This window comes from Anopheles coluzzii, chromosome 2 (genome assembly GCF_943734685.1).
Source record: "Anopheles coluzzii chromosome 2, AcolN3, whole genome shotgun sequence".
Lineage (NCBI taxonomy): Eukaryota > Metazoa > Arthropoda > Insecta > Diptera > Culicidae > Anopheles > Anopheles coluzzii.
The window spans coordinates 26,502,776-26,613,172 of NC_064670.1; the positions used below are offsets into that span (position 1 = coordinate 26,502,776).

General features: G+C 44.9%; 11 protein-coding genes across 15 annotated transcripts; 7 read left to right on the forward strand and 4 right to left on the reverse strand.

Moving 5' to 3' along the window:
- Positions 1 to 29,037: 29,037 nt before the first annotated feature.
- Positions 29,038 to 48,854, reverse strand: LOC120951953 (uncharacterized). 2 transcript variants are annotated; one of them, XM_049605984.1, is made up of 4 exons: positions 48,787 to 48,854; positions 31,869 to 32,094; positions 31,723 to 31,796; positions 29,038 to 29,415 (listed from the first exon to the last, which is right to left on the reverse strand). In XM_049605984.1, the coding sequence occupies exons 2-4, from the start codon at positions 32,083 to 32,085 to the stop codon at positions 29,200 to 29,202; spliced, it is 507 nt and encodes a 168-aa protein (XP_049461941.1). In that variant the 5' UTR covers positions 32,086 to 32,094; positions 48,787 to 48,854; the 3' UTR covers positions 29,038 to 29,199. The 2 variants fall into 2 exon arrangements, with proteins under 2 accessions (XP_049461941.1, XP_049461940.1); XM_049605983.1 differs by lacking the exon at positions 48,787 to 48,854 and adding an exon at positions 48,636 to 48,766.
- Positions 48,855 to 52,977: 4,123 nt separating this feature from the next.
- On the forward strand, positions 52,978 to 57,585 carry LOC120953361 (E3 ubiquitin-protein ligase Iruka). 2 transcript variants are annotated; one of them, XM_040373229.2, is made up of 6 exons: positions 52,978 to 53,301; positions 53,385 to 53,702; positions 53,781 to 53,924; positions 54,025 to 54,678; positions 54,760 to 54,982; positions 55,063 to 57,585. In XM_040373229.2, the coding sequence occupies exons 2-6, from the start codon at positions 53,616 to 53,618 to the stop codon at positions 55,350 to 55,352; spliced, it is 1,398 nt and encodes a 465-aa protein (XP_040229163.1). In that variant the 5' UTR covers positions 52,978 to 53,301; positions 53,385 to 53,615; the 3' UTR covers positions 55,353 to 57,585. The 2 variants fall into 2 exon arrangements, with proteins under 2 accessions (XP_040229163.1, XP_040229162.1); XM_040373228.2 differs by having other exon boundaries at positions 52,978 to 53,702.
- Positions 57,586 to 57,706: 121 nt separating this feature from the next.
- Positions 57,707 to 60,109, reverse strand: LOC120953360 (T-complex protein 1 subunit gamma). Its single transcript, XM_040373227.2, has 3 exons — positions 59,979 to 60,109; positions 59,854 to 59,915; positions 57,707 to 59,713 (listed from the first exon to the last, which is right to left on the reverse strand). Exons 1-3 carry the CDS (start codon positions 60,010 to 60,012, stop codon positions 58,166 to 58,168), a joined length of 1,644 nt encoding a protein of 547 aa, XP_040229161.1. The 5' UTR covers positions 60,013 to 60,109; the 3' UTR covers positions 57,707 to 58,165.
- A 471-nt stretch (positions 60,110 to 60,580) lies between these two features.
- On the forward strand, positions 60,581 to 66,115 carry LOC120953358 (DNA topoisomerase 2-binding protein 1). Its single transcript, XM_040373224.2, has 4 exons — positions 60,581 to 60,984; positions 61,083 to 64,905; positions 64,980 to 65,374; positions 65,452 to 66,115. Exons 1-4 carry the CDS (start codon positions 60,874 to 60,876, stop codon positions 65,875 to 65,877), a joined length of 4,755 nt encoding a protein of 1,584 aa, XP_040229158.2. The 5' UTR covers positions 60,581 to 60,873; the 3' UTR covers positions 65,878 to 66,115.
- LOC120953359 (probable methylcrotonoyl-CoA carboxylase beta chain, mitochondrial) lies at positions 66,114 to 68,429 on the reverse strand. Its single transcript, XM_040373226.2, has 2 exons — positions 68,125 to 68,429; positions 66,114 to 68,044 (listed from the first exon to the last, which is right to left on the reverse strand). The coding sequence occupies exons 1-2, from the start codon at positions 68,266 to 68,268 to the stop codon at positions 66,428 to 66,430; spliced, it is 1,761 nt and encodes a 586-aa protein (XP_040229160.2). The 5' UTR covers positions 68,269 to 68,429; the 3' UTR covers positions 66,114 to 66,427.
- A 469-nt stretch (positions 68,430 to 68,898) lies between these two features.
- On the forward strand, positions 68,899 to 71,642 carry LOC120951372 (T-complex protein 1 subunit eta). Its single transcript, XM_040370049.2, has 4 exons — positions 68,899 to 69,047; positions 69,448 to 70,663; positions 70,749 to 70,937; positions 71,037 to 71,642. The coding sequence occupies exons 1-4, from the start codon at positions 69,045 to 69,047 to the stop codon at positions 71,255 to 71,257; spliced, it is 1,629 nt and encodes a 542-aa protein (XP_040225983.1). The 5' UTR covers positions 68,899 to 69,044; the 3' UTR covers positions 71,258 to 71,642.
- Positions 71,643 to 71,730: 88 nt separating this feature from the next.
- On the forward strand, positions 71,731 to 73,909 carry LOC120952736 (uncharacterized). Its single transcript, XM_040372206.2, has 2 exons — positions 71,731 to 73,348; positions 73,425 to 73,909. Exons 1-2 carry the CDS (start codon positions 71,958 to 71,960, stop codon positions 73,894 to 73,896), a joined length of 1,863 nt encoding a protein of 620 aa, XP_040228140.2. The 5' UTR covers positions 71,731 to 71,957; the 3' UTR covers positions 73,897 to 73,909.
- A 152-nt stretch (positions 73,910 to 74,061) lies between these two features.
- On the forward strand, positions 74,062 to 76,022 carry LOC120951370 (uncharacterized). Its single transcript, XM_040370045.2, has 2 exons — positions 74,062 to 75,509; positions 75,587 to 76,022. Exons 1-2 carry the CDS (start codon positions 74,062 to 74,064, stop codon positions 76,020 to 76,022), a joined length of 1,884 nt encoding a protein of 627 aa, XP_040225979.2.
- A 295-nt stretch (positions 76,023 to 76,317) lies between these two features.
- LOC120951371 (uncharacterized) lies at positions 76,318 to 78,289 on the forward strand. Its single transcript, XM_040370046.2, has 2 exons — positions 76,318 to 77,729; positions 77,803 to 78,289. Exons 1-2 carry the CDS (start codon positions 76,318 to 76,320, stop codon positions 78,287 to 78,289), a joined length of 1,899 nt encoding a protein of 632 aa, XP_040225980.2.
- A 224-nt stretch (positions 78,290 to 78,513) lies between these two features.
- LOC120951369 (uncharacterized) lies at positions 78,514 to 80,743 on the forward strand. The gene is made up of 2 exons (XM_040370044.2): positions 78,514 to 79,950; positions 80,015 to 80,743. Exons 1-2 carry the CDS (start codon positions 78,515 to 78,517, stop codon positions 80,514 to 80,516), a joined length of 1,938 nt encoding a protein of 645 aa, XP_040225978.2. The 5' UTR covers position 78,514; the 3' UTR covers positions 80,517 to 80,743.
- A 9,608-nt stretch (positions 80,744 to 90,351) lies between these two features.
- LOC120951374 (centrosomal and chromosomal factor-like) lies at positions 90,352 to 106,149 on the reverse strand. Of its 3 annotated transcripts, none has more exons than XM_040370051.2 (3): positions 105,944 to 106,149; positions 104,945 to 104,983; positions 90,352 to 103,220 (listed from the first exon to the last, which is right to left on the reverse strand). In XM_040370051.2, exon 3 carries the CDS (start codon positions 103,055 to 103,057, stop codon positions 102,179 to 102,181), a length of 879 nt encoding a protein of 292 aa, XP_040225985.2. In that variant the 5' UTR covers positions 103,058 to 103,220; positions 104,945 to 104,983; positions 105,944 to 106,149; the 3' UTR covers positions 90,352 to 102,178. The 3 variants fall into 3 exon arrangements, with proteins under 3 accessions (XP_040225985.2, XP_040225984.2, XP_040225986.2); XM_040370050.2 differs by having other exon boundaries at positions 103,688 to 104,983; XM_040370052.2 differs by lacking the exon at positions 104,945 to 104,983.
- Positions 106,150 to 110,397: the final 4,248 nt, after the last annotated feature.

A 110,397-nucleotide genomic window follows, 5' to 3' on the forward strand; every position in this document is an offset into this window, starting at 1 on the left:
TGCGATTGTCGCAAAAACTTTTGCGACTTTTGCGACTGTTGCGACTTTTGCGACTTTTGCGACTTTTGCGACTTTTGCGACTTTTGCGACTTTTGCGATTGTCGCAAAAACTTTTGCGACTTTTGCGACTTTTGCGACTTTTGCGACTTTTGCGACTTTTGCGATTGTCGCAAAAACTTTTGCGACTTTTGCGACTTGTGCGACTTTTGCGATTGTCGCAAAAACTTCTGCGACTTTTGCGATTGTCGCAAAAACTTTTGCGACTTTTGCGATTGTCGCAAAAACTTTTGTGACTTTTGCGACTTTTGCGATTGTCGCAAAAACTTCTGCGACTTTTGCGATTGTCGCAAAAACTTTTGCGACTTTTGCGACTTTTGCGACTTTTGCGACTTTTGCGACTTTTGCGACTTTTGCGACTTTTGCGATTGTCGCAAAAACTTTTGCGACTTTTGCGACTTTTGCGACTTTTGCGATTGTCGCAAAAACTTCTGCGACTTTTGCGATTGTCGCAAAAACTTTTGCGATTGTCGCAAAAACTTTTGTGACTTTTGCGACTTTTGCGATTGTCGCAAAAACTTTTGCGACTTTTGCGATTGTCGCAAAAACTTTTGCGACTTTTGCGACTTTTGCGATTGTCGCAAAAACTTTTGCGACTTTTGCGATTGTCGCAAAAACTTTTGCGATTGTCGCAAAAACTTTTGCGACTTTTGCGACTGTCGCAAAAACTTTTGCGACTTTTGCGATTGTCGCAAAAACTTTTGCGACTTTTGCGATTGTCGCAAAAACTTCTGCGACTTTTGCGACTTTTGCGATTGTCGCAAAAACTTTTGCGACTTTTGCGATTGTCGCAAAAACTTTTGCGACTTTTGCGATTGTCGCAAAAACTTTTGCGACTTTTGCGACTGTTGCGACTTTTGCGACTTTTGCGACTTTTGCGACTTTTGCGACTTTTGCGACTTTTGCGATTGTCGCAAAAACTTTTGCGACTTTTGCGACTTTTGCGACTTTTGCGACTTTTGCGACTTTTGCGATTGTCGCAAAAACTTTTGCGACTTTTGCGACTTTTGCGACTTTTGCGATTGTCGCAAAAACTTCTGCGACTTTTGCGATTGTCGCAAAAACTTTTGCGACTTTTGCGATTGTCGCAAAAACTTTTGTGACTTTTGCGACTTTTGCGATTGTCGCAAAAACTTTTGCGACTTTTGCGATTGTCGCAAAAACTTTTGCGACTTTTGCGATTGTCGCAAAAACTTTGGCGACTTTTGCGACTTTTGCAATTGTCGCAAAAACTTTTGCGACTTTTGCGATTGTCGCAAAAACTTTTGCGATTGTTGCAAAAACTTTTGCGACTTTTGCGACTTTTGCGATTGTCGCAAAAACTTTTGCGACTTTTGCGATTGTCGCAAAAACTTTTGTGACTTTTGCGACTTTTGCGATTGTCGCAAAAACTTTTGCGACTTTTGCGACTTTTGCGATTGTCGCAAAAACTTTTGCGACTTTTGCGATTGTCGCAAAAACTTTTGCGACTTTTGCGATTGTCGCAAAAACTATTGTGACTTTTGCGACTTTTGCGATTGTCGCAAAAACTTTTGCGACTTTTGCGATTGTCGCAAAAACTTCTGCGACTTTTGCGATTGTCGCAAAAACTTCTGCGACTTTTGCGATTGTCGCAAAAACTTTTGCGACTTTTGCGACTTTTGCGATTGTCGCAAAAACTTTTGCGACTTTTGCGATTGTCGCAAAAACTTTTGCGACTTTTGCGATTGTCGCAAAAACTTCTGCGACTTTTGCGACTGTCGCAAAAACTTTTGTGACTTTTGCGACTTTTGCGATTGTCGCAAAAACTTCTGCGACTTTTGCGACTTTTGCGATTGTCGCAAAAACTTTTGCGACTTTTGCGATTGTCGCAAAAACTTTTGCGACTTTTTTGACTTTTGCGATTGTCGCAAAAACTTCTGCGACTTTTGCGATTGTCGCAAAAACTTCTGCGACTTTTCCAACTTTTGCGTCTTTTGCGATTGTCGCAAAAACTTTTGCGACTTTTGCGATTGTCGCAAAAACTTTTGCGACTTTTGCGATTGTCGCAAAAACTTCTGCGACTTTTGCGATTGTCGCAAAAACTTTTGCGACTTTTGCGATTGTCGCATAAACTTTTGCGACTTTTGCGACTGTTGCGACTTTTGCGACTTTTGCGACTTTTGCGACTTTTGCGACTTTTGCGACTTTTGCTATTGTCGCAAAAACTTTTGCGACTTTTGCGACTTTTGCGATTGTCGCAAAAACTTTTAAGATTGTCGCAAAAACTTTTGCGACTTTTGCGATTGTCGCAAAAACTTTTGCGACTTTTGCGATTGTCGCAAAAACTTTTGCGACTTTTGCGACTGTTGCGACTTTTGCGACTTTTGCGACTTTTGCGACTTTTGCGACTTTTGCAACTTTTGCGACTTTTGCGATTGTCGCAAAAACTTTTGCGACTTTTGCGATTGTCGCAAAAACTTTTGCGACTTTTGCGATTGTCGCAAAAACTTTTGCGACTTTTGCAACTTTTGCGATTGTCGCAAAAACTTTTGCGACTTTTGCGATTGTCGCAAAAACTTCTGCGACTTTTGCGATTGTCGCAAAAACTTTTGCGACTTTTGCGATTGTCGCAAAAACTTTTGCGACTTTTGCGATTGTCGCAAAAACTTTTAAGATTGTCGCAAAAACTTTTGCGACTTTTGCGATTGTCGCAAAAACTTTTGCGACTTTTGCAACTTTTGCGATTGTCGCAAAAACTTTTGCGACTTCTGCGACTTTTGCGATTGTCGCAAAAACTTTTGCGACTTTTGCGATTGTCGCAAAAACTTTTGCGACTTTTGCGATTGTCGCAACAACTTTTAAGATTGTCGCAAAAACTTTTGCGACTTTTGCGATTGTCGCAAAAACTTTTGCGACTTTTGCGATTGTCGCAAAAACTTTTGCGACTTTTGCGACTTTTGCGATTGTCGCAAAAACTTCTGCGACTTTTGCGATTGTCGCAAAAACTTCTGCGACTTTTGCGATTGTCGCAAAAACTTTTGCGACTTTTGCGATTGTCGCAAAAACTTCTGCTACTTTTGCGATTATCGCAAAAACTTTTGCGACTTCTGCGACTTTTGCGATTGTCGCAAAAACTTTTGCGACTTTTGCGATTGTCGCAAAAACTTTTGCGACTTTTGCAACTTTTGCGATTGTCGCAAAAACTTTTGCGACTTTTGCGACTTTTGCGACTTTTGCGATTGTCGCAAAAACTTTTGCGACTTTTGCGACTTTTGCGACTTTTGCGATTGTCGCAAAAACTTTTGCGACTTTTGCGACTTTTGCGACTTTTGCGACTTTTGCGACTTTTGCGACTTTTGCGACTTTTGCGACTTTTGCGATTGTCGCAAAAACTTTTGCGACTTTTGCGATTGTCGCAAAAACTTTTGCGACTTTTGCGACTTTTGCGATTGTCGCAAAAACTTTTGCGACTTTTGCGATTGTCGCAAAAACTTTTGCGATTGTCGCAAAAACTTCTGCGACTTTTGCGATTGTCGCAAAAACTTTTGCGACTTTTGCGATTGTCGCAAAAACTTTTGCGACTTTTGCGATTGTCGCAAAAACTTCTGCGACTTTTGCGACTTTTGCGATTGTCGCAAAAACTTTTGCGACTTTTGCGATTGTCGCAAAAACTTTTGCGACTTCTGCGACTTTTGCGATTGTCGCAAAAACTTTTGCGACTTCTGCGACTTTTGCGATTGTCGCAAAAACTTTTGCGACTTTTGCGATTGTCGCAAAAACTTTTGCGACTTTTGCAACTTTTGCGATTGTCGCAAAAACTTTTGCGACTTTTGCGATTGTCGCAAAAACTTCTGCGACTTTTGCGATTGTCGCAAAAACTTTTGCGACTTTTGCGATTGTCGCAAAAACTTTTGCGACTTTTGCGATTGTCGCAAAAACTTTTGCGACTTTTGCGATTGTCGCAAAAACTTTTGCGGCTTCTGCGACTTTTGCGATTGTCGCAAAAACTTTTGCGACTTTTGCGATTGTCGCAAAAACTTTTGCGACTTTTGCGATTGTCGCAAAAACTTTTGCGACTTTTGCGATTGTCGCAACAACTTTTAAGATTGTCGCAAAACTTTTGCGACTTTTGCGATTGTCGCAAAAACTTTTGCGACTTTTGCGATTGTCGCAAAAACTTTTGCGACTTTTGCGATTGTCGCAAAAACTTTTGCGACTTTTGCGACTTTTGCGATTGTCGCAAAAACTTTTGCGACTTTTGCGATTGTCACGAAAACTTCTGCGACTTTTGCGATTGTCGCAAAAACTTTTGCGACTTTTGCGATTGTCGCAAAAACTTTTGCGACTTTTGCGATTGTCGCAAAAACTTTTGCGACTTTTGCGACTTTTGCGATTGTCGCAAAAACTTTTGCGACTTTTGCGATTGTCGCAAAAACTTTTGCGACTTCTGCGACTTTTGCGATTGTCGCAACAACTTTTAAGATTGTCGCAAAAACTTTTGCGACTTTTGCGATTGTCGCAAAAACTTTTGCGACTTTTGCGATTGTCGCAAAAACTTTTGCGACTTCTGCGACTTTTGCGATTGTCGCAAAAACTTTTGCGACTTTTGCGTTTGTCGCAAAAACTTTAAAGATTGTCGCAAAAACTTTTGCGACTTTTGCGATTGTCGCAAAAACTTTTGCGACTTTTGCAACTTTTGCGATTGTCGCAAAAACTTTTGCGACTTCTGCGACTTTTGCGATTGTCGCAAAAACTTTTGCGACTTTTGCGATTGTCGCAACAACTTTTAAGATTGTCGCAAAAACTTTTGCGACTTTTGCGATTGTCGCAAAAACTTTTGCGACTTTTGCGATTGTCGCAAAAACTTTTGCGACTTTTGCGACTTTTGCGATTGTCGCAAAAACTTTTGCGACTTTTGCGACTTTTGCGATTGTCGCAAAAACTTTTGCGACTTTTGCGATTGTCGCAAAAACTTCTGCGACTTTTGCGATTGTCGCAAAAACTTTTGCGACTTTTGCGACTTTTGCGATTGTCGCAAAAACTTTTGTGACTTTTGCGATTGTCGCAAAAGCTTCAGCGACTTTTGCGACTTTTGCGATTGTCGCAAAAACTTTTGCGACTTTTGCGATTGTCGCAAAAACTTCTGCGACTTTTGCGATTGTCGCAAAAACTTTTGCGACTTTTGCGATTGTCGCAAAAACTTTTGCGACTTTTGCGACTTTTGCGACTTTTGCGATTGTCGCAAAAACTTTTGCGACTTTTGCGACTTTTGCGACTTTTGCGACTTTTGTGACTTTTGCGACTTTTGCGACTTTTGCGACTTTTGCGACTTTTGCGACTTTTGCGACTTTTGCGACTTTTGCGATTGTCGCAAAAACTTCTGCGACTTTTGCGATTGTCGCAAAAACTTTTGCGACTTTTGCGATTGTCGCAAAAACTTTTGTGACTTTTGCGACTTTTGCGATTGTCGCAAAAACTTCTGCGACTTTTGCGATTGTCGCAAAAACTTTTGCGACTTTTGCGATTGTCGCAAAAACTTTTGCGACTTTTGCGATTGTCGCAAAAACTTCTGCGACTTTTGCGATTGTCTCAAAAACTTTTGTGACTTTTGCGACTTTTGCGATTGTCGCAAAAACTTTTGCGACTTTTGCGATTGTCGCAAAAACTTTTGCGACTTTTGCGACTTTTGCGATTGTCGCAAAAACTTTTGCGACTTTTGCGATTGTCGCAAAAACTTTTGCGATTGTCGCAAAAACTTTTGCGACTTTTGCGACTTTTGCGATTGTCGCAAAAACTTTTGCGACTTTTGCGATTGTCGCAAAAACTTTTGCGACTTTTGCGATTGTCGCAAAAACTTTTGCGACTTTTGCGATTGTCGCGAAAACTTCTGCGACTTTTGCGATTGTCGCAAAAACTTTTGTGACTTTTGCGACTTTTGCGATTGTCGCAAAAACTTTTGCGACTTTTGCGACTTTTGCGATTGTCGCAAAAACTTTTGCGACTTTTGCAATTGTCGCAAAAACTTTTGCGACTTTTGCGATTGTCGCAAAAACTTTTGCGACTTTTGCGATTGTCGCAAAAACTTTTGCGACTTTTGCGATTGTCGCAAAAACTTCTGCGACTTTTGCGATTGTCGCAAAAACTTTTGTGACTTTTGCGACTTTTGCGATTGTCGCAAAAACTTCTGCGACTTTTGCGACTTTTGCGATTGTCGCAAAAACTTTTGCGACTTTTGCGATTGTCGCAAAAACTTTTGCGACTTTTGCGATTGTCGCAAAAACTTTTGCGACTTTTGCGATTGTCGCAAAAACTTCTGCGACTTTTGCGATTGTCGCAAAAACTTCTGCGACTTTTCCAACTTTTGCGTCTTTTGCGATTGTCGCAAAAACTTTTGCGACTTTTGCGATTGTCGCAAAAACTTTTGCGACTTTTGCGATTGTCGCAAAAACTTCTGCGACTTTTGCGATTGTCGCAAAAACTTTTGCGACTTTTGCGATTGTCGCATAAACTTTTGCGACTTTTGCGACTGTTGCGACTTTTGCGACTTTTGCGACTTTTGCGACTTTTGCGACTTTTGCTATTGTCGCAAAAACTTTTGCGACTTTTGCGATTGTCGCAAAAACTTTTAAGATTGTCGCAAAAACTTTTGCGACTTTTGCGATTGTCGCAAAAACTTTTGCGACTTTTGCGACTGTTGCGACTTTTGCGACTTTTGCGACTTTTGCGACTTTTGCGACTTTTGCGACTTTTGCGATTGTCGCAAAAACTTTTGCGACTTTTGCGACTTTTGCGATTGTCGCAAAAACTTTTGCGACTTTTGCAACTTTTGCGATTGTCGCAAAAACTTTTGCGACTTTTGCGATTGTCGCAAAAACTTTTAAGATTGTCGCAAAAACTTTTGCGACTTTTGCGATTGTCGCAAAAACTTTTGCGACTTTTGCAACTTTTGCGATTGTCGCAAAAACTTTTGCGACTTCTGCGACTTTTGCGATTGTCGCAAAAACTTTTGCGACTTTTGCGATTGTCGCAAAAACTTTTGCGACTTTTGCGATTGTCGCAACAACTTTTAAGATTGTCGCAAAAACTTTTGCGACTTTTGCGATTGTCGCAAAAACTTTTGCGACTTTTGCGACTTTTGCGATTGTCGCAAAAACTTTTGCGACTTTTGCGATTGTCGCAAAAACTTCTGCGACTTTTGCGATTGTCGCAAAAACTTTTGCGACTTTTGCGACTTTTGCGATTGTCGCAAAAACTTTTGCGACTTTTGCGATTGTCGCAAAAACTTCTGCGACTTTTGCGACTTTTGCGATTGTCGCAAAAACTTTTGCGACTTTTGCGATTGTCGCAAAAACTTCTGCGACTTTTGCGATTGTCGCAAAAACTTTTGCGACTTTTGCGATTGTCGCAAAAACTTTTGCGACTTTTGCGATTGTCGCAAAAACTTTTAAGCGACTTTTGCGACTTTTGCGATTGTCGCAAAAACTTTTGCGACTTTTGCGATTGTCGCAAAAACTTTTGCGACTTTTGCGACTTTTGCGACTTTTGCGATTGTCGCAAAAACTTTTGCGACTTTTGCGACTTTTGCGACTTTTGCGACTTTTGCGACTTTTGCGACTTTTGCGACTTTTGCGACTTTTGCGACTTTTGCGACTTTTGCGACTTTTGCGACTTTTGCGATTGTCGCAAAAACTTTTGCGACTTTTGCGATTGTCGCAAAAACTTTTGCGACTTTTGCGACTTTTGCGATTGTCGCAAAAACTTTTGCGACTTTTGCGATTGTCGCAAAAACTTTTGCGACTTTTGCGACTTTTGCGATTGTCGCAAAAACTTTTGCGACTTTTGCGATTGTCGCAAAAACTTTTGCGACTTTTGCGATTGTCGCAAAAACTTTTGCGATTGTCGCAAAAACTTCTGCGACTTTTGCGATTGTCACAAAAACTTTTGCGACTTTTGCGATTGTCGCAAAAACTTTTGCGACTTTTGCGATTGTCGCAAAAACTTCTGCGACTTTTGCGACTTTTGCGATTGTCGCAAAAACTTTTGCGACTTTTGCGATTGTCGCAAAAACTTTTGCGACTTCTGCGACTTTTGCGATTGTCGCAAAAACTTTTGCGACTTTTGCGATTGTCGCAAAAACTTTTGCGACTTTTGCAACTTTTGCGATTGTCGCAAAAACTTTTGCGACTTTTGCGATTGTCGCAAAAACTTTTGCGACTTTTGCAACTTTTGCGATTGTCGCAAAAACTTTTGCGACTTTTGCGATTGTCGCAAAAACTTTTGCGATTGTCGCAAAAACTTTTGCGACTTTTGCGATTGTCGCAAAAACTTTTGCGACTTTTGCGATTGTCGCAAAAACTTTTGCGACTTTTGCGATTGTCGCAAAAACTTTTGCGACTTTTGCGATTGTCGCGAAAACTTCTGCGACTTTTGCGATTGTCGCAAAAACTTTTGTGACTTTTGCGACTTTTGCGATTGTCGCAAAAACTTTTGCGACTTTTGCGACTTTTGCGATTGTCGCAAAAACTTTTGCGACTTTTGCGATTGTCGCAAAAACTTTTGCGACTTTTGCGATTGTCGCAAAAACTTTTGCGACTTTTGCGATTGTCGCAAAAACTTCTGCGACTTTTGCGATTGTCGCAAAAACTTCTGCGACTTTTCCAACTTTTGCGTCTTTTGCGATTGTCGCAAAAACTTTTGCGACTTTTGCGACTTTTGCGATTGTCGCAAAAACTTCTGCGACTTTTGCGACTTTTGCGATTGTCGCAAAAACTTTTGCGACTTTTGCGATTGTCGCAAAAACTTTTGCGACTTTTGCGATTGTCGCAAAAACTTTTGCGACTTTTGCGATTGTCGCAAAAACTTCTGCGACTTTTGCGATTGTCGCAAAAACTTCTGCGACTTTTCCAACTTTTGCGTCTTTTGCGATTGTCGCAAAAACTTTTGCGACTTTTGCGATTGTCGCAAAAACTTTTGCGACTTTTGCGATTGTCGCAAAAACTTCTGCGACTTTTGCGATTGTCGCAAAAACTTTTGCGACTTTTGCGATTGTCGCATAAACTTTTGCGACTTTTGCGACTGTTGCGACTTTTGCGACTTTTGCGACTTTTGCGACTTTTGCGACTTTTGCTATTGTCGCAAAAACTTTTGCGACTTTTGCGACTTTTGCGATTGTCGCAAAAACTTTTAAGATTGTCGCAAAAACTTTTGCGACTTTTGCGATTGTCGCATAAACTTTTGCGACTTTTGCGACTGTTGCGACTTTTGCGACTTTTGCGACTTTTGCGACTTTTGCGACTTTTGCGACTTTTGCGATTGTCGCAAAAACTTTTGCGACTTTTGCGACTTTTGCGATTGTCGCAAAAACTTTTGCGACTTTTGCAACTTTTGCGATTGTCGCAAAAACTTTTGCGACTTTTGCGATTGTCGCAAAAACTTCTGCGACTTTTGCGATTGTCGCAAAAACTTTTGCGACTTTTGCGATTGTCGCAAAAACTTTTGCGACTTTTGCGATTGTCGCAAAAACTTTTAAGATTGTCGCAAAAACTTTTGCGACTTTTGCGATTGTCGCAAAAACTTTTGCGACTTTTGCAACTTTTGCGATTGTCGCAAAAACTTTTGCGACTTCTGCGACTTTTGCGATTGTCGCAAAAACTTTTGCGAATTTTGCGATTGTCGCAAAAACTTTTGCGACTTTTGCGATTGTCGCAACAACTTTTAAGATTGTCGCAAAAACTTTTGCGACTTTTGCGATTGTCGCAAAAACTTTTGCGACTTTTGCGACTTTTGCGATTGTCGCAAAAACTTTTGCGACTTTTGCGATTGTCGCAAAAACTTCTGCGACTTTTGCGATTGTCGCAAAAACTTTTGCGACTTTTGCGACTTTTGCGATTGTCGCAAAAACTTTTGCGACTTTTGCGATTGTCGCAAAAACTTCTGCGACTTTTGCGACTTTTGCGATTGTCGCAAAAACTTTTGCGACTTTTGCGATTGTCGCAAAAACTTCTGCGACTTTTGCGATTGTCGCAAAAACTTTTGCGACTTTTGCGATTGTCGCAAAAACTTTTGCGACTTTTGCGATTGTCGCAAAAACTTTTAAGCGACTTTTGCGACTTTTGCGATTGTCGCAAAAACTTTTGCGACTTTTGCGATTGTCGCAAAAACTTTTGCGACTTTTGCGACTTTTGCGACTTTTGCGATTGTCGCAAAAACTTTTGCGACTTTTGCGACTTTTGCGACTTTTGCGACTTTTGCGACTTTTGCGACTTTTGCGGCTTTTGCGACTTTTGCGATTGTCGCAAAAACTTTTGCGACTTTTGCGACTGTCGCAAAAACTTTTGCGACTTTTGCGACTTTTGCGATTGTCGCAAAAACTTTTGCGACTTTTGCGATTGTCGCAAAAACTTTTGCGACTTTTGCGACTTTTGCGATTGTCGCAAAAACTTTTGCGACTTTTGCGATTGTCGCAAAAACTTTTGCGATTGTCGCAAAAACTTCTGCGACTTTTGCGATTGTCACAAAAACTTTTGCGACTTTTGCGATTGTCGCAAAAACTTTTGCGACTTTTGCGATTGTCGCAAAAACTTCTGCGACTTTTGCGACTTTTGCGATTGTCGCAAAAACTTTTGCGACTTTTGCGATTGTCGCAAAAACTTTTGCGACTTCTGCGACTTTTGCGATTGTCGCAAAAACTTTTGCGACTTTTGCGATTGTCGCAAAAACTTTTGCGACTTTTGCAACTTTTGCGATTGTCGCAAAAACTTTTGCGACTTTTGCGATTGTCGCATAAACTTTTGCGACTTTTGCGACTGTTGCGACTTTTGCGACTTTTGCGACTTTTGCGACTTTTGCGACTTTTGCGACTTTTGCGACTTTTGCTATTGTCGCAAAAACTTTTGCGACTTTTGCGACTTTTGCGATTGTCGCAAAAACTTTTAAGATTGTCGCAAAAACTTTTGCGACTTTTGCGATTGTCGCATAAACTTTTGCGACTTTTGCGACTGTTGCGACTTTTGCGACTTTTGCGACTTTTGCGACTTTTGCGACTTCTGCGACTTTTGCGATTGTCGCAAAAACTTTTGTGACTTTTGCGACTTTTGCGATTGTCGCAAAAACTTCTGCGACTTTTGCGACTTTTGCGATTGTCGCAAAAACTTTTGCGACTTTTGCGATTGTCGCAAAAACTTTTGCGACTTTTGCGATTGTCGCAAAAACTTCTGCGACTTTTGCGATTGTCGCAAAAACTTCTGCGACTTTTCCAACTTTTGCGTCTTTTGCGATTGTCGCAAAAACTTTTGCGACTTTTGCGATTGTCGCAAAAACTTTTGCGACTTTTGCGATTGTCGCAAAAACTTCTGCGACTTTTGCGATTGTCGCAAAAACTTTTGCGACTTTTGCGATTGTCGCATAAACTTTTGCGACTTTTGCGACTGTTGCGACTTTTGCGACTTTTGCGACTTTTGCGACTTTTGCGACTTTTGCGACTTTTGCGACTTTTGCTATTGTCGCAAAAACTTTTGCGACTTTTGCGACTTTTGCGATTGTCGCAAAAACTTTTAAGATTGTCGCAAAAACTTTTGCGACTTTTGCGATTGTCGCATAAACTTTTGCGACTTTTGCGACTGTTGCGACTTTTGCGACTTTTGCGACTTTTGCGATTGTCGCATAAACTTTTGCGACTTTTGCGACTTTTGCGACTTTTGCGACTTTTGCGACTTTTGCGATTGTCGCAAAAACTTTTGCGACTTTTGCGACTTTTGCGATTGTCGCAAAAACTTTTGCGACTTTTGCGATTGTCGCAAAAACTTCTGCGACTTTTGCAACTTTTGCGATTGTCGCAAAAACTTTTGCGACTTTTGCGATTGTCGCAAAAACTTCTGCGACTTTTGCGATTGTCGCAAAAACTTTTGCGACTTTTGCGATTGTCGCAAAAACTTTTGCGACTTTTGCGATTGTCGCAAAAACTTTTAAGATTGTCGCAAAAACTTTTGCGACTTTTGCGATTGTCGCAAAAACTTTTGCGACTTTTGCAACTTTTGCGATTGTCGCAAAAACTTTTGCGACTTCTGCGACTTTTGCGATTGTCGCAAAAACTTTTGCGACTTTTGCGATTGTCGCAAAAACTTTTGCGACTTTTGCGATTGTCGCAACAACTTTTAAGATTGTCGCAAAAACTTTTGCGACTTTTGCGATTGTCGCAAAAACTTTTGCGACTTTTGCGATTGTCGCAAAAACTTTTGCGACTTTTGCGACTTTTGCGACTTTTGCGATTGTCGCAAAAACTTCTGCGACTTTTGCGATTGTCGCAAAAACTTTTGCGACTTTTGCGACTTTTGCGATTGTCGCAAAAACTTTTGCGACTTTTGCGATTGTCGCAAAAACTTCTGCGACTTTTGCGACTTTTGCGATTGTCGCAAAAACTTTTGCGACTTTTGCGATTGTCGCAAAAACTTCTGCGACTTTTGCGATTGTCGCAAAAACTTTTGCGACTTTTGCGATTGTCGCAAAAACTTTTGCGACTTTTGCGATTGTCGCAAAAACTTTTAAGCGACTTTTGCGACTTTTGCGATTGTCGCAAAAACTTTTGCGACTTTTGCGATTGTCGCAAAAACTTTTGCGACTTTTGCGACTTTTGCGACTTTTGCGATTGTCGCAAAAACTTTTGCGACTTTTGCGACTTTTGCGACTTTTGCGACTTTTGCGACTTTTGCGACTTTTGCGACTTTTGCGACTTTTGCGACTTTTGCGACTTTTGCGATTGTCGCAAAAACTTTTGCGACTTTTGCGACTGTCGCAAAAACTTTTGCGACTTTTGCGACTTTTGCGATTGTCGCAAAAACTTTTGCGACTTTTGCGATTGTCGCAAAAACTTTTGCGACTTTTGCGACTTTTGCGATTGTCGCAAAAACTTTTGCGACTTTTGCGATTGTCGCAAAAACTTTTGCGATTGTCGCAAAAACTTCTGCGACTTTTGCGATTGTCGCAAAAACTTTTGCGACTTTTGCGATTGTCGCAAAAACTTTTGCGACTTTTGCGATTGTCGCAAAAACTTCTGCGACTTTTGCGACTTTTGCGATTGTCGCAAAAACTTTTGCGACTTTTGCGATTGTCGCAAAAACTTTTGCGACTTCTGCGACTTTTGCGATTGTCGCAAAAACTTTTGCGACTTTTGCGATTGTCGCAAAAACTTTTGCGACTTTTGCGATTGTCGCAACAACTTTTAAGATTGTCGCAAAAACTTTTGCGACTTTTGCGATTGTCGCAAAAACTTTTGCGACTTTTGCGATTGTCGCAAAAACTTTTGCGACTTTTGCGACTTTTGCGATTGTCGCAAAAACTTTTGCGACTTTTGCGATTGTCGCAAAAACTTCTGCGACTTTTGCGATTGTCGCAAAAACTTTTGCGACTTTTGCGACTTTTGCGATTGTCGCAAAAACTTTTGCGACTTTTGCGATTGTCGCAAAAACTTCTGCGACTTTTGCGACTTTTGCGATTGTCGCAAAAACTTTTGCGACTTTTGCGATTGTCGCAAAAACTTCTGCGACTTTTGCGATTGTCGCAAAAACTTTTGCGACTTTTGCGATTGTCGCAAAAACTTTTGCGACTTTTGCGATTGTCGCAAAAACTTTTAAGCGACTTTTGCGACTTTTGCGATTGTCGCAAAAACTTTTGCGACTTTTGCGATTGTCGCAAAAACTTTTGCGACTTTTGCGACTTTTGCGACTTTTGCGATTGTCGCAAAAACTTTTGCGACTTTTGCGACTTTTGCGACTTTTGCGACTTTTGCGACTTTTGCGACTTTTGCGACTTTTGCGACTTTTGCGACTTTTGCGACTTTTGCGACTTTTGCGATTGTCGCAAAAACTTTTGCGACTTTTGCGACTGTCGCAAAAACTTTTGCGACTTTTGCGACTTTTGCGATTGTCGCAAAAACTTTTGCGACTTTTGCGATTGTCGCAAAAACTTTTGCGACTTTTGCGACTTTTGCGATTGTCGCAAAAACTTTTGCGACTTTTGCGATTGTCGCAAAAACTTTTGCGATTGTCGCAAAAACTTCTGCGACTTTTGCGATTGTCGCAAAAACTTTTGCGACTTTTGCGATTGTCGCAAAAACTTTTGCGACTTTTGCGATTGTCGCAAAAACTTCTGCGACTTTTGCGATTGTCGCAAAAACTTCTGCGACTTTTGCGATTGTCGCAAAAATTTTTGCGACTTTTGCGATTGTCGCAAAAACTTCTGCGACTTTTGCGATTGTCGCAAAAACTTCTGCGACTTTTGCAATTGTCGCAAAAACTTCTGCGACTTTTGCGATTGTCGCAAAAACTTTTGCGACTTTTGCGATTGTCGCAACAACTTTTAAGATTGTCGCAAAAACTTTTGCGACTTTTGCGATTGTCGCAAAAACTTTTGCGACTTTTGCGATTGTCGCAAAAACTTTTGCGACTTTTGCGACTTTTGCGATTGTCGCAAAAACTTTTGCGACTTTTGCGATTGTCGCGAAAACTTCTGCGACTTTTGCGATTGTCGCAAAAACTTTTGCGACTTTTGCGATTGTCGCAAAAACTTTTGCGACTTTTGCGATTGTCGCAAAAACTTTTGCGACTTTTGCGATTGTCGCAAAAACTTTTGCGACTTTTGCGACTTTTGCGATTGTCGCAAAAACTTTTGCGACTTTTGCGATTGTCCCATAAACTTTTGCGACTTTTGCGACTGTTGCGACTTTTGCGACTTTTGCGACTTTTGCGACTTTTGCGACTTTTGCGACTTTTGCTATTGTCGCAAAAACTTTTGCGACTTTTGCGACTTTTGCGATTGTCGCAAAAACTTTTAAGATTGTCGCAAAAACTTTTGCGACTTTTGCGATTGTCGCATAAACTTTTGCGACTTTTGCGACTGTTGCGACTTTTGCGACTTTTGCGACTTTTGCGACTTTTGCGACTTCTGCGACTTTTGCGATTGTCGCAAAAACTTTTGTGACTTTTGCGATTGTCGCAAAAACTTTTGCGACTTTTGCGATTGTCGTAAAAACTTCTGCGACTTTTGCGATTGTCGCAAAAACTTCTGCGACTTTTCCAACTTTTGCGTCTTTTGCGATTGTCGCAAAAACTTTTGCGACTTTTGCGATTGTCGCAAAAACTTTTGCGACTTTTGCGATTGTCGCAAAAACTTCTGCGACTTTTGCGATTGTCGCAAAAACTTTTGCGACTTTTGCGATTGTCGCATAAACTTTTGCGACTTTTGCGACTGTTGCGACTTTTGCGACTTTTGCGACTTTTGCGACTTTTGCGACTTTTGCGACTTTTGCTATTGTCGCAAAAACTTTTGCGACTTTTGCGACTTTTGCGATTGTCGCAAAAACTTTTAAGATTGTCGCAAAAACTTTTGCGACTTTTGCGATTGTCGCATAAACTTTTGCGACTTTTGCGACTGTTGCGACTTTTGCGACTTTTGCGACTTTTGCGACTTTTGCGACTTTTGCGACTTTTGCGATTGTCGCAAAAACTTTTGCGACTTTTGCGACTTTTGCGATTGTCGCAAAAACTTTTGCGACTTTTGCGATTGTCGCAAAAACTTTTGCGACTTTTGCAACTTTTGCGATTGTCGCAAAAACTTTTGCGACTTTTGCGATTGTCGCAAAAACTTCTGCGACTTTTGCGATTGTCGCAAAAACTTTTGCGACTTTTGCGATTGTCGCAAAAACTTTTGCGACTTTTGCGATTGTCGCAAAAACTTTTAAGATTGTCGCAAAAACTTTTGCGACTTTTGCGATTGTCGCAAAAACTTTTGCGACTTTTGCAACTTTTGCGATTGTCGCAAAAACTTTTGCGACTTCTGCGACTTTTGCGATTGTCGCAAAAACTTTTGCGACTTTTGCGATTGTCGCAAAAACTTTTGCGACTTTTGCGATTGTCGCAAAAACTTTTGCGACTTTTGCGACTTTTGCGACTTTTGCGATTGTCGCAAAAACTTCTGCGACTTTTGCGATTGTCGCAAAAACTTTTGCGACTTTTGCGACTTTTGCGATTGTCGCAAAAACTTTTGCGACTTTTGCGATTGTCGCAAAAACTTCTGCGACTTTTGCGATTGTCGCAAAAACTTTTGCGACTTTTGCGATTGTCGCAAAAACTTCTGCGACTTTTGCGATTGTCGCAAAAACTTTTGCGACTTTTGCGATTGTCGCAAAAACTTTTGCGACTTTTGCGATTGTCGCAAAAACTTTTAAGCGACTTTTGCGACTTTTGCGATTGTCGCAAAAACTTTTGCGACTTTTGCGATTGTCGCAAAAACTTTTGCGACTTTTGCGACTTTTGCGACTTTTGCGATTGTCGCAAAAACTTTTGCGACTTTTGCGACTTTTGCGACTTTTGCGACTTTTGCGACTTTTGCGACTTTTGCGACTTTTGCGACTTTTGCGACTTTTGCGACTTTTGCGACTTTTGCGACTTTTGCGATTGTCGCAAAAACTTTTGCGACTTTTGCGACTGTCGCAAAAACTTTTGCGACTTTTGCGACTTTTGCGATTGTCGCAAAAACTTTTGCGACTTTTGCGATTGTCGCAACAACTTTTAAGATTGTCGCAAAAACTTTTGCGACTTTTGCGATTGTCGCAAAAACTTTTGCGACTTTTGCGATTGTCGCAAAAACTTTTGCGACTTTTGCGACTTTTGCGATTGTCGCAAAAACTTTTGCGACTTTTGCGATTGTCGCAAAAACTTCTGCGACTTTTGCGATTGTCGCAAAAACTTTTGCGACTTTTGCGACTTTTGCGATTGTCGCAAAAACTTTTGCGACTTTTGCGATTGTCGCAAAAACTTCTGCGACTTTTGCGACTTTTGCGATTGTCGCAAAAACTTTTGCGACTTTTGCGATTGTCGCAAAAACTTCTGCGACTTTTGCGATTGTCGCAAAAACTTTTGCGACTTTTGCGATTGTCGCAAAAACTTTTGCGACTTTTGCGATTGTCGCAAAAACTTTTAAGCGACTTTTGCGACTTTTGCGATTGTCGCAAAAACTTTTGCGACTTTTGCGATTGTCGCAAAAACTTTTGCGATTTTTGCGACTTTTGCGACTTTTGCGATTGTCGCAAAAACTTTTGCGACTTTTGCGACTTTTGCGACTTTTGCGACTTTTGCGACTTTTGCGACTTTTGCGACTTTTGCGACTTTTGCGACTTTTGCGACTTTTGCGACTTTTGCGATTGTCGCAAAAACTTTTGCGACTTTTGCGACTGTCGCAAAAACTTTTGCGACTTTTGCGACTTTTGCGATTGTCGCAAAAACTTTTGCGACTTTTGCGATTGTCGCAAAAACTTTTGCGATTGTCGCAAAAACTTCTGCGACTTTTGCGATTGTCGCAAAAACTTTTGCGACTTTTGCGATTGTCGCAAAAACTTTTGCGACTTTTGCGATTGTCGCAAAAACTTCTGCGACTTTTGCGACTTTTGCGATTGTCGCAAAAACTTTTGCGACTTTTGCGATTGTCGCAAAAACTTTTGCGACTTTTGCGATTGTCGCAAAAACTTCTGCGACTTTTGCGATTGTCGCAAAAACTTTTGCGACTTTTGCGATTGTCGCAAAAACTTTTGCGACTTTTGCGATTGTCGCAAAAACTTCTGCGACTTTTGCAATTGTCGCAAAAACTTCTGCGACTTTTGCGATTGTCGCAAAAACTTTTGCGACTTTTGCGATTGTCGCAACAACTTTTAAGATTGTCGCAAAAACTTTTGCGACTTTTGCGATTGTCGCAAAAACTTTTGCGACTTTTGCGATTGTCGCAAAAACTTTTGCGACTTTTGCGACTTTTGCGATTGTCGCAAAAACTTTTGCGACTTTTGCGATTGTCGCGAAAACTTCTGCGACTTTTGCGATTGTCGCAAAAACTTTTGCGACTTTTGCGATTGTCGCAAAAACTTTTGCGACTTTTGCGATTGTCGCAAAAACTTTTGCGACTTTTGCGACTTTTGCGATTGTCGCAAAAACTTTTGCGACTTTTGCGATTGTCGCAAAAACTTTTGCGACTTTTGCGACTTTTGCGATTGTCGCAAAAACTTTTGCGACTTTTGCGACTTTTGCGACTTTTGCGACTTTAACGACTTTTGCGACTTTTGCGACTTTTGCGACTTTTGCGATTGTCGCAAAAACTTTTGCGACTTTTGCGATTGTCGCAAAAACTTTTGCGACTTTTGCGACTTTTGCGATTGTCGCAAAAACTTCTGCGACTTTTGCGATTGTCGCAAAAACTTTTGCGACTTTTGCGATTGTCGCAAAAACTTTTGCGACTTTTGCGACTTTTGCGATTGTCGCAAAAACTTTTGCGACTTTTGCGATTGTCGCAAAAACTTTTGTGACTTTTGCGACTTTTGCGATTGTCGCAAAAACTTTTGCGACTTTTGCGATTGTCGCAAAAACTTTTGCGACTTTTGCGACTTTTGCGATTGTCGCAAAAACTTTTGCGACTTTTGCGATTGTCGCAAAAACTTTTGCGACTTTTGCGACTTTTGCGATTGTCGCAAAAACTTTTGCGACTTTTGCGATTGTCGCAAAAACTTTTGCGATTGTCGCAAAAACTTCTGCGACTTTTGCGATTGTCGCAAAAACTTTTGCGACTTTTGCGATTGTCGCAAAAACTTTTGCGACTTTTACGATTGTCGCAAAAACTTCTGCGACTTTTGCGACTTTTGCGATTGTCGCAAAAACTTTTGCGACTTTTGCGATTGTCGCAAAAACTTTTGCGACTTCTGCGACTTTTGCGATTGTCGCAAAAACTTTTGCGACTTTTGCGATTGTCGCAAAAACTTTTGCGACTTTTGCAACTTTTGCGATTGTCGCAAAAACTTTTGCGACTTTTGCGATTGTCGCAAAAACTTCTGCGACTTTTGCGATTGTCGCAAAAACTTTTGCGACTTTTGCGATTGTCGCAAAAACTTTTGCGACTTTTGCGATTGTCGCAAAAACTTTTGCGACTTTTGCGACTTTTGCGATTGTCGCAAAAACTTTTGCGACTTTTGCGATTGTCGCAAAAACTTTTGCGACTTTTGCGATTGTCGCAAAAACTTTTGCGACTTTTGCGACTTTTGCGATTGTCGCAAAAACTTTTGCGACTTTTGCGACTTTTGCGACTTTTGCGACTTTTACGACTTTTGCGACTTTTGCGACTTTTGCGATTGTCGCAAAAACTTTTGCGACTTTTGCGATTGTCGCAAAAACTTTTGCGACTTTTGCGACTTTTGCGATTGTCGCAAAAACTTTTGCGACTTTTGCGATTGTCGCAAAAACTTTTGCGACTTTTGCGATTGTCGCAAAAACTTTTGCGACTTTTGCGATTGTCGCAAAAACTTTTGCGACTTTTGCGACTTTTGCGATTGTCGATTGCGATTGTCGCAAAAACTTTTGCGACTTTTGCGACTTTTGCGATTGTCGCAAAAACTTCTGCGACTTTTGCGATTGTCGCAAAAACTTCTGCGACTTTTGCGATTGTCGCAAAAACTTTTGCGACTGTCGCAAAAACTTTTGCGACTTTTGCGATTTTCGCAAAAACTTCTGCGACTTTTGCGATTGTCGCAAAAACTTCTGCGACTTTTGCGATTTTCGCAAAAACTTTTGCGACTTTTGCGATTGTCGCAAAAACTTCTGCGACTTTTGCGATTGTCGCAAAAACTTCTGCGACTTTTGCAATTGTCGCAAAATCTTTTGCGACTTTTGCGATTGTCGCAAAAACTTCTGCGACTTTTGCGATTGTCGCAAAAACTTCTGCGACTTTTGCGATTGTCGCAAAAACTTCTGCGACTTTTGCGATTGTCGCAAAAACTTTTGCGACTGTCGCAAAAACTTTTGCGACTGTCGCAAAAACTTTTGCGACTTTTGCGATTGTCGCAAAAACTTTTGCGACTTTTCTGATTGTCGCAAAAACTTTTGCGACTTTTGCGATTGTCGCAAAAACTTTTGCGACTTTTCTGTTTGTCGCAAAAACTTTTGCGACTTTTCTGATTGTCGCAAAAACTTTTGCGACTTTTGCGATTGTCGCAAAAACTTTTGCGACTTTTGCGATTGTCGCAAAAACTTTTGCGACTTTTGCGATTGTCGCAAAATTTTTTGCGACTTTTGCGATTGTCGCAAAAACTTTTGCGACTTTTCTGATTGTCGCAAAATCTTTTGCGACTTTTGCGATTGTCGCAAAAACTTCTGCGACTTTTGCGATTGTCGCAAAAACTTCTGCGACTTTTGCGATTGTCGCAAAAACTTCTGCGACTTTTGCGATTGTCGCAAAAACTTCTGCGACTTTTGCGATTGTCGCAAAATCTTTTGCGACTTTTGCGATTGTCGCAAAAACTTCTGCGACTTTTGCGATTGTCGCAAAAACTTCTGCGACTTTTGCGATTGTCGCAAAAGCTTCTGCGACTTTTGCGATTGTCGCAAAAACTTCTGCGACTTGTTTTGAAGTTTGTCACAATCGCAAAAACTTTTGCGACTTTTGCGATTGTCGCAAAAACTTCTGCGACTTTTGCGATTGTCGCAAAAACTTTTGCGACTTTTGCGATTGTCGCAAAAACTTCTGCGACTTTTGCGATTGTCGCAAAAACTTCTGCGACTTTTGCGATTGTCGCAAAAACTTCTGCGACTTTTGCGATTGTCGCAAAAACTTCTGCGACTTTTGCGATTGTCGCAAAAACTTTTGCGACTTTTGCGATTGTCGCAAAAACTTCTTAGACTTTTGCGATTGTTGCAAAAACTTCTGCGACTTTTGCGATTGTCGCAAAAGCTTCTGCGACTTTTGCGATTGTCGCAAAAACTTCTGCGACTTTTTCGATTGTCGCAAAAACTTTTGCGACTTTTGCGATTGTCGCAAAAACTTCTGCGACTTTTGCGATTGTCGCAAAAACTTCTGCGACTTTTGCGATTGTCGCAAAAACTTTTGCGACTTTTGCGATTGTCGCAAAAACTTCATAGACTTTTGCGATTGTCGCAAAAACTTCTGCGACTTTTGCGATTGTCGCAAAAACTTCTGCGACTTTTGCGATTGTTGCAAAAACTTCTGCGACTTTTGCGATTGTCGCAAAAACTTTTGCGACTTTTGCGATTGTCGCAAAAACTTCTGCGACTTTTGCGATTGTTGCAAAAACTTCTGCGACTTTTGCGATTGTCGCAAAAACTTTTGCGACTTTTGCGATTGTCGCAAAAACTTTTGCGACTTTTGCGATTGTCGCAAAAACTTTTGCGATTGTCACAAAAAAATTTTGCGAATGTCGCAAAAAGTTCTGCGATGGTCGCAAAAAATTCTGCGATTGTCGCAAAAAGTTCCGCGATTGTCGCAAAAACTTTTGAAATTGTCGCAAAAAGTTCTGCGATTGTCGCAAAAACTTCTGCGATTGTCGCAAAAACTTCTGCGATTGTCGCAAAAACTTTTGCGACTTTTGCGATTGTCGCAAAAACTTTTGCGACTTTTGCGATTGTCGCAAAAACTTTTGCGACTTTTGCGATTGTCGCAAAAACTTCTGCGACTTTTGCGATTGTCGCAAAAACTTCTGCGACTTTTGCGATTGTCGCAAAAACTTTTGCGACTTTTGCGATTGTCGCAAAAACTTCTTAGACTTTTGCGATTGTTGCAAAAACTTCTGCGACTTTTGCGATTGTCGCAAAAGCTTCTGCGACTTTTGCGATTGTCGCAAAAACTTCTGCGACTTTTTCGATTGTCGCAAAAACTTTTGCGATTGTCGCAAAAACTTTTGCGACTTTTGCGATTGTCGCAAAAACTTCTGCGACTTTTGCGATTGTCGCAAAAACTTTTGCGATTGTCGCAAAAACGATTGTCGCAAAAACATTTGCGATTGTTGCAAAAACTTCTGCGATTGTCGCAAAAACTTTTGCGATTGTCGCAAAAACTTTTGCGATTGTCGCAAAAACTTTTGAGATTGTCGCAAAAACTTTTGTGAATTTCGCAAAAACTTCTGCGATTGTCGTAAAAACTTTTGCGATTGTCACAAAAAAATTTTGCGAATGTCGCAAAAAGTTCTGCGATGGTCGCAAAAAATTCTGCGATTGTCGCAAAAAGTTCCGCGATTGTCGCAAAAACTTTTGAAATTGTCGCAAAAAGTTCTGCGATTGTCGCAAAAACTTCTGCGATTGTCGCAAAAACTTTTGCGATTGTCGCAAAAACTTTTGCGACTTTTGCGATTGTCGCAAAAACTTTTGCGACGTTTGCGATTGTCGCAAAAACTTCTGCGACTTTTGCGATTGTCGCAAAAACTTCTGCGACTTTTGCGATTGTCGCAAAAACTTTTGCGACTTTTGCGATTGTCGCAAAAACTTCTTAGACTTTTGCGATTGTTGCAAAAACTTCTGCGATGGTCGCAAAAAATTCTGCGATTGTCGCAAAAAGTTCCGCGATTGTCGCAAAAACTTTTGAAATTGTCGCAAAAAGTTCTGCGATTGTCGCAAAAACTTCTGCGATTGTCGCAAAAACTTCTGCGATTGTCGCAAAAACTTTTGCGACTTTTGCGATTGTCGCAAAAACTTTTGCGACTTTTGCGATTGTCGCAAAAACTTTTGCGACTTTTGCGATTGTCGCAAAAACTTCTGCGACTTTTGCGATTGTCGCAAAAACTTCTGCGACTTTTGCGATTGTCGCAAAAACTTTTGCGACTTTTGCGATTGTCGCAAAAACTTCTTAGACTTTTGCGATTGTTGCAAAAACTTCTGCGACTTTTGCGATTGTCGCAAAAGCTTCTGCGACTTTTGCGATTGTCGCAAAAACTTCTGCGACTTTTTCGATTGTCGCAAAAACTTTTGCGATTGTCGCAAAAACTTTTGCGACTTTTGCGATTGTCGCAAAAACTTCTGCGACTTTTGCGATTGTCGCAAAAACGATTGTCGCAAAAACATTTGCGATTGTCGCAAAAACTTCTGCGATTGTCGCAAAAACTTTTGCGATTGTCGCAAAAACTTTTGCGATTGTCGCAAAAACTTTTGAGATTGTCGCAAAAACTTTTGTGAATTTCGCAAAAACTTCTGCGATTGTCGTAAAAACTTTTGCGATTGTCACAAAAAAATTTTGCGAATGTCGCAAAAAGTTCTGCGATGGTCGCAAAAAATTCTGCGATTGTCGCAAAAAGTTCCGCGATTGTCGCAAAAACTTTTGAAATTGTCGCAAAAAGTTCTGCGATTGTCGCAAAAACTTCTGCGATTGTCGCAAAAACTTCTGCGATTGTCGCAAAAACTTTTGCGACTTTTGCGATTGTCGCAAAAACTTCTGCGATTGTCGCAAAAACTTTTGCGACTTTTGCGATTGTCGCAAAAACTTTTGCGACTTTTGCGATTGTCGCAAAAACTTTTGCGACTTTTGCGATTGTCGCAAAAACTTCTGCGACTTTTGCGATTGTCGCAAAAACTTCTACGACTTTTGCGATTGTCGCAAAAACTTTTGCGACTTTTGCGATTGTCGCAAAAACTTCTTAGACTTTTGCGATTGTTGCAAAAACTTCTGCGACTTTTGCGATTGTCGCAAAAGCTTCTGCGACTTTTGCGATTGTCGCAAAAACTTGCGATTGTCGCAAAAGCTTCTGCGACTTTTGCGATTGTCGCAAAAACTTCTGCTACTTTTGCGATTATCGCAAAAACTTTTGCGACTTTTGCGATTGTCGCAAAAACTTTTGCGACTTTTGCGATTGTCGCAAAAACTTTTGCGATTGTCGCAAAAACTTTTGCGACTTTTGCGATTGTCGCAAAAACTTTTGCGACTTTTGCGATTGTCGCAAAAACTTCTGCGACTTTTGCGATTGTCGCAAAAACTTCTGCGACTTTTGCGATTGTCGCAAAAACTTTTGCGACTTTTGCGATTGTCGCAAAAACTTCTGCGACTTTTTCGATTGTCGTAAAAACTTTTGCGACTTTTGCGATTGTCGCAAAAACTTCTGCGACTTTTGCGATTGTCGCAAAAACTTTTGCGATTGTCGCAAAAACGATTGTCGCAAAAACATTTGCGATTGTCGCAAAAACTTCTGCGATTGTCGCAAAAACTTTTGCGATTGTCACAAAAAAATTTTGCGAATGTCGCAAAAAGTTCTGCGATGGTCGCAAAAAATTCTGCGATGGTCGCAAAAAATTCTGCGATTGTCGCAAAAAGTTCCGCGATTGTCGCAAAAACTTTTGAGATTGTCGCAAAAAGTTCTGCGATTGTCGCAAAAACTTTTGCGATTGTCGCAAAAACTTTTGCGATTGTCGCACAAAGTTCTGCGATTGTCGCAAAAACTTTTGTGATTGTCGCAAAAACTTTTGCGATTGTCGCAAAAAGTTCTGCGATTGTCGCAAAAAGTTCCGCGATTGTCGCAAAAAGTTCTGCGATTGTTCTTGCATCTCTCTCTCTGCTGGATCGCGAAACGAAGTGTTATAAAATCACAACGTGGGGAAAAAATTATATGCGTAATACCGTTCTAATACAGAGTTTCGAATCATATAATGGACTACTTGATCCACTCGGTGGAATGTTTGAAATTGTTAGAGGATGTTTGCAACGTTGCTATGGAGGTTTGCAAGCATATAGGGGAATATGTGAAACGCTTAGGAGAAGTGTGCAAAACAGATATGGAGTTTTTCATCCAGCTGTGGAGGCTTTAAATGTTCGGGGCAGTGTTGTTAACTGTTGACATTTTTCATGACAGTCACCGTAAACAGCCGGTCAAAATAATTTTTGGCTGATGACATTCAATGCTTCCACGACACGACTGTCATTAAACGAAATTCATTCGTGTCGCTACCGTCAGGGCTGATGCAATGACATGAAATGTAAACAATGTAGTCTGAATGTCATTTGACATTTTTTGAATAACACAAATCGATACGATCGGAGGTTTTTGAAGTGTATCGTCGCTGAATATGCTATTCTAGTGAAATAGCAAAAACTAGTGAAATGAAAGTCTTTGCACCGCTCGCTCTGTTGTAGTTTGACATGAATACGGCCGTTTGCAATACGACACAGTTCACGATTCATACAGGTTGGCGAATGTCAAATGAATGTATCTTGAAAATGTCTTCATGTCAAATGACATTTTTTGACGGGAATGTCAAATGACAGAGAGAGATGGGAATGGGAAGCTTCAAATCGAATGAATGTTTACAATTTTATGTCGATGAACGTCACCGTTCGCAACACTGGTTTGGGGTGATTAAACATTTGTCTTTGGTATTGTCATGCAAATGGTGTTGGATGCATTACAAGTGGGGCACTCAGGTGCGCTCTCCGCGAGAGCGATCTCTCGTCGGCTGACGAGCACGAGTGCCCACCGTCTCGGTACCGATCGGCAACGAGAGGGAACGTAGGGAGAGATCGAGAGAGAGAGAGATTAGAAGAGATTATGGCGCATTCGGGTCTGCGACGCGTTCGGAGCAACAGCTCACCATCCTCCCGCGTATCAATGTAATAGTCGTAATAGGAATAAATATAATATAATACAATAGAACACAAAAAATGGTATTGTGGATCAAGTAGCCCATTATATGATTCGAAACCCTGTAAAGGTTTGCCTTGAATTAAAACAGATATTTTGTAGAAATTTATAAATTAGGTGCCCAAATGTCGACCTCTGATAGTTGAGAGCGAAGCGAGGTGATGCAATCTGATGACAGTTGTTATGTCAAATGCTAGAAATAAACTGGTTCAATTTGCCGCTTGAAAACCGAAGAAGCCAAAAGTGTTTTCTGTGTGAAAAGCAAGGTGGATTAAAAATATCAGGTGGTGGATTAGGGCCTTTGGGGGGTCGCCATAGTTGAGGGACTTTACGTCATTTTAAAACCGTTAACCATTGGTTTCCGCGCACAAAGCTTAGCAAATAGAACAGATTTCTTAGTTATTATGTGCATTTTTGTGTGTCTATTGATTTTGTCGAAAAAAATGAGAAATATCAACAAAAGATTTGATGATTTGTTTATGCATGAAATTTAAAATAATGTGAGTAAGAGTTCTAATCTCACGTAAATTGTCCATGCGAGTCGTAGTTAATGAGGAATTAATATGAAAATTGAAAAAAAAAAAGATTTCTTTGTTTTTATCTTCAAAAATGTCGAAAACACAATGAATTATAGAATAAATTCACGGAATAACACTAAATAACACACTTTAATACATGTTTTAATGTTAAATAAGAACTCGAAAAGTCCAAAATAATAATTTTAACTAATATTTAATCGAAAAAATGGGGCAGATAAATTATATGAACAAATTTAATAAATGTAAACAAAGTTTGAATCCTGGGGACCTTACGTCAAATGACGAATTGTCAAAATGCTCTAGATTCCACCACCTGATATTTTTAAATCCACCTTGGTGAAAAGTGTTTGTTATGTATGGTCCAACCTGCTGTTGGGAATTATTGCGCCACCTGGCCAACCGCGTTTTTGACGTCTGTCAATTTCGGGCGCGCCTTCGGGTTAAGCAAGGTTATTAGACTCTATACAGGTTACGACAGAGCGTTTGAGACGGTCACCATTATGGATACCTTGTTTACAATTTGTCTGTCCAAATAGATGCCGGCCAGCTGTTGCTTGGCGTGAGCAACATAAATAAGTTTACAGAACACGAAATTAGTGCTACAATTTTTCTTCACGCATACTCGTTATATCATTTATAGAATATGACTTCTATGTTGGATTGGTTAATGCTGGGTCAGTTTTGCTTACATGCCCTTACATGGTGCATGCTTACATGGATATCGTCGGATTGTCTCATCAGTTTCAATTGTTCTACAGGTTTGGTATTGCAGTCTCAGCTTCAGTGGACGAGGGTTCATGCTGCCCAGCAGCAGCAGTGTCCAAACTGGGTAATTGTGCTGTCCCAGATGCGGCCCCTTGTGTGGGAAGTGGTCAGATCCCATGTCGCTTCGCGCATAACAGCTCGTCCTTTATTCGGAGTGGAACGGACACGGATAATAATTCAGTGAAAGAGTATCGATGTGATGACACCCTTTTGACGATGTTGGTCAGGGAACCTGTGATGATGTTTTGCAAAAAATGCTACCGGCATCACTTTCGTTCCGCTATTGCACTTGACCCGAGCTAGGACCGCGACGGCGCTGACGAACTTGCGGTAGCGGTGATGATGCGTATCCCTCGGAATTGCGGTGCTGAGATGATGATATGTAAAGTAGAAGCTTGTGTGGCATGGCCTTGTCCTTACTAAAACACTGCTTAAGCTACACCCGAGGCGACATGACATGGACACCCACATGAATAAGGCTGCAGCCAGAACGAAATGAACATTTGTTTTCTTTGAACTGGAACGGCAACAGTGGCAGCATAGACGATCGTCTCGAACACGAACGACGACGACACAAATATACTTATAGTTTATTTCCTAATTATAATTGTTACAACAGGACCGTTCAACATTTACTCCCCGGCTCAACCACTACTCTTCCTTCACAAGTGCTCTACTCGGTAACTCTCATATTCATCTCTTTCTCCTGCTCTTTATCATATAATTTGTATGGAAAGTGAAATAATGTGGATAGGGTTTATCTGCCTCTATCAAAAATGAAAAATATTATCATACGGAACACCTCGGATCGTAATGCGAGATTTTCCTCGTGAAGAAGGGTATTTGTAGAGCATTTGAATCTGCTCGTTATACGTTATGCTCGTTGTAACAGGTTATACTGTAATGGGCTGAGATGAAATATGACGTGGTGACTTGCATCCAGTCTGCATGTCAGACCTGTTGGATCCTGGAGTCGTTGTTGCTGGTTATTTATGTTCTGTTATATTCCTCAACCATCACGAATAGCAGTTGCTTTTAAGAAGGAACGGTAATTTGCTCCGAAGTCTCCGACCGGCTCCAGACAATTTCGGAGACGGCTCCGGAGCCGGCTCCGCACCCACGGCTCCAGAGGCGGCTTCGCACCCACGGCTCCAAAGCCGGCTCCGCACCAACGGCTCCAGAGCCGGCTCTGCACCAACGGTTCCGGAGCCGGTTTTAACACAAGGGACCAAACAAACTTTTTCAATAAAGTTTCAATCGAGGAAAACCGTAAATAGCGGAGTAGGTCATGTTTAAAATAAATTATAAAAAAAATCGATGAGTTTTGAATATAGTTAAGAAAGACGAGACCAACGTTGATTCGTCGCCGGCTCCGGAACAGTGGGCCTGAAGCTGGCTCCGCAGCCGTTGAAACGGAGCCGTGAGTGCAGAGCTGTTAGTACGGAGACGGCTGCGGAGCCATTGGTGCGGAGCCGTTGGAGCGGAACCGGCTCCGGAGTCGTCGAAGCGGAGCTGGCTCCGAAGCCGTTGGTGCGCTCCGAAACGCACATCACTTGGACGGAAAGGAAACTCGTGTGATGAAACTCTATGAGAAATTAAAAAACAAAATTATTTCTTTTTCATTTCACTAAAATATGAATCAAATTACCACATGCTGTTTTGATGTTATTCTATGGTTAGAAACCTGTCGTTCGATATTATTTTTTTAATTTCCAGCCGCTGCATACATTTTCCGTCCAGCATATGCTCACTGTCTGGCTACTTCATCCGCTTCTTTATCGGCTCTTCCTTATTGCTTATACACACATGATTTTGCATCAAACTTAAATTAATGCCCTGAGATCGTTTTCCGACACAACTATCGTTCAACTCGTACATGTTGGGTCTTATTACGATAACACACGAATATTCATAGCGGAATCCCTTCTCCACTTTAAAAAAGTCCAGCAGTAGAAAGTACATAATTAAAATTAGATTTACAATAATTCAACAATTCAACCTAAAACATCGTACTATTGCACGATTGCAATCCAGTTGCAATCAGTCGAATTGTAAACAAACCAGTCCAATTGTAAACCAACCATTCCAATTTGTCTGTCAAAATTTTTTCATTCATTTTTTTATTGGAAATCGGCCAAAACAGGCTTTTGTCATAACCTGTATAGACTCTAATAACCTTGGGGTTAAGCTTCGCTTTTTACGCACTCCCGCTCTATCTTGAAAACAAACTTAACGTGAATAAAACTTGAACCGAATTATTAAACACAAAATACAACAGTGTTAAGTGAGGATTTAGGTACGTCTACAATTTTTTTTATTAGTCACAGTTCTCAATTTTATAGGGATTCGCAGCCCATTTTAGAGTTTTTTCAATTATATACTGGCGGCAATTTGGTGGAAACTTTTTAAATTCTTCTACGAACCGACGTCTACAATTTTTTTTTATTCGTCATAGTATTTCTCAATTTTATAGGGATTCGCAGCACATTTTAGAGTTTTTTCCATTATATGCTGGCGGCAATTTGGTGGAAACTTTTTAAATTCTTCTACGAACCACTTCAAAAATTCCTCCTCGTCACGATTCAGAGTTTCGTCAGTGGGTGAAAAAGACGGACCGGATGGTGGTGGCGACTCTCCTGGCATGTCGGAGGAGGAGGACTAGAATGACATAATCAAATGATTAAATTACAATTAATTAATTTTTAAATAACTAAATTTATAGATGTTGATTTAAAAAAAAACTTATGTTTGATAAACTATCGTAATATGTTAGGATATTTTTGGATATTTGGATAATTATCTTATTTTTTGAAAAAAAAATTATAAACTTCGTATTTTTCTTAGGAGGAAATTTGAAATTTGCCAAGAATTATAGTATTTTTTGTTCTTGAAATTTGCTCTGATAATTGCTTTTTCAAAAACCTTTGAATTGAACGGTCATTTCTATTGACAGCACGGATAAACGTACATCCGGACAAAAGGTACCCAGATAAACGGCACTCCCATGTAACTATAATTGATCGTCCACCATAAACTGTAAATTCAAATTGTTCTCAGCTCCATCGTTCTTTGCATGCCGATCAGATTTTCCGAAGAGATTTTCCGAGGAGAATGCATGCTGTCAGTTATTCAGCCGTACCGGCGAACTCGTTCGTTCCTGGGAACGTTCGCCGCGACGCTCATTTTCACTCATTTCATAGCCCTCTAGATCAAAACTTAGAAAACCGTATAGATTTTGTAATGGCCAACCTAGTGGTACAACCCTGTCCACTCATGAGCGACTAATGTTTCTCGTCGAACGAGTTCGCCGGTACGGCTGATTGGCTGGTATTATTGAATCCGTTCGTAGCGGGAACGTACGGCGCTCACATGAAATTCTAGGGATGGCAACACACTTCTTGAGCCCGGTCCTACAACGCCGCTGTGAATAACTGTAGCAACCATCTAGTACGTTAGGAAAATGAGTGTCGGGACGTACGCCGCCGAACGGTTTCGAACGAACGGATTCAATAATACCAGCCATTCAGCCGTACCGGCGAATTCGTTCGTTCCTGAGAACGTTCGCCGCGACGCTCATTTTCACTCATTTCATAGCCCTCTAGATAAAAAATTAGAAAACCGTGTAGATTTTGTACTGGCCAACCTAGCGGTACAACCCTGTCCCCTCATGAGCGACGAATTTTTCTCGACGAACGAGTTCGCCGGTACGGCTGATTGTCTCAGTGGCTGGTATTATTGAATCCGTTCGTAGCGGCGGCGTACGTCCTGACACTCATTTTCCTAACGAACTAGATGGTTGCTACAGTTATTCACCGTGGTGTTGTAGGAGCGGGCTCAAGAAATGCGTTGCCATCCCTAGAATTTCATGTGAGCGCCGTACGTTCCCGCTACGAACGGATTCAATAATACCAGCCAGTAGCTCGCTCGGTGCATGAAAAAACGCTCTTTGACGATTGATGTGACAAATCAGTACCATTTGCTCAAAGAACTGTCAAAGTTACTAAACTGCGCATCTTCGAATCCGCGTATAACACGTACCGTATATCTTGGGGACCGCCTGTGATATTAATTTTGAAATTATTGTACAAATCTTGCTTACATGCGGTTTCAAAACCGCGGTGAAAAAAAGATGGCTGAAGAGTTGAAAATCATGCTGACATAATTGAAAATAATGATAAAGGAAATGAAATCACCGACAAACCGACGTGACACTTCGAACAAAATGAGCTTCAAAAGTTGTCTCCTTATTTCAAATGAAAATACGTTAAACACTAGCGCCATCTCTGTAATGATTCGCTTACTACACTGATACAGAGAAGAAACTGTTAAATCCCCTTTTTTGTTTTTCTTCGCAAATTCCAATGCGTATTGTTTTATGTACTTCTCACACCTTTTGCATTGATTTGGAAACTTATAAAATGATTTTCCAGGGTGTTTTGTCCAATAATTCTTACAAAATCGTGCCTCACACTTCCTTCGCAATTTGTATTTAGAAAAGTTGTTTACATCGAAGCAGCAGTGAACAGAGCTTACTTTGACAGAAGTGATCGCCTCACTGGTAAATGACAGTACTTTCGTGTGGGACAAGGTGTGTTTATTAAGGAGGTGAATTGTTAGCGCGTTTTCCGGGCGCCATCATTGAGTATTGTTATGTCAAATCGCATACAATTTTCTATACCCCCCTCCAGCCCTCCCCGATTTTAATACCGGAGCCCCCAGTATTGTTATGTCAAGTCGTGAAATGTCAATTTGCTCTGAAGCACTTCACCTCCTAATATCCATACACCTTGGTGTGGGACACTTTTGTAACGCCAGTGTCACGTCGGTTTGTCGGTGATGAAATATCATAGCGATGTGCAATAACATTTTGCACGCGGTGAATTACAACATTTAAATTCGAAAATGACTTGGAAAATCCTGTAAGGAAATTTGGGTATTTGCTTTACTAACTTAAACGTAGCTTACCGTGTCTGTTGCCGTGTTTAAAAATTGTAATTCGTTGTAAGCATACCATTTTGGCGTAGTCTGTTTTTTTCCAACTGAAATTGAATATATCAAACATTGAATTACTATGCAAGAAACAGAAAAGTGAATTATTTTATAGATCATACCTTGTTTGCTTTCAATTTTCTTATAATGTCGAAAAGAACTGTTCAACGAGATCCATTTTTTGTGTAGTTGTTCCCATGGCATCTCAAACTCAACTTCTAGCTCCATCCAAGCATTTATCTGCGCCTGCTTATTTTTATGATCTGGTGAATTTTTGCACCAGATCACTGGTTTTTTTTTTACAGCGCGGATAAATATAATGCTGATATCGTTGGTCATACTGATGGTCTAAAAACAAAATGCTATGATTAATATGTGTGACTAAACTGTAGCATATCTGCTATTTGATGCGCGCATCAATTGTTGTCTCTAAGGCATCAATTTTGCTAGCTGCTAAACGGTCTTTCTACAGCCTGAAAAATCAGTTCACCTCAAAGACCTCGGGACCGGACGATTGCCGGTTAATCGATATCCACGGATAATAGTCCACTAAATGTCAAATTCATGTAAAGTTCTCTTTTTTGACGCGTATTCTTTTAAGGTTGTACATCGACTGACTATCGCTTCCCGAATTCTCTGTTTTTATAGCCTACCATGAGGGTTGTCAAACCCATTTTTCAATTCACATTCATATAAAAGTTATAAAATTCACTGGTTTTACTCACAACTCAATGTGATTCAATCGATTAATCATTATAAGAATATAATTTTCACCAACAACTAACTGGTTTAAGTAGGTTAAACAAGTGTTCATGAACAAAAATGAAGTACGAAAATAGCGCTAGACTAGTTTTGGCCGTTCCGGTCCGAACCTAGTAAAAAAGTTCCGTTCTTTATGCAGGCCGTTCCGTTCCGATCCTTTATACAAAATCGTTCCGTTCCGTTCATTCCGTTCTTTCTGTTCATTCCGTTCCATTCCGTTCATTCTGTTCATTCCGTTCCCTTCCGTTCATTTCGTTCTTTCCGTTCATTCCATTCTTTCCGTTCATTCCGTTCCGTTCAATTCGTTCTTTCCGTTCGCTCCGTTCCGTTCCGGTCTTTGCCGCTTCAATATTGTTAGCAAGGTGCTATCGTTCGTGCGTTCCGTTCTTTGAAAAAACCGGCTTTGTCCGGCTGTTGCTTGCTGCATGCAAGATAACTGTTCACTCTTTCTCGTACACAGTATGTGTTGCTTGTGCACTCTCCCATGCTCAAAGGAATATGCATCGCACTTCGTCGCGTATCGTTTATAAAAATCGGTGATAAGCGAAACCAAAAATGGAGTTACATTTGGTATTCTGGTCCAATTTGTAACATCTATTATACTTTTTGTTATAATTTAGCTTGTCTTAACTAGACAAATAACTATTATAAAATTTAAATCTGTACTCATATGGCAGAACGGGTTGGAAAAGATGTATTATAATATGCGAGTATGAACAACGAAAAATTAAATGTATTTATTTTTTATGCCACGATAACCACTTGATCTTGGCACTCGGCATGATTCCAATATATGGCCATTTGATTCGAAGCATTCTGTTCCATTCGACAACCGTTTGAGTGCCATGATCTTGTAAACGATTTGTGTGGAAAACTATTTGTTTTAAATAGTAAGTGAAATTGAAATAATTAGTCAATCTCGTGATACAATCGTCAACTCGTAGCACTCAATAACATCGGCATGGGTAAAAGCCTCGAATGGATCGTGCACCCATACGCTGGGATGATTATCCTGCTATGGGCGTTTAATAAGTTACTGATAGCCAAGCCTATTAGTGGTACAGGAAGGCTTTGACCGAAAATGGTCGACGCATCTAAAAAGTTCAAAAAATGCTAGATAATAAATGTATGCTTTATATTAGCTCAGCTGGTACAGCATGCTCATTTGGTTGTTACCGTCCAAATAGACATACAGCGACAACGTCGGGCGCGACTAAAAGTACCTCAATTTTGCAAACAGAGCTACTCGTCTCGCGCGAGATTTTTGCTTCATCCGAAATAATCGAATTATCTACTTTGTTTACAAGTCATATTAATGCCAAACGCAAAAAAATAGATTTTAACACATTTTAACCTATTTTTGTGTGTTTTCAAATAAAAAACAAGTTGGTTGACTGAGTCAAATGAGCTACTTTGATCTACACCGAGTGAAATTTTGAGCTATTTTTCGTCGCGCGCGACGTTGTCGCTCTATGTCTATTTGAACGGTTAGAGCCCACGCGCCAAGTATATTCCAAGAATGTCATGATTATCGCCGACAAAAATGTCGTGACCAAGTGAGTGACCAAGAGTTGGGTGCTAATCAAAATGTCATCAAGCATGTGATAGATTCTCCAACTGTTTGAGTATCGTCACTGATCATCTCAGTTGTGTACGTGATCTGATTTGAGCTTCATTTCAGTCATGAGTGTTGATGACTGAAACGTTGCTATTTGGCAGCACTGTTCACAGCCAGAAAAAATCATGATTATACTTGCGCCGGCATTAAGCTAAGCTTGTCAGTCAGAGTATCGCGTTGGACTCAAGAATTCACATGTCGTGTTTAGCATGTCATGACGCACTTTTAGGCCCGTGTCTGTGCTCCATCAGATGCGATTTTATCGGAAGGCCTGCCAAAATTTTATATGGGATTTGACAGATAACGTCGGACGTGCGATTTCGCCGCATCCGATTTTATCTGTCAAACTAAAGGTGTTTTGTAGGAACAATCTCAAACTAATTTTTCACAATCGTTATATTATTAAAATCATCCAAATAATCGAAAATTATACGAAAAAACGTTTGACAGCACGAGCGATAAAATCGCATGCGATGAAGCACAGACACGGGCCTTATTGACTATCAGCAATGAGCATCAAGCTACCACGGATATGTTCATTGTTTTCTTTGGTGAAAATCTCGTGATACTCATGACATTTTGCAGCACTGCTCTTAATAACGAAACCTGCCGAACTATTGGCAAATCTGCCGAAAGATTTTGAACTCTGCTTATTTGGTTTTGAACGTTTTCACGTCAGGAGAGAAGCGCTATCGACCGTCGAAGGGTGCATCCTCGTTGGCGAAAGATTAGTGATACCGGAAGATCTGCGTGCGCATTGTCTAGAACAGCTCCATCGAGGCCACCCAGGCGTTGAACGTATGAAATCTCTCGCACGAAGCTAAGTGTACTGGCCAAGATTAGACGACGAAATGGCATGTGCTGCAGCAGCAAAGACAACGCCTCAAGCAAAACCGACACCGTGGCCGAAACCTTCTGGTCTATGGCAAAGGTTACACCTGGACTATGCGGGGCCAACTTTAGGCGACTACTTTCTTGTGGTTGTGGATGCCTTCTCAAAGTGACCAGAGATTGTGAAAACCTCCACAACAACTTCACGGGCCACGGTAGCGATATTACGTAGATTATTCGCACGCTTTGGCATGCCCCTGAGTATTGTCAGTGACAACGGGCCACAATTTACGAGTCAGGAATTCAAAAACTTTTGCGAGTGCCATGGGATCCGACATGTAACTACGACGCCATTCCACCCGCAATCCAACGGACAGGCGGAGCGTTTCGTCGACACATTGAAGCGGGCTCTAAAGAAAATACAAACGGGAGGCACATCTATGGATGAAGCGTTGGACAGATTCTTGCAGACCACACCAAATCCAGCGCTTGAGGGGAATACAACACCGGCGGAAATCATCATTAAGTATCCTGTAAGGACTCACTTGGAGCATCGGCCTCCTGTCGAAGAGGAAACAGAAATCACCACTGCAGGGCTCCAGCCAGGAGATGTTGTTGCAACCAAGGAGTACTACCGAAATACATGGAAATGGATCTCCACTGAGGTGCTACGATGGCTGGGAACGGTGATGTATGAGCTAACCAGCCGAAACGGTCGAATAATGCGGAGACATATAGATCAGATCAGAAAACGAACAGTTAAAGAACCTCATCAGTTGGTATAGGATAGTGAGACGCCCACACATCTACCCATCGACATTCTGTTGGGTGAATTGGGGGAGTTTACCGGTACCGAACGAGCCTTTGCCGCTAAGCGGTACAACGGAGGAATTGCGCACGGTTCCTTTACCCCAGCCATTCTCCCCGACACAAGTTGCACCTTCGGAAAGCAATCATCGTAGGATACGCTTACCTCGCCGTTCGTCTAGGAATAGAAAACTTCTGCGAAGGTTCGATGCGTTCATACTTTAAAGGGGGAGATGTTATGGCGCAATTGCCAAGTTAACCTGCCTAACGACTAAGGGCACTCACCGAAGACAGGCAATGGTCTTCGGGTGATGTGTGAGTGTAGCAGGTCGGGCCAGAGAGAGAGCCGAGCGGCAAAGGGCATCATTACACTGTGGGCTACCGCACGGGCGACGATAGGAAATATATACAGGGCATATTCCATATCATCAAAAAGACGAAGTGTACTGTATTCGATAGAAGGGTGGCGATATCACAACAATTATAGATTGGAATATTAGAGCTACACCTTGGCTACAGCTTAGCGCAACAATAACAATTGTCTCATTCACAAATACAAATTCCATTTAATACTTCAAACCCAGTTTCAGGACAATACAATAAAATTATGATGGCGTTTTTGGTAATGATTTTCATGAAATTAAAGTGTAATCTATTACTTATTACATGTAATTTATTACTTATAACATAATGAATGAATCATAAGTTGACAAAAAGATTAGAATTGGAATTCGAACCACGTGCCATATCATATTTGTGTAGTTCAATCTTACATTTATGGGCACAAAAAACAGAAAATGGATTGAAGCAGAAGTCAGCATTTCAAAATTGTATTTTTTTAAGTACGCAATTGGGATTGAATCTAAACATGTTGTGTATGTGTATATATGTATTAAAAATACACTGCGCATCAATACGTTATTCAATGAACACGTTGTTGAGGTTACTACTTAGCCATGCTTTCCCAAAAATTACGCCGATTACTAAAATAGAATAATAAAAAAAATATATTTGTGTCAACAAAGGCATGGAATGAATCAGTTCGATTGAAAATAAGCAGCTTCTGAGCCTTCTGTTTTATAAAAATGGGCACAAAACTCGCCAATCATGATTATCATTGTTATTACTTAAAAGTTTTAGTAAATAAGATTCATTGGTACTTCTGTGCGTATCAAATAACCTTATGTTTGAACACCAGTTTAAAAAAAATATAAAATTGCGTGACTTGGTTTTTATGGTTGTTTAAGATATTAGCCTAATTTTTTACACCAGTGTGGCTCAAAAGTATCCTCATCGATATTTAACGGTTCTGCAATGTACAGTAAGAGCTGTCCGGGAATTCACAAGGTTGACACATTTGTGGTTTAAAGGCCATAGGACACTGTCCGTACTCGCTAGTGTAATTTTGATTTTCACTAGTGCATCTGGCGGCGGCTGACCGAAGCATTTTTCCAAACAATTTGGAGCCGCTTCAGAAATATGTTATTTTTCCATGTTTTGTACTTAATTCGGACGAGAAGAGTTTTTTTAATGGTAGATGCAAGTGTCCTGCACGCATTACATCCATTTTCATGACAAAAAAAAACGATGGAAAAACTACTTCATATTGAGATCCGGCATGACTATTCCCTTGATGACTAAAAAAAAGCTCCACCAGCCACCGCCAGATGCGCTAATGAAAATCGAAATTACACTAGCGAGAACGGACAGTGTCCCCCGGCCTTAACGCATAAGAACAAATAGGTGATTGAGTTATGGTTGTTGCCACTGAACGTGTAGAGTGCGCACACACACTGTCGCACAAACTAAGCAGCGCAAGGCTTAGTGTGTGCCGAACGCACGATGCCGAGCGCACCGCACTTGTTATTTTAAAGTGTATTGTTTATGTCATTTATGTTTCATTATTTATTATGTACGTTGTATAAGTGTTTGAATAAAGCAAAAGTGATTAAACATAATAGAAAATAATTCGAAATTTGATGACATTTTAGATTTTATCAGGCCTTAACTAGTTAAAGGTATAGTTATGTACATGTGGCAGCATAGCCTTTTCTTGTACAGCACTGTCCCGCGCTAACGCTTCCAGTGGTAGTCCGTGCTATCACACTAACACTAACGCTAAGCTAACACGAAGAAAACCGAAGGATACCGAACATCTAACGAAGCGAAGCGATGATAACGATCATCTAGGACTTACGATAAAATAAACGGAGAGATCGCTCTCATTCTAGTCTGGTATTCAGAACAAACCGTGCTTCAATAATTACGCCAAAAACGAAATCGAAAGAACTCACTAAAGTGGTGACCCCGACGTGATCGTTCAGTTCCGTTTCGTTTTTTATTACGAATTTTGGTGTACATCGCAGTAATGGAAGAGGATAAGGTTGCGCCTAATCCCATTTTACCTGGCCATTTTCGGGCTGGTTCATTGGTGCCGACCCCAGGCGGGCCTAGTACAGCAGTACCCAACCCTAGTGCGCCTATCCCTAGTGTGTCCAGCCATGCTCCTCAACCCGCTGCCGTAGAAGCAATCCATGCGCCGCGACTGAACCCACCAAATATGGTGGATACGAATATCGAGACATATTTTTTGTCTTTAGAATTTTGGTTCGCTGCTTCGGGTATCAGCGCATTACACGATACGCAAAAATATAATATAGTGATGGCGCAAGTGCCCCCGAACAAATTGACCGAGTTGAGGTCAATTATTGACGGTACACCGGCAGTAGAAAAGTACGCGTACATTAAGGCAAAACTGATCGGATATTTTGCCGACAGTCAGCAGCGGCGCCTGCAGCGTGTATTGTCCGATATGCCGCTTGGTGATAAAAAGCCGAGCCAGCTTCTCAACGAAATGAAGCGCGTTGCTGGCAATTCCCTTAGTGAACCGGTTCTTATCGATTTGTGGGCATCAAGGCTGCCACCACATGCCCAAGCTGCAGTGATCGCTTCTCGCGGTGACGCCGCGGACAAAACCACCATCGCTGACGCCATTGTGGATTCAATGAGCCTGAGAAGCATTAACGCCGTCGAACGTAGCAACGCAGCGATGGCGCCTGGCCACGTGGCTGATGCCACAATGTCAACGACCGCATATACGGCCAACGACCCTATATCCGACCTACGGAAAGAGATTGCCGAATTGTCAAGGCGCCTTGAAAACGTGCTGCCTAACCGAAGGTACCGAGGACGATCGAATTCCCGCACCGGCTCAGCACGTAATCGCAGTTTAAGTCGCGGATGCGATTTTTCGACCGGCCCGTGCTGGTACCATCGCAAATTCGGTAGTGATGCACGGAAATGCCGAAAACCCTGCACCGTTCAAAGTGCACCATCGGCACAATAGTGTCGCTCTGCTGATGCTGCGGTGGAGATTGGCGAACTCACCACTACAGCCGCAATCTTTCGTCTACGAATTGCTGATAAAACGACGTCAACGCAATTTTTAATCGACACCGGCGCCGATGTGTCTGTGGTTCCGAAAGATATGCTAACAGCCAGAGTAAAACCATCACCGATTAAATTGTTCGCCGCGAACGGATCGCCGATTAATGTATACGGTGAAGTGTTGTTGAAGATCAACCTCGGCCTTCGTCGCGAGTTCCTGTGGTCGTTCCTGATAGCTGACGTCACTTCGGGGATAATTGGCGCGGATTTTTTAGGCAATTTTGATCTGCTGGTGGATATGAAACGGAAGCGCCTCATCGATAATACCACTCATCTTGAGTCGGTTGGCTTGCTAGCGAAGAGTGAGCAGTGTTCGGTTAAGACCTTCAGTTCAGTGTCGCCTTACGCTGACCTATTAGCCGAGTTTCCTAACATCACTCGTCTAGCACCACCGGGTACGATTAGCGATGCTTCGACTTACCATCGAATCGAAACAACAGGGCAACCTGTTTACGCACGCCCACGACGTCTCTCGCCCGACAAACTTCAAGCAGCGAGGGCCGAATTTGAACATCTACTGAAGCTTGGTATATGCCGACCATCCAGCAGCAGTTGGGCGAGCCCGCTCCATATGGTGAAGAAAGCAGACGGTTCTTGGCGGCCATGTGGGGACTATCGGGCGCTCAACGCACAAACCATCCCGGATCGCTATCCCATACCGTACCTGCAGGACTTTTCGACTATATTGCAAGGTAAAATTATTTTCTCTAAAATTGACTTGCAAAAAGCCTTCCATCAGGTACCAATCCATCACGAGGACATCGCTAAAACTGCCATCACGACACCGTTCGGACTGTTCGAGTTCGTGTTTATGACCTTCGGATTGCGAAACGCAGCGCAAACGTTTCAACGGATGATCCACGAAGTGGTCAGAGGACTGGAATTTGTATTTCCTTACATCGACGACCTATTCATCGCATCATCATCACCCGAAGAACATCGTGATCATCTGCGACAATTGTTTGAAAGGCTCAAACAATATAACTTGGCGATAAACATTGCTAAGTGCGAATTCGGCCGAGACAAGATGGATTTTCTGGGTCATTCCGTCTCTGCCGACGGTATCCGTCCCTTACCTGACCGCGTACGAGCTATCGTGGAGTTCAAGCTTCCTGCTACGGTGAAGGAATTAAAAAGTTTTTTGGCAATGCTCAATTTTTACCGTAGGTTTTTGCCAAACGCGATCGAGCACCAGATTCCACTCCTTGCCATGATTCCTGGCAACAAACGCAACGATCGCTCCCCGCTGACATGGAATGACGCAACCATCGCGAGTTTCGAACGCTGCAAACATCAACTCGCAGAAGCAACGCTGTTATCACATCCCGCTAAAATTGCAGAACTTTCCCTTTGGGTCGACGCATCTGATACTGCCGCAGGGGCGGTCCTACATCAAATCGTTGATGGACACCCTCAACCACTCGGGTTTTTCTCAAAAAAATTCGACAAGGCCCAGCTGCGATACAGCACCTACGATCGCGAACTCACTGCAATCTTCCTTGCGGTGCGGCATTTTAAATACATGCTCGAAGGACGTAGCTGCCACATCTATACCGACCACAAACCCATCACCTTTGCCTTCCAGCAGAAACTTGACAAAGCCTCGGACCGTCAAGCTCGCCAGTTGGATGTGATTGGACAGATCACAACGGACATCCGTCACATTGTGGGAAAGGATAACATCGTGGCTGACTTGCTCTCTCGCATTAATGCTATACATCCAGCGCCATCACTGGATTATGAAGCACTTGCGGAAGACCAAAAAGACGATCAGCAGCTCCAGAACATCGCACAAGGTAAAATCGAAAGTTCACTAAATCTAAAGTATTTTACCATTCCAGGCAGCACCAAACAACTTTTATGTGACTGCACTGGGAATCGCATTCGCCCTTTCATAACGGAACGCTTTCGGAACGCTGCGTTGCAGGCAACGCACCAATTATCTCATCCTGGCACCCGTACAACGGCCAAATTAATGACGGAGCGATTTGTTTGGCCAGGCATCCGCAAGGATAGTATTGTTTTCGCTAGGAGCTGCTTGCCATGCCAACGTTCGAAGGTGACGCGACACACACAATCACCTATATCCCGATATTCGGCTCCGGACAGCCGATTTGCACATGTAAACATCGACATCGTGGGGCCCTTCCCTCCAAGTAAGGGCAACCGTTATTGTTTAACGGTCATCGACAGGTTCACGCGTTGGCCTGAAGCGTTTCCAATTCCTGATATGACCGCGGTAACAGTTGCCGAAGCTCTAGTTTGTGGATGGATAGCCCGGTTTGGTGTCCCATCTTTCATTACGTCTGACCAAGGACGCCAATTTGAATCAACGCTTTTCGGGGAACTGACTCGCTTGCTCGGATCCAGCCACCTGCGCACGACTGCATACCACCCACAGTCAAATGGGATTATCGAACGGTGGCATAGGACCCTTAAGGCATCTATTCTGTGCCATGACCCCGAGCACTGGAGCGAGCATTTGCCTATGATTTTACTCGGACTGCGTTCAGCCTATAAGGAAGACCTTAAGTCATCACCTGCTGAGATGGTATATGGCACAACTCTCCGAATACCGTCTGAGTTTTTCGTAAACGACACCGAAAACCCGAACGAAGCCGAATTTGTCGACAAGCTTCGAAGAGCTATGCGAAAAATCCGTCCCCAAGAGACTGCCAGGCATGGAAATCGCAGTGTTTTCGTTAATCAGGACTTACAAACGTGCGAGAACGTCTTTGTACGCAATGATTCGGTTCGACCCTCGCTATCACCACCGTACGAAGGACCATTTAAGGTGGTAAAGCGAGCCGAAAAGTTCTTCAAGTTGAACATGCGTGGTCGCCAAGTAAACGTTTCGGTTGATCGCTTGAAGCCAGCATATGTGATAGGAGATCAGGAAAACGCAAGTAACAGGGAACCTGCAGCCACAACTTCAGATAAGCTTTCTTCGACTAGAGTCACTCGTTCCGGTCGACGAGTTGTAATCCCTTCGAGATACTAGAAAAGGGAAATCTAGTCTAGGAGGGGAGTACTGTGGCAGCATAGCCTTTTCTTGTACAGCACTGTCCCGCGCTAACGCTTCCAGTGGTAGTCCGTGCTATCACACTAACACTAACGCTAAGCTAACACGAAGAAAACCGAAGGATACCGAACATCTAACGAAGCGAAGCGATGATAACGATCATCTAGGACTTACGATAAAATAAACGGAGAGATCGCTCTCATTCTAGTCTGGTATTCAGAACAAACCGTGCTTCAATAATTACGCCAAAAACGAAATCGAAAGAACTCACTAAATACACATGCGCTACGCGCTATGATACAGGTGCTGAGTAAGAAAACGGTCGCAAGCGAGCCATCGATGTTACTCCACGCGCGGAGTCAGGTTCCAACGGGAACTCCACTGGAAGCAGGTTCCCACGACCAGGTGTGGTGTCGTATGTTCAGACGGATCGAGGCAACATGATCATCATAAACGTGGACGACAACGTGACCGGCAAACCTGGCAGCACCGAAAACACCAGCCTAGCTAAATAGTACCGAATCCAGAAGTTAGCTTTAGTCTTAGTTTAGCAGTTCGCAAATAAAGATCCCCAGTAATATTTTTTTTTTAAACTTACTCCGGGCTATCGTAAACATAATTGGCGCAGTCGGCTAGGCCCAATTCACGTTCAGTGACAAGTGTTCAAGTACAGTGCAGTGAAATAACGGAAATAAATCTGTGTATCGCCCGGACTTTGCTCCATCGCCCGATCCGTGGTTGACTCGTGACGATCGCGTGAATTTCATTATTTCATAAAGTGTAAGAACAAGTGCACGAACGGTTGGTTTCAACTATTTAGAATTGGAAGAGAACATTCGAACAAAAGCTAGCGGCAAGACTCCCCAGCCAGCGTTACTGGGTAAACTAATCAACGCAGGACAATCGCTGACCCAACCCGTGGACAACGAGTGACCAAAAAAGAAAAGGAAGGACAATTGCTGACCCAACCCGTGGACAACGATCGACCGAAGAAGAAAAGGAAGGACAAAGCAAAGGACAGGTAACGGAAAACCCTAATTTCCCGACACGTGGATAAAAAAGGTGAGTTACATCCTAAAGCATAAGTTCCCCCACTCTTATAATAAAAAGGCGGTAGGCAACAAACAATTTTTATCATTGAATGCCAAAATATACCCCTTTCCCAAAAGTTCGTTCTTTGAAATTCACTAGGGACAAGAAAATACCAGTGAAAATGGAACAAAATATACACGCATTGATTTAATCTATGCGCTCGTTAGAGGAACGCGTTAACACACTCCAAGCGGAAAATGATAGTTTACAACGCTTCCAACAACAACAACAGCCAACGACCTCGAGTCGCAGTGCTGACTATTTTCGTATCCCGGATCCAATTAGGGTCATTCCCGGATTCGACGGAAACAAAAAACAGTTAATCGGTTGGTTAACAACAGTTAAAAAAAACACTAGACCTCTTCAAAAACAATGTGGCACCAGAAATATTTAGTTTCTTCGAACAGACCGTAATTAATAAGATAGAGGGCAAAGCACGTGATACTATTTGTGTGAACGGAAACCCTACTACTTTTGATGAAGTCGCAGATATTTTGCAGAACGTTTATGGCGATCGAAACAACATCGCAACGTATCAAACACAACTGTGGAACCTAAAACAAAACGAATCTTTGAGCCTTCACTATAGAAAAACAAAAGAAATTTTGATCAATATGAAATCAGTAGCAAGACAGAATACGGTATACGCTACACATTGGGAGGCAATTAACCTGTTTTTAGAACAAGAATGCCTCGCTGCGTTCATAAATGGTCTGAGCAAAACATATTTTGGATATGCACAAACCGCACAACCAGAAGACTTGGAATCAGCTTATGCCTTTCTTATGAAATGGCGCATCGTGGTTGACTATAGAAAATTGAATGAAAAAACGATCGATGATCGATACCCTATTCCCAATATAGAAGAAATTTTGGACAAGTTAGGTAGAAGCATGTACTTCACTACACTTGATTTAAAATCCGGCTTTCATCAAATTGAAGTTGATAAAAATGATAGACCAAAAACAGCTTTTAGCACAGAAAAAGGACACTTCGAGTTTATACGAATGCCCTTTGGCTTGAAAAACGCACCTGCTACTTTTCAACGGGCCATGAATAATATTTTAGGTGACCTTGTAGGAAGAAACTGTCTCGTATATCTAGATGATATTATTATTTTTGGTAAATCACTCCAACAACATTTGGACAATTTGAATAAAGTGTTGAAAAAAATAATTGAATCAAATTTAAAGGTTCAATTAGACAAATGTGAATTTTTAAGAAAAGAGTGTGAATTCTTAGGACACATCGTAACTCAAGATGGCATCAAACCCAATCCAAACAAAATAGAAAAAATATTGCATTGGCCCATACCAAAAACAACAACCCACATTAAAGGCTTCTTAGGAATCCTTGGTTATTACAGAAAATTCATAAAAGATTTTTCAAAACTGACCAAACCTCTCACAAAATGTCTTAAGAAAGGTTCTAAAATAACACATAATGACGAATTTATAAATTGTTTCAACGATTGTAAACAAATGCTCACTACTGATCCCATTTTAAAATATCCTGATTTTAGCAGAAAATTCATTTTAGAAACAGACGCAAGTGACTTCGCCCTTGGCGCTGTACTTTCACAAAAATTCGAAGATGGTAAGGAACACCCAATCGCTTACGCTTCTAGAACGCTTAACGAAACAGAGTGCAACTATTCAGCTACCGAAAAAGAGCTACTCGCCATTGTTTGGGCAACCAAGCATTTCCGACCGTACATTTTCGGAACAGTTTTTGAAATAAGAACTGACCACAAACCTCTTGTTTGGCTAAGACAGAAAAATGATTTAAATAGAAGACTTCTTCATTGGAAACTGGCCTTGGAAGAATTCGAATTTGAAATTAAGTATAAAAAAGGTACTCTTAATGGAAATGCAGATGCACTATCCCGCATAACGGAAAACCCTGCTTTAACATCCGAATTAAATGCAAATACTGCCTCTAACAATACTGACACTATGACGCAACACTCAGCAGATACTAATGATGACGAATTCATCCCAGCAACTGAAAAACCACTAAATGAATTTAGAAATCAAATAATACTAGAAGAAAATAATAATGATTCTCGAGAAGCAATTACACTTTTCGGAAATTATCATAGAATAACAATAAAAACACCCCTTTTTGGACCAGCTATGTTAATCAACATAATCAAAGAATATGCATCTCCCAAATGTGTTACTGGCATTTGTTGCAGCGAAAAAATCTTACAAAACTTACAAATTATCTACAAAAACTATTTCTCTCGCGCAAAATCGATCAAACTATTTTGGACAAAAACAATTTTAGAAGATGTAACTGATGAAATTGACCAGGATTTGATTATTGAACGACAACATAATGCAAACCATAGAGGAATTATTGAGACCAAACTACATATCTCTAGAAAATATTATTTTCCAAACATGAAAACTAAAATTACTAAATTTATTAACATTTGCAAAATATGTCAAAAAGCTAAATATGAAAGACGCCCATATAAACAAAAATATCAAATTACTGCCACTCCTAAAAAACCTTTGGAAATCGTTCATATGGACATCTTTATAACTAGTGATAAACATTTTCTAACCCTTTGCGATAAGTTCTCAAGATTAACCATGGCGATTCCTTTACAATCAAGAAACGCTATACATATACTAAAAGCACTAACTCAATTCTTCGCTAACGTTGGAAGACCTTGTTTGCTTGTGATGGACCAAGAATGTTCGTTTAAATCCACCACAATCAAACAATTTCTTGAAGAAAATAATGTAGAATTCCATTATACAAGTGTTGGTCAATCCTCTTCAAATGGAACAATTGAAATTGTCCATAGAACAATAAGAGAATTGCACAACATAATCTCACTACGAGATTCTACAAAAAATCTATCAACTACTTCAAAAATTAATTTGGCAGTCTCAATTTACAATGATTCTATACACTCTCAAACAAACATATCCCCTAAAGAACTATTTTTCGGCTTCAAAAACGAAGATCCTATCCCTGATGACCTTCAAGAAAGAATTAAACAAAAAGAGGAACTTTATAGAGTGTATGCCACAAAACAAAAAGAAAAAAAAATCCAAATATATAGAAAAATTAAACAAAACACGAGAAGAACCAGAACTATTCAAAGACAATGACACGATCTTCGAAAGGAAAAGAAATAATTTAAAACACGAAGAAAGGTATCGTGAAACGAAAGTTTTCGATAACCTAGTTACAAATATTTTAGACCGAAATGGAAGAAAAATTCATAAATCAAAATTGAAAAGGAAACGAAAAACCTAACATACCATTTAAGTTCTTTCTCATCCTTACGGAAATCATAGCTGAATACTATAAAAAACTAAAAATGAAATTTGGAATGATTCATTTCCTCATAATAGTTTTAACAAATTCAAAACTTATAACAGCAACAATTTATAGAGACTAACCTTAACTATATTCAGAATTTAGCCAATAATATTAGCCTAACCAACCATCTTAAGGACACCTTAGACCATAAAATCCTATCAGCTTATAAAAAAATGAGGAAATATAAGACCTAGAAAACAAAAGAGAGGCATAATAAATGCAGGAAATCGCAGATCAGAAAACACTTAGAACATTCAGAATTTAGAACATTCAGAAAACAAAACCATATCCAACATTAACGCTCAAGTTAGAATTAATTCCGAAATAGAAAAATCAGTGAACAAAATTACACAAACTCTAAAAAAAAAATAATCGAAAATCAAATGAATAATCAGATAAAAGATCAGATCAGATCAAATGAATAATCGTAAAAACTGAAATAGAACAAGTAAATCTTATCCTGAACATTGATAACATTGTACAACTGTAGAAGACATAGAAGAATAGACGGATGTAAAATTTGTAACCAAGCATAAAAACACCATTTTCAATGTTAACGAAGAGTGCACGATTTGCAACAACCCACAACCGCTAAACGACGAGTGTATCTCAAATATCATCAGAAATCATCCATCTAAATGTACCACCACCACGAGCTCCGAGCATACGATAATAAGAGAAATGAAACCAGGAGTCATTCTAATCGATACCATCCTTGGAGTGCCAGTCATTGATTCATGTTCAAACAGCCAAATAATAGCAGTACCCACACTAATTGAAACCGGCAATTGCACCGTAAAAATCTTAAATAGCACATTTACTGCGCATATTGATGTGTTAGACCAAGAAGACTACTTCCTACCCTTAACTGGCAGCAAAACAGAAATAACTCTAAACAAGCCAAGTATACAAGATCTGCACACAATGCATATTAGTAACATACATCAACTCCATACAATAACACTCCGCTTACGCACGCATACAATTGCAGGAGGGATATTAATTGTTGTTCTAACAGGCTTTCTTATAACTGCATTTTGCATCTACAAACACAAAACCAAACATGCAGAGAAGAAAATGTCTACCGAAGCTATTCACAACATCATCCCACTGCAAACGTCGGTAAGTCGATCGAGGACGCTCGACGTTTAAGGAGGGAGGAGTTATGTACACATGCGCTACGCGCTATGATACAGGTGCTGAGTAAGAAAACGGTCGCAAGCGAGCCATCGATGTTACTCCACGCGCGGAGTCAGGTTCCAACGGGAACTCCACTGGAAGCAGGTTCCCACGACCAGGTGTGGTGTCGTATGTTCAGACGGATCGAGGCAACATGATCATCATAAACGTGGACGACAACGTGACCGGCAAACCTGGCAGCACCGAAAACACCAGCCTAGCTAAATAGTACCGAATCCAGAAGTTAGCTTTAGTCTTAGTTTAGCAGTTCGCAAATAAAGATCCCCAGTAATATTTTTTTTTAAACTTACTCCGGGCTATCGTAAACATAATTGTATATTAACACGTTTAACCCGGCGCTGATTTTCATCAACTTTCGGTTCCGCCGGCATCTAGAACGTGAGCAGTTAGTTTTGAACCAAACATGCATGTACAGTTATTCTCCGATATACGCCATACTCGATACACGCGATTTCGCTATACACTATGTTCTAAATTTAATATTATTCAATTATTCAATTATAATTTCACTTATAACCTCGAAATTTTACATACGCTAATATTCGAGACACGCTATTTCCTCCGGTCCGCACTAATAGCGTATATTGAAATACCTTAGTAAAATTGAGCCCCAGGGCCTGCCACCGCCCTGAACGTGTTAACGATTGCTACTGTATATTAACGACTAGGTAAATTATTGGTAATATAGCGGTGAGACGGAAGTGAATGAAGCCCGATTTGTCCGGCTCGGTATGGAGAAACAATACAACACATTCTTCTCATACTTACTCGCTGTCTTCCGTGAGAGCTCATTTTTATAGTCACCGACCAATTAATACTTTTTACGGGATGTTCGTTATGAAGAGTTGTTAAAAAAGACGAAATGCCAAAAACCTTACCACTATTAACAGAAACATAAAATTACCACAAGTTCACTAACCTCGATTGTGGTCACCAAAAATGCGCAGAAAGGAAATGCACCTTGACAGAATCAAAATTGTCATTTGTTCATGATGCCGCGTTTTCTGCAAAACTGGGCTACTTTTTTGACAGGTGGCGCGCAATCCCGCAGAGCAAAAGCTGGTCAGTGCAATTTTTCGCGCTGGCAAGCGTTTTTGAAAGTCGTTGTGAGGGATTTTGAGGGTTTATGTTGGCCGCCAAAAAGCTTGCGCTGGTGTGCGACTATGTTGGTGGACAAAATTAAATGGCCAAAAAAAAATTATACTTATTCGTTTATTTTTATTCTGCAAAACAGCAGACCAAAAGTTCATTGAGTGGAAAGTTTTGACAGTTCGATGAAAACAGTATTTTCATCGCAGAAGATCAAGAAAATCAAGAAAAGATAACATTATAGTGCAATTATCGGTTCTAATAATATTAGTGTCCAAAATTTATACGAAATTATGTGCAGCTCAAGGGGACCAAAGCAAGGAGGCTAGCGCGAAAGAGATGGCAAGATAAATCGAGAACATACACACCTTTGATTTGATGCGCGTCAATTGTCACCAACACAACGAAAGGCATATGCAAAGTCTATATAATACAGAGGTCGAGTCGTCCAGAACATTTGATCAAAAAGCGTGGGAAAGTTTTGACAGCTGGATGAAAAAGCTTCAATAGTTTCATCGTAGCATACATTGAGGTTTTAGTTGTTGTGCATGCAGTGGTCTGAAAGCATTTTCGGCCATTTTTACATCGTTTGTTTGTAATATTGTACTTTAAAAAGTTGACGAATATCAAGAAAAGATAGAATTATAGTGAAATTATCAATTACAACAAGATCAGTGCCCGCCCTTCCAGCATTAAACGGCTTTGAAGGCATTCAGAAGGCATTTAAGGCCTTAGTCGCCTTAGAAGGCGAATAAAGATTTCAACCGAAACTTTCACGACTGTAACGAGTTCTCTTCGAAATCTTTCAACTTTTTGATTCAACGAGAACAGATAGCTTGCCGCCATCTTAGCTTGTTTATATACTGAATTTGCACCTGTACTAATGTAACTGCCAAATAGAGCAGTGACAACGCTTTTGGTTCCGAACCGAGAAAGCGTGTGTTCAAATCCTGATTTTTATTATCTTTTTTCTGCGTTTATTTCTTTTTAAATTAAGTTTTTCTTACTATAATTACTTTAAACAAAATTTATGTGGAGCGAAATTAAAATAATACCTTTTTAAAAAACATAATAATTACACTATGTTCACCGTTCATTATCAGGATGGGAGAAATATGTATCTCATTTTTCCTTTTTTTTAGAGTTATCGAAATGAGTTTGATATATTAACACCTTTCAATGAGTTGGTCTTTAACAACCGAATAATGTAGACCATCTTTAATAAAGTGAAATAGCTCATAGCTTAACGCAAGAGAACCCAAATAACCAAATCGTCCTTAACCCACTGTAAAACCACTTCAAACCTACGTGGGTTTGTGGTGGTCGATTCAGTCGTTAACCCACCAAATTTTAGAGCAATCGGAGCTGCCACTTCCGATCCGATGTATTTATCTTGCCCACCCTTAACCCACCTTTTCCAAAAATGCTTTGAGGAAAAGTTTGGTCAAGGGTTGGCTAAGGTCAATATGCTGAACAGGATTTTAACTCTTCGATTGATTACATTCATTCACTTACATCACTGTACTTAAACTTCCGCAATATTATTAGTCTATAAACTATGCACTGACCAGCGAAATGGAAGAGTTCGATCGCAAGTAAACAAACACACATATACACATATTACACATGAATGTTTTACAACAAACCAACTTAAACACACACGTTTAATTGCTTCCCCAAGTAGCCTTAAGAAACTTTATTTGATTATTAACAGTGTTTTAAAGCCTTTAAAAATCAAATAGAGTTTCTTAAGAGAATGTGACATTTGTCAGCGTCACAGCATAACGACGTATTCCGTTACCCTGTTTTTTTCGATTCGGGCCAATATAACACACAGTGTTTTTCAAATTTTATCTACACCAGTTTTATTGTTTCAATATTCGGAAAATTATTTTTTTATTCTTATTTATGTAATAATGCGCATTTATTTTCACAACAATATATTTGTTTGTTAAACGGTACGTAAAATATGTTTTTCTTTTTTTCCTTGACTTGAATCTACGGTGCTAATAAAAAAAATAATAAAAAATAATGTTTCAAAATTTTTAATATTATATGCAATGAGTTTGATGAAGGATATGCTAATGAGATAAATGTTTATAAAAAAATATTTTTTGTACAAAATAATATATTCTTGATGATGATAATTTTTGAGACATACTGTATATGGTCACGTACATGGCGCCTCCATTTCTTATGTCAAAAAGTTCGTCAAGCTTCGTGTGTATTGTGTGTAGATGACAACAAAACCAAGCGTCTGCGACAATTTCTATCAGCTATCGTTTAATTTGTGTATCATCATGCTTTTACAACAGGTCAGTGTATCGATATTACCAATCTCTACACATGAGCTACATAAGTTTTATATTTTGCAGCATTTTCTATTCGGATAGCGTTTGGACATCATGTTTTCCGTCCACGGCTGCAGCTAACCTCCATGCTAAATTGATGGAAGAAACCCATGGAATGAATGAAACTTATGTGATACAGTGACAATAATATGCAGTGGCAAAATGATTAAATGTCGAATAAAAGCATTCGTGTTGCATTTATGCATGAAATCATAACACCCATTGTTGTAACTTAACGAAGATCTAGAAAATTCGTATAGAAAGAGAAACAGCAATACAGCCATCCCTGTCGATATTTTCGTTAATTTTGATCTTTTTCGTTGAAAATACCGGCTAAATTTTAAATTTTAACGAAACATTGACGAAGCCAGGAATGCGTTACGCAGTGTTTTAAGCCCCGAAATTACTGCTGTATGGAAAGCTAAAAGTAATACTTTTAGGCATACTTTTAACGGTTTCTTAACAGGATTGTGCTACTTGGGTCATTTGCACAATTAAATAACATTTTATTATAGGTGAAACATGTTGAGCAAATAAATTGCCCGTGCATAAAAAACTAACTTCAACAACATTGAAGTGGCTGCTTCTGTGGCTGTGTGGCTTAACCCACCAAACTGATAGTTTTTTAGCTTTGTTTAATGGAACTGGATTTTTAGTACAAGAAATTGGTGGCGTTTTCGGTATCTTGGTTATATGGGGAACATAACACGTAAATCGTGCTATCGAATCTCACACTCATATCTGGGAACACTGCAACAGTGCAGTGCTGAAGACGCTTGTAAGGTTTTCTTTTGACAGTTGTAATTTAAAATTTAAAATTAAAAGCGAAATTTTTATTGACATATTTCAAAGGCATTTAATTACTGCTAAATGCACTGCTGATCGCCTTCAATTCGCCGGCGATTACAAGGCCATTAGAAGGCATTTAACGGAAATTTGCGGGTAGGGCGAAATTACGACGAAATCTTGTGCAGCTCAAGAGGGTCAAAGCTAAGAGGCCAGATTTCTGATTGTGGTCATTTTTAAGTGATGAATTACTGAAAAATCTACTCCATACCACGTTCATGAGAAAGAAATGTATAGTTAAACTAAGTTTTGAGCACAAAATGCACAATTAGCACTAAAAAGTGTATGGTTGTTTGGAATCGTTTGTGAACGCTTTTTCATCTAACTGTCAAAAATAAGCTTTCAAAATGGTGGACCAAAATCGAGCTATGCATCGATTTCTGTGTTATATAGACAGTATAATAATCTTCATAATAAACCGCTACAGCTTCACGGTCTCATGGCACAGCATTTTCAATAGGAAATCTGCACTGTAAAAAGAACAGGCTAGAATAAGGATTAAAAGTAAGACAAAATTGTTCGCTCCTCATTCACATCAACCACCGAGTTTGTTTACGTTCTTTTAACCGTCCACATGCACGAAAGAGATGGCAAGATAAATCGAGAACATACACACCTTTGATTTGATGCGCGTCAATTGTCACCAACACAACGAAAGGCATATGGACAAAGGTGTCTGAATTTAAGTGGGAGTGGTGGGGGGGGCACAAAAGCTCACTTCAAAACGAGCACTGCAGTCAAGAAAAACGCGGGTATAGAAAATGAGCGAGATGCAGCGATATTCGAACGTCAAAACCCCTCGTCATGTTGTCCGGGAGTTGGACGTTTTTTTCTTCTGACAGCTGCCGTATTTGTCATAGTTATCTCTTGCTCTTTTTTCTTCCCAGAAAATTCGCAAAAATCACACGACTATTTGTCGATTTCTGGCGTAATTCTAAACGCTGCCAGTGAAATTCAGCCAACGATTGGGCAAAGCGCCGGAAAGCGCCGCAGTTGTGCAATATGAAGATATAGCCTGGTCGTGGGACGACACCTTCGCACTGGGGCACGGCCGAACACATAATCTGGTAGGCCAGTGCCGAAACTCAGTTTTAACACCGTACGGAACGACTGCAGCAGTGGTTACCGATTCTGTTTGCCGTAGACTGGTGAGTGGGGCGAATTCAACTCGATCGGGAGCCTTTTCCCCTTTCCGGTATTGTGTGGATTGCGAACGTATCAATTTTGGCAGCCTCCCAGGTTGAATCTGGATTGCCCGTGACGTGTGGGTGGACGATAAATCCTGCTGCTCGCACGCAACGCAGAGGGTGCTTGTGTGTGTGTCTATTGCTGGTTTCATCGCCTCGAAAGAGTTCCGTAGTTTCCGTGGTAACAGCGGTGAGACGCAATATAAGCCGGAAATAACGACGACCACGACGGACGACAGTGTGTTGGAAGTTTGGTCCGTGCAGGTGCCGGAAGGATGGAAGCTTTAGTGGAAAATGCGGCGGCACCGCCTTCCCGCTTCTACTGTCATTCGTGCGCCATCGAAATCGATCGTGTCTCATCGGTAAGATTCGCATATTCTCTCGCTATAGCAATGTGAAAAGAAGCAGCAATGCAATACTCGACGATCGTTACATTCCAGGAATTTACATGCCCACACTGTCTGGAAGGATTCATCGAGGAACTACCGGCAGCGGAACGGAGTGTTGCTGCCGGATCCACCGCAGCGGAACAGGACCTTGAGCAACCGTCGAACCTGTTCGACAATCCACAGATTAGCAATGAGGCAAGTATTACACTCATCGTGCGTAGTGGTAAACTCGTTAGCTAACCTGTTTGTCGTTTGCTGCTTTTGTCGGTTTCTTTAACGCGTGTGCCATACGCAGGCTATCAGATTGGCCGGAGAAATCTTTACAAACTCCATTCTGTCACCGTTCTTTCGGCGCAATGACGGTGAGTCTGCCGGCGCTGCAGGCACGGGCAATGGCGATCACGCGCTGTTCACCGTAGATGACATTCCTATGGACGGTAGCAGCGGCCCATCGTCCGGTGCGTCGGGAGCTGGCACTGACATGGGTGAAGGGTCTGCAGGCGGCGGTAGCAGCAGCAGCAGTGGCAGTGGGGGAGGTGGGGCTGGAGCGGCTGCTGCTGGTGGAGGAGACACCCGTCCCTCGGTGCGCTTTACCGGCAGACGGGGCAGTCGAAGGCGCGGCGTCCAGAACATAAATCACGTCGATCAAATATTGCGCGAAATCCTGATATCCGTGTCCGGCGGGGGGAACGGTGCCGGCGCCAGCGGGCCAATGTTTTTCATGGGCAACCCGGGCGACTACGCTTGGGGGCGCGAGGGCATCGACACGATCGTTACGCAGCTGCTCAACCAAATGGACAATTCGGGGCCGCCCCCGCTAGAGAAGGAACGGATCGCGGCCATACCGACCGTCACCATTAGCGAGGAACAGGTCGAACGGAAGCTACAGTGTTCGGTGTGCTTTGAGGATTTCGTTGTTGGTGAATCGGTCCGGAAGTTACCCTGCTTGGTAAGGAGCAATGGAGAGAAGTGGCTGGCAAATAGCAGAGAAAAAATTACCCCGCTCCCCATTAACCCCATCTTTCCGCAGCACGTCTATCACGAACCATGCATCATTCCGTGGCTGGAACTGCACGGCACCTGCCCGATCTGTCGAAACAGCCTCTCGCCGGAAGAATCGCACACCGGTGCGCAACCGCAAGACAGCTCCCAGTCGCCGACTGAGAATTCGCAGCAAAGTACACAGCAACAAACAGCATCGCAATCCGATCCCTCTGGCCGGCAGAATTCCAACTTTCTCACCTTCACCATACGTACGTTTTGTCGTGCGCCCTATTGGCCACTAGTGAACCTTGCCCGCACCGAACAGTCAGCTTACCTCCACCATTAATAGATGATTTGCTTCCTACCCTTTCAGGGCCGACGATGACGAACCTGCTGTTCGACATGGGACCACCGTTGACGGCCACTTCGGTACCATTCTCTAGTCCATCCCCGTCGTCAGCTTCCGGCAGTGGCAGTGCCGCCGGAACGGGAAACTCTCAACCGGCCGCCGGTAGCAATGCCAACGCCAGCGGGTCAGCGGGCGGCTCCGCCGTCAGCGGTGGTGGCAACGGGTCGCAGGCGAGCAACAGTCAGCGAGACGAAGACGGTACCATTGATAACACGCTAGAGCTGGACTAACCAAAAAGGCTCCCCCTCCGTAAGACACAAATTCAGCCACGAAGGGCACACAGCCACAGACATGCAGTCGCGCACAGGATCTTTGATCCTCCCGTACCCGCAGCAAATGGTGCAAGCTTGAATGAGGTTGGGAAGTGCATTGGGAAAGCGCGAGGAAGAGAATAATGCGAAGAAATATGCTGTGCTATAGATAAGCTTGGTATTCACTCGCGGTTGACGCAAACATAAAAACAACACACATGAGAGACATATTGTGCGAAGCACCACAGGACAGGAGGGGGTCTTTGCTCTTTGTCTGAACTTTGAAGCACGGCAGTTCAAGCTTGTAACTTTTGTTCTTTATGCGCTTGTTTATATTTATTGTTTCTGTACAGCCCATCATGCTCTAATTTAATCATTTCACATGATTACAGTAACCTTCCTCTCCCCCTCCTTTTCCCTATTTTGGCATACCAGCGTTCTTTTGGTAGGATAGAATTTTCATGCATATTTGAACACACCAACCAGGTCTAGGATAAGCTATATTTAATGTTTCTTATTTGAAAGTTTTGCTTGTGCTTGCATTGAATCGTTTTTTTTTTGTTTGGTTTGCGCAATTTTTCCTTGTTTCGCGCTTAGTGATTATCGGTGATAGTAAAATCACTTTTTAAGTGCAGCCAACGATGCATAGAATTCCCTCGCTAGGAGTGTAACAAATAAGCATACGACACCTTTCTCTTCTCCGTACGGCTGGCACTAAACAATGAAAGGACACAGCAGGGCTCGGGAAGAATGCGCACCTTGTGCGTTTATGTGTGCGCTTGTGTTAACCGAGCTGAGTGAGCTGAAAAGTTACTCGATCAAGGATTAAGGGCAAAAGGGAGGGTTGGGTGGCTGGTTTAAACCCGATGCCGGTAACTGCATGCATCCGCCGCAACCGCTTTAGCGCCCAGTTGGTGTCACATTCCTGTGATTTTGGCTTCGTTTCTGCCGATTGAATTGGGCTTTGTGAGTTGGTGGTAGAGAGTGAGTGAAATCGACGCTCCTCGGCAGCATATGCGCGGGCACGAGCAATTAGCAGCGCATATATGTACAGAATACAATTGTAATCAGCAGAAGCAAACAATGGATAAGATGTAAGGTAAGGGTTAATAGACACACAACAAAAACCGAGCGCTTTGCAAAGGCACAACACGAAGGACTGAATGAAGGGAAGGGATGGCAGATTGAGTAGTTCGGGCACCGGACCGGACATGATGGACCCTGGTTGCGGGATTCGGAATGATGGAGAAGATTGTGAATGAAACATCATTTCCTATTTGCGGGACACAGAGACTGCAGAGTGACACTAGATAGAAACCCCGCGTCAATGATCGCCAATGATGGTCGTTGGGTGTCTTTCTCTCTTCTCCAACACCCGTTTTGGCCAGCGTCGTTGCTGGGGACGCTAAAAAGTAGGCTTTGAAAGTGCAGCCGAATCGCCATATAGTGCAGCTTAACACGTGACTGCAATAGAACATCAACATTCTGGTTAGGCCGTCAGGGCAAGAAAAACACGTTTGAAACAAATGTCGAATTGCTAGTGCGCATATATTACCGAGGCGGAAGCGGAAAGTAGAGTATGATGAACGCGAGTTTTCGTAGACTAAGTAAGACTGCTGCGCTGTATGTATGTTAAATCGTACTCGACAAGTGAATTATTTCTGGTGCGAATTTTTGCCGTTTCATACGTTTTTTTTTCCTATTAATTCCTTTTCCTTAAATGCTTCAACGCAAAAGCAAGTCAGCGTTGGTATTGTTTTACACCCAAGACTAAATCAATCCCCCCCCTATTTCGAACTAGTTTTACGTGTCAATGAGCTTTATTTGTAAATTTAACACACGTACACGTTTGCCTCATTTTTGCTCCATAAAATGATTCCTGTTCGTGTACTTTACAGTGAGGAAGAGGGGTTCCCAAAAGCAGATAAGTTATGGGGGAATTCAAGACAGTTAACTCAACCGTTGAATTGAAACGGCCTGACATCCGGTGTGTGCGTTGTGGCGCATACATGGTACATGCTGCAAAGCAAATAGGTCACTCGGAACGAGAACGGCAGTCGCCGGCTGAAAAGGGGTGTGAATGATACCGCTTAAAACCGATCATTTGTCATATAAGTAACACACTAAGCTGATATGATAATTACATATTATTATTATTATTATGAACATTATTATTGATGCGTTGATAATAAAGAAGAGCGAAGGAAAACCACCCGAGGTCGGTTGCAGTTTTGTTTAAACAAAAAAAGGTCCGGAAAAAAGGCAATGAACTCTCCATTGCCTTCCCTTTTCTTTCACTGTGCCATGTGCTTCGAAATAATAGCCTTTCTAAATTTTAATTTTGTTGTAAGTATTATTTTATTACGCCGTGTTTTACGATTCTGCGATCGGGCGGCGTGTTTATACGCAAAGAACACGCGTGTTGAGAAGGATAATATAGAGGACGACTCAGAAAAGAGTTGGAAAGGCAGGGTGAGGGGAGGGATGGCGTTAGACGAACCGATAAAGTAAATGAATGTGTGAGTGCCCGCTGTGTGTATGTGCGATTAATATGCTGGGGATGTTAAATGTTAAGCATTGTTCCAGAAAATGCATCCAGGCTGCTGTATGTGGGTGTGGGTGGTGGCCCTTAAAAACGACAAACCATTGTAATGCACGTGACGATATAAGGGCACGACCCTTTCGACGATACTTCCGCCTGCACCGCGTACGCGCAATACTTAAATAAGGCATGTAAAGACAATTAAGCGCGTCCGGCATCGTCTTCGTGTGGCGGGGACCCCCCACCCGCCTTACTCTCCCATACCGGCGGCGGCAGCAGCGGGCGACGGTCCAGAACCATCGTCGCCCCGCTTCTTCGAGCCGGACACGATGTCGTCGATGCGCAGCAGCAGGATCGCCGTCTCGACGGCCGTCTTGTACACCTGCAGCTTCACCGACAGCGGTTCCCAGATGTTCTTCTCCTTCATGTCCACCAGCTGGCCGGTCTCGCCGTCGATGCCCCAGGTGCACGGACCGTCGGCAGCCGGGTGTGACGCATGCTTCGCCCGCAGTGCCGTCAGCGTGCGGATCGTGTTCGCGCCACAGTTCTGCGCCAGTGTGCGCGGAATGATCTCCAGCGCCTGGGCGACGGCACGGTACGGTCCCTGGATCTGTTTGTTGGTGAGGGCCTGCGAGACGGCCATCTCGACCGCACCGCCACCCGGCAGCAGCTTCGGATCGAGCATTAGGTTGCGGGCCACGTGCAGTGCGTCCTGCAGATTACGCTCGGTTTCGTTCAGCACGTCCTTCGAGGCGCCGCGCAGCAGTATGGTGCACGCCTTCGGATCTTCGCACTCCGTCACGAAGCAGAAGTACTCGTCGCCCATCTTCTTGATCTCGAACAGGCCCGCCCCGGTACCGACGTCCTTCTCCGTCAGCTCCTCCGTGCGGTTCACGATCGTGGCACCGCAGGCACGGGCCAGCCGATTGTTGTCCGTCTTGCGCAGCCGGCGGATCGCGGTGATGCCCGCCTTCATGAGGAAGTGCTGCGCGAGGTCGGAGACGCCCTTCTCCGTGAACACCACGTCCGGCTTGACCGCGATGATATCCTCGCACAGGCGCGCCACATGCTCCTCCTCGATCTGCAGCAGCTTGGTGAAGTCCTGGTCGCCCACGATCTCCACGTTCGTCTGGCTTTCGCCCTTCTTGTACTCGAGCGGGCAGTCCAGCAGCACGATCCGCGGCTTCTCGATGTACCGGCGCATCTTCGGGTGTGTCACGTCCTTGTTCAGCATGATGCCCCGCAGCACGCACGAATCGTCGATCGAGCCGCCCGGGATCTTCTCCACCTTGGCGTACTTCTTGATGTCGATCTCCGTGCGCCCGTTCTCGGTCAGCGACACCGTCTCGACGGCGTCGAGCGCAATGCGCACCGCCAGATCCGACCAGCGGCCGACGAATTTCGTGCCGACGCAGGACTTTACCACCTCCGCCAGCCGCTTCTTGTCGCTGCGGTCCAGCTCGATGCTGACCTCGTCCTGCAGGATGCGCACCATGTCCTCGAGCGCCTCCCGATACGCGCGGATGATCACGGTCGGGTGGATCTGCTGCTGGAGGAACTGTTCCGCCACGGCCAGCATCTCACCGGCCAGCACGATCACGGAGGTGGTACCGTCGCCCACCTCCTCGTCCTGCGTGCGGGCGATCTCGATCATGCTCTTTGCTGCCGGATGTTGCACCGTGATTTCACGCAAGATCGCATTGCCATCGTTGGTCATCACGATGCCGCCCATCGGGTCCATCAGCATCTTCATCATTGCCTGCGGGCCCAGACATGTGCGGATCAGGTCAGCAATCGTCTGGAAAAAAGGGAGAAGACGAAACGAGAAGCCCAGGCCGCCCACACACGCCATTGGGTTAGAAACACGATTTTAACCCCATGTGTGCTGTGCCACACACACACACACGCACACACGCACACACACGTGAAGTGACTCACTTTGCCGGCATTGATGTTCTCCAACTGCACCTTTCGGCCACTCTCACGCTTCGTATTTTTACCTGCAACGATACGGAAGTGAGTTTTTCCAACTGCCCAATGGATAAACTGCACGTTTTACTTACTGAGAATGAGAATTGGCTGCTGTGGGGCGTACATTTTCGCTGTTGGATGTCGGCCGTACGGAAATCACGTTATTTCTTCCACAAAATGAGATGCAGTCGTTTGACGTTCGTGATCGAAGTGTGTAATGAGCGGAAGGTTGTACCGTTACTCAGAAAATGACAGCTGAGCAGAAGCTGCTATTTGTGCGAAAAATGGCGGAAGATTTGCATTTACATTTTATAAGAAAAACAATGTTTAAAGACGTTAATGCAGTTTATAAAGCATTATCAATCATTTCAAAAGTTTCACTACATTTCTTGTTTTGAATAGGCGTTAAATTACGTCGATAATGCAAAACAATTTTGACCGTACTGTCATGCGGCTATGACATTTTCTCTGGTCACCCTAATTCTTTTGTTCTTCCTAATTTTATTCTAAAAAATCACGCTACAACAATATTAAACCACTTTAAAGAACGATAAATGTTTCAACAATCTAGTTATTCGTTGGAAATACATCTTGTGTAACAATTTACCCATGTTTCGCTGTACAAAAATTGTCCGGTAGAGTTGTGCTAAAGTCAAGCCTGTACTAAACTTTGATGTTTAATTTTCCCCCCAAAAACCGTCATTTGACAATTCAAATCAGCGATCTGTTTTATGCCGCTTCAAGTTTGCTGCGGAACTACGAAATCGTACCACACTCTGTGTGATTGATTGGAAAAAGTGAAAATTGATCCGAACACACCTTTACACGTTTGATTTGCGCATGTGAAAAACGTAGCTTTCTTGCTGAAGTACAAGCAAACAGTTACATTTCTTGACTTTTGTCGCACAAAGCGATGCGACCAGCTGGTCAAAGGTAAACAAGCAAGTGTAGCACCGAATCTAGAAGTTACGAAAACGCGCACGCACCATGAATAGCCAACTGTTGGCGGATCAGCAGCTGGCCAAGCTGTACTTTGTGCTGCGTACAGGCCACGGTTCCCATGAAAATGCATCTGAAGACATGAAAATGGCTTACACGGTAAGTATTGGGTGGGTTTTACCTGTACGAAGTGGGAAGCAATGCTACACCGCTTACTCTCTCCCCCTATCGCTTCTGTTTCTCCCACATCCCGGCAGACGGCACGGGAACACAACGACAACGAGGAGCTGCAGGGCTGGATCACCGAGGAGGAGTGTCTCAAGATGGACGAGCAGACGCTGACCAAGCGGCATGTGTTTGTGTTCGAAAAGTTCACCGGGACGGCGTTCGAGCACGCGCGCAAATCGCCCTCGACCGTGATCGGGCCGCGGTGTCTGATCAGCTGCTTCATGGACAACGAGACGATACCGCTTGGCGTGCATCCGGTGTACACGACGGCCATGCGCAACCTGACCGTATGCAGCAGCGGCCTGAAGGCGAAGGAGAAAACGCTCGTCAGTCAGCTGGTGTGCCATATGGGCGGGTACTATCTGGACGTGCTGAACGCCAGCTGCACCCATCTCGTGTCCTCCACGGTAAAGTCGGTCAAGTACGAGAAGGCGGCCGAGTGCAGGCTGCCCATCATGCACCCGGACTGGGTGAGCGCCGTCTGGGAGGAAAGTCAGCGGCGCGATCTGCACGCAACCGAGGCGGGCATGGTCGAGAAGTACCGGCTGCCGGTGTTTTACGCGCTCACGATCACGTCGACCGGGTTGAGCGCGGCGAGAAAGAACGAAATCAAAGCGCTGATCGAATCGCACGGCGGCAACTACGTCGGGTCGTTCAAGTCGGAAACGACCGACATACTGATCCTGGAGAAGACGGGCACCGATTCGGCCAAGTTCCGCGGTGCGGTACGGTGCAACAAGGAGTGTCTAACGCCCGAGTGGGTGGTGGACAGTGTGGCCAGCGGGTACGTGCGGCCGATCCAGCCGTACGAGGTGAAAAGCATGAAAGCTTCCACCCCGACGAAGGACGATGGGCCAGCGGGTGGGTCCGGCGGTGCGGTCGGTGTTCGCATTTCGGCCGGTGAATTTAATCCCGACTGTACGCAGCTGTCGGAGATTTCGCACGCCAACTTTTCCTCCCGCAACGAAACCATCAACGAAAGCATGATGAGTGGGGGAACGGCGGATGTAGCACCGGCGGGGAGTAGCTCGTCCGTCGCTCGCCCCGTGGGAAGCCAGCGGTACCGGGAGGTGCTGGCGCGCCTGACCGTACAGCAGGCCAAGAAGGCCGGACCGGTGCTGGATGGGTGCAGCGTGTTTTTGAGCGGGTTCACCGCGGAGGAGAAGGAAAAGCTGAACAAAATATTGAACGCAGTTGGCGCTGTGCGGTACGATGAGATAGCCAGCACCGCCATCAGCCACGTCATCGTCGGCGAGCAGCACGTGTCGGAGTTGAGCAAGTTGCGCGATTCGGCCGCCCACCTGCTGACGCTCGAGTGGTTGGCGAAATCGATCGAGCTGCGCCAGCTGGCCCCGGAGGACGCGAACGAGTATACGTTTCAACCGTCCGGGAAGGGCATTATGATGGAGCGCGCACCGGAACCACCGTCCCCATCGAGCAAAAAGAACCTGCAGCGCATGAATAGTAGCGTGTTCAAGCGACCGGATGTGCCGAAGTTCCGCCTAGAGGAAGCGACACCGCCGGAACCGGGCAAGGCGGCAACGGTGGCACCGGCGCCATTGCAACCGGCCGCAGCCAAGCAGCCGAGCGAACAGGACTCGATCATGCTGCAGTACATGGAGAAGAACATGGCCGAACGGTTACCGGCGGGCGAACCGAAACCGGCCGCTGGACTGCCCCCGTCGTCCTCGTCCAGCAGCAGCGCGGTGAGCCAGCTCGACTCGGAGATGGAGTCACAGCTGCCGGAGTTTATGCTTGGCAAGACGCTGTTTGTGTTCGGCTTCTCGGAGGAGGACGCCGTGCAGATCCTGTCCGACTGCAAGGAGTGCGGCGGTACGATCGTGGACGAAAGCTACACGGACGAGGTGGACTACATAGTGCTGCCGACGTCCTGCATCGGCACGCCGGACTTTGCCATAAGGGGGAAGCAAACGGTCAACTGCATTTGGCTCGAAAACTCGATCCAGAGCGGCCAGTGCTGCCCGATGGAGTACTACTACGAGCCGATCATCTACGGCGAGGATGATCCGACACCGCTGGAAGGGGAAACGGTCGTGATCAGCTCGTACTCCGGGCCGGAGCGTGAGTTTCTGATCGCGATGGGGAAGCTGCTGGGCGCGTGCGTCCAGGAGCGGCTGGTAAGGAAGGCCGCTCCACTGCTGGTGTGCAAGGAGCCGAGCGGTGCGAAGTACAATGCAGCCATTCAGTGGGAGCTGACCGTGGTTCGTGCCGAGTGGCTGCGGGAGTGTACGCGCCAGAAGCGCCGGGTGGCGGAAAATCCCTACCTGGTTGGGGACGCGATCTGCTCGGCGAAGAACGTTGCCGTCGGGGCGGGTGCGTGCCTTCCCATGACGTCGACCGACGATGTGGACATTGATTCCGTGCGCGAGGAGGCACGCATCGGCGAACCCGCGAGGGAAGAGGAGCTTTCGATGCATCCTCAGGCATCGTCGACGATGAAACCCGTGCCCAAGACGACGGGCGACCAGTTCCGGTACATTACGGTGCAGAAAACGCGCGAAGAGACGGAGTACGGGTTTACGCGTCTGTCCACGCCCCAGCTGCGGCAGCTGACCAGCGGCGAACGGATGCAGTACTCGCAGGAGATGGATCAGTACGAGGAGCTGATGAAGGCGCAGCGCGTCCAGCGGAAACCGTTCGATCCGAACGAGGGCAGCGTCTACGGTCAGGTTGCTGCGGATTCTCCCGCCGCCGGGGATGTGCTGCGTACGCGCCGGTTTACCGCCATCTCGGAGGAAGGCCGTGGCTCGTCCTCATCCCGCTCGCCCATCACACCGGTCGCCGGTGCCGGTGCTGGAGCGGCAGGAAGCAGCACCAACGTGACACCGGCCGGTGCGGGCATTGATTACGAAGCGCTGAGCGTTACCCAGCGCGTGATGGAGTTCGATACGCCCGTCCGCAACACGCTGTACAAGGTGCTGAAGGAGGCGGAAGAGGCCGAACGGAACATAACGCCCCGAACGCGGCGCGTGAAGGAGCTGCTAGCGACACCGCACGGTGGTGGCCCCGGGGCGGGCAGGGACGGCCACATCCGGACGCCGACGTTGCCCGACTGCATGACGAAGCCGGTCACACCGTACGGCTTCCGGCCGGACGCCAGCCCGGACAATCACGCCTACCACAAGCGCAAGTTGCAGTATTGGGATCGCTACCACAAACCGTCCACCAGCAACACCGCCGGTACGGCGAGTGTAGCCGGCGGCCCATCCGATCCGGTGGGCGACGAGACGGCTTCACAACGGGCACGCCGCCTGAGCACGCCGATCAGCGAGATAAAGCGTCGATTCTATGTGGAAAAGTTTGGCGAAGATTACGTGAACCACGTGGAGTCCAAGTGCTCGACGATGCCGCGCAAGACGCTCGATTTGAACCGTTCCGGGGAGGAAACGGACGAGGAAATTGCGAGCACAGCTCCACCGCCGCCGGCACCACAGTCGAGGAAGAATGGTGGCTCCCCACCAACCACGGTGGCCATGGGCGGAGGAGAGCATTCAGCTGACACGTCCACCATCTCGAGAGGATCACTCGATCGGGGCAATGTCAGTGCGGATAAGCGGTCGCGCAGCGAGCTCGAGCAGGAGGAGGACGATTACGGCGATCCAAACGCGACAGCCGACAAGTGCCGCAGTCCGGCGGGCGACGGAACGGATCTACAACCGGTGGCCAAAAAGCCGCTGCTCAATGCGGCCAAGGGCGATGCGTTCGTCCAGCGGCTGAGCGACGTCATTGCGGCCGCCAAAGAGTCGGCCAAGAAGAAGGCGAAATATCAGCTGGAAGCAGACACGGAACAGCAACCGACGGAACCGTACACCGAGATAGATTACGATACGGGTGGGTAATAGTGCAGAAGAGCGACTGTTGGAGGGGTGTTCTATAGCTTTTTGCTTTTTTGTTCTCCTTCACAGAAGTCAATGTGGGTGGTGTCGTTTGGCGCGAGCGGGACATTGAAAATATACAAGCGAACGAATCGCCGAAACCGAAAGCGTCGAAAGCGGCCGCCAACGACAAGAAGGAAAGCCCGGCACGGGGAGGTAATCCGCTCGCGATGAAGCACCGCGGTACGCCCGTCTTTGCCATCTCGGGCGTACCGGAGCAGGTGCGGCTCGAGCTGGCGAAAAAGATCGAACAGCTCAAAGGGGAGCTGGCGTCGGACCCGAACCGGTACGATCCGGCCTGCACGCACATCCTGTGCGGCAAGCCGAACCGTGGCGAAAAGATGCTGTCCGGCATCGCGGCGGGCAAGTGGTTGCTCTCTACCAAGTATCTGGACGACAGCTTCGAGGCGGGATACTTTTTGGATGTAAGAGAATAACCTTTTTAATGTGGTTTAGAAAAGCTTTTTTACTAATGTATCGTCCGCTCATGTTTGGCTTGCAGGAAGAATGCTACGAATGGGGCAACCCGAAAGCGGTGGGCAAGCTGACCGCCCTTGCGTCGGCCGGTGATCTGGAAACGGCCGCCGCTGCGTACACGTGGCGAACGCGCATCGCGAACGATGTGGGCAAACAGGACGGAGCGTTCACCGGGTTCCGGGTGCTGCTGGTCGTCCCGAAGAAGGACCAGTTCGTGCGGTTGCTCCAGTCCGGCGGCGGTTACGTGCTGGACGTGGATCCACCGTTCATCCACTCGGAGCGGGCGATGGCGGCCACTCACTGCTTCGTCGACCGGAAGGCGAAGCTGTCGAGCGAAGACCATCGTGCACTGGCCGAGGCCGGCATTGCGGTACTGTCGATCATGTACCTGAACGCGTACCTCACGTCGGAGCAGCTGCCCGATCCGAACGAATTTCAGCTTCCGATCTAGGCGCGTGTCGTGTACGTGACGGATCGCGAGTTTTTTTTTTATTGTTAAAAGGTAGATTATTTGTCTTTCTAATTGCATTTGCTTTATTTTCTTTCCGCTCTATTCCATATTATTGAATTGTATATACCTTCCGGGGGAACAGTCCATCTTCAATGGCGCTTCTGATGAACTCAAAGCAGAGCTTAACAATTATTCTCTTACGATATAGTTTGGAATAAAGCAACTCGGTTTCACCGTATATTTGCAATGTATATATTTTATGGCAGATAAAGGCACATTTTTCAAAATAATATTCTTATCAAACCATTTGCCCGCACTTGGTGCTACTCTGTTGTTGCGCTACTGGAAGACGCATGGAATGCATTAGATGCAATGTATCGTTTCTGTGTGTCGGTACAAATTTCGTACGTTATTCGTCTGTGTAGCCAATCGCTGGCCAAGTCTGTTACTGTTACTCACGCTTACGAGCTAGATAAATGCAACACCTGGTTTTCGTGTCCAATGTTTGAAGCTTTCGCTGTGTGGATCACTGCCTATCTCTTTGCTTCCTCTACATGCGGAACACACCGAAGCGAGTCTCGCCGACCGGCTGGTTCAGGGCCGCCTGCAAGCTAAGCCCCAGCACGCGGCGCGTATCGACCGGATCGATGATGCCATCGTCCCACAGCCGGGCCGTACTGTAGTACGGTGATCCTTCCGCCTCGAACTGCTGCACGATCGGCGCCTTGATGCGATTGCCAATCTCCTCCGTCCATTCGCGCCCGGTCCGGCGGTACTGCTCCTCGGTGATTTGGGCCAGCACACCGGCCGCCTGCGAGCCGCCCATCACCGAGATGCGACTGTTCGGCCACATGTAGAGGAAGCGGGGCGAGTACGCCCGACCGCACATGCCGTAATTGCCCGCCCCGTACGACCCGCCGATGATGAGCGTCAGCTTCGGCACGTTGGCACACGCGACCGCCGTCACCATCTTGGCACCGTTCTTCGCGATACCGCCCGCTTCCGCGTCCCGGCCCACCATGAACCCGGTAATGTTCTGCAGGAAGAGCAGCGGGATGCGCTTCTGGGCGCACAGCTGAATGAAGTGCGCCCCCTTGAGGGCACTTTCGGAGAACAGCACCCCATTGTTGCCCACGATGCCGACCAGCTGGCCGTACAGCCGGGCGTACCCGCACACGATCGTTTCGCCGTAAAACTTTTTAAACTCGGTAAACCGGCTGCCGTCCACGATGCGCGCAATCACCTCGCGCACGTCGAACGTTTTGGTCAGGTTCGAGCCGACGATGCCGTACAGATCGGTGGCCGGATACTGCGGCGGTTCCGGGTCCGTGCCGAACGTTAGCCCTTCCCGTGCCATCATCGTGGCCGTGCTGCTACCGGCCAGCTCGTTGTAGCTCGCACTGCCGGGGCGGTTCAGGTTCTGCACGACCTGGCGCGCCAGGTACAGTGCGTGCTCGTCGTCCACCGCGTAATGATCGGTCACGCCGGACGTGCGGCAGTGCAGATCCGCACCGCCAAGATCTTCCGCCGATACTACCTCGCCGGTTGCGGCCTTCACTAGTGGCGGTCCGGCCAGGAAGATTGTGCCCTGCCGCTTCACGATGATGCTTTCGTCGGCCATCGCCGGCACGTAAGCGCCGCCGGCCGTACAGCTGCCCATGACGACGGCAATCTGCGGAATGCCGCGGGCGGACATGTTTGCCTGGTTGTAGAAAATCCTGCCAAAGTGCATCTTGTCCGGGAACACGTCGGCCTGGCGGGGCAAGTTGGCACCGCCGGAATCGACCAGATAGATGCACGGCAGATTGTTCTCCTGCGCGATCTCCTGCGCACGCAGATGCTTCTTCACCGTGATCGGGTAGTACGTACCGCCCTTGACGGTCGCATCGTTGGCGACGATCACACACTCCACGCCCTGCACCCGGCCGATGCCGGTTACGATGCCGGCCGAGTTGACCACATCCTTGCCGTACATGTCGTGGGCGGCCAGCGTCGACAGCTCGAGGAACGGCGAGCCCGGATCGACCAGTCGGTTGATGCGATCGCGCGCCAACAGCTTCCCTTTGGACGTGTGCCGCTTGATCGCTTCCGGTCCACCGCCGGCAAGCACCTCCTGCGTGACACGCTTCAGGTTAACGACCAGCTCGTTCATTTGCCCATAGTTTTCCTGCACAAATGACAGCAAAAAGTTAAAAATCCATTATAAACGCTTGCGCAAAGATGTCGTCAGTGTGCGATCGCGGTTACCTTAAATTCTGCTGACTGGCGATTCACCTCCGTCGGCAGTACATTGGCTTCGGAAATGTGCACCGACCGAACCCCGAGAACGTTCGCCACCGATCCATGGTGGACACGTGTGAGGGAGAGAAGGCTCCGCGCTTTGGACAGCATGCTGCTGGCTTTCTTGGTGCGTCTGCGCCGGGGGAAACAGCGAACAGGCGAGTCTGTACGGCAATGGAGTTTGGCCAAAAAACGTGTGCCAATTTTCGAAAGTAAAAGTGTTATGTAAACATGCGCGATTAGATTAGAGGTGCAATGTTTACAAAAATGCCTGTCAGACGTAAGACGTTTCATCAGGGCGTAAGCACACACTCACACGCAGTGCCATGTGATAGAAGACGGTATCAGGAACGATCGCATTTGAACTTTGTTAAATAAGAAATTTTAGCTTATTTAGCATAAAATTGAATGTGAAAAAGTTGCCAAAATGTGTTTGTATTCCTGCAGCTTATCTATTTAATATTTTTACTTTAATGCCGTGCATCAAAATATATTGAGCTGATATGTACTTTGTAGGAATTACTGCAAGAAAGCACGCTCTCTATCCATTTTACTGAGTTGTAAATCTCGATTGAAATTACATTTGTCCGAAAGAGAAGGAGAATGAAATAAATAAAGAAACGATTGAGAAATGGTTACGCATTTTCTCACGCAACAAGTACGCTCTTTCGCCCCAGTGTAGAAGCACCCTAATCGTGCACCGTCCGGGCGAAATCCGCCTCATTTCGCTCGCCCACTTTGACAGCTACCGTTTCACCGCTGTCATTCCGTCTGCGATCACGTTTACCTAGGCGAGGACTTTTGCCCCAACTTTCGGAATAAAATATTCTGGAAAAATAGGATATTAACGTTCGTTTCAGTGCAGTATCGACTCATTCCCTTCCAATATGGTAAGTATTGCACGTTACGATCCGTTTATGGCACCGGCGAGCGTTGGTAGGGGTGAAATGGTTACCATTTGTTTACCGGCATGTTCGCGAGCACGCTTTTCTTTGTAAACTCTTCCTTATACGGGTTTTCCGGCCGCTTTTAGAGTGTAAAACGGGCAAATAATCTGCTAGACGGTAAAAAGTGTGTTGTTTTTCGTTAGTAGAGCGTCTTAAAAGATTCATTCGTGCGCTTGCTGTAGCAAATGTCTCGAGAACATTGCTCCCGCAAGCATACGGCACATGACGACGCACACACACACATACATACAACCCACGCACCCACACAGAAACGTTCGCCATGATTCACCACCACCCGGCTTCTTGGATGATACATTCTTTCCATCTTGCTATTTGCTTGCAGCAACCGCAAATCATTCTGCTGAAGGAGGGCACCGATACCTCGCAGGGCAAGCCTCAGCTAGTGTCGAACATCAATGCCTGCCAGTCGATTGTCGATGCGGTGCGGACGACACTCGGCCCCCGCGGTATGGACAAGCTGATCGTGGACAGCAAGGGTAAGGCCACGATTTCCAACGACGGTGCGACAATCATGAAGCTGCTGGACATCGTGCACCCGGCGGCCAAGACGCTCGTCGACATTGCCAAATCGCAGGACGCGGAGGTGGGCGACGGTACCACGAGTGTGGTGCTGCTGGCCGGCGAGTTCCTGAAGCAGCTGAAGCCGTTCGTGGAGGAGGGCGTGCATCCGCGCATCATCATCAAAGCGGTACGCAAAGCGCTGAACCTGTGCGTGGCGCAAATCAACGAGCTGGCGTTCAAGATCGAAAAGCACGACACCGAGAAGCACCGGGCGCTGCTGGAGAAGTGCGCCGCGACCGCGCTCAACTCGAAGCTCATCCACCAGCAGAAGGAGTTCTTCTCGAAGATGGTGGTCGACTCGGTTACGACGCTGGACGTGCTGCTGCCGCTGAACATGATCGGCATCAAGAAGGTGACGGGCGGTGCGCTCGAGGACTCGATGCTGGTGGAGGGTGTCGCCTTCAAGAAGACGTTCGCGTACGCCGGGTTCGAGATGCAGCCCAAGAGCTACGACAACGTGAAGATTGCGCTGCTGAACATTGAGCTCGAGCTGAAGGCGGAGCGGGACAATGCGGAGGTGCGCGTGGACAATGTGGCCGAGTACCAGAAGGTGGTGGACGCCGAGTGGCAGATACTGTACGACAAGCTGGCCAAAATCCACCAGTCCGGTGCGCAGGTCGTGCTGTCCAAGCTGCCGATCGGCGACGTGGCGACACAGTACTTCGCCGACCGGGACATGTTCTGTGCCGGGCGCGTACCGGAGGAGGACCTGAAGCGCACGCTCAAGGCGTGCGGTGGCGCGGTCATGACGACGGTACAGGACATCAGCGACAAGGTGCTGGGCACGTGCGCACACTTCGAGGAGCGGCAGATCGGTAGCGAGCGGTTCAACCTGTTCCAGGGCTGCCCGAACGCGAAAACGTGCACGATCATACTGCGCGGCGGTGCGGAACAGTTTCTGGAAGAGACGGAACGTTCGCTGCACGATGCAATCATGATTGTGCGGCGCACGATTCGCAACGATTCCGTTGTGGCCGGTAAGTTTGCTGGCGAGCGGGGTTGTACACGATGAGGAAGGAGTGCTTCAATGTTGTCTATTTCCCTTTTTTATCTCTTTCCCAGGCGGTGGTGCAATTGAGATGGAGCTGTCGAAAATGCTACGCAACTATTCGCGCACAATTGCCGGCAAGGAGCAGCTGCTGATCGGCGCCATGGCCAAGGCGCTGGAAATCATCCCCCGTCAGCTGTGCGACAATGCGGGCTTCGATGCAACCAACATTCTCAACAAACTGCGCCAGAAACACGCACAAGGTATGTGGGACTGGTCTTCTAGGTATTCGATATGCCTTGGTTGGTTTATTTTAATCTCAATTCCTTTTCCCATTGTGCCCATTGCCCCCACTGTCCCAGGTTGCCAATGGTACGGTGTGGACATTATGAAGGAACACATTGCCGACAACTTTGAGGCGTTCGTGTGGGAACCGTCGGTCATCAAGATCAACGCACTGACGGCTGCCTGTGAGGCCACGTGCATGATCCTGTCCGTGGACGAAACGATCAAAAGCCCCAAATCGGGCGCCGGTGAAGCACCGCAGCCACCGATGGGCCGCGGAATGGGACGTCCGTTCTAAGCCGGGTTCATCGGCCTTACTTACTACCGTTTTTCTTTTTAGTTTTGCGTACGCTTTACACTGTCATTTCTCATCTTTCTCAACCAAATAACCAAATCGTCTCTTCTCACTGTCGTGCTCTAACACACCCCCCTTTCCATCACACCCAAGGCACACACACCTCATGCACATTCGGTTTCGCGATTTTCGAAGCACACGCGCATTATTTTGGCGTAACATTAAGTTCACCCGTAACTAATACAATGAAGCAGAAGCGAGAGAGATAGAGAGAGAGAGAGAGAGAGAGGGGAGATTCGGAACCGGAAACAAAATGCCTTTTTCTTACTGCATCGCTCTCATGAAATGAATAAATTACGAGCGAAATAATCGATCCATTCAAAGATAATACTGTTCGTTGGTTAGAAATTCTGGCGAAAGAAAGGTTGCGGTTGCTTATGGTCGGTACATTATAATTAGCTTGAAAATCAAGCATGCAATTTTATTAAATTATTACAAGCGCCACAAGATTCGGTGAGCCACTACAAAGTTGCAAACACGATTACTCACACCAACTCCCGAGTATACACTTTTTCCACCACCGTCAGCCTTTGATTGGTATGTAAATATAAGCTCAAATTACCAGTTTTTGTCCCACACCATCCCGGGCAAAGGTTCCGCACACCGGATTGTTGCTGGCTCACTGTAACCGTAACCGTGCACCATGAAAGTACTTTTAATGGTGTCCCTCTGCTGCATTGCGACCAGCTTGTGTGCCATGGTACCGGTTTCAGACCATCACCGGAACAAGTACCATCACCTAACGGTTCCGATTGCCCACCATTTCAAGGACACCAACATCCCGGTCGTATTTTGGCTAGACAGCCCAGTGTACGTAACGAATCAGTCCACTCAGCTCGATGCACTGCACGCGATCGTGCTGGCCCATAGCGATTGGATGGTGGCGGTCTTTCGTAGCTCGCTGCGATGCATGCGGTGCCGCACCCGTTTGCAGAACGTGTTCATAGCGGCAACGGTACGCTCGTTGCAGACGTTTCTCGCCAGCCTGGAGTACGATTGTTTCTATCCCAGTGGGCGGTACATTTTCATCGTCACGGAGCAACTTGCACGGGAGGCAACAGGCGTGCGGGATGTGTTTGAAATTGTTTGGAAAAATCGAATCGTACATGTTGTGCTTATAGTGAGCCGCTCAAACGATACAGCGAGGTTCCGTGCGTACGGATACGAACCGTACGCGTATGGGAAATGTGGTAAAGTGCGGGTGAAACTGATCGACCGGTATACAGACGCTGGATGGCGCCGGTTGGCGGGCGGTTGGTTTAACTGCGGACTTCCAAATTTCAACCAATGTCCCCTCAAGGTGGCAACGTTCGAAAGCAAACCCTTCGTCATGGTGCGAACCGTCGGCAACGAGACCCGCTACTCCGGGCTGGAGGTGAAAATATTCAACCACATTGCGGCGAAGCTGAACGTCAGCATCGTGTACACGCCGCCGCCAAACAACACGCGTTGGGGCATACTGTTGCCGCACAACAGCACCGGCCAGATGGGCATGTTGCAGCGTAACGAGGCGGACGTCGGGTTCGGCTCCGTCGGTCGCAGCATCGAGCGGGACCTCTATCTGCGCTCCAGCGTGCCCAGCATCGTGTCGCAGCTTTCGATGACCATACCGCCCCGGCTACCGTACACGGCCCTGGAGAAGCTGTTTCTCCCATTGCGGCCGTCCGCGTGGCTGCTGGTGGCGGCCGGGTACACCACCATCCTGTGCCTGTACGTGGTACTGTTCCGCGGGAAGCATCGACCGCGCCGGGAACGCATACCCGGCCTGTACTACACCTTCTGGACGATCCTGATGGGTGGACCGGGTCGGGAAGTGCACCGGCACAGTACTCGGCTCTACGTCATCAGCCTGGTGCTGAATGCGCTGATCGTGCGCAACCTCTACCAGTCGGCGTTGTTTCAGCGGCTCAAGTCGAACGATCTGATGGCAGCCAATCTGCACACCTACCAGGACATCAATAAGGCGGGCCTGAGCTACTACATGTTCAGAGCGACGGTACGGTTCTACGCCGACAATCCGGAAGTGAATGGCAGGTAGGAGCCGACTGCTAAGGACGCACAGAATTACGGCAGTGAATTGTATTTTTTTTTTTCGTCTTCCGCTTTGCAGCATTCGAGCCATCGCGAACGAAAACATCGACTGGGACGAGGTGATGTACAACATTTCGCAGCACCGGCTGAAGGGTGTGATCCCGCTGTCGCTAGAAAGCATAGCGTACTACGTGAAGCATCGCGGCCAGCAGCAGAAGGGCGCCATGGTGTACGTGAGCGAGCACACCGCCATCAGCTACTACGTTGCGTTCCATTTCCCGCGGCGGACGGCGCTGCAGCAACCGTTCGACCGGTTGCTGCACCGGCTGCAGGCCGGCGGCTTCATTCTGCACTGGAGGGCCGAGTACCGCAACAATCCGAACGGTGCGACGAACTACGAGCAGCAGGACGGTGTGGTGCCGACGCCGCTGCAGCTCCAGCAGATAGCGGGCGGGTTCTACCTGTGGGCGCTCGGTTTGCTAGCGGCGACCGTTGCGTTTGTCGGCGAGTTTGCCGTATCGAAGGTTAATCGTGCGAGCAAGCATATTTAGCTGGAGAGTGAATGTTTGATGAGTGTGTTATTACGATAATACGATACTATATCGTGTGTGTCTTGGCCGTTTGTTGGCATTCCACTTTGCACATTACGACTCTAGCTAAAGGACGATAAAACACACGGCTTCGAACGGTTTGCCTGCAATAGTTTTTTCCAGTGCATGCGGCTTTCGTTGCACGGGTTTCATCGTACAACGGCATCGCTAATGAAGCTATTCGCAGCACTGCTTGCCCTAGCCATGGTGGCACAGCATTGCTACTGCAGTGCTGGCAAGCTTATTCCGCTGGTCGACGCTGTAAGTGCAACGGAGCATCTGCAAGCGCCACTGAAGCAGCATTTTCAATATCCCACCTTTCCTGTTAACTTTCGTGCTGAGAGTAGTGAGAATGGCACCACCACCACCACACGCGAGCTGTTTGAAATGAACGAACTGATGCGCGAAAACAGTGGCTGGCTGATCGGTACGGTGAGTGGCCGGATGCCGATCGTCACCAACCCGTACGCTTCGTTCTACAATGTGTTCTTCGCCGACGGGTACGATGCAATGGGGAAGATTTTGCAAACCTTAAACTACACGGATTACGACCCAACCGGGCGTTGCCTGTTGGTGATAAATGCCGCATACGAAACGGACCACATGGTGCAGCTAGTGACCATCCTCTGGCAGCGTCGAATAGTCAACGTGGCTTTGATAGTGCAGGAAGCAGCAACGGACGCGGACAGCTACCGTGCCTACAGCTACGATCCGTACCGCGAGGGCAAGTGTGAACTACTGGAACCGCTGCTGCTGGATCAATTTGTGGCCGGCCGGTGGCAAAGCTTGCACCGTTGGTACCGGAACAAGATGGAGAACTTTCACGGCTGCAGCCTGTCGGTGGGTACGTTCGCGGCCAAACCGTACTCGATGGTACGGCGGGAGGGGAACGCTACGATCCGCTACGGCATGGAAGTGTCGATTGTGGAGAACGTTGCGCGCTGGTTCAACTTCACGATCGACTACCGCAGCCCGGCCGGTACGGTGAAGTGGGGCATCATACGGGCGGCCAACAGTACCGGCATGATGGGCATGATACAGCGCAACGAGGTGGCGTTCGGCTTCGGCTGCATGGGATACAACGAGTACCGCAATCGGTATCTGACCGTGGGCTTGCCCAGCTTCATCACGCAGCTCAGCATGGCTGCACCGCCGGCACGACCGTTCACGTGGCTGGAGAAGCTGTTCGCTCCGTTCACGCTCGAGGCTTGGCTGTGCATTGCGTTGTGCTATGCAGGCTACCTACTGCTGACCGTGCTGGTGTTTGACTCGCGCCTGGTCACCACGGTAGAACACTTTCGCAATCCGGCGTACAATGTGTGGGTGATGCTGATGGGTGGACCGTCGCGTCCCGTCCGCCAGACCAGCATCCGGCTGTTCCTGGCGGGCTTTGTGCTGAACGCGCTTGTCATACGCACGATGTACCATTCGGCGATGTTTGAGCGGCTGCAGGCGACGACCACGCTGGGCAGTGATCTGAACACCTTCCAGCAGATAAATGCCGCACACATGCTGTACTACATGTACATTACGACATCGTTCTACTACAAGGACAATCCGCTGGTGCATGACAGGTACGTGTGCTTGACTGGTGCATTTTATTTGCTTCTCTTTTCTAACATATCTACTCTTACTTTTGCACACCACACAGAATACGCATCCTTTGGGACGAAACCAAGGACTGGGACGAGGTGATGTACAACATTTCGCACTACAGGCTGAACGGTGTGTTTGTGATACCGCTCGATGCGATCGAGTACTACGTGAAAAACGTCGGCCAGCGCGGTCTGGTCTACGTGAGCAGCCACACCAGCATCAACTACAATCCGGGCTTAGTGTATCCGAAAGCATCCCCGCTGACGGAACCGTTCAGTGCGATCATCGGCCGGTACCAGGCGGCCGGACTGGTTCCCATCTGGCGGGAACAGTTCCGCGACACGCGGTACTGGAACAACGCCAAGCAGCACCCGGAACCGATCAGCCTGCAGTGGTCGCACCTGTCCGGTGGGTTCTATCTGTGGGCGTGCCTGCTCGCCCTATCCTCGCTGGTACTGGTGGGAGAGCGAATAATGAGCCGTAGGAAATGAAATATGTATGATGCGCGCGCCGTGGTCCGGTTGCAGCACGCGATAATAGCGCATATGCACAACTAGCAAATTGCACCGCAAATATGAACCCCTGAAAGGGGGTTAGAAATTTATATGCAAACAATCACAACTTCACAACTTTACACCAGTTCCACCAAGTGGTTGGCAAAGCAAACACGAATCAAAGTAGACCGTTTATTGATAGCCCAATTAATTGTGTCGTCGTTAACAGAAGTAGCATCATGTATCGTATCATTAAAACTAGTATATCAGTCGACTGGAGGTAGTTATCGAAATGAGATCTGCAATCATCCTCGCTATCATGCATTTACTGGTGCTGAGCGTATCTAAAACAGCCGGACATCTTTTGAACGCTAAACCATCTGGCGTTACGGTAACCCAACAGGCATCGTTGCTTACCCCAATCGTGCAAACACATTACCGTGTGCCGGAAGGTTTCGTCGCTGTTCGCGTGCAGAATGGAGGCCACTCGAACCCGTTCCACCAGCAGCAGGATCTTATCGACGGGCTAATGCGCACCGGGCACGATTGGTTGGCCGTATCGTTCGACGATTTACCGGCAGCGGAGAGACGTCCCGCCTACTACGGTGTGTTTCTTGTCGCCGACTATCGCTCGCTGTGCACGCTGCTAGATGGAATGACACCGGGGGCCTACCAGTTCGATGGACTGTACACGATCGTTATCGAACAGCGGCGGCCAAAGCTGCACGACGTCATGGAAAGGCTGTGGAGTTACCGGCTGCTCAATGTGGTCGTCATTGTGAGCGAGAAGCGTGCGAACGAGGATGAAGAACGGTACGTAGCCTACACTTATGATCCTTACCGCGAGCACCGGTGTGGCAGCGTGGAACCGTACGCCGTCGGCCAGTACGCGAACGGTACGTGGACCGAACTGGTCCGGTGGTACGCGAAGCGAACGGACAATTTTAACGGCTGCCCGCTCGTGATCGGTACGATCCATATCATACCTTGCTCGATCATCGAGCGCGATGGGCCCGGTGGTAGTACCACGCACAAAGGCATCGAGGTGTCGCAGGTGGACGATTTGTCGCGCAGGTTCAACTTTACGCCAGAGTATCGCATCTCGAACGGTAGCACCCGGTGGGGCTTTGCCCGTGCCGTCAACAGCACCGGACTGATGGGCTGGATACAGCGGGGCGAGGTCGATTTCGGGCTCGGCAGCATCGGCATCAGTCTGTCCCGGGTGCAGCATCTGCGGCCGGGCATTGCGAGCCGCTTCGGCCAGTTGGCGATGGCCATCCCGCCCAAGCGACCGGACAGCTCGGTGGAGAAGCTGATCAAACCGTTCAGCCGGCAGACCTGGCTGTGCGTGGTGCTCGGGCTGGCCGGCATCAGCACGCTGGCCTGGGCACTGTTCGGCATCGGGTGGCGGCTGGTGGCCGACCGATTGCGCCATCCGTGCTACACGGTCTGGGTGCTGACGATGGGTGGTCCGTGCGGTGCGTTGCGCATGGACAGCACGCGCCTGTTTGTCGTCAGCCTCGTCCTCAACATGCTGGTCGTGCGGACGCTCTATCATGCGGCCATGTTTGAGCGGCTGCAGGCGTCCGCCAGCCTGGCGTCGGAGCTGGACACGCTCGAGCAGATCAACCGGGCGGGCAAGACGTACATTATGCATAAAACGATTACCCTGTTCTTCAACGACAACCCGCTGGTCGGTCCCAGGTACGGCAACGCCCCATAAGCAGTATGTGATTGTGTGTCCAATGGTAACTATGTTTTCTTCTCTGTACGGCAGGCGCATTCGTCGTACACTGCACGATAACGAGAACTGGGAAGAGCTGCTGTACCAGCTGTCCCAGCCTGGCAGTGACTTTGTGGTAACATTACCGCTCGACTGCATCAAGTACTACGTGCAGCAGTACGGCAATCGGGGCCTGGTGTACGTCGGCAAACACAACGGCATTACGTACAATACGGCCTTCTTCTACCCGCAAACCACCGCACTGCAGGCGCCGTTCAGTGCCCGCGTGCTGGCGTATCACTCGGCCGGACTGGTCGATCAGTGGGCCCGGGCGTTTGAGGACGGTCGGTACTGGTCGAACGCGAAGGCAGATCCCGAACCGGCCAGCCTGGCGTGGAGCCACCTTTCCGGTGCGTTCTATCTGTGCGGCACGATGCACCTGCTGGCCGTGTGTGTGTTTGTCGCCGAGCTGGGATGGGCCCGGAAGTGGCGGAAGGCAAGCGAGCAACCTACTCCCGGACAGTACCACCTCGCACACTAAATCCATTGCGTAGCAATGGGTAGAACATTAGGAAGGTAAATATGTAATTGGATGAAATAGGGAGCGCGCATGTAATTGATTTTTTTCTAATTCTTGGTCCAGTAATGACCGCACCTCTTCATACTAACCGTTTGCAGAGAGACGCACGCGTATCAGAAAAGGGTATAAGTACACCGATCGCTTCGCATAGAAGGCAAAAGTGTTTATCTATCCGCTAGAATCGCAATGCTGCTGTTTTGCCTCATGCTGTGGTGCACCTTCGCCGACGGTTGCACCGTGGAGCGCTGTGAAGAGGAAATGCCACCGGAGTTCCTTCAAAGCGAATCCACGAACACACGCTTCCTTGCCCCGATACTTCGTGTGCACTACCGTGCCCTTGCGTTGGAAGTGCATTTTCGCAGCTGGAATGGCAACGACACCCAGCGGCAGCTTACACCCTGGCAGGGCGAACTCATCGACGACGCGCTGTGCCGCAATGCCGACTGGATGATCGTGTCCTTTGCTGATCTGCTCGCACCCGCCGTAAAGCGTCGATCCGTTCACTATAGCGTGCTGTTGATGCTAGACTATGATGCACTTTGCAGCTGGTTGCAGCATGGTTTGGACAGCGGAGCATACCATTTCGACGGGCTGTACACGATCGTCATCGAACAGCTTGCCGATCGTGGGCAGCTTCGTGCCGTGATGAGGGAGCTGTGGAACCGGCAGATCATCAACGTCGTCGTCGTGGTCGTCTTAGCGAGTGGGGAAGCAGATAATCGCGGTGAACTGGCGGCCTACTCGTACGATCCGTATGGGGAAGGACAGTGCGGCAACGCAGCACCGTACGAGATCGGTCGGTATGCGAACAACAACGGTACTTGGGATCGTTTGGCGGGCTGGTTCCCGAACCGAATGACGAACCTGCACGGATGCTCCCTGACCGTTGGCACGGTGGAGGTGCGTCCGTTCTCCATGAGTCGTACCGTGGGCAATCGCACCGTGCAATACGGGCTTGAGGTGCACATCGTCGCCACGCTTGCCGCCCGGCTCAACTTCACCTTCCGGTACGTGCGGCCAACGGATGGCGTAAAGTGGGGCATACTGTACGCCGCGAACAGTACTGGGCTGGTCGGGTTGCTGCAGCGCCGGGGGGCGGACTTTGGCTTCGGCAGTCTCGGCTTTTCGCTCAACCGCCACACGTACCTGCGGATGGGCGTACCGAACCACATGACGCAGATGATCATGGGCATACCGCCGAAGCGTCCGTACACCTCGTTCGAGAAGCTGTTCCAACCGTTCGCGGCCGACGCGTGGCTTTGCATTGCGCTCGGGTACGCAGCGTTCGCGCTGGTCGCGCTGGCGCTGGTCACGGTCAACCGTCGTCTCGCGCGCGAACCGGCGCTCCAGCATCCGCTGTACCAGCTGTGGGTGCTGCTGATGGGCGGTGCCGTCGGATGGTTGCGGCTGGACAGTACGCGTCTGTTCCTCATCGGTTTCATCCTGAACGCGCTCGTCATACGGACGCTCTTCCAGGCGGGCCTGTTCCAGCGGCTCCAGTCGTCCGCGTCGCTCGCGTCCGATTTGAACACGCTCGAGGCGATCAACCGGGCCGGCCTGTACTACAACATGTTCCGTGCGTCGCTGCAATTCTACAGAGACAATCCCTCGATACCCGCCAGGTAGGCAGGCCACTCAGTCAGACCCGACCCGCCATTAATCTAACGCGCTTCTCTCCTTGCACAGTCGCATCAAGCTGGTACCGAACGATCAGCGGGATTGGGATGATCTGTTTTACGAGCTGTCCCAGGATCGGCTGGGCGGTGTCATGGTCAGCCCGCTCGACTGCATCGCCTACTACGTGAAGCGCCGCGGCAAGGACGGTGTGGTGTACGTGGGCAAGGACACCGGCTTCATGTACAACCTGGGATTCCACTATCCCAAATCGACCGCCCTGCAGCGACCGTTCGATGGGTGGATACTGCGCATGCATGCCGCCGGCCTGGTGCACCACTGGTCGGAGGAGTACCGCGACAATCGCTACTGGACCAATGCGAAGGAAGACCCGGAACCGGCCAGCCTGCGGTGGAACCAAATTTCTGGCGGCTTCTATCTGTGCAGTGCGTTGATGCTGTTGGCGACGGTTGTGTTTCTGGGGGAGATAGTATACTTTCGCCTGCGCACTCGTCGGCTGCTCCAACGATGCTGCGGAATGAAGACACGAACGCGCCGCAAAAAAAGTGTCTAAGCCAAACATAGTGCATTCGCAATCGTGTAGTAGTGATAAGATGTGTTTGGCACGCCGTAATAGTTACACTGAGCTGCTTTACAATGCCCCCTCCTGTCCCATGGGTCAGTCAATCGCAACTCACCGTAGTGTTTGCAGTATGCCTTATCTGCTCACCTTATGCGCGTCACACACGCGGAAGCGTAGACAAAGAATAGGTGCAAAAAATAAATACCGGAACACAGCAACACGCTCGCCGCTCGGCTCCATCTCTGGGCAGTCACCATAGCGACCGGTTTTCGCCAAATATGACTCACCCCTTGTTATAGGGGTGGTGGGTGATCCGAAACGTGTATCCATTTTGTGCCGAGACAACCGAACCGGGAAGAGGAAGCGATCCGATGGGTCAGTGTGTTTGCACACCATCATAAATTAGCTCCTACAGACGAACGGTTGGTACGTTTGTGAGTGCATAAAATCAAATTGTATGTGTGTGTGCTTTTTTTCTATGTTCAGCATATTTTGTTTGGGAGCAATGGTAGGATAGATCATTTGCGTTGAGTTGCGTTGAGAGTCCTACAGTGGCTCACCAAATTGATGCTACACTCAACTTTGTCGCTGTTTTTTTTCAATATTGTCAAACTCTAATTAGATTTACAAGTTTTGAATATTTACTTTTCCGAGTATCGATTCCGATGTAAACAATAACATCATGTTTTTTTATCTGCAATATTTTGGCCGCACTGTGGCAGGAATTCAAATAATTGGATATACACCTATGATTATGCTAACGAATGTAGCACAAGCACATACATTAGTTTTCATGAACAACAAGAGTCACCGGATTTCTTAGGCTACCATTGAATGTTGAAAAAAGATGTTTTTTTAGAAAATTTTTAAACAGGGTTTCCAGGAGTTCTCATAGCTGTGGGACACTTTATTGACTCCTTCTTACGCGAAATGAACTTAATGTAGTGGGAATTGGACTCCATAGCATCCTTGTAGGACAAATACAATAGGAATTTTGAATTCGCGTATGTTCAAAAAGGGTGCCATAGAGTCCAATTCCCACAATGTGAAGTTCACTTCCCACAAGAAAGAGTCAATGAAGTGTCCCGCAACCCCTAAAAACTCTGAGAATCCCTAGAAAACTCTGTAAATCGCATAAGAAAACAGAAAACAAAATGTTGAAATATATAGCTTGAGAATTGGTCACGATCTGTTTCAAAAAAAAAAATAAATAAATAAATAAATAAATAAAAAACTGCGAAAAAGTAGAGTGTAGCACAATTTAGTAGCTCTCAATTGTTATATGGTTCGGTAAAGAATAGTGCTCCAGGATGTGTCGGTCCCTGGCGGCAGCTGTCCTTTCGTGTAGGGTCCCGTTCTCCGACAGGTTTAGGCTCCAATCTCCAACAGGGTTGAAAACCGTTGTCAATCTTCTTTTCAGATAGTACATCTTTATAAGAACATGATAGTAGCAGAACAGTAAACGTATTGCGTGAAGTATATACATCGTTATTATCATAAGATTCAATTTATCATTTTCTTCGGATGGCTATTGATCGCGAGGAGCGTAGTTTTTGGAGTATAAAATAATCCCATGCCCATACGACGACGGCTCTACTTCACTAGAGTATCGCAGGCTGAGAAATATCATCAGCACGGGCAGCAGGCACATCTCGTAACCATTCAACGTGGTGCCAATGTTGAAAGCACCCTACTCTCGACACCGATGTTGAGTTGTTGCCACCGGGGTGGGTACGGTTTGAATTCATGAAACCGGTTTCACGTGGTTACATATGGACGTGGACTTTCCAATGCGCAAAAGACAATCAGCCCCCCCTCCCTCGTGCATCGGTGTTTGTGGTACCAAATTCATCTCAAAAGGTAGAAGGGATGTGATGCTGCGCTTCGTGCCTTTTTTTTTTGCTCTAAAGCTTGCCTTTCAATAACTAAATTGGAATTGGCTATAATATGCAAGCTATAAACCCGATCGTATAGATTGGGAAAGAGCAATCCGGTTTTGCTCACGGTTTCGGTTGAACTCTGATTTGTCACGCAGGATACAATGTTTGATGAATGTTGCGTGTGTCCAATTCATTTACCGATGGGACACTTTGTTTACCAAAGTCAAACAAATCCCCACCGGTGGTCAGCTAAAGGGGTAGACGGTTTTTGTGGAAAATTAAGTTAAACGGGAACAACACGAAGACCTTAAACGGGGAAAAGGAATGAGAGGCGGTGGAGGGTGAGAGTAATTTGCTGGATGCAAACTAAATCAGCTCAATCAACTCAGTACGGCAAAGAGCATATGCATCCATGGGGAAGTAAATTGGCTCCCGCCGTGGTACAGCGCCTCGGCGTACTGACGGCAATGTTTACGCTGACCCAATTAAGGTCCCTGGCCATTGCTTTCCCTTTTTGTTTTCTTTCTTTCTTTTATGTCCTACGTCTCCAATATCCCAACGGCTGTCTGCTGTTCGGATGGTTTGACTGTCTTCATTCACATCCCGCAGTGGTTCAAGCTGGTACTCCCATTGCCTATGTACAACTTTACAGTACCAACACACCACCAACTACTGGTCGTATAAGAGAGAAAGGGTGAATAGGTTTGCGACCGATCACGATCATCTAGTGGATCTGTGGTGTGAAGGGATTCGAAAGGCAGTGTTTTAAATAAAGAAAGAAAAGGGTCGTTTGCGGGTAATGCTGCTTACATTCACTGCAAATGGGTTTGTTCACATCGAATAATTAATGTTTCGGTTTTGTTTTGGTAAAGTTACGAGGAGCGAAGCGACGAAGGGAGAATTCAGTCTCCTTTTAACATATATTGGTCAGAACATCTCTCCAATTGAAAACGCTTACTTCAACAATGAAACTTTGGTTTTTAAGTGACTAGTTACTAAACCACGGTTATAGAAATACGCAATCTAATTTCAGGGATGTGTGCCTTTTAAATCCAAGAGTCATATCAAAATAAATGGAACCCAACCCCATATAGGTCTTAGAATTTATTCTGAACCTGTACTGGTCCTGACTCGAGTACCGATATCAGTCTTGGGAATGATCCTTCACCGATACCGATGCTAGGACATATCTTGAACCCATTCTGAACTTGGATTTGATACTGAAGCCTGAATACTATTGGAACTGTTGCTCAAACCATACCGATCCTGGAATTGATCCCCAACTCATACGGGTCTTACAAATAATACTGCAAAAATTCGAATTCAAGAGCTGTACCTGTGTCATGTCAGTATCAGCCAAGGAACAACACGCGAATCTTTCCTGGTCCGGCAACCGAAGTTGCAAAACTAATGCTAACTTGAACCGTTTGGCAAGGTCCAAGCTTAAAATGTGCTGCAAATTGTCTGTGGTTTTCGTCACCAATGGTATCGATCGAAAGCCAATTATTAGGTGACAACAAATACAGTAATTCTGTCGTCATCTACTTCAACAACGACATAAAACGTCGCCGTAGCCCATATCCATCCCCCCTTCATTCGGCGCAGTATACTTGGCATTGTTTCGCAAGGTTACAACAAACGCGTGACGCGCGACCATTTTCACGTTTACGTCGGCATGACTTGCGCTCCACGCCACTCCACGCAGCAACGTGCAGGTGAAGTGGAATCAGCAAGCGAACTCCGTTGCTACGGTGCCTTGTAATCAAGCAACCCGCCTGATTGAATTGTGTGTCCTGTTCGAGCGCGTGAAGCGCTTCATCAGCAAGCTTCAACGTATTTCCCGATCCTGAGCAGATATTTCGGTGTAGATTATTAGCTCTTGCTGAAATCTAAATTCAAACGGCTGATGGAAGAGTTTGGATGTCGAATTTCCATTATACGTATCACCGAGCACCCGGGTAATGGTAAACAACATCCTCCCTTCGACCTTACATTCCCGGTACACGCGCGCGTGCCCTTGAAACCTACACACCCCGAACGGAGCACCGAGGCAATAACAATACACCGATACCCTCTTATCTTAAGCTTCCCCTCCCCGACCCGTTCCACTATCAGCCGATGGAGTGGAGGAATAAACTTTCCGTTGGTGTTTTGGCGTTTTTGCGTTTCGGCTTGCTAACCCACCGCCAAAGACATAACCCGAACAAATCGAACGAATAAACATCCATCCCCGAACGCAGAAACTGCGCAATAAAATCGCAAACATAACACACAGCAGCATGGCTGTGGCGCATAAATGCTCTTTCCATACAAGCACACATACACATACGCAGAGTCACGGGGTCTTTGTGTTCTGGGGATGTGCTATGTTTCGGCTCCAGCATGGGAGCATGCTGCAACAAAAATTGGCAAGTTACTGCGCAGTTTCCCCTAGTCGTTCTCGCTCTTTCTCTCTCTCTCTCTCTCTCTCTCTCTCTCTCTCTCTCTCTCTCTTTCTCTATCACACACTCTCTGGCTGTATTTGGTTCGAAAATCGTTCCAAAACATGCAAGAACATGCGAACGAATGTCACATTGAACAAACGGCACTCAAGCAAAAGCCGGTCATTAACGTGCAAAAGCATTTCCATTTCTGCCTTCCTCGCCCGCCACAAGGGACGGCACATCCGGTGCGTCGAAGGAGCGTGAAACTTAAGACATTCTGCCCATTCCACCACCCGGTTGCTCTTCGCTAGTCCAAGGATACCGGAACCCACTACCAGGGTGTGCAAATGTAAGGAAGAAAGTATAGCTGGTTTCCAAATATAGATTGGATTCCCCAGGAACAACCCCTACGCAGCCGGGACAAAGAAAGAAGCAGAGAGAGGGAGGGAGAGAGCAAGAGAGAGAACACAACAGGTTCTTTCCACCTTGAAGTGCCCTGCTGACGTACGTAAAGTTGGAAGGGATGGTAGCAAACAGGGCAATAAAACTGTAAAACCTACGTTTCAACGGTTTCTACGTTTTGGGAAGTTGCTGGTTGCGGTAGTTTTGTACTCTCTCTGTGTCTCGTCTATATGTGTGTGTGTGTTTTTTTTTTTCAAAACTAGGAAGTCTTTCAAACCAACGTGATTGCCGCAAACGTACACAACACACGGGAGGCGGGAGTAAACAGGGTAACACAGCGCATTTTCAAATATGTTCCGTGTTCCGCGTGGGTTGAAACTAAAAATAGTAACACCACGCGTCCGGATCGACGCACTATTGCCAACACTACTCACCCTGGTATGGGACCACTATAGCGGGGAGATTTTTCTCACACCGTCATCCAATCTCAACCGATTCCTTACGATGAAAATTCGTTTTCTAGGACTAAACCGGTAAAAGAGGTTAAAAATCTTCTCCAGGAGTTAAGTGTTGATTTCACTTGACACTACTTTTCCACAGCCATTTTGAGTTGTGCAAAATTATACTGTACTTGTACTTCGCTTGGCTTGCTTTGTTAAATTCCTCATAGCACACTGCGCTGATTACAAGCAGCAAAGAACGAGTTGGGAGTTTTGTATGCGACATTTAATCTCAGTTCATATTTCAACTGTACCAACACAGCTATCGCGACCTTATCTAGGGGATGCACATAAGTGCACTTTAAAAATAAATCCTATATCAGCTGCTGCATCTTCCGATCCTTTTAAAAGGATGCATCCTTGTGCTTGTTGCTTGTCATATTGCTCTACTGATCGTCGTCTTATCAGTTAACGAAAAGAGCTAACAGCATAAATATAGAGAATAATAGTAAAGCACCCATGGGAGCTCTAACGGAGGGTCAACTCGGTGGGTTCACGTTGATAAGCGTGCATACGTGTTTGCTGCCAAAGCGAGCCAGCCAAAGCAAGAAATATTATATCACCAGGCCCCCCTTGGTAGTCGTCGTTGTTTGATATAAATCCTCCCTGGGGAATAGGGGGGAGTTGTTTACAAGCAATCATTTGTATGGTAAACATCTCGTCTCATCTCATAATAGACAAGGTTGAAGAGATTGTGCTCTTCCATTTTTTGTTCCTGTGTGGTAGCTGTTGTTTTTGCTCCGTACTAAAGTAATCTCAGTATTTACCAATTTATTTCCGAGCAAGCAAAGCTACGCTTCCCTTATCATCTCCTGTGCTTGGGGTGCGCGAGTTCGGTTGTGGTTTTTTTCTGCTGGTGGTGGTGAGAACAAAAACACACACGCAAAAGCGGTAAAATCCACATCCGTTACTTCGCAGTGCCAGTGTGTCTCTCTGTAATCGCCCAGTGCTTCGACCTGTGCGAACAACAACCATCCCGGGGTTCATCATACAAACAACACAAACCGCCAGATATGGTATCGATCGTTTGTGGCCGCGCATGCCGCCCCTCTTTCACAGGCCACCACCCATCGGCACCACCACCCCTTGGTCGGAAATTCTTATCGCAATAGCTCATCAACGCACACGGTGCGCGGCCGCCAACAAACGCGTCACCCCGGCCGTGTCACGCAACACGGGGACCAAAAATAAAACCTCTTTAACGTGTACCACCACCACCACCACCACCTTGCTTTGCCGCACATCGAGGACGCACAGCCGACTAGGTTGAGGTGGGTTTGGGAGGGCTCAACGTTCAACGGTCGCGTTCTGGTTTGCTGGCCCCGTCGGGTGGATACTGAAGCACCGTGTTCGCTTACTTTGATGGGGAAACAATGTTTGCTGTCATATATACTACGCGCGGCGACATATCGAGGAGACGCCACAACGCTGTCTCTATGCAAGGGAAATATTATTGATTTTTGTGGGTTTTTTTTTGCTTCGATTTCTTTCAACACAAACAGCCAAAGCCGATGACCGATGGCGGGGCGAATGGTTTGGAGGGATTTGTTTTTTTGCTTTGGGGTTGAAATTGTATCGTAAAAACTGCGTCGTAAGTTCTTTGTCATGCCAAAATTTTTCTCAAGAAAGCCACCTTCAAAATAAATTCTCCCTACATTCGTTCGAACGACGCTGTTCGTTGCATTGAACGCTCCTCGCAGGAAGAGTTGGTCTTGCGCGGTCGCCACAAGAAAACATTCCCTCTATATTTGTAAACATTTTATCCAGCGCACAAAGAAATGCACTTTACGGATGCACTCTCTCCTTTCCACCGTCCCCATGCGGGCACGTTTTTCTTCCATCGCGTTGGTCTCAACTTTCGTACGGTTGGTTTATTCTTAGCCTCGGCGAATCACAGAAACGACCGTACCGAAAAGACCGTTTGAATCGCAAACGAGGGACTGTGAATTGCTTGCTCAACGCTTTTTGCATCCACATTGGTAGGAGGAGGGGTCTCGATGCATTAGACTCGGCGGCGAAGGTAGTTAGAGCTGATCGTTATGGAAACCACCCCGATCGTTAGCGGTCGAATGTAATCTACAGGATGATCGTGAAGAAGGTTTGTATAAGGTCGAGAGACGAGTTTATGAGAAAGTGGTAGATATAAATGCATCCCATTCAAGTACATATATATTTAATTCATGTTATTGTACCTTGCAGTAGTGTAAACAAATCAGCAAAGAATACCATAAAATAGCTGGGCATTAAATTACCAAAAACAGGTACAGGCAGTTTGGTTGGTTTATCTGTCTTTTCTAATAATATCCTGATCCTTCCCTATGATCTTCTTAAAGGGATCGAGTTTCATGCTTTAAAACAAAGCTCAATGAAACAATGTGCGTCCTGTAGAGGGCTCAAATGGTTTGTGTGTGTGTGTGTGTGTGTGTGTGTGTGTGTGTGTGTGTTTTCACCGAAACCCTAAAACAACGGGAAACCTTTTTACGAGACGGTTTTAAATCTGTAAATCGAACTATCCTCGTTGTTGCAGGTACTTTCGTATATTTCTCTCTCTATCTCTACTTTGTTTTTTTTCTGTAATACTTAAATCCGGATGGTATTTTTGTAGTGTGTGTGTTTGTTAAGCACCTTCCATATGGTGCATTTGGTTCCCTTGAATCTGTGCCTTTCACTTAGGACGAAAAGCATCAAATCATTGGAAAGAATTGGTATTAGAAACTACCTGAGCCACCGAGCGGGTTCGATAGGAGGCAAGCAATATAGCAACACCAAGTCGCCTTCTAACGTTTTCCAAGGACATTCGACGCCCCAAGCACGAAGCAAAGCTTTGTTTGAATTCGAATGTTAGATGTGCTGCTTGTCTGCATTACACGCGGATTTTTTGCTTCTTCAAACACAGCCCGAACGTGACCGTCAGAGCTTTAATTGATTCACAGCGAAACGGCAAAGTGGCACGACGGCACAACACCACAACAAAAGTCACTCGTTTGGCTGTGTGTGAGGCAGCAACAACAGTAAGCCAAAAAACGTGCCAGGGCCAGTGAAAACACGAGACCCGTTCGTGGGCACGCTATTATTTGTGGTATTGTTGCTAAACAACGCCACCCAACCCATCATCACCAGCTACCACCACCAACAAAACCACTGGACTAGTGTTTAATTGGATTCAAATTCTGTAATAAAATGGATCGTATTTACGTATTGCAACGTGTCGGCTGATAATTCCAGCATCGAAACTAGCACCTGGCTGAAAAAAGGTAAATTAAAAGCGAAGACGAATTGAATATGTGTGTGTGCAGCTATAAATTCATTCAATTTTCAATCTTAACCTAACAACAGTAACTTAAAAAAACCCTCCCACCGAAATGGCTTATTCGTAATCGTTTGCCAACGTCTTTAGGGCGGGTTGACGTTGGTGTTTCGATGGGTTGAAAAACAGTCACCCCCCCCCCCCCCCCCCGTCCCGTCCGATCGGGTATCGGTTGTAACGTACCGGCCGCCATTGAGTGTGCTGCCTGTCATGTCTGCCATCGAAAGACCGCCGCCGCCCCATCCAATTTCCATCATCTCGCGCACATATGCATGCAATGTGGCCTCGCTGGTGTCGTTGACTTGCAGCGCACACCCCAAAGGGAGAGTAGCGCAGCAGTGACGAACGTGTCGGTTTCTAATGATGGCGTGGTGGGGTTGCTGGTCATAGCGTGAAGGTTTCGGTGTGTGCAGAGCCATGGCAGCAGCAGCAGCAGCAGCAGACACCCTGCTTCCAAACTGCTTTAGAAACACTTCTGAAAGCGAAACAACCCCCTTCTTGTGTTGACGATTTCGTGTTGTGCACTGAATCTCCGTTATGGGTTGTTTTAAATGAACATATCAAAGCTGAAAACTCCAGTCAAGTCTGTAAATAGGGGCACCAAAAACTAGTGACGAAATACACAGACGAAGCAGTAAAATGAGAATTCTAGCAGTTCAGAAAATGTCTTTAAACCATGACCTACCGAAAGTCATTATTGCTTTCCATCCAGCTCAAAAACAGGGACCTTTAAACCAGTAGTCATCGTGTTTTAAATGAGACTTGTTGCTTAGAGGGGGAATAGCATGGGAACAAGGAACAACAGACACAGCACCGAAATAGTTGAAAGCAGCAGGGGGTATATATAACAGGAAATGTAGCGAGATAAACAGAATGGCACAAAACGCTTCTCCACACGCTAGCCAAATCTCTCGCGAGAATATACAGGAGTGTAACGGAAAGGCACTTCCTTCGTGGAGGACACAAAGAAGAACCAGATGTCTTTCGGTGAGGTCCCAAAGCGATGATTGAACTATGCGTAAGTCAACCGTACATGAACACATGCACGTTTACGGCCCTTTTCTCGTTATTGATGATCATATCATGTACATTTGTGGTACACTTGAGATCAAACACGACAAACGGAGATGCCGAAACTCTGTTTCCTGCAGCTGTAGATAAGATAGAAGGAGTGTTTAAATGATTCTTTTAGTCGTCAAACAGAAAGATCAAATAAATTGATTGTAGAAAATCTCTTCTAATGGGGTGTTTTATAAACATTTCTTTCTTTTCTTATATAAACGTAAATACACACACTACGCGATCGTATCATGCTGTCCCCTCATTCAGGCAGCTATATTCTTGTTTGATACTACGTAAAGCAAGGAGGAGTCAGGAGTATTTATATTGATAAATAAAAAAAACAAATATACATTTAAAGCAACATTTAAAGAACATTGTGAACTTTCGGATGTAGCTATTATACTTTATTGATCCATTTTATCTTGTATAATGTTACTTACCTCTTAAACCATAAGGAGGTCCGGTCCGGGTAAGCTTCGGAGATGCATCTACACTAGCCGAAAGCCGGCCATCCACATCCAGGCTGTTAATTCCGATGCTACCTTACTTCGAATTCGAAGCATTGGGTCGTCCACAACGGGGTCCACTCACCCGGGGGAACAGATTCGTTGCGACCGCTCGTCGAAGGAGACGGCCGTTTTAAGTGACACACAACCAACGATGATTTCGTTTGATTGAATCGGTAAAGTAGTTCTTTTATCAATACCTTTGGGTTGGTCCTCATGGCAGGGAGGGATGGATATTGGATCAAAACTTGGGAAGCACGCCATGAGGGCCGGGGAATTGGGGGATTTGTTTTAAAAGGATAGGGGACTATTATCAGGAAAGGAATGAATGTGGGAAGGAGGGGTAGAAATGAGAAATATTCTTTATTTCTTGTTTTATCTATCGATGGATATTCTGTTTTTTTCGATAGTAATTGTTGTTATGGTGGCATCATACAGATGCTCTTTTGTAAGTTGTTGGTTGTTTTCTTTTTTTCTTTTGATTGTAGGATTTTGCGAAGTAGAGCATTAATGTGCTATTTTTTGTTTCTTTTTGTTTTGGTACTCTACTTCGATCTTTTCGTACAAAAATTGAAAAATGGAAATTTTACAACTGAGTTTTGTGTTTGTGTGTGTTTCTTTCTAATGTTTCTTCCTCGTCCGTTTTCTGTGCTTTCTAGATCTGCTGCCAGATCTGCTATTATACTGCATATTTTGCTTTGTATTAATCAAAAAACGCCATTCATTCTACGCTTTCGTCTGCTTCCTGCTCTGCCTATTGCTTTCTCGGTTTTCTCCTGAGCGTATCATTATTATTTGCTGCTTTCTTTGTGTTTCTTGTTCCCTAAAAAAGATTTTGCGTTGATTGTAATGGGGGTAAGGGTATATGGATGCCGCGCAGTATTCATATGACGACTGAGTGGAGAAGGAGGGAGAGTTTGATTTAGAAAATACGGGTTGGAAAATTAATACGAAACGAATCCAAGCACTCTTCTCTCGCTCTATGTTTTGCAATGCGAAATCCTGCCCGTATGTTATTTAATTTGCATTTTAGTGTGTTTCTGTTTACATATTTATATATTCCATGATTTTTGTCTAAGAAGATTAAGAAAAACGCAAACAAAATTAAAGTATTTTAGGTACAAAGAATCTAGCACAAATGCATCGGGGATGTTTGAGATCCAAAATGATGGCTGGGAAATAAAATCACGCTAGTAGCTTTTTTAGACATTTTTTCCAAGCAAAAGTATGGTTTAAAGAGGGAGACGGTAAATTTGAACAATTTGTGTATACATTTCAGCCGATTATTAAACACTACTAGTTGTTATAAACACATCACACCTTACAGGGCAAAGGGAAACCGAGCGCGCAATCTGTCTCTCCTCTGTTGGTGGTAGTTGCGCAGTGGGTGAGCAGTGTGCCTCCTCGCCCCACCGGCAGACACACAACACAATACATTTGGCGCTACGTCGCCCTCCTTCGCACTCCTCTTCACGCTCCCTCGCTGCTTTACGGCGCGAGCGGGGGGCGATTTTTGTTTCGTTTCTCTACATGCACTTGTTAATTTGGTTAATTTGACATTGAAACTTTGGAGCAATGGTTTTTTATCGTTATTCCGTGTGTGTGATGAGTGTGAATGTGTTGCTGCTATTTGTGTGTAAAAGTGTGGTTCTGCGATAACACACCGACTCCTGTGGCCAGCCCCGGACCGTGGCCCGTAAACGTGTTATTTATTGAAAAATATGGTAATCTTGTATGGATAATATTGCAATAAGATTTTGATGGTTTTTAATTTTTAGATAACAAAAGCAGTTTAAATGTACGCAAAAGGAAAGTGAGAGAAAAGCAACAACAACCTAAGCAGTTATTGTTGCTCGTTGCGGAAGGTATTGCAAGACCAAAATACTAGCAGTTCAAATTGAGAATGTACGTGGCCGCCGGTTGGGCGCACTAGCCCTGGTGTTAGCAACAGAAACCATAACCTCTAACTGTGTATCTGTGGGTGAGCATTTATTGCAGGTAAGTTTTTTTAAAGTTTATATGCTACAGATTTGACGTCACCAGGCGGGGAACTCTCTTCGGTAAAATGTAAGTATGATATTACGGTCAAAAGGAAAAGGTGATGAGCTGATGACAAGAGTGTGATTTGTTGTGTGGTATTATGCCACCATAATTATTTGCTGCATAATGATATCCCGTCTGCAAACCCCATTTTACGGCATTTTGGTGCGTATCCTTTTTCGTACAATGTTTCACATTCAATTCTTCGCTCCAATTTTCTGTGTGTTTTTCTTCTTCTTCTTGTTACACAAAATATGATTGCAATGATGATCAAGTATAAGGTTTTATATGTGTAGTGTTGATTTTCCTTGTTATTGTTGTTTCATACAATTGTTGTTTCTTTAAATTGATGATGGCTGCGCTGCCTTTTTGATCCCGTCTCCCCTTTGAGCGTACAACACTCGGTCTTCCCCCTTGTCTATTTTGTTTTACCTATATTTTCACAACTATATTTTCTTTAAAATGCACACACACACAACCACACATACATACATATGTACGGGCAGGAAGTACAGGCTATACAAACAGATGTTGACACCACGTGCGTGTGGTGTCTGTCGCGTATTGCAAAGGACCGTACATTCCCGCGTACCCTGTATGCTGTTGTGGACATATGGCAAGAGTTGCACATCCCCACCACCCCACCCCTCTGTGCTGATTGTGTGTAGTGTTTGGATCTTCACTTTCACCGCCCAAGCGGGAGTCGGATCAAGCAGACAGCAAAACCGTAAATCAGTTAAAGGGGGATCACAGAACAATTACAAACATTTCTAAATCTTGATTTTACGGTTATTTTCGCAGTTTTGTTTTGCTATTACTTAGCTCGAACCCTGTGTGTCTCGAACTTCGAGGCTCTACTACACTTCCTGTTTAGTTTTGCACACACGCACACGCAATGATATCAAATCGATTTGTTTTGCTGCTTTTGACTGTACAATTGTTTCTTTAGCCTTCTTCTCTGACTTCTTCTGTGTTGTTTTTTTTTGTTTACTCTCACTTCTTGCTCTCCCTTTACCACTCTCTATCTCTATCTCTATCTCTCTCTCGCTGCATTGCCACTGCTGCAGCTGCTGCTCTACTGTCTTCACTTATGCTTAGTACCACCCACTAGCAGTTTCGAATTTAACATTAATATTATACTTCTAAGACTCGGTCGGTTTTTGTTGTTGCTTGCTTTTATCGTTTCAAATACACTTGGCATGCACAATATACACCGTCGTCATTTGGAGTTGTATGTTTGTGATTTGTGTGTGTGTGATGGGTGATGTGTATCAGTTTTGCTCTATTTTACTGCACATAAGATACGTATATCATCCGACCCACCCATCCGTTTTGTTGGTACTATTGAATCTTCTCTTCGTATGTCTATTTCTCTTAAAGGTTTAGGCTAAAAATTGGTTGCAACGGTGTATGTATGTGTGTGGTGGTGAGCGGGTATAATAGAGTTCTTTTCTTTGTTGGGCTCTCTCTGTAGGTTTCTAGTATGTTGGTTCGGCCGAGAACTGCCCACCTTTCCCTGTAGCGCGTTAAGTGTGGCCATTTATCCAACGACGGCGAAACGGTCCGCTATTGTGTATGGCCGCTTCTCTCATCAATGGAAATCAATGTCTCAGTGCGATTCTCCCACAAAGGGAGTAATGCACTACCCTACGTACCGAACAGCAAGCCCGGGCACGAAGCGCGCCTGCGAAGCAGACGGTTTAATACTTGGTCAATCGTTTCGTTCTTTTTCACATCGAACAAGAAAATCGACTTTCCCCGCGTATGTGGCAGATGTTGTCACTTTCTCGTACGCCAACAAAGCGCTTTACCGCTAGGAGCCCGGAAGGACGACGACGACCCCCTAATTCTAGGGGAGTTGGGAAACAGCCCGTTACGGGACTGCACATTGGGTAGGCCCTCAAATTCAGTACCACGAAACGTTCGTTCCCTTCTAGCAGTGTACCCTCCTTACGCGCTCTGTAATATACAGAACGAAGTACTCGAAGCCTTAAGGTTCTAAATTCTAAATACAAAAAAAAACCATAACGGAAAAAATGCTTCATCTGCTTCGCAGGCTTCGAACCCGGCCTACCCTGGTCTTGTGGGGTGTAGACCAGGCTGGGCTGAAGAAAGCCAACAGCACAGTTAAGACACACAAAAACACACACACACAAGGTGTCGGGGGACACACCACAACGCAACGACAGTTCTCATCGCACTCAACGACACTCTCTCTCTCTCTTTCTCTCATTCAACTTATCAAGCAAGTTTCTCCATGAGAACCATCATTATTTTCTAGTGGCACACAACCGGATATTCCATTCAAAATGTCCTTTTTCTTCTCTTCTGGCTTGGCGGCTTCGTTTGGTTTTAGTTTTTTTTCAAATCCACACTCTACTAAAGGTGTATATTTATATAATAGTGTTTTGTCCATTCTCTCTCCTCTACACACACCCACGCGCGCGCTAGACTGTCTCTCTCTTGGTTGATTTGGTATTACGTGTGTACCATAAACGTTACGTTGCGAATGATAAAATCATTATATTTTCTTCTCCTCGTCCCTATTTGGTTCGCGCAAATGTTTGTGTAACGCCTTTTTACCTACATGGGTTTTGCTCGCGATGGACTAGCCTGTTACTCGCTCGCCCAAAATAAGGAAAAACGGTCACAACGAGGAACGTTGATGAATTTAATAAAACAAATAGATACGGGTCCTCTCCATGCCGATCGAATCGTTGTGTGTGTGTTGTTAAAAGCAGAATTTCAACGAAAACGATCAACTGTTTTTTTTTTTGTATTTTTTCAGTCCTTTATAATATGTTTGAAAATGAGATAAATGAAATAGAATGGTTGGAGAAATAAATGAATATGTGTATGGGAGGATGAAGATATTTTCCAATGCAAACGATTAAATAGAATGGCACACACTCAGGCTTAGCCATCAATATTCAGGTACCGACAATTCAGGAATTCAATAAAAAGAAAAACAATGGTGATGTTCAACGCAAGGAATAATGAAATGAAGATCGACCTAAAAGTTCCAGTTTTACATATCGAGAAATTCGACTACAAGTAATTCCATCTTTTAGTGACAATACACTATTGATATGTTTTGTAATGAAATGTAATTAAATGAATAGTTATGAAGGAAGGAAGGAAGGAAATGAGCAAAGCAAAAAATAAAAGAACATGTTAAAAGAACATATAAAAAAAATATTTTTTGTACTTTTTTACTTGATTCGTTGCGATGAGCATTCTGTCAACACAAGGCAAGGATGTTGTTGAACCGGCATGGAGATGACGGTAAGGAGAGAGAAAACAAAATGAAACCGGCCAAAAAAAGACGTAAGAACTATTACATCTATGAGGCGCGTGTATGTGTGTACATGAAAGAGGATGTACGAAAATTATAGTTAGAATTATAAGATAACAAATAAAAAAAAAAAGAAGCAAAACATTGTATGATCCGGACTGGTCACTAAAGAGGGGCGTCTTTTTTCTAGCGTGTCTTTTTTTATGGTAGCGGTATTGATGGTTGCAGAAGCATCACCACACTTCAAACGAGCTGGACGCGAGGATCGCGGAGAAATGATACTACTCTCCCTGCTGCCAAGATACTTCCTTCGAAACCCATCATCCAAACGATCCTTTCAATTTTCTAGGCAATAGAAAAATCGGTACCGTAATGTAGATTGTTTCTCAAGCACTCTCAGGCACAAAATTTTGTCATTCACAAAACCCATCTTGACTGCCTTGATGGTGTTAATCGCTTCGGGTGTTTATGCTACATTAAGATGTTTGTATTGGCACACCGAGGTTTGTTAAAATGTATCAATTTGTGTATGTATTACACACTATTTGATTTTAACACGCAATGGTGTATCAAAACATCCCATTCTAATAGCACCACTTACCAGCAATCGTGAAAAAAACATTTAGATTGATTAAATCGTCTGTTCGCGTCCAAGTATCGTTTGAAATGTAAAATGCTCCCTGGTCCGTTCCCGCGGCAAAAGTTCATAGTGCACCGAAGGGTTCAAATTTACGCGAGAACTGCAGACTGGAATGGAAACCGTAACAGTTCCCCCCCAGGCACGCATTTGGGTAATTTGGGTTCAAAGCTGCCTGTTTCTTATTTTACTAAAAATGCTTCGTCTGTCTGCAGTCTCATGATCCTTCTTTCTATTTTTTTTCTGCACTATTCGCTCTCACAACTCGAGATAAGCTTTACCCCTACCGCAAAAGACAACACACACGCACACCACCTCCATCATGGTTTAGTTTTTAGATCACAATCAATTGAGATCACGGGGATGTTGTCTCACAGCTTTTGCGTTGGACAACAAATGGGCCCGAAAAATAAACGAAATTATTATTTTAATTGTGTATAATCAAAGTATTGCAATCGAATGAACAAACTACGACTACGGGAGGATAAAGGACGCAGTAGCTGGGGGAGAATTTTATCTAACACTTCCAGAACTTTAGGGTTGTGTAGAAAAGGACCACACACGGGTGGATTGGAAAAGCTTGGAATTTGTTCTAATTTTTGAAGTGGAGACAGGAAGCAGAAGCATATTGGGGGGATGAAATTGCACTTGATACTATATCACCTTTTTTGATTCGTTTGAGGAAAGAAGTTTGGGGCAAAAATAATTTTAAATTAAAAAAAAAAAGATAGAGCGAAGAAAGGAAAACTAAACCTTCTAAAGGAATGAACCAAACGCCACCCAAATATTTTAAAGATTGTTTCTTTTAACACAACAGCAATGCTCTTTTACACACCGTTGTTTTGACCCTTTGCGAACTAATCTTCTCATCCTTTTGTTCGGCGAGAAAAAAAATAACATTTCGTTGTAAAATTGAATTGCTACAATGTGGCCTAACAATGTTAGGAGAACGTAACTGGGAGAGGAACACGATGGTAAATATGGTTCCATAAAGACCCGCACACACACACACGCACATACGCGCACCTGCTCCAACTATCGTTTTACATCACAAATTTGTCCACCCAAAGGAACTCCCGGGCTTCCGCTCGGGGGGGCTTCGTAATTTCCTTCAGATCAGCATGCATTTCCATGCTGTCTGTTTTCAGTTGAGTTAATTTTAACACGGACCACAACACACAGACACCAAGCAATTTGAGTAATAACAACACACTTAGTGCCTCCAATTCATTGCAGGTGGGTGGGGGGGGGGGGGGGTGATGGTGATAATCAAGAGAAAAGGAGGATATGGGAGTTGCATTTCCAGGACCTAAAAGCACACCAACATAACTGTTAGTCGTTAGTGCCGACTCTGCTCCTTCATTGCATTCTCATTGCATGATCGTTGCATCTCTAGAATCCATCAAATAACACCCAGCACCACCCGCTCCTTATCACCACGTATTCCCCCCTAGTGTAAAACATACAGCGCGCTTAGTGTTGGTTTGAGTTTTTGTACTGCGATTGCTGCTGCCTCTACTTTGCACTTTGCATCGAGCAATGCGTTGATCCCGCCCCGTTCTTCGATGTGTTTGGGACTGGATGGGATTGGTTGTTGCTTTTGTAGCGGAGTTGTTCTTTTCTCTCACTCTGTCTCTTCATCTTGGTCACGCTGCACATATTATTTGTATCGTCCAATTAGTGAAATACCGATGGGCAAAATTTGATATGCTAAAGGTACGCATGTCACAAAACAAGACAATCTATGTAGAGCTAGATTTAGAAGTAAAAAGAATATTGCATCTCAAGGGCGAAATAATAATATTGCGTGACACTAATACGAATACAATTTTTGCACCTGTCGATGCAAAAAAGGCATTGACGTACTAAAAGGAACTAGATACAGACGTATCTACCAAGTTGTTGCACTTCATCTGGGGTTATAGATATTTACGGAATGAAAAGATATTGCCCAAAAGGGTAGATTATTTTCCTTCTGAAGTAATTTTAAATATTTACAGGTACTTTTGTACAAATGCAAACGATATATCTAATTTCTGCATTGCAAAACAAATTCGAGGGACATTTTCAAAAACAGCCTACAAAAAGTTCACTAAGTTCTCAAGGCTGAATATCACAAATAGAGCAAAAACGGGTATACATGTTGCCAAGAAAAAAAGGATATTTGGAAATTTCAATTTAATAGTACCTGTACCCGGTACTACATTCTGCACCTTTTCTCGCCACGATAGGAGGCGAGACGATGGCCGAATTATTCTACGTTACAGCTTTCAAATTCGCCAATTTTCACCAATTTTATGGTGATTTGTGAGCTAATATGCTCTGGTGTGTTTACATCTCTTTCGCCCAAACAAACTCCCATTTTGCTGCCAATCCCATCGAGAACCTAAGACCCAACCAACTCACGATTGCCTCAGTTAACGAAACAGCAAACAACACATTACGACTGTTTTCTCTCCTACCACAGTTTTTACTCCCTCGGTTCGACTCTTTCGCTGCTGTTGATTCATCTACATCTTCTGTCTCTGAATGTGTGCAAATTTTGTTTGTGTTTTTTTAAATGTATATATATAATATATCCTTTGTACAATTGAAACTGGTTTCCTTCCTCACGTCAGATAATATAAACACACCCGCGCGCGCAGCAACACTCCACCATGTATCCTTCATTCTAATTTTACACACATCGAAGTGCACCGTAATACACCTGTGCGTGTAAGTGAGTCTGGTTGCTGTGCGTGAACGGACGCGCGCGGGAGATCCTCTCATCTTCATTAGCATAGAAAATCTGTTTCTTAAAATTCAAATTTATATCACCGTTTTTTTTTCTTAAAAAGAGAAGCAAAAACAAAGAAGACAACAATCCATTACCCTCTGCTGTCCACTCATTATCGTCATATTATCGATTACGATCCGTTGGACAGTTGTGTGCGTGGGTGTGTGTGTGTGTGTGTATGTGGGTCTCGGTACTTTCCAAACTGACTGACTGACTGGAAAAAACTACTTATATACTAATTTGTAAGTGTCCAAAATGAAAGAGAAACAGGAATATCCCCTCCCGTGTCCCATATCATAATGTACACGCCCTGGGTGGTTTATGTTTCCAACTTTGCCAAATTATGCTCCATACTCTACACATCGCTGCTGGGCGGTGGGCTTACAGAAGTACAAATTGAAGTGAACAGGTATTCGCTACTGGGCGATAATAGTACGAATGTGGAAGGAAGGTACGTTGCGGCAGAGAAAGGCTCTGACGTTGGAAGTAAGTTTGCATTGTCCGGCTATTAGCCAGGAAACAAAACAAAGGGAACAGTTGTGTGGATCCCAAAACATGTACCGCTTCGCTTCGCTTGAGCATAACTGTTGTGAACAATACACTATGCACACACACTCCACCACCATCACGGAAAACCTTCCGCTCGGAATGATGCGCACGGATGTGTCCAGGCATTAGGTTTGAAGGGATCGCCAAAACATTATTGCCTTCGTTGTTCGCCCCCAAGGGGTCGTGTAGTAGTTTACAAAACAGACAAAAAGGAAAAAGTTATAAATGTTAATCAAAATTTTAACAGTCGGCTGCTTATTAAGCCGACCGAAAATCACAATGCTTGGCACCAACTCAATTTGGCGTACAAAGTACACGCACACAGGTAGTACAACTAGAATAAAACGCACTAAAAGTATAAAGGTTATATCTTATGCAAAAGATAATTAAAAGAAGAAAAAAATTCAACAATGTTTTCGCTGCACAAACGTCTGCGGCCGACATTCTCTTCCCCCGTCCTTAACAAGGCGACGAAAGAGAGAGTATGGCAACGCTATGCAACGACGGAAAACGTCGAAGTTATAGCTACATGGGCACAGCAGCCAATACACCAAACACCATGTGTTTGCGAAAGAAAAAAAAACCCACCCACACCCACACACGATGATGATTGCTTCCTTTCAGAGGCTTGAGTGTGCCTATCGCTGTGCTCTAGAGTACATTATCAGGACTTGCCTCTTCTAAAAAAAACCGTACGCACTTTTGGTCTCTCGTGTGCCTCGTGTCTCACCTACTACTGGCACTAATAGCTGGCCCTACTGATAAATTTCCGTGTTTTATCACTCCAACCATGCACCCTGCACCATCAGTTTTCCTCTCTTTGTCCTAACCCTGTCCTTCCGCGAGACACTTGCACACACATGACGAATGCTTTTGTCTGTATACCGAAAGCTCTTCTTCATTGTCTCTCGCTCTTCCTCTCCTATCGTTGTGTACTTTAAATTTCGCCCTACCCCATCATCCGTGTTTAGCGAGACACACACACAGCACACTGCTAACGCATGTCCTTTGCTGTTGCCCTCAACTTCAACCTCGTCTGCTAGTGGGGGAGGGTTGTACCATTTATCTTTAGTTCCCTTTCTTCTGTCATTTATAATTATCGTACGACTTTTATCGCGACATCGTAATGGATCGTTCAAAATAAAAGTTTTAACTTGGGATCATTATATACCGCGAAATCAGAACGTTCGAAACAAAAAAAAACACATATAGTCATAAGGATTCCTTTACATACATACACGTAAGACTACTCCTACCTTCTCCTATCCTTCCCTACCACGCACTCCTACCTTGATCTCCTCCTTCTGCGGCTGCCGATGATTCTCTCCTTTCTTACTTCCTCGCAGTCAGGCGCAGGCGATAGATGCAGCATTTACAACCTCAGTGCAAACGACGATCGTACACTGATGATGATGATGATGATGATCGTGTCGACAAATTTGCGGAAGGCGACATACGGCGGCGACGGCGGTGACGGTTACGATAGCAACCAACGCAACCAACATCGGTATCTGCATGCATTAGCAACAACACAGCACCACAAAGGGTGCGATGAGCGCACTTCTCCCATTCTCTATCTTTTCAACGTTGTAGATCGATGATAGAAAGAAACCACAAGCCAGATTTCGACAGGAAATTACACCTTCCCAAACCGTCCGCGTACTGCGCTTGAAAAGGGTCGACCCCCTTTTGGTGCAACAGAACGGGGTTTGTATTCTCACAGTATGTGAGACGACCGGGTGCTCTCTAAAAGGAAGAAACTGTCACACAATGACACAACGGCACATCTGCAGGATGACCCTGCGCGCTTTGCTCTCTAGGGATGTGTCGTGGAGTTGATCGAACCACTCACTTTCTTCCAACCATATACCCAAGAACGGGCATTATTTCCCTTCTGCGCAATCCTTGGCAGGTCACTGAATGTTGATTTCTCGCCAGTTTCTCTCACTATCGCTCACAAATTAAAGGGGGATGAGGATAGTTGGGCATATTTACTGCTTCTTCACATCTGTCGCTTTCGCGGGCAGCTGGTGTTGCTGCTTAGCTCTCCTCCGTCGATTCCGTTTCCGCTGGCGTACCACCGTGAGCGGTAGCGCATCTTCTTCTAGCCGTATCGTGGATAGCTCCTTGTCGCTAGCGCCTTCAACGCTCGTCGTCATCGTTATCGTATTATCATCATCTTGCTCTCGCATCACTTGCTCGAGACTGTTTCTGCTACTGCCACTGCCGCTACTCTGTCTGCCATTGCTGCTGGCTGTTACGGTGACGACGGGTTGTTAAGCCTGCACGTTGAGAATCGTTTTCAGATTGTGCGTGAAGGCAGCGGCATGGCGATTGCTTGCCTTGGCCGCAGCCGATGCACACGATTTCATCGCCTTGGTCCGCAGTCGCGTCTGCTGCTGCTGCTGCTGCTGCTGGCTGTGGTACTGCTGCTTCAGCCCCACGTTGATGGAGGAGGATCCTGCCGCCCCCTTTCTATTAGCGCCACCGGCCATCGAAGTGTGGACGGATGATCCGCCCCCGACGGCGCCGCCACTCGCCATCATCATCATCGACGAGAAGGAACTGCTAATGCTAGTAGTGCTGCTGCTGCTGCTGCTACCATTGCCGCCACCGACGGTCCAGTGGACGGGAGGCTTCGGCAGCGCGGTGGGTGCGGGTGCATCATAGCACTTGCTGCCCGCAAAGTGGGAAAAGTTTGGCGGCGAACCTGATACAGGTCCGGCGGCCGTACCAGCTCCCATCGGCGAGGACATCATCATCGGGAAGCTGCCGCTACTGCTCGGACTGGAGCGCTGATTAAAGCTGTTTGAGCTGTTGCTGCTGTTGTTGCTATGGCGACCACCACCACCTCGTCCACCGGTGGGTGAATACGACGGTTGCCTCTGCTGCTGCTGCTGCTGTTGTACTATCGGTATTGTGTTGGACGAGGAGAAAATACTACGGAAGTAGTTCGCACTCGGTGACCGCTGACTGCGGCCTCCTCCACGCTGCTGCTTGCCATTGCTTCCGGTGTTGCCACCATGCTGCTGCTGCTGCTGCTGCTGTTGCTGCGTCGAAGGGCTCAGCTGCTGCGGGCTGTGGTTGTGGAAGTACCGCTCGGCATGGTTACCACTGCCAGCATTGCGGCCGTTACGATTGTGCGAGTTTGTCATCGCGCCTGGAGTAGTCTCTCGTTCTCTTCACAGCTCTCTCTTGTGGGTGGAGGTATGGTTCCTGCCGTGTTTTTGCACTTTCACTTTTTCGACCGTTTCGGACGTGACGTCTATTTACACACATGCATATACACACACGACAATTGCGCGTCGACTCCGCTCGCTATCATGCGTTACAGAAACAGAAACAAAATGAAAATTAATCACTTACAGGCCTTGCTCGCTACGTAACTTCACGACTGTAGATGTGTATGGTATGATGCGTACAAGTGTGTGTGTATGTGTGATCGCTCTTACAAACGCACTTTCTATTTTCCTAATTCTCTCTTTCGATTAGCGACAAAAGAGCAGAAAAGAAACGCACTTTTTGCTTCATTCGTATATTCGCTTTGTCCACTCGCTTGGCTTCTCACTCACTCTACCAACGGTCGTATCGATACTGATTCGCTTTCTCGCACGCGGGGCACACACACTGCAGCTGCACACACATACACACATACACAATACGAAAATTATGGTGGCAACGGTCGACTAATCGCTGCTGCGTTACTTTCACGAAGGGGGAACTCTACTTTGCGTTTAAAATGCAATTGTAAACGGTGTGCTACACGCTTTTGTCTTCACTCGTACCTGTTTCGCTCCTGCCGTACAGCCAAACACAATTGTCTTGCGAAAATGTTACCCTCGGGGTACACCGAATGCGCCTTCTTATAAGAACAAATGCACTGTGCATCGACGACGAGTGCTCCTAATGCAGGCACGCAAAATGCTCACGCGTCGTGTACGTATACACACACACACTCTCACACACCTCTTTTCTTTTTTCACTGAACGATGAAAAGAAAACTAGCGCATGTAGAGCACTGTTGCGTTTCGCACTGTTTCGCGATTAGTTGGGGCAATTCGCTTACTATCACAGAATATATTGAATGGAATAAGTAAAAGCCACCACCATTTACACCTTTTCTGAAATACACACACACTGAGGGTGAGGTGGGCTCGCGTTTCTGTTCGATCTGAGCACGGCGCTTCCGAGAGATGATCGTTCAACCAGCGCACATCCGCGAATGAGAGAGGAGAGAAGGCTCGAACGTCGCCTTTCGTCTAGCCCCTGTGGTTCGTCCGTTGTTAGCGCGTCTACCCTAAAGGTGGAGGGGACGGGGCGATGTTATGTTGCACAGCACAAACGGTTGCTATGTGCAGCTGCCGTCGCTCTTTCACAGCACTGTTTCTGACCCCGTTTGCCTCTAGCCCGTTGGGAATATTCACACAGCCGCTGCTGCTGCTGCTGCTGCTGCTTGCCTGCTGTTTTGTTTCCCCCTGTGTATGTGCGCGCTGGCGAGATTGTAGACACCGATGTGCCTTGCGAAAAGGGACATCCACACAAACACGCGCGCGCGAGCGAACACAATGCCCAACAATGGGGGAAAAGACTTATTGCTTCTGCTTCTCTCTCACTCTCGCTCCCTGTTTGTCTGTCGTTTGCTGAACGCTTTTTTGTAACGATTTTTTGCTTCGTGTTCCTTGCTTTGTATTCAAGAAAATGTGCCAAATACGCGAGCTGGTAGTTCAATTACTACACTACTAATAATTTTAACTGCTAAAAAATAACACTATGTTTGCTTCTCTCTCTGTCGAGCGATTTTCGTGCATTATCCACGGCACAACACTACACAAGCTGTTTGTTAGCTTCCCTCAGCGCTTCACTGCATAGACACGGTTCCGTTTTGTGTCCAAATCGACGCCTTGGACCTTGGCTGGAGCCTCGTCTGCAGAAACGCTGGAGCGAATGTCCGTATTGCTTCTGCAACGACGACAATAACAAAATTGCGTGCGTACGTGCGTGCGTGTCTATATGCTCACAACGCGACAATCGCTTTTTCTTACAATTATTATTGGTGTATAAGTGGGCGCCGTTGTTATACTCTGCAAGAGAGAAGGAAAAGTATAAATTTACACAGTGTCATTGCCAAAGAAGGTACAAAAACTGAAGGAAGAGAAAAAGCTGGGTGAAATGAGAGAGCACGTAAAAACCAATTCATTTGCCAAATACATTGAATAACAGTTGCTTTTCTGCCGTGTTGTAGATGGTAGAAAAAAATAATAAAAAAGAAAACAGTTTTATGTAACGGAAAAACGTAGCAAAATGTGTGGTTTTGGCTTGAAAATACATTTCCGTCCAACACCCTACCACTAGATGTGTATTTGAAACGTTACGCGCATTCACACACACCACCAAGCAACGGTTTGTAGCCGTTGTACATACGTGTGACGTACAAATGAAACCACAAGATGGCGGCGGTGTCCTCACACGATACAACGCAATACACTTTTTTGCCTTCAACAATGTGTAACGCATTGGGTGAGTGGTGCAAAAAGCATGCTGTCGGGTGGGGGTAATTCCCAACCATCGTAAAATTCAGTGTACTGTGTTGTAACACACAAAAAATGCTTTCGGTACGGGTGAAACCCAACACTGCGAACACGAACAAAGTCGCGCACTACTACACCTATCGACTCGTTTTCAAAGGGGTTGTTATAGTCCATGGCCACACGTAGGGGAGCGAGCCAGCGCACGTTACAAGCATGTAGTGCGTTTCTAATCTTTTTTTTGTCCACTACTTAGCATTGCAGTACCGAAAAAACACGCACAAAGAACTGCAAGCACGATTTCATAGCTATCGACACATTCAAGCAGAAATGGATTGTGCGTACGTGACGATCCACAGCAAACACACAAAAAGAGAGCTCTACTATTCGTTAGGCGTAATGCGTCATGAATGTGAAGTGTTGCGCACACAATGAAAAAAGAGGAGCAGCCATCAGGCTCTGGAAAATTCCAAACTAAACGTAACGATAACTTAATACCAGCAAAGAGAAACTCACGGAAAAGGGGTATTTTTCCACTTCACAAACACGGCTACCAGGGATTTCCTCTTCCTGCACTCGTGCGCTTTGCCTTTAACTTTTCTACTTCACACTTCTTCTCACTCACACACTCCTCGCGCACTTCCACTCTCTGACTCACGGTCTCTGACGAACGATCCGTTCACATCGAGTTTATAATTCAAAATGATTCTTTCGGGTGCTGCCCCAGTTCAGACGGTACAAGGCCGTGAGCTTTCGTGAGCTTTTCAAGAAAGTTCGATGCCAAGCAATACATTTCAAGCAAATCCGCCATGTCGATCAGAGTGACCAGAAATACCGATTTATCTGTATTCCTACCGATTTTTCATATGCCTACCGATTCACAGATAAGCCTCCTAAAACTACCGATGTTCCATTTATCCTACCGAAAATCACAGATATTTGATTTTTCAGTCGTTTAAGCTTAATCTGTGACGCTTGGGATGCTGTTTCAAGGATTGCTAACCTCATTTGTTACTTATCGCGCTGATGCACGTTTGTTTGCCTGGCACTTTTTTTTATTTTTTTCCGTTAAAATGTAATGTTCATAATAAGTAGAAAATGTCAGTTGCATGGATTCCGAGAATTGCTCGTCAAAGGAAATCATTTAAATTTGAATTTGAATCTCGCTGTCGGCGGTTAAAGCTCAAAGACAGACAAAGATAATGAAATTTTCAGGCGAGGGGAAGGTACCCAAATAGCCAGCTCGTACTTTATAGCTGATTTGGGGAACGAAAAATCGTTCCGATGTCATACTTTGTGGCTGATTAAGAGATAGACGGTACTTTGCGGAACTATGGAGCTTTTTAACAGGCACATGGTACTCTTTGGAACTTTGCGGCTGATTAACACTATGTGTTGGGTTCATGATGGAACTTTAAGGCTTGTTAAGAACGTGTACCGAATTTGGTGGAACTTCATAGCTTTTTAATGCATGACATCGGTACAAGGTGGGTCTTGTCAAAGTGTCAAAGACAGACGCCGCCAATCATCTCATTGCTGCTGTACAAGTTAGATTAGTTCTTTGAAGAAGGGATTTTGAAGGAAGTGATTGTGATTGTACAGTAAATTGTGATACGTTTCGTGTAATTTATGAATATTAAGGGTTTAAAAATATACACATGTACACAAACAAAACAAATCCTGTTGTTTATTTCATCGATGACGCTTGCTTGAAAATAAAACACAAAGAAAAATAATCCCCAGCACCGTAGCTTAAGGAAGCTGCTTAGGCGCTATTTAGAAAGACCGCCTGGAACTTTGATGCTGTTTATCTACTGCAAAAGGCGAATTAGAGCAGCGATCTTTAGCGCGCCAAAATGAGCTGCTTAAGCAATTCGGGCTATTTGGGGCATCGCTAGAACTAGAACGGCGATACGATTGTTTAAATACTAAACTCCAACGGAAACCACCAGCACTGAAGCAAATGAGATTTGAGTAATGGTCGTTGGTGTTGATACCCACGTATCTGACCACACGACCATTCATATAGATTTTTGCTCATAATATTAGAAGGCTATATAGGTCATGATAAGATGAAACTTGTCGAAACACATTGCAAGAAAATCACAGCAATATAATGATGAGTTGTAATACGCCATCTATTGATCAAACCAATGAAGCTGTGGAGCTTTCATTTTTTTTCTATGGATATTCATTTTTCCAGTCGTTTAAGCTTAATCTGTGGCGCTTGGGACGTTGTCCTTCACATCGAAAGCATAAGAGTGCTCCAGGGAAAATATTTCGGCAGCGGATATGACACATTGTAGCAGGTTTGGCTGTATCTGTACAAAGTCGCCTGAATGCGGCATACTCGGAAACATCGTCAGCGCCATCCGCGGCGTCTTTCGCACAGGTACTGATTAATGAGTCGTAGCGCTTTGAGGTTCTCGACAGCTCGCAGTAGCCAATTCTGTGCGGAGTTTTCGACGGTGTACTGATCCTGAATTTGTGTATTTGCGGCCTTACATAACTTTATACACGTATGGACGATATTTGAATGATTGTTTATGGTTTGTCGTTTTTCGTCCAACGCCTACATCGATGAATCGCTATGTCGGAGCAAAGTGTGCGGAAAAATCAACACGGTACAAAAATCATCCAAGCTATCTGCCTCTAACATCAACTCACTAACCAACATCGTCTCACTATGGAGTGAAAAAGTAACACTCTATAGTGAGAGATTGAAAATGAGAACCTTTTTGTAAAATTTGTTATAGGATATGCCAAAAATGTTCTCAAATGTGTTGTTTAACTTTAAGTTAGGATGCTGCATTGTTGATTTTTTCGCAAATTAACATTTTGATACATTTATGAGAAGTGTCCATCTTACCCGCAGTGTCCGTCTTTACCTACCTTCCCCTACTGGAAAGAACAAAGTTTTATGCAGCTTCTCTGAAAATTTGAAGATATTTCAATAACTAAAACAGAAGATATTATTGGAATTATAATAAGCCGTATTTGGGTTATGAGTAATTTAATTAAAGTAACCTATGAATTTGTGTAGCTATAAGTTTCCCAAGCGCCACAGATTAAGCTTAAACGACTGGAAAATTGAATATCCATAGAAAAAAAATGAAAGTTCCACAGCTTCATTGGTTTGATCAATAGATGGCGTATTACAACTCATCATTATAATGCTATCCTTTTCTTGCAATGTGGTGTTTCGACAAGTTTCTTCTTATCATTACCTAAATAGCCTTCTAACTTTCTGAGCAAAAATCTATATGAATGGTCGTGTGGTCAAGATACGTGGGTATCAACACCAACGACCATTACTAAAATCTCACTTGCTTCAGTGCTGGTGGTGTCCATTGGAGTTTAGTATTTAAACAACAGTATCGCCGTTCTAGTTCTAGCGATGCATAACTTCAATGCGAAACCATACAACAGTACAGAGGAAATGAGAAAGCTCTCCTCCAAGCGATGAAGCTCAACTGGTTGGGGTATCCCACCAACAGAGAGCGCCACCAGCTTTTTCGCTATTTTTAGAATGCATGAGTCGTTTGCCGTCTGCTAAACGAAGTCTTTCTATATTCCGTTTAGGTAGAGAACTTGAGTCGTTTAGAAGCCGTTTAGTGGTCGTTTAGTGGATTTGTGGCACTTGGGGAATGATTGTTTATGGTTTGTCGTTTTTCGTCCAACGCCTACATCGATGAATCACTATGTCGGAGCAAAGTGAGCGGAAAAATCAACACGGTACAAAAATCATTCAAGCTATCTGCCTCTAACATCAACTCACTAACCAACATCGTCTCACTATGGAGTGAAAAAGTAACGCTCTATAGTGAGAGATTGAAAATGAGAACCTTTTTGTAAAATTTGTTATAGGATATGCCAAACATGTTCTCAAATGTGTTGTTTAACTTTAAGTTAGGATGCTGCATTGTTGATTTTTTCGCAAATTAACATTTTGATGCATTTATGAGAAGTGTCCATCTTACCCGCAGTGTCCGTCTTTACCTACCTTCCCCTACTGGAAAGAACAAAGTTTTATGCAGCTTCCCTGAAAATTTGAAGATATTTCAATAACTAAAACAGAAGATATTATTGGAATTGTAGTAAGCCGTATTTGGGTTATGAGTAATTTAATTAAAGTAACCTATGAATTTGTGTAGCTATAAGTTTTTGTATGAAATACATTTCATTCTGTTTCTAACCGTACCAAGCTGGTGGACTGCACTACTTCCAATAGATATGATCAATTTATCATCCAGAAATGCTAATATAATCTGGCCACACTGGCTCCCATGGCAAAAGCTCGCTTGAAAGGTCAATAACCGTCGCAAAACGTCAAAAACGACCGTCGCCAGCGCCTCGAAATCGTTGCGAGTTTCGCTCGCTGGTGACGTCGGTTTGCAGTACATGCGACGTCGGTTTTGACGTTTTGCGACGGTTTTGCGACGGTGGCCGCCAAAAAGCTCGCCTTGCCCTGTGGGCAAAGTGACCAGAAATACCGATGTATATATATATCTAGGGTTTGAAGGAAAAAATCTCAACTTTTTAAACATTGAACTACAGTCTTTCCCCGAGTTACGCGACACTCGAGTTACGCGAATTCGAGTTACGCGAATTTTTTATTTTTGACAGTTCAGATGTCAAATCAGTACAATTTTCTCCATCAATTGTCAAATGAAAAATAATTAGCAATATTTCAAAATTTTAATTCACTAAAAAGTCAGAAATAACTGAATTCTCCACACCAATTGAATCAAATAAGTGATAAATTACATAAATGAACTAAATTCAATCAAAAATCATGATAAAGAAAGTATATTTTTACTGTAAAACGTGATATTCGACTTACGCGAAAATCCGAGTTACGCGAATGTCTCCGGAACGCATTATTCGCGTAACTCGGGGAAAGACTGTACAAAACTCAGCCAAACAATTAAATCAATCTAAATAATCTAGTGAAAACCAAATGATAGCAT

Coding starts and splice junctions, on each gene's coding strand:
- LOC120951953 (XM_049605983.1), bottom strand. CDS start 48,659: ATGAGCTCTCACGGAAGACAGCGA. Junction 32,095..48,635: donor GCTCTCACGGAAGACAGCGA/GTAAGTATGAGA, acceptor TTTTGTTTTTAG/ACCATCAGTATGACCAACGA. Junction 31,797..31,868: donor GAAAATTGAAAGCAAACAAG/GTATGATCTATA, acceptor ATTCAATTTCAG/TTGGAAAAAAACAGACTACG.
- LOC120953361 (XM_040373228.2), top strand. CDS start 53,616: ATGGAAGCTTTAGTGGAAAATGCGGCGGCACCGCCTTCCCGCTTCTAC. Junction 53,925..54,024: donor ATCCACAGATTAGCAATGAG/GCAAGTATTACA, acceptor TGCCATACGCAG/GCTATCAGATTGGCCGGAGA. Junction 54,679..54,759: donor TCCGGAAGTTACCCTGCTTG/GTAAGGAGCAAT, acceptor ATCTTTCCGCAG/CACGTCTATCACGAACCATG.
- LOC120953360 (XM_040373227.2), bottom strand. CDS start 60,012: ATGTACGCCCCACAGCAGCCAATTCTCATTCTCA. Junction 59,916..59,978: donor GCAGCCAATTCTCATTCTCA/GTAAGTAAAACG, acceptor GTATCGTTGCAG/GTAAAAATACGAAGCGTGAG. Junction 59,714..59,853: donor AGAACATCAATGCCGGCAAA/GTGAGTCACTTC, acceptor CCTTTTTTCCAG/ACGATTGCTGACCTGATCCG.
- LOC120953358 (XM_040373224.2), top strand. CDS start 60,874: ATGAATAGCCAACTGTTGGCGGATCAGCAGCTGGCCAAGCTGTACTTT. Junction 60,985..61,082: donor ACATGAAAATGGCTTACACG/GTAAGTATTGGG, acceptor ACATCCCGGCAG/ACGGCACGGGAACACAACGA. Junction 65,375..65,451: donor AGGCGGGATACTTTTTGGAT/GTAAGAGAATAA, acceptor TTTGGCTTGCAG/GAAGAATGCTACGAATGGGG.
- LOC120953359 (XM_040373226.2), bottom strand. CDS start 68,268: ATGCTGTCCAAAGCGCGGAGCCTTCTCTCCCTCACACGTGTCCACCAT. Junction 68,045..68,124: donor GCCAGTCAGCAGAATTTAAG/GTAACCGCGATC, acceptor TCATTTGTGCAG/GAAAACTATGGGCAAATGAA.
- LOC120951372 (XM_040370049.2), top strand. Junction 70,664..70,748: donor CAACGATTCCGTTGTGGCCG/GTAAGTTTGCTG, acceptor TCTCTTTCCCAG/GCGGTGGTGCAATTGAGATG. Junction 70,938..71,036: donor GCGCCAGAAACACGCACAAG/GTATGTGGGACT, acceptor CCACTGTCCCAG/GTTGCCAATGGTACGGTGTG.
- LOC120952736 (XM_040372206.2), top strand. CDS start 71,958: ATGAAAGTACTTTTAATGGTGTCCCTCTGCTGCATTGCGACCAGCTTG. Junction 73,349..73,424: donor AATCCGGAAGTGAATGGCAG/GTAGGAGCCGAC, acceptor TCCGCTTTGCAG/CATTCGAGCCATCGCGAACG.
- LOC120951370 (XM_040370045.2), top strand. CDS start 74,062: ATGCGGCTTTCGTTGCACGGGTTTCATCGTACAACGGCATCGCTAATG. Junction 75,510..75,586: donor AATCCGCTGGTGCATGACAG/GTACGTGTGCTT, acceptor CACACCACACAG/AATACGCATCCTTTGGGACG.
- LOC120951371 (XM_040370046.2), top strand. CDS start 76,318: ATGAGATCTGCAATCATCCTCGCTATCATGCATTTACTGGTGCTGAGC. Junction 77,730..77,802: donor AACCCGCTGGTCGGTCCCAG/GTACGGCAACGC, acceptor TCTGTACGGCAG/GCGCATTCGTCGTACACTGC.
- LOC120951369 (XM_040370044.2), top strand. CDS start 78,515: ATGCTGCTGTTTTGCCTCATGCTGTGGTGCACCTTCGCCGACGGTTGC. Junction 79,951..80,014: donor AATCCCTCGATACCCGCCAG/GTAGGCAGGCCA, acceptor CTCCTTGCACAG/TCGCATCAAGCTGGTACCGA.
- LOC120951374 (XM_040370052.2), bottom strand. CDS start 103,057: ATGACAAACTCGCACAATCGTAACGGCCGCAATGCTGGCAGTGGTAAC.